We start from the raw sequence: 144,179 nt of genomic DNA, 5'->3' as shown, positions 1-144,179 counted from the left end.
GGGACTAGCAGTCCCATTGTACAGACGAGACACGGAGGCTCAGAGAGTTTCCCTGACTCGCAGGGTTCAGATTTGGTCTCAGATTTTCTGGTCACAGAGGGGACCTACCACCTGTCCTGGGCCACTCAACCTCCCCCTTAGGGGCAAGTCTCAACCTTGGGGCTTTGTCAGAGCTCCAGGATCCCTGCATAAGCCACCCTTTCACAGTCCTGAAGGTACCTCTGGGGGCGTTTGCTCTTATTCCCTGAGGGGAGATTTCTCTTCCTCTCCCTGAGCCACTGGCAGAGTTAGGGAATGACGCCAAAGATTCCTTTAGTAAAATCAGGGTTGTTAAAATGGAAAGAAATTGGGCTGCCCCCCCCTTCCCACTGGCCATCACCCTGGGCATAGAAAAGTCATCAGGCACAAGGCTGGCCCTGAGGAGGTCCCTGCCCTGGCAGCCTGGCACCATGAGGAACACAGAACCGGGTTAGGGGTACTGCCACCGTCTCCCTGACTCTCCCATTTGGGAATCCTAACCCCCCACCACCACCTCCCCCACCTCCCCCCCAGTTCACCCTGTGCAAACAGGAAGTGGTGGAGTTCCTGCCAGTCTGGGTCTTTATTCACTCGGTGCCCTGGTTGCTTCTCTCCTGAAACCCACCTCCGCCCCCTTTCCATCTCTTCTTCCCCCCAAAGTTACTTTCCCACTTTGCAAAGGAGGCTGGAAGCTTGTCATGGCTTCAGGAAGGTCCAAAACACAATTTCAAACAAAAGCAAAAGCAGTGCCTCAAGAATATTGAAGGACACGGTGGGAAGGGCCTGCCCAGAAACAGCTTTTTTCCAGGCGATCCCCTGCCACCGGCAAGGGGGCGGGGGTGGCCTGAATGAACGCTCAGTTTGCCTCTGCTCCCCTCCCTCGCTGCCCTGTTGCAGCTCGTTCAATTATGCCGTTCCCATCCGTAGAATAATAGACAGTCAGGAACAAGCCGGTGTTACAAAGACCCGATTGTTTCTTGGGGCGAAGTCACAAGGCAATGAGGCCTCACCCTTTCTCACGCCCCGCTCTGTGAAAATTGCCCAACTGGCTCCCAGGCCTCCAAGGGGCGCCGGGAGCTCCCTGTCTGGGGGCAGAGGAAGGTAAAGAGCCTGGCAGGCTGGGCCGGGCCAGGAGGTCTGGAGAATCTCAGCCACGATCACAGCGTGTGCCCGACCCCTGTCCCCAGGGAAGGGCCTACAGCCTGGTCTTCCTCACGCTGATTTCAGGGTTGCTGCTGCTGCCAGTATTTTTTGTTTGTTTATTTGTTTGTGTTTTAGGGCCTCACTTGCTGCATAGCAGTTCCTGGGCGAGGGGTCCAATCAGAGCTGCAGCTGACGGCCTACACCACAGCCCCAGCAACGCTGATCCAAGCTGTATTTGTGATCTATGCCATGCCTTGCGGTAACGCTAGATCCTTAACCCACTGACTGTGGCCTGGGATCGAACCCTCATCTTCAAGGACACTATGTTTGGGTCTTAACCCACAGAGTCACAACAGGAACTCCAGGGCTGCCAGCTTTTATCTCTGACCTCGGCCTGTCCCTCTCCTGGAGGAGAGGCAGGGGTCTCAATTTATAGGACTTTGCCCTTTTCCTCCTATAGTGTCATTTGCATAACAAAAAGCTGGGGATAGTGATGCGAGGATGGTTGCAGGAGATGTGATGCTAGATAAGCCCTTTGAGACTCAGGCTGGGGTTAAGACCCCAGGTCCCTCACCCGCCAGCTTGTTTTTGTGTCTTGACCTTGACTTACACATACCTCAGCTCATTTGATCCCCGAGACAGCCTTGAGGTAGTGGAATCACCATTGTCATCATCATCACTGTCCTGTTTTTGATTTGATTTGACTTTTTTTTTTTTGTCTTTTGTCTTTTTAGGGCAACACCCGTGGCATGTGGAGGTTCCCAGGCTAGGGGTCCAATCAGAGGTACAGCTGCCAGCCTACACCACGGCCACAGCAACGTGGGATCCTAGCCACGTCTTCAACCTACACCACAGCTCACGGCAACACCGGATCCTTAACCCACTGAGCGAGGCCAGGGATTGAACCCACAACCTCATGGTTCCTAGTCAGATTTGTTTCCACTGCACCACGATGGGACCTCTCCATCTTGTTTTTGAAATTGAAGAAATAGAGACACAGGTTAAGTAGCTGTTTCACATAGGAGCTAGTGAATGAAAATTAGGTATCGTGGGGGCTCTTTTTTAGGGCTGCACCCACGGCATATGGAAGTTCCAGATTAGGGGTCCAATTGCAGTTGTAGCTGCCCACCTACCCTGCAGCTCATGGCAACACTGGATCATTAACCCACTGAGCAAGGCCAGGGATTGAACCTTCACCCCCCTGGATACTAGTCAGGCTCATTACCGCTGAGCCACAAAGGGAATTCCTGTGGGGACTCTTAACTGTGGGGCTGGCCTGGGGTTGGGGGCAGCAGGCCCAGGATTGGGACTTTCCTTCAAGCAAAATGAAGGCAGAGGGGGCTGGCAGGGGGGGCAGAGGCGCCCCCGAAAAGCACTCACTGCAGCTGGGGCCTCTGAGTCACTCTGAGGCTTCATACCTCGAATACTCTTTGAGGGACTTCCAGGCGACAGGTGTTGGACTTGAGGGGCTAGACTTGCAGAGGGTGAGCCATCCCGCCCTATTGGAGCTCCTATTCCAATGAAGAGCAGACAGGCGTCCTGCTGCCTGCCCTGCTTACCCAGAACCCTCTGCGATCTTGTCCAGATGCCTCATTTGATGGAGAAGCAAACCCTGAGTGGGAAAGGACTTGCCCAGGGTCAAGTCCCTGAGCCCAGGCGTCCTGGGTGCCACTCAGCAGGGCTCCCATCACCCCAGGTTGCTCATAGGAGTCAAAGTAGGTGAAGCACCCTTGGGTCAGAGTTATTCACCTTGTAATTGGAGGAAAGAGACAGGTTTGAAAGCTCTGGCAGCAGCTGCTGACATCCTCCTTCTGCCCAGGAACCTGGCAAGAGAGTGTTGGGCCCAGAGTCTAGGGTCCCTGTTCCGTGCCATCACTGACGGCATGGGCCAAGTGGGGCCAGGAGGTCGTGAAAAGTAGGGGCTGGCTAGGAGGCAGCGACAGGACTTAAAGGAAGGCCCAGATTTCTGGGTCACCTCCCCAGGCTGGGGCTGAGCCTGGGTCTCTTTTAGCCCCTGGTGGGACTCTCCCAGGCCGGCTTCCCCGAGACACCCCTGTTTGAGTCCTGAGAGCGGAGCTCTGCGGCTCTGCTACTAGCTGAGGCCATTAGCAGCGGTTTTCCCCTGCTATTGCATTTTTACAGCCCGCAGCTCCTCTGAATAGCGTTTTCCCCGTTAAATCAGATGTTTTGCAAAAAGGCGGTAGGGGGGGAGGGGGAAAGAATTGTAATCATAACCATAAATCATAAGCCACGTTCCTGTAAGTGGCTGGCTTCCTGGGACCTGCGAATGGGAGGCGGTATGTGGGAACTTGCGGTAATGAGGCGACAGGGGAGGCCAGGTCTTCCCAGGGGGGTGCCCATCACCAGCTTGATATTTCACACAGCCTTGCTTCTGGAAGACTTCCACCTCAGGGGGGGAGGAGGCAGCAGGTTTATTGGGAGACTGGGGGGGATGGGTGGGGGGGGAGCCCAGCAACAGGGAAAAGTGAATCATAAGAGGAGAGTGGGGTTTGTCGCCCCAAACGCCGTCTGATGATTCCATGGAGAGGTGGGGTGTAGTCCAAGATCCACCCCACCCCCAGCCCCCACCAGCTGGGTCTCCAGAGTGTGGAGCCTTCGCCCAGGAGGCCGCCACATGCCTGTGGGTACCAAGTAAGCCTGTGTTTTCCCACGGCCCATCACGCCTGCTGAGGAGCCAGAATCCTTTATGGATGAGAGAACGCTTATGGGCATGCGTGGGGGATCCCAGGCTCTGCCAGCGGCACCTCTGTGATCCAACAAGCTCTCCTCTGAGCATAAATAAATCAACTTCGGGAGGACTTGGGGAAACTCAAAGAGGAGAATTTAAAAGAAGGCTCTGGATAAACATAAAATATAAAGTGTTGGAGCACTTGGGAGCGGGCTGGGGCTCTGAGGAAGGGGAGGAAAAGGGTAGTTATATGTTTATGAGCAAATGGCTGGTCTCTCTACTCAGACTTCAGGAAGAGGCGATGGGCACAGAGAGGTTCAGGGACTTGCCCCAGGCCACACAGCAGCGTAAGGTCCAAAGGCTCCTCCTTCTTGCAGCTGGAGATGATCCATCTTAGTGGTTAGTCAGCAAGATATATTGAGTTCTGCCAGCGTCCAGGTGACTTCAGGACAGAGGATGAAGGTACAGTCCTGTCCCCAGAAGTTCACAGGATGACAGGGAGAAAGTGCAAGCACTGTTAGTATGTGGGTTGAGGAAATCCATAGTTAATTTTAGATTTTGGCCTTGGTTTGTTTCCTGGGGAATTTTGGATGCAGCAGCAAAAAAAAAAAAAAAAAAAAAAAAAAAAAAAAAGTGCTGTTATCAGGGGCCGGAACAAAGATTCTGAGAACCTAGGGGAGAGTAGGGGAGAGGTGGTCCATGGAGGGGATGGGTGGGCAGGGGAAGTCGTGGTGGAGGCGGAACCACAGAGACCCTCCTCTTAATCAGGCTTCAACTTGAGCCGGAAAGAGAAACGGAAGTTCACCCAGTGGAGAAGAAAGTCTGTGCAAAGGCCCGGAGGTGGGAAAGAGCAGGGCCCCTGCCTATCGGCAGATGTTCCTGTGGCTGCCATGCATGGTAGTGGGGAGGGCGCTGGGGGAGGTCGGCCAAGGCCAGGCCGGGAAGATTTTGATGCCAAGGAGTTTGGACTTTCTCCCACAGGCAGTGAAGAAGCAGAGGCAGGTTCTGGGAAGAAATGTCAAAGTGAAAATGGGCATTCTAGAAAGATCCCTCCCACTGTGGTGAGGCTGCTTTGGCAGGAGGCAGTGGGTGGGGGTGGCGGGGGTGGGGGTGGAGGTGGGGGTGGGGTAGCCTTTGGCTTGGCCAGGCAGGCGGGCATGAGGAAGAGTCTAACAGGACACTAGCAGTGGGGGTAGAAGCTTTGATAAAGGCATTTTGGGTTTGGGGTTTTTTGTTTTTGTTTTTGGCTGTGCCCATGGCATGCAGAAGTTCCCAGGCCAGAGACCGAACCCACACCACAGCTATAACCAGAGCCATAGCAATAAAAATACTGGATCCTTAACCCACTGAACCACCAGGGAACTCTGATAGAGACATTCTTTTTTTTTTAATTCAGTGAATTTTATCATATTTATAATTGTGCAACCATCATCCCCAACCTAATTTTACAGTGTTTCCATTCCAACCTCCCCTCATTCTGATGGAAGGAGGTGACAGGGCTTTGGGAAGTGAGGAGAGTGGGTCCCCAGCTGCCTCTGTGTGTCTAGCTTAGGGAGAATCCAGATGGGCAGTGTCAGTGTTAGCCTTTGAGCTTCCTGCCTTCTGGCCAGGCCCACCAGTGCTGAGGCACCCTCTCTGTCTGGTTAGGAGACTCAAATAATGCAAAGATGCCAGGGTGGGAGACCAGCAGATGCAGGTTCTAGCCACAGCTCCTCCGTTACCAGCTGTGCATCCTCAGACAAGCCCCTTCGCATCTCTGAACTCCTGGGGTCAGTTTCCTTCTCTGGAAATGGGATAACTTTGAGGCAGGGCTGACTGAGGATTACAAATGGTGCGTGTTCCGGGTGGGTCCCAGCAGGACACAGGCGGCTCCCTCGAACTGGGTAATTGGCAGAGCATTCAATAAAGGGACAGTTCTTGAAGATCTGGGTGGGATGCAAAGACACCTCAAGGGAACATGCAGGGCCCCAGGTGGCAGTCATTCCGGTTACCACCCCCAGGCCCTTGTGGGGAGGGCCGCCTGGCAGGACCTGGGACCTTTGGTCGAGGAATGCAGCAGCCACAGCCCTTCCCCATTCTGATTCTCAGCCCTGGGCCCCTGGCCTTGGGTCTGCGCCCCAAGAGGTGGAGGGTGCGCCTCCTCTGGAGGGTGAGCCAAGCAGTGGGCAGCCCCAGCCCCCCACCTGCAGGTCAGCGTGGATTCCCACTCTTGACCGCAGCACCCACACCCAATCAGACTGAGGAACCAAGGCGAGTGGCTGACGCCAAATTAAATTTATTCCAAGCTCTCACCGCCGGCACCAGAAATGACCTTTTCTCTTCCTGTGTCCCATCTCCCTCCCCCTCGCTCCTCCCTTCCCCCTTCTGCTTCCTCTCCTTTTTTCCTGCTCTCCCCTCTTGGTTCTTCCCTGCGGGTCCCCCACCTTTGACCTCCTTTAACAGCCAACACCTCAAAAGAACCATTCTCCGGTCAGAATTGCCCTTGCTTTTTGTTTGTTTGATTTGTCTCTGCATTTCAAGGAACTCCACAGGTCCCTTACAGAGTGTTTTGTGTATTTGATGCATTTATTGCCCTCACTTTTTTTTCTTTTTTCTTTTTTTGTATTTTCAGGGCTGCACCCGTGGCATATGGAGATTTCCAGGCTAGGGGTCCAATCGGAGCTGTAGCCGCTGGCCTACACCACAGCCAGAGCAACTCTAGATCTGAACCGCATCTGCAATTTACACCAGAGCTCACGGCAATGCCAGATCCTTAACCCACTGAGCGAGGCCAGGGATCGAACCCACCACCTCATGCTTCCTAGTTGGATTCATTTCCACTGTGCCACGACAGGAACTCCCGGAATATATTCTTTAATGATAGATATTAATTGTTTAATCATTAATTCATTCTCATGGTTGAACAAACCAAAAGCCAGCAAAGGAGGAAAAGGGCTCCTACTTCTGTTTTCCTTCCTGGAGGCAAGCAATGTTTTCAGCTTCTTGGGAGCTTCCAAGAGATAGTTTATTTATATTGCAGAGGGGAATATATTAATATTTTATATTTGTACCTGTATGTTCACACATCTCCCCCACTCTAAGACAAAATGGGCACATGCAAGGCCCACTGCCGTGTCTTGCTTTTTCACAGCCGGTCGTGGAGACAGCTCCTTATCCACCCAGAGGAAGTTTCCTTGTTCTTTGATATGGTTACATGGTTGGTTATCAAGAGGCCTCTAATTTATTTAACCAGTCGCCTGGTGATGAATGTGCAGGTCGTTTCCATCCTTTACGGGCCTGAGTCCTTAACAGATTCTCTTCTCCCTCATCTGGCGGTTGACAGCGCTTGTTTATTTTATTTTATTTATTTATTTATTTGTTTGTTGGCTTTTTGTCTTTTCAGGGCCGCACTCACAGCATAGGGAGGTTCCCAGGCTACGGGTATAATCGGAGCTGTAGCGGCCGGCCTACGCCAGAGCCACAGCAACTCGGGATCCGAGCCGCATCTGTGACCCACACCACAGCTCACAGCAACGCCGGATCCTTAACCCACTGAGCAAGGCCAGGGATCGAACCCGCCACTGCATGGTTCCTAGTCGGATTCGTTTCCACTGCGCCACGACGGGAACTCCAACAGCACTTGTTGAAAGAGCCCAATGGGGAGTTCCTGTCATGGCTCAGTGGTCACAAACCCGACTAGCATCCATGAGGACATGGGTTTGATCCCTGGCCCCACTCAGTGGCTTAAGGATTCAGCATTGCCATGAACTGTGGTGTAGGTTGCAGACATGGCTTAGATCCCAGGTTGTTGTGGCTGTGGTGTAGATCAGCAGCTACAGCTCCGATTGGACCCCTAGCCTCGGATCGTCCATAGGCCTTGGGTGCGGCCCAGAAAAAAGAAAAACAAACAGACAAAAAACCCCAGTACCATAAAGAACGAAGATATTTCCTTCTTGTAATGGTAATGGCTTTGGGCAGGTAGGTCACCTTAGTCCTTTGGAGACTCAGATTCCTTCTACCTTGTTTTTCCACCACTCCCTAGGGTGTAGCGGACATCTTCATGGGTGAGGCTGGGTGTCAGTCGTGTCCTGGTTGTAGACAGGGGTGGGGTTGGTGGGGGGGGGAGGTGGGGAAGAGGTCAAGGAGGAAGTGGGCCCAGGGTCTTGAAGGCTCTGCCTCAGCTGAAACACACATCACTTGGGCTGACAGCCCACTGGCGAGAACTTGAACTGACTGCAAAAAGGCCATGAAGTGTAGTCTGGCTGGGTGACAGGTGCTCGCTTACAATCCTACTGCAAGAATGGAATCTGGTGGACAGCTAGCGGATGAGCCCACCGCAGTGCCCTTCCCCAGGGGCAGGCGGCTGGAGGCTCGGCTGGTGGGCCACCCCAGGTCCCTCATGCTTTCATCACCCAGGGAGTGGAGCCATGAGCTCGTCCCTACCCCCAGCTACCAGGAAGAGGCCAATGGGGTTCCCCTGACCTCAGTCTGCTCCTTTTAATGACGAAGCTCTCAGTGGCCAGGCCTCTCCTCAGCCCCCTTCCTGGGTGACCACTTGTTCCTGGCTGGTGATGCCACTGAGCCAGACCTGGACCTTGGCCGTGTGCTCAATAAGGAGCCTTGGGCAGCAAGTCAGCATCGGATTCCACATTCTAAGAGCCCAGAGGTACCATGAAACGGGAGAGACTTTCAAGTTCTTGAGAAGCATCTTTTAAAATACAAGAATGAGGAGTTCCAGGAGTTCCCACCATGGCTCAGTGGTTAACGAACCCGACTAGTATCCATGAGGACGGGTTTGATTCCTGGCCTTGTTCAGTGGGTTAAGGATCCGGCATTGCCGTGAGCTGTGGTGTAGGTTGCAGGTGCAGCTTGGATCCTGCATTGCTGTGGCTGTGATGTAGGCCAGCAGCTGCAGTTCCGATGGGAGCCCTAGGCTGGGAATTTTCATGTGCCACAGGTGCGGTCCTAAAATGAAAAAAAAAAAAAAAATACAAAAATGAGTCCTTCATTTCAAATTATTATTAGCCAGTGATTTACATAGACCCCCGGACTCAATGTTTGTGTCCCCCCCTCGAATTCATATGTTGAATCCTAGAACGCAGGGTGATGGCACTAGGAGGTGGGCCTTTAGGGATTACTGCCCTTATCCGCGAGACCTGGGAGCGCGCCCTTGCCCCTCCCCGATGTGAGTTTAAGGCTGGAAAGCCCCATCTATGAACCAGAAGCAGACCCTCCCCGGATACTGAAATTTGCCAGCACCTTAAGCCTGGCCGTCCCAACCTCCAAAACTATGAGAAATAAGCGTCTGTCGTTCCTAAGCCGCCCTGTTACAGCAGCCCTAAGGGGCTAAGGCAGCCCCCAACTCTTCCCGACAATACTGTTGTAGCCCAATAGGGGTCGCTGTATGTAGCCCAATAGGGGTCCCTGTATGTACCCAAAAGTAATAAAACTGCATGTAAAAGTTCTATAATGTAAATCCATTACAAAATTGTATTACAAATTATATAGTGCCTCATTAATATTAAAAATTAATGACAGCTAATACTGATAGAGCACTGGCGGTGTCAGGCACCATTTAGCACCTTACACGATCGTGCAGTCTCTCCTGTAAGTCTTACCGCTCTCCAGGGGGACACTGTCATTACCCTATTTCTCGAGGGGGCTGAGGTTGAGAGAGGAGGCGACTTGATCAAGGCCACGCAGTCCGCATAAAGCAAAGCTAAGGTTTGAACCCAACTCTGTCCAACTCCCAAACTGTAGTTTCTAAGAAGTCGCTAGCCTGAGTATAGCTTTTGGCGAATATCTAGAAGGTGCTACACGGCTCCTGGTCCTCAGAGCACCCCGGTTTGCTCTATCCCCACTTCAGTTGAAGAGATGGGGGCACAGGAGGTCAAGCATGCACAGCTAGGGAATCCCTCTTGCTGGCCTCCTCCTCCCGCAGAGCACGGGGCCACCCCTGCCTTTGCGGTCGGCTGTCCCGTGTAGATGGTCAGTCTTCTTCGACCTTGGAATGTGCTGCATCACCGGGAAGGGAGTCGCTGGCCACTCTCTTCCCCCAGGAAAGCCAGCAGGTCCTGCCACCCCACAGAGATGGCTGCAAACGTTTCTCCCCTCTGGCGCCTCCCCACGTGCACTGCCACCTGTCTTGTCCCTTTCATGTCATCTTGCTGATCCAGGGCTGAAGCCTTCATCCTCAACCTCCTTCCGCCCCTTACCTTGCTCTTCCTCCCCTTCCAGCAGCCGCTGATCTTTCTGAAATGACAGCAAACCTGATAATGTCACCTTCTGCCTCGAAACCATTCATGTTCCCGTTACCTGCAGACGAAAGCTGCTACCCGGCCCTGAGGCTCAGCATGACCTGCCTCCACCTCCTTTGCAGGCTTTTGCATGTTATCTCCTCTGCCATCCCCCTTTCCCAGCCCAGTGGGAGCTCCTCCAGCTGCAAATGTAAAGATAGGGGGCAGAGGGAGGTCCTGTGGGCAAATAAACTTGGAAGAGTCTGAATTCTCTACGCTTCTTGGAAATCTCCCCCATTTGTATTGACCCTGGAGGACCATGCTACTATCTGGCAGATCAGCCCCTTTGAACATGCTCCTGAAGACAGAGGGGCCCTCCCTACCCTCTACTGGCCCGCCCCGCACCGTTGCTCCTGTGCTCCCTCCCCCAACACCTTCCCCTCCCGAGACCCCCCCCCCACCGCTTCTCCCTAGTGAAGCATTTCAAGGCCCAATTCAGAGGCCATACTCGCCATGAAACCATCCTGATTTTGCTCCAATTAAGGGGCTTTCCTCAACCCTCAGCATTCTACAGGCCCCTCCCTGAACCTGAACTACAAATCCATCCAACTTCTCTGGTCACATATGGGCTCTTCTTGTCTCTTCCTTGAATCATGGGTTTCTTTTTACTTTTCTTTTTTTTTTGTCTTTTTAGGGCCACACTCAGCATATGGATGTTCCCAGGCTAGGGGTCGAATCGGAGCTACAGTTGCCAACCTACACCACAGCCATAGCAACGAGGGATCTGAGCCATGTCTGCAACCTACACCACAGCTCACAGCAATGCCAGATCTTTAACCCACTGAGCAAGGTCAGGGATCAAACCTGTGTCTTCATGGATGCTAGTCAGATTCGTTTCTGCTGAGCCACCACGGGAACGCCTCTTTTTTTTTTTTTTAATTGAAGTATAGTTGATTTACAGGGTTGTATTTGTTTCAGGTGTACAGCAAAGCGATTCAGTGATTTTCTAAAGAATATCAGCAAAGTGATATTCCTTATTATATATGCATACGCACATATCTATTCTTTTTCAGATTCTTCCCCATTAATTACAAGAGACTGAAGGTAGTTCTCTGTGTTAGAGAGTAGGTCCTTGCTGTTTATCTATTTTGCATACAGCAGTTAGTGTGTATCTGTTCATTCCAAGCTCCTAATTTACGGAACCTTGGGTTTCTCAAGGCAAGGGACTGAATCGTAATCCACCTTTCTACATCTCGCACAGGGTCTGGCCCATTGCTGATGCTCTGCAAACATTCCTTAAATCAGAACTGGAAAAGGAGATGCGATCTGTGAAGGGCTAAGACTCCACCTTCCTCAGCCCCGCCCCAGCTCCGGTTCCCACGGCAACCACCTCCTTAGGCCCAGGATGGCCTGGTCTGACTCGCTGAGCATGAGGGGCAGACCCAGAGGCTTCCTCGGCAGCTCAGGCGCAGGCAATGGGGCCTCCATTTGTTACCATGACAGGCTTTGCATGTCCAGTCTGGGTGTCCCTTGGAGAAATACGTCATCTGTCATCCGCAGAGCAGCAGTCATGAAGGACCCAGAAGAAGGCTTCCTCGCTTGTAGCAGGCTGCCTCCATCATCCTTTCTTGATCTGGGAAGTGGCTGCATTTTGGTCAAGGACCAGAAGGATTGTGTCTTGGGGGCCACCACAGCCTGTGCCAGACCCTGGTCCCAAGCCCTGGGCTTTGCAGGGTCAGGTGGGCAGAGGGAATGAGAGAAGGGGGAAGGGCGGAGTTCCCAGGCAGCGGGGGAGTCCTGCCTTGCCTGCAGGGGGCGCCCTGCTCAGCCACTGCCCACTGCCCACGTACCCTCCTGGAAACAGGCAGGCACCTGGGAGAGCCAGAGCTTCTGATTTGCATGTGAATCCCCTGAGTTTGAAAAATTGGTCCCCTAACATTTTAACACAGGTGAAAGCCACGTATCATTCATGGGTTAAATAAACAGCGTTAAATGTCAGGAGCACACGTTCAAGTTTCATTCTGACGTCACTAGGCTGGAAATGGGTGTTCAGGGTCCATCAGCCACGTGTTAAGGGCCCCGAGACTGGTTTATCTTAGGGCCGAATGGTGGGTGGCCCCTCATCTGGTGGTGCAAGGAGCATGCCCCGCGGACCCGCACAGGCCCAAACCCTTGTCTGGCTCTCTGCGCCCCTCCCAGGAATGGCACCCTCCTCCTCTCAGAGCCTGTCCAGGTGGCACCGTGGAAGCCCCCACTACCCATCTCCAGCCCAGAGGGTTGGGGCCTGGAACTGCATCCTGCCTCCTAGCCCAGGATGTGAAGGGGTGCAGCTCTCAGCTGGAGCTGGAGCCCAGACTCCCTGGCCCCCACCCACCACAGCCCCTTCCACACTCAGCACCTCCATCTGCCAAGGCCCCTCGGCCTTCAGTCAGGCCCCTGGAGAAGAAACCAGACTCCAGCCAGCTGCGGAGGGGCTGGGACAGGTCTGCTGCTATTGCAGAGTATACACTTCAGCAGGCTGCCCAGGGCGTGGGGAAGGGGCAGCTTGGGCTGCCCGTGGCTCTGTCATTTGTCTCCTTTGCTCCCAGGGGCACGCACCGCCCCAGCAGACCTGGCTTGGCCTCTGCTGCTCCCGACCAGCCTGAGGATGGGTGTTCCCTCCCCCTGCCCACCTCCCCGCCTCCGTGCTTGGAGATGAGCGAGGCAGAGACACAGAGCTTGGGGGCCACGGAAAATAGAGGACGTGAGGGATCCGGCTGGGCCGCTTATGGGCTGTGTGATCTTGAGCAAATCGCTTCACCTCTCTGTGCCTCAGTTTACTTCTCCATAAAATAAGGGCAAGGGTGTTTTGAGGGTGAGAGGAGGGCCTCTGTGACCACCCATGGCACGGGGCCCGGGTGGCTCAATACATGTTCCCCTCGTGGAGGAGGCACTTGGTCCAGGGAGGGGAGGAGGGGGCGGGCCAAACGGAACCCCTTTGCCTCCTGCTCCGTCTCTCGCTTTCCCCTCCTCCCCCTCTGCTCTCCTCTGATCAACAGAATGTTTCCGTCTCTCAAAAAGGACACGGGCACCCTGAGCTGCATTCCTGACGGACCTTTGAAAGGCGAGCTCTGGAGGGCAGGTCGCTTAGCCTAAGTCTCCAGGGCATTTTCCTCCCTCCCCCTCCCCACCTTGGGGCTCACCCTCACTCACCTGACCTGACCGCCCTTACCCTGAACGCTTCCCTCTGTTAGAGGAGTAAGTGCTGCTAGGAAAAGCCCGGCCCAAGGAGCCGGCCCCACTTCTCCCAGCTGGGGGGCAGTGGACACATTCTCTGGTCCATCTGGGCCCCACTGATCTTTTTTCCTTCCTTTCTCCAGCCGCGCTGGCAGCAACTGGAGGTTCCCAGGCTAGGGGTCGAATCGGAGCTGTAGCTGCGGGTCTACACCACAGCCACAGCAACACCAACATGGGATCCGAGCCGCGTCGGCAACCTACACCACAGCTCATGGCGAGGCCGGATCCCGGACCCCTGAGTGAGGCCAAGGATAGAACCCATGTCCTCATGGATAATAGTCGGGTTCTTAAGTGGCTGAGCCACAGTGGGAACTCCCTCACTGATCTTAGCGATGAGAAGACCCTCCCTCCCGGGGCTGCCAGGAGAATTAAATGAAATGACATTCCTAAGGCCCCTAGTTCTGGGGCCCTCTGTCCTTGTCCCTCACCCCCGTAAACCCCTCCTTTTGCCTCTTGCAAAGGCAGAGGGATCTGGCTGGTTGTCAGGCTGCAGCTTCAGAGCCTCTGGACTTCACTGGGCAAGGTGCCCTTTCTCAGGCTGCTTACTCCTGCAGGGTGGTAGCCTCACTGGGTGTCCAGCCTTGCTGGGAGCCAGCGTCGCCCTTCTCCGGTTTCCCTGCCCTCCTCAGCCCTCCAGGCCCTGTCACCAGGCCTGGAGAATGACATGGTGTGCATTGATTTTTCTCAGCCACTCCTGAACCCCCTCCCAGCCCTTCTTCTCCACGGGGAACCCACAGAGCTGCGGTCGGAGAGCCCAGCGGTGAAAGCCAGGCTCCCTTCCTACATATCCAATCTGCTGCAGTGTTTGATCTCTCGCTTAACAAGTCCAGCCATTTTTCTTCAGAGTAAAAGAGATTCAGAGGGAGAAAGAGCAGAGGAGACAAATAGAGAAGGAGACAATGAGAAAAAGTGAGCCAGGGACTCAAAAGGGGACAGAAAAAGGAAGACAGAGAGAGAGCGGAGACAGAACAGGGAACACCTCTCTTAGCAGCCACCCGGCCTCCCCTGGCCTCTGCCCCACCCGCAGCCTGGCAGCCACCATATCAACTGTGAGTGATGGCGCCCCTTCTGGCAGAGGTGACAGCCTCTCGCTCAGCGCGACAGGGCACCTCCCAAAGACTCAGGCGCTTCTGACACACGCTGGGGATGAGCAGCCTTGTGGTGTGAAGGATGGCTGGCAGGGGACTCATGGCCTACCAGCGGGGAGCCGAGATGCTGCCTCCCCCCCTCCTGGGTCTGAGCAGATTTTCAGGGCCCCCCAGGAGCAAGCCGCAAAGTCCCCTTTGACCATTAACTCTCATCCCCTCCCGCTCTGCCTTCCCTCTCCCCCCTCCCGCTCCCCTGCTTTGTCTCCCAGTCTTGGATTTCCTATTTGAGAAAGGTTCCAGCCTGTGCCACCACTGAATTCCCGGCCTCTGGAACCAGCGCAGGCTGTTTTGAGCCTGTGCGTCAGAGACCAGCACTGGTTTTTATTAAAGACAGAGGGAAAATAATCTGATTGTATAAAAGCAAAGCGTCATGGTATAAGCCAAATGGTCCACAGGGGACGTCTCACTGCCTGAGATAGTATTTTACAGCCCACATAGACACACAATAGCCCCTAACCCCTTCCCAGCCTCCAGTGGGAGTGTCAAACCTGCGTGGGTTGGTTGGTTTGTTTTTTCCTGGCTCGATATTTCTAGGTCACTTCCATCCTCCCCCACTGAGAGCTCCTATGCAGGAAACGCCATGGATTCCATTCTAGTCCCTGGGCCTCCATAATTAATGGGATCCCTGGAAACCCACCAAGAAGGATGTTGGGGGGCGAGGGGGTCTTATCTCTCGGCTCTCCAGGCAGAGAGGCTTCTAGCGGGTGAGAAGCCGAGCCCGGCCAGGCCCTGGGGCTGCTTCTGCTGCTGACACTGATCTTGGCTGCCCGTGATCCCTCCTGGGGCAGGCGGTCCTGGGGCCTCTTTCTCTCCCGACCCCACCACCCTCTGGACCTGTCTCTTCCTATCATTCTCTTCTCGCCCAGTCTATTAGCTTTCCCCAGCAGCCTCTGCCAAGTACGGCTGCCTCTCCTTGTCCAGTTTATATTAGAAGAGAAAGCTCTGGCGTGTTTTCCCCTCACCTGAGGAAAGAGATGCTTCTCTTTTTCAAGATGCTCGTAGCCTTTGATGAAGCCCAAGAAAGACTTAACTGATAATGAAATGCAGTCGTTTGGAGATGAGATGGCCCAAGAGCAATTCCAGCTGCCTTGTGAAAATGGCTTAGCTTTCCAGCAGAGAAGCCAGCCGGGAACGGGGCTCTGACCTATATGCCTTTGGAGGGCCTGTTGGCAGCTCACTTCCTGCTTGTCCCCTCTTCTCTGCCTGGTCTCTCTTCCCTGCCTGGACTATAGCAGTAGCCAGTCAGTGCAGTAGGCTCCTGACTTGTCTCCCTACCACCTGTTCTCCCTCCTTCCCCCACTTGATTCTTTATGCTCTGATTACATCTCTTTCCTCCTCCCAGGTCTTCAGTGGCTCCTGAATTCTCAGCTCAAATGCTTCCTTCAGGAATTCCTCTTGAGGTTCAGCGGTAACAAACCCGACAAGCATCCATGAGGACGTGGTTTCAACCCCTGGCCTCCATCTGTGGGTTAAGGATCCAGCATTGCCATGAGCTGTGGTGTAGGCTGCAGACGTGGCTCAGATCCCATGTTGCTTGTGCCTGTGGTGTAGGCCAGCAGCTGTAGCTCCAATTTGACTCCTAGCTTGGAAACTTCCATAGGCCACAGGTGCGACCCTAAAAATCAATCAATCAATAAAAATGCCTCCTTCCTTCCTTCACGAAGTTCTCCTGGCAGCTTCCAGGCGGGATAGATTGCATCATCTGACCTTTCTATGACTATCTCTGCAGCCCAATAAAGAAAACCCAGTTCACCTTTTCTGCCTGGGGATTAGCAGCATCTGTATACTTGATTAAGAGAAATAAACCAGCCCTTTTGAATAAAGTCCCACCATGTGCCAGGTACAGATGGAAAGCTACCTTGAAGCCATATAGACCTGGGTTCAAACCCTTGCTCTTCCACTTACCAGCTCAGTGCCCAAGGGCAAGTTCGCTCACCGCTTTGAACCTGCTTCCCCATCTGTAAAATGGGACGAATGATACCTACCTTAGAGGGCTTTCTGTGGAGGTTAAAGAAGGTGTAACCAACATTCTGGGTGCTTCATGACTGCTGGATAAATCAGGTGTATTCTGCTTGGTTTTTTATTCCTCATAATGAGAAAGGTATTATGAGTCTGGTTTTACGGATGATGAAGTGATTCTTAACATTGGCTGTGTTCCAGAAATACCTGGGGAACTTTTAAAACTACAGATGCTGGAGCATCCCCAGACGCTTCCTGGGGTTAAGCACCAGGGTGGCTGATCAAAGTCCCACTCTCGTAACAGCTTAGGTGCTGCCCAAGGTGCTGAAGAAGCAGAAGCCCAGGCAGGACCTGGTTGCCTTGGAGGAAGAGCTCAGAAAACAGGGGCTTCTTTGGGGGGTGGGAAGGACTGTGATGGGGGTGGGTGAGGCTGGAAGCCTGGGCTTTAAAGTGAGCCCAGGGCAGCCCCTCGCTGTTCCTACCACTGACAGAGGGTGGACTGGAAGGGGTCAGGCCCCATTTTGCACATCCAGCACTGGGCTTCCTGTTGGATCTGAGAAGGTGGGTTGGCCTCAGGGGAAGCCAGGCTATCTCGCTTGCCCAGAAACAGGTTGGCAACCACACCACCAGTCTTGTAGTCAGGGTTGAGAAGCGGGAGCTAATTGAGGTTGGCAGGGACAAAGCTTGCTCTCCACCACCAAGGACAGGAAGCTGAAATGCCCCGAAGGTAATTATCTTCCTGCAAGATAGCTGGTGCACGGGGCTTAGAGCTGCTTAGGGGTCTCACCCCATATTCTAAGAGGGTCAGGAGAAAAGCAAGCTCAGAGAGTCAGAGCAACTCCTTTCTTTTTTTTTTTTTTTTTTTGTCTTTTTGCCATTTTTCTTGGGCCGCTCCCGCAGCATACGGAGGTTCCCATGCTAGGGGTTGACTCAGAGCTGTAGCCACTGGCCTACGCCAGAGCCACAGCAACTCGGGATCCGAGCCGCGTCTGCGACCTACACTACAGCTCACGGCAACGCCGGATCGTTAACCCACTGAGCAAGGGCAGGGACCGAACCCGCAACCTCATGGTTCCTAGTCGGATTCGTTAACCACTGCGCCACGACGGGAACTCCGTAACGCCTTTCTTTCACTAGTCATATGCTTTTTCACCTGTTCGGTGGTCAACAAACACGAACTACATGCCAGGCTCTGACTAGGGGCTGGAACCATACACAGTGGTGATCCAAGAAGAGGGCTTCCTGCCCTCGTGCATCTCAAATCATTCATTCACTTATCCTCCCAACCAGCACGCAGAAAACAGTGCTAAAGTGGGCCCTGTATGCTACCTAAAATCAAGTTATTTATTTCCCCAGCACATTCACGCCCCCCTCTCCTAGACCCCCCACCTCCCCTTGCCTCAGACTCCCAGCACTTCCTCTTCCACCCCGACTCTCAGCTGAAGAGCTTACTCTGGTTCCCATAGAAAATAGAAGCAGTCGGAAGAGACCTTCCACCCGCTGCCGCCTCCCAGGTACCCACTTTCTGGCCCATGTGCTGAGTCCTCTGCCTCCCCGCTGTTACCGACCTGGACTGTCCCTAAGTCTAAGGCCACTGCTCTCTGTGCTCCGGATCCCAGCCACTCTGGCTCCCCCGAGCACATCGTTCAGAGATTTTCTGTTTTATCCTCTGTCGCCAATTTCCTTTCTCTGCTGGATCATCCCTATCAGCATACAAACATGCTGTTATTTGTCCCTTCCTAGAAAATTATAATACATCTCTGGACCCCACTCACTTCTGAGTACTATTCCATTTCTTACTTCCCCTTTTCATCCAAACACTATTAAAACGGCCTCAGTGGGCTGTCTCCAGTGTCTCTCCTGCACTTTTTAATCCCACTCCAATCAGCTTCCATCACCACCACTCCAGTGACCCTGCTCTCAGCAGAGACACCGAAGACCTTTCAGACCCCAAGAGTCGCCACTCTGTCCTTATCTCCCTCGACCCCACAGCGGCATTTGACATAATTGATTGCCGCCTCCTCTTGAGACCACTCTTCATTTGGTTTCCAAGGTGTCACACGAGCCTGGCTTTCTTCCCATCTCACTGGTCATGGCTTCCCACCTGCTTTGTTGGTTCTCTTCTTCAGCCTCTTAATCTTGGGGTGGCCCTTGTGAAAGTCATTCCTTGGGCCACTTATCTATTGACATTCACCCCCCTCGTGACTTTAAAACGTGTCTCTGCCCCCACTCACCTCCAGACCAGTCCCTGCCCCAAACCCCAGCTTCCGCTATCTGACTGCCCAACCAGCATCTCTTCTTAATTAACCCCTCACACTCAACACGTCCAAAATTCAGGTCTTAATCATTCCCATAATTCTGTTTCTCCCACAGCCCTTCTCCAACTTGGTAAATGGCAACTCCATCCTTGAGTTGCTCAGACCAAAACACCTGCTGTTATCTGGACTCCTCGATTTTTCCCACATTCAACATCCATCAGAAAGTCCTGTTGGCTTCCAAAATGCACCTGGAATCCCACCAATCCTCCCCACCTCTGCTGATGCCACCTCGGTCCAAGTCAGTATCTCTGACCTAGATTTTTAGAGTTGCCTCCTTCCTAGTCTCCACACCAGGTGTCCTATCAACCTCTACTCAAACCCCTGCAGTGACCCCATCTCGCTTGGAGTAACTGGGCACCGCAGACCCTCCCTGCCGCTGGTCCCACCAGGGCTTAGACATCCTCCTTTTCTCCTCCAGGCTTGATTCTTTCCAGGCCTGTCCCTCCCTGGGGCTCTCTAAACTTGCTAATTCTCTCTCCCTGGAACACTTTCCAGGCAGATGCTTACATGGCTTTTTCTGTCACCTCCTTCATGTCCTTGCTCAAATGTTACCTTCATGGTGAGCCCTGTGCTGAGCATCCATTGAGAACTACAATAATCACCCCTATGAATTCCATCCCCCTCCCCCTTTGGCGTGGCACTTCTTGTCATCTAACGTGGTATATATATTTACTCATTCTTCATTTTCCTCCACTAGAATGTGGGTCAGGGTCAGGAGTTGAATTGTGTCGCCCAAAAAAAGATACATCCAAGTCCTGACACCCTGTAGCTGGGATTTGACCTTATCTAGTCTTTACAGATACAATTAAGTTAAGCGTCTCAAGAAGAGGTCCTCCAGGATTAAGGGTGGGACCCTAAATCCAATGATTCATGCCATATCAGAGAAAAGAGAGAGAGAGATTTGAGGCACAGAGACACCGAGAAGAAGGTCACATAGGGATGGAGGCAGAGAGGCAGTGATGCTGGCACAAACCAGGGAACTCCAGGAGCTTCCAGACCCGGAAGAGGCAAGGCAGTTTTCTCCCCTAGAGGCTGCAGAGGGAGCAAAGCCCTGCCAACACCTTGATTTCAGACTGTTGGTCTCCAGAACGACAAGACAATACATTCCTCTTGCTTCAAGCTGCCACACTTGTGGTAATTTGTTCTACCAGACGTAGGAAATGAAAGCAGGATTTTGTTTTCCCCAGTTCCAAGCACAATGCCGGGCAGAGTGGGCCCTCATCACCCAGGTGCTGAGTGATGGAACGAGTGTCCTTTTACCCAGCACGGTGACAGAACCGTAAGGGAAACAAAGAAGGACGGGCATGGTGTGGCCCCTCCCTCAGCTTGGGAAACAGCACAGAGCCAAGACCCCTCAAGACCCAGGGCCAAGTCCCAGCCTGGTGACTGAGCAGCTGGAACCCGCACACACTCCCCCACCCCAGCCCTGCTTCCCCTCCTTGGCAAGAGGAAGGGGAAAATGTTCTGCATCCCAGTGTGAGTGTGAGGATTGGATGGCATGTAATAGATGCTGCATGAATGTCAGCCTCATTTCCCCACCCCTCAGGGTCCTCTTTGCCTCTAAAATAGAGGAAACACCCATGATTATCTGCCTTGGAGAACTGTTCTTATGGGTTTTCATCAAGCACTATTTAATGATGTGGGAAATATCCATGCTAAGTTGTTAAGTGGGAAGAGAACTGGTTACAAAATCACAGAGGCATTGACTATGCTTGTAAAAAGTGGGCATGAAAGTACAGCCTATTGCTAGAAAGAAAATCTTACTCAAGTGCCCAGAGCTTTGAATCCACATTGCTCTTTGCTTTTTCCATTGACTCTTAGCTCAGTGCACACAGAGGCCACCTGGCCTGGGTGCTGGGGAGCCCTCTTGCAAGACTTTTCTTCCTCCTTCTCATTTCCCATCATCCCCTCAGTCTTCCCAGTTCTTTTCTTTCCTTCTGCAACGCTTTATAAATTTCTTCATAAAAGTCAGGTACATCTTTTGCTAGGTTTATCCCTCCTAGATATCTTTCAGGTTGGATTGCTATTTTGAGAAGAGTCTTCTTCTTCTTCTTCTTTTTTTTTTTTCTATTACAGATTTGGTTGTTTTTTAGTGGAAACTTCTTTGGGTCACAGTTATGTTAAGTCCATCTTGGGGCAATCTCTGAACCTCCCAAACCTCCTGGCACCAAGAAGGTCTCCTCCACAATGCTCAGTTTTCATTTTAAGGTATTTAATTTCTTTCTTTGTGCACATTTTATTAATGCAATTTATTTGTTTTATAGGACTGTGAGGTTTAAGAGAGCAGGGGTAGGGTCTGTCAATCACAACAGTCACCCCAGGATTTAGCATAGTGTCTGGCCCTGGGTGGGTGTGCATAAGTGTGTGTTGAATGGGTTGCATGCATGTACACATGGATGGATGGATGAAAGGATGGATGGAAGGATGGATGGAAGGACTGATGGGTGGATGGATGGATGCATGTATAATCCAGGCTCTACCTTTCCTGAACTTCGGTTGGGCACTTCACTACATTGTGCTTTAGCTTCTCCAATGACAAAGGACATACCTTCTGTATTCCCTTGCATTGCTAAAACCTGGTGACTAGAGGGCTAGGAAGAGCCAGGAGCAAATTAACTTCCACAAGAAAGCTCTGAACTATAAGCAAAAACTGAGGGAGGATTTCCAAGTTTCTGGCTTGCAGGTATGCTAAAAAGATGTGCCATGACATTGTGTGGTTGACTGATTCATACACCCCCACACCCTCAGCAAGGTTAGAGCACCCTACCAGGAATGGGGACTCCTGGCCACAACCCAGTGGAGGTTTAGCATCCTACAACAGCTGAACAGATGTTCCTCAGGATGGGTTCCATAGAGAAATAATAGTGGCAGTTGCAGCCATGCTAGACCTGATCGTCAGCTGAACCATCTTCTCTTATTTTGTATTTGGGGCTTTACTCTCCATCCTCCAATAAGCCCACCTTATTAGAATTTTGAATTGGGTACTGGAAGTGAATGGAAATACAATTGACATCTAGATATGAGCTTGTATTGGGCAACCATAGCAAATTCTCTTACATGTTCTAGAAGATTGTGGTTTCTCTGGGATTTTCTATATAGAAATATAAATAAAGACAGTTATATTTCCTTATTTCCAGTTCGTATGATGGTACTGATTAGGTTCTCTAGTTCAATGTTGAACAGAATCAGTGATAGAGGGCGTCTTTATCTTGTTCCTAACTTTAGTGGAACTATGCCTAAAGCTTTTTCATTGAGTACAATGTTTGCTTACATTTTTAAAAAATGTAGATACACTTTATCAGATTGGGAAAATTCCCCTTCTTTTGCTACTTGGCCAAGAGCTTTTTTTTAAAAAAAATCATGAAATATGTGTTGTACTTTATTAAGTGCATTTTCTGCATCTTTTGAGATAATCATCTGATTTTTCTTCTTTAATCTGTTAGTATGCTCTAAATAATAAATTTTCTGCTGTTGAACTAACCCTGCATTCCTGAGTTACACATCACTTGATCATGATGTATTTTAAAAGATATATTGCTGAATCGCCATTAGCTAATATTTTATTTAGAATTTTCTTGCAAAAATTTATGAGCAAGATAGGTCTATAATTTCCTTTTCTTTGGTATTGGAGCTATTTGGAGGATCCAGTGACATGATGCTTTGAACATATAACGCTCCAAAGTTTTGGATATGTAATAATTACCTCAAAGAATCTTTAGTCTTCTCAAAGAGGAGGCTTTGCCTAATGAGGAGTTGTATTAGACTTCCTAAATGAGACCATGTAAGAAGTATCTGGCTGGCACAGTGCCTGGAATTCTACGATTCAGGATTCACCCATGGTTCTTGAGGGCCTTTGGTCCACAAGAGTCCCATTAAGATCCGAAATCCCTGAGAGTGGATCACAACTGAAGCTAATCAGAATTAGCTGCCAACCCATGTGACAGGGCAGAGAAGAGCTGATTCACCCACTCTACCAGTACAAGGATCACTTTTGTTGGGGAGATAATGTATCTGATAGTGGTATCCTTGGCAACCAAAGGGGCTATAGGTCCACGTTCTTACCGTCATATGGAGTACATTTGAGGGAAGAAGGGGATTGTTGAACTCTTTAAACTGATAAATAGAATGTGTTCTTGCTCAGCTGTTCTAACACAAAAATCTATAAAAAAATATAATTTTATCCCTGAGAAAGCATGTTTTGTTTGTTTTGTCCGGAATTGTGCAGTTCCAGCTTTTGTCCCGAAGGAGCAGTTTGTATGCACCCTGGAAATAAGATGGGACCTTCTTCTGAGGGTTCCAAGAAGGATGATTTTACAAAAAGAGCCTTGGCATTAGAGAAGGAAGCCAGGTTCAAACCCTCACTCCTCCACTTGCTCTCTTTGACTATGAGCCTTTGATTTTGTGTGTAAAACAGGGCAACTACACTCCTCCTCCCAGGATAGTAATAAGGATTAAATATAATAATAAGTGCCAAGAGTCTGGTACATAGCAGATGTTCAGTCAATTCCCTCAGTTGCCTGGTAGGCTTGAAGGCAATTTCATGACCTAAAATCAATGAGGAATGATAGAGGCAAAGCTGTGTCTGCTCCCTCAGGTGCAAACTTGGACTCCCAGCACATTCAAACCAGGCTCGCAGGGTGTCAGCATCTCGGAGGACAGATGGTCTGGGCTGTGGGGCATGGCCCCGTGAGATGAGGGGAGAGACCAAGTTATCAGCTGGTCAGTTCTAGAAGGCCCCTCAGAGAAGGACAGATTAGATTTGTGAATTATCAAGGACCATACCAAGAGCCAGCCTGGGCTTTTAGGAGGGAGGATCTCCCATTGGGAATCATAAAACCTGGATAAGTGGAGGTGGCTTGGCAAGCAGAAGTCACTGCTACCTTGGGGGTGAGTTCAGAAGAGTGCTTCCCATGCAACAGCTCCATCCACTACCCTCGGCACAGAGAGCCATTCCTCCATCCATCCCTCTTTCCATCCTCTCCCTCTCTTCCCACCCATCCGTTCACCCACTGCCCATCTATGCACACATGAACCCATCCATCTACCCATTTTGCCGTCAAAGCATCCATCCGTCTATCCATTCACCTGACCCTCTGCACATTCATCCACCCGTCTATGCATCCATTCACCTCTCATTTCATTAATAGTGATGATAATAATAAAAATTGAAGTGGTTAACTGTAATTCAGCCATTCTTTTAAGGGTTTCATAGGTATAATCTAGTCCTCACAACAAGCTAAGAGGAAATTCTGTTACTATATCCACTTTACAGTTAAGAGAAGCCCTGAGAGAATGATTCATTTGCCCCTGGTCACACAGCCAGGAAAGAGCAGAGTTAAGATTGAACCACAGAGGTCTGGCTTCAGAGTTCACACACCCAGCCCCTGGGCTGAATGGTCTTTCAGATACTTACCTGCACACTATCCATCCAACCTCGCATCAGTCTTTTTACCCATCCTTCCATTGACCACCCACCTACCCTCCCACCCTATCTACCCAGTGCAATGCATCCCCCCCACTTATCCTCTACCCTCTCATCCATCTTCATCCCCAACCAGTTATCTGTTTCCCTACCTGTTCTTTCATGGACCACAAATCCATCCATCCACTTACCCACTCACCTTTGCACTACCTATCCATAATCCACCCAACAACCATTTGCTAAGCACCTTCTACCCAAGGGCTGATGTTTGGAGGTGAATGATACTTAGTCTCTGACATCAAATGGCTTCCTCTTTTGTGAAGGGGAACTGGGAGGCGATCCAGCCGTGTAACCCAATGGTCTAATTTCCAAGGATGAAGAGAGTTCATGGTGCTATGGCTGCAAGGGGGAAGGGTCCCAGAACTAGCCTCGAGAGGTCAGGAAAATCTCTGAGAGTTTAGAGGATGATTTGGATGGATCAGAATAATCCAAGTGGAAGAGATGAGAGCCTCCTGTGTAAAGACACAGACCCAGCTATTTCGTGGGAAGCAGATGGTCCCTTTCTCTCTGTTACATTGTTGGGGACGATACCATCCAAGCCGTGGGCAGCCCCCTCTGAGTCTGTCAGTGGGGATGGGGACAGGTCTAGTTAGGGATTGGTCAGAACAAGGAGGTTGAGCCAGCATCTGAGCTGAGTCTCAGGGCAGCTCTCTGAAAGAGAAATCTCAAGTCCAGGATTCCTTTAAGACCTATTCACTGTCTGGCTTTCCCCAGAGCCATCCTGCATTTGCTATTCTGTGCACTTTCCACGTAGTTGCAAGTTCTGATTGAACAAACACTGGCTGGGGCACAGTGAACCCAAATAATTGTGTGCCTGTCAACGGTACATGTTAATTGGAGAGTTGTAGAGTCCACGGGATGGGTCACAAGGGAGAAGCCAATTACTCCATGTACCTATTTGAAAGGCTCCCGCTCCCGGAATCCTGACTGGCATTAGAACACTCTATATTGGTCTGTGTTATTGATTTTCCTCCCGCCTCAGTTGATGGGCTCATTAATTGACAATTACCTTTTTCCCTGTGTTGGGAGAATTGACAACAACGACCCGAAGTGTTCAAGTTGCATTTGAGCCGAGCTAAGCCTGTACCTGTTTAACCTATAACAAGTCCCTGCAGGGAACTCTGGGGAGCTGGGGCCTCCAAGGAGGAATCAGGGATGGCAGAGGGTGAACTTGGGTCCTACTGGGTGCAAACTTGGGCATGGAAAATGCTGGGGCCTTGGCATCAAGGGCTAAAGAATGAAGCGGGGAGCTGGATAGGAGGAGGTGGAGACTAGAAATAATACACAAACCTCCCAATGGGACCAACTCACATTTGGCTCCAGTGGGCAGTGTAGGCAGGCAGTGACTGTTTACTGAGCACCTACTATGCTCCAGGTACTTATTTTTTAATGGCACTCCACATTAACTTTTGATACTAGCAATATGCTATGTTATCTGTATATATACTTTATACATTAAAAAGTATGATTTTTTCGCCCCCACCCCCAGATCTATTGTTTCCCCCTTGGGGTGGTACTGTGTTTCCCCCACACTGAGAATATCTGGTGTAGAGAAACTCAGGCCTATGGCTTGGTTGGGGTGGGGTCTCACTCCAAACACCCTGGGTCTGGACAGTGGAGCTTGGTTAAGAGTAAAAGTTGGGAGTTCCCTAGTGGTCTAGTGGTTAGGACTCCATGCTTTCGGCGTTGCAGCCTGGGTTCGGACCTTAGTCTGGGAACTGAGATCCCACATCAAGCCACTGCACAGAGGGGCCGAAAAAAAAAAAAAAAGGATTTGGGGAGTTCTCGTTGTGACTCAATGGTTAACGAATCCAACTAGGAACCATGAGGTTTCGGGTTCAATCCCTGGCCTCGCTCAGTGGGTTGAGGATCTGGCATTGCCGTGATCTGTGGTGCAGGTCGCAGATGCGGCTCGGATCCCGTGTTGCTGTGGCTGTGGCGTAGGCTGGTGGCTACAGCTCTGATTAGACCCCTAGCCCAGGAACCTCCAAATGCGTTGGTGCAGTCCTAGAAAGAAAAAAAAAAAAAATGGATTTGGTGTTATCACTACTGTGGCTCAGGTTTGGAAACATCTACATGGCACAGGCGCAGCCAAAGGACAAAAAAAGAGTAAAGGTTAGGTATCAGACTTGGGTTCAAGTCTCCACTCCTTTACTTACTGTTTGAATTAATGTCACTGCACTTCGGTCTCCTTATCTGTTAAATGGAGCTAGAAACGAGACTTACCTTATATTGGATGGTGATAATTCAATGGGCTAATGCATGTGCTTAGCGCATAGTAAGCGCTCTATAAATTGTAGTGGCTACTATAGCCATTACTTCCAGAACCCACTGGCTGGTGGATCAGGTGTTCCTGGCGCATCCCCTGCTCTTCAGGGGCATGGACGGTGTCTTACTGGTCTCTGTGACTCTGGCCCAGGTCCTTGCTGCTGTGTGAACCATCAGCCCTCGGGCAGGCTGACTCTGGCCGGGAGCAGACCAGGCAGCAGGAACAAAATAGCAGGAGGGACGGGGCTGCCCACGAGCACCTGGGGGCCACGTGTTCCTCTGGGAACACCATGTCCAGCCACGGAGAGGAAATTGCTGTTTTAGCCTCTGCAGATGTCTGAGCAACTTCAGAGACTTCCTTAAACGTCTTAAGTTCCCTCTGCCAGATCCATCAGCCCCGCTGGCCCGAGGTGCCCAAGGAGGCTGAGGTGTTTTGCTTGGATGGAAGAAACCCCATGACCCACTGCCTGAGGGTCAGGGCTGGAAGGCTGGGTGTTGGCCGGCATCAGTTTTGCCTCTTGGCCCAGCCAGAAGGTCAAGGACACAGATTTGGGCTCAGGAGCGGACTTGCCTGGCAGGCCATGCCCTGGAGCCCAAGTCTTACAAAAGCTTCCCCAGAGCTTTGTCCCAGGAAGTGGCTGCTCGGGTCTTGCCAATAGCAAGACGGGGACTCTTGCCCGTGTGTTAATAGCTGAAGATTTTAAATTCAAATTCAGTGCAGAGGCCCTATCTCCACCCCACTCGTAGTGGCCTTTTCCTCGGCCACGCAGCCTCCTCTAGATCCATACATTTTGTTGTTACCGTCATGCGGAAAACCACCTAATCACAGACCAATCCAGCAGGTGCCAGCCCCAGACCTGACTTGGTGTGGTGCTCTGGTTTCCAATTAATTTTTTAGCTGTTTATCCCTTTCTTCAAATGAAGTCTTCCATGGAAGCCCAATTGATATGTCAGAGGAACAAATATCTCTAATGTGTAACAGGAACAAAAATTAACCCGTGTGTGAATATCCCGTCTCCTCCCATCCCACGCTTCCTGCTTTCTCAAAAGCCATTCACTGGCTCTGTTCTCCACGTGTGCAATACCTACAACAGGAGGGAAAGAAAAATAAGAGAAGCCCAAACCTGGGAGTGCCCGTTGTGGCACAGAGGAAACGAATCTGACTAGTATCCATGAGGATGTGGGTTCAATCCCTAGCTTTGCTCAGTGGGTCAGGGATCCGGTGTTGCCATGAGCTGTGGTATAGGTTGCAGATGTGGCACAGATCCCACGTTGCTGTGGCTGTGGCTGTGGCCACCAGCTGTAGCTCTGATTCAACCCCTAGCCTGGGAACTTCCATGTGCCACGAGTGTGGCCCTAAAAAGCAAAAAAAAAAAAAAAGCAAAAAAGAAGCCCATACCTGCTCTGCAACTCCCTCCCCCTCCCCCAGAACCCCTAAAGTCCCCCGGAACACAATGGGAAAGTCGCTAGCTGGTGGTGAAATGGGTTCAAATCCCAGCCCGGCACTCATTAGCTGGGTCTCCAGGGACAAGTCCCTTAGCCTCTCTGAGACTCCACTTAGTCACTTAAAAGGCAAGGAAAACAACCACATTCACCTGTGAATGTAAAAACAAACACTGAAGGGCTGTCCTGGGACTCAGAAAACCACCTTATTGAGTTTTGTATCTTTTTTTTTAAGGTGACAGTTGGCAGAAGCAGACCCTTCATTACCTGTTGAGGAGTCCAAGCCTCGGAAAGAAACTGCTTCTTTTTCGCTTGGGGAATGAATGCTTTCCCTCCCCGCCCAGTGGAGCAGAGCCTGCTCTGTGCTCTGCTCTGATCGACAGGTTCCTGGGCCTAAAGCTGCTCCGAGGTTCCAGTCCCTGTTCTGGTTTTGTCTGTGCCGCCTGTGTCTGCACAAGAGGGGTTTCAGCCCCTGGGGCTGTAGCTCAGAGACTCCCTCACCCCCCATGGGCTCTGCTGGGGTTCTGTTGCCAGGCCTGTGTCAGATCCTTTAAGAGGGCTGTTCATTGTAATCCCTAGGTGGCTTTGCAAGGCAGATTGTCCCCGTCTATACATGGGGAATGGAGGCTCAGAGGAATTGAATTACCTATGACCCCACAACAAATGACTATGGACAAGGAAGTATTATTGAGTGACCGGTGGGGGTGGGGGGAGACATTGGGAAGGGGGTTTGCAGGGGCCGGGCTGGGTCTCAGAATTCATGCGTCCCCTCAGGTCCAGGCCATGTGAACCAGCTGGGTCAGCTGACTGGCAGGGAGCCGCGTCCATGCGGCCGACCGTGGCCGATTGAGGCCCAGCGGGGCTGACATGGGGGAGGCAGGGCTGAGCAGAGCAGAGCCCGGCCTCAGGAAGAGCACCGTCCTGAGGGTAAAATAGGCCATGGGAAAAGGCATAACCCAGTGTGGACAGTGCTGTCGTGGAGATGGGTGCAGAGGGTGGGGTCCAGGGCAACACCGGCGGGGATCGGAGGAGGCCATGGGAGCCGGGCCAGGAGACCGAGGGGAGAAGGAGGGCTGGGCCGTTGTAGCCAAACTCCAGCCCCTTCTATACGTGGGGAGCCTCTGTTCCCAGATATAGAAGGATGTGTCACAGCTTGGGTCCCACAGCCACCCTGCCAGGTGGGAGATGCACACCGGGTCCTCCTTCTTTCAGGTCTGACCTGGTCAGGCTCTGGTCCTCCCCTTCATGTCACCACCCCCATCACTCTAGTCCCCAGGGCCCCCTCCTTCTGGCTGGGAGTAGGAGGGGACATGGAGTTGCCCATATAGGGCGGAGGAGGACTGGGCCATCTCCAGACCCCCATGGGTGTCACTCTAGACTGGATGTTTGACCATAACCTCTGACCCTGACCCTGGTGGGTCACACAGACAGTAACAGGAAGGGAAACTCAGTGCTCATGTGACTTCCTCGAGGCCCCAGGATGCCGGTGACAGGTGTCCCTGCTCCCGCTAGAACTCCTAGTATCTCCGTCTCCAGTCTCCTTGTCCTCCCTTCCTCCTTCCTGTTTCATCTCATCTGCAGGGGGACACTCACTCTGCAAGGAGGCATCCCCTAGTAGCTAAGAACCAGGACTCTGGAGCCAGCCTACTTCCTGGGTTTGGGTCCCACCTCTGAACAAGCTATTTAACCTGAGGCCAGTGACTTAACCTATAGCTCTGTTTCCTCATCTGTAAAGTGGGGATAATAACAGGACCAACCCACTGGCTTGCAGAGAGAATTAGGTGCCAAAGCCCACGCATTTTCTGGGCCTCCCACTGTCCTCCGGAGGATGAACTAGCACAGATGTTATCCCCGGGGAATGCTCAGTGGTGGTGGGAGTGATGGGTTGAATCAGGCGGTCACTGCAGAGCTGGGACCCAGAATGCCGGTGAGGTCAAAGGTCAGAAGAGAGAACAGTCCCACTGGAGGGCTTAATACCCAAAATTCTAGCATGAGGAAGGTGCAAAAGGGGAACGAGGTGGCAGGTCTAGAGCCTCACCCTGTATCAGGGCTAATAATGTAGGATCAGCGAGGAAGGGATGAGCAGGAAAAGGGGCTCCAGGAGGAGGGACCTGGATGGGCAAAAGCGTGGAGGCGGGAAGGATGGGGTGGAGGAGAGGTACACGGGACAGCACAGACGTGGCCCATGCTGCGAGCGGGTCCATGAAGGGGCACCGAGTTGGGGGCTCACATAGCTGAGCTCGTGTACTCCTCACACTACCCCCGTGAGTCCTATTATTACCTGCATTTCATAAATAAGGACACTGAGCATGCTCAGAGTGGAACTCCTTGCCCAAGGTCACTCTTCATAAATGACATCTCTGGGCATGGATGGCGTCCATCCATCTGCAGAGCTGGTGACCGTCCCAGCATCCCATGCTGTTGCCCAGGCAACGGGAGAAGAGTCACGGAGAAGGAAGGGGAAGCTGGTTGGGGGCCAGCGCCCCGGACTTAGCTCCAGCAGGGCGTTTGGTTTCAGCTCCATCCGTCTTGTGGAAAGCCAGCCTCCCACTGGCACGCACACATTTGGAGGGGCCGCAATATCCATTGGCAACAAGGAAACCCATATCCTCAGCCCTGGGTTTTATACTCTTTGTCAGGCACGGAACTAACTCTATGTGGTGGCTCTCTTCGGCTCCCGACTGGCCACTTCCCCATGGACCCATTTTCTCATCTGCACAGCTCACGGTCAGCATACCAGCTACCACCCTGTTGATTCAAGTCTAATCAAGGCTTGACTGTGTTTCAAAAGTCCCATTTTCTTCTTCTTCTTTTTTTTTTTTTTTTTTTTTTTTTGCCATTTCTAGGGCTGTGCCTGTGGCATATGGAGGTGTCCACGCTAGGGGTCTAATCGGAGCTGCAGCCACCGGCCTACACCACAGCTACAGCAAATGCCAGATCCGAGCCACGTCTGCAACCTACACCAGAGCTCACAACAACACTGGATCCTTAACTCACTGAGCAAGGCCAGGGATCGAACCCGTAACCTCATGGTTCCTAGTCGGTTTTGTTAACCACTGAGCCACTCCCCCTTGGAAACTCCCCCTTTTCTTCTTAATTGGGCCTCCATCTTTCAGAGCAGCAAGTCTCAACTCTGGGTACCAATGACCATGAACTGAACGCCTTAGCAAATGCTGATGCCCTCGCCTTCTGGCCTGTGCGAAGGCCCCAGACTGAGGCACTTGCAAAGCCCCCCAAGTTCAAGAGCATTGCTTTTAGAGAAGCCCACTGGAACAGTCTGTGGACCCTCTGAGCACAGCGGGTATGCATGACATGTGTCCACTCACCTCGGCATAATCCACCCTATTAAAGCCCAGGAAACACAATTCAAATGTTTCCTGCTGACTGAGGAATGGGTCTTTGCAAAAGAGAGCAGAGCTTTGTGGGCTCAAGTCCTGGGGTGAGTTCTAACTGTGTGTGTGCCATCGTGACTTCAGAGTCACCCAGGACTGGCATTATCCCTATGCCATCTCACCCATGTCATCTAAAGGCCCAGCGAGACTTTTATTGTCCGTTTTATATTGTTGAACAGGAGCCTTCGCGGCTCATGGTCATGATTTTGAAATATGAAATTACACTGAGCATTAAGGGCGATGTTTTCTGTTAGAAGACAGGTTAATTGCTGCTCTTCATCTTTAATTTTCAGATTTAAGCCGGTTTCCCATTTAGCTCTAATTGGTAGTGTTCCGACAGTCCTCCCTGACCTCAGAAGCCTTTGATATGGTTTAGAAATCCTTTTATGGAAGCCCCTTTTTCTTTTGCCCTGCGCGCTTAATAGATTTGTATTTCTTCAGTCATCTTGCCTTCTGTGGAGATATTTCAAAATCACACCATGTGTCTGCAGGGAATAAACGCCTCCTCTCCAGCAAATGTTTTTTTTTTTTTTTTTAAACAGCGATCGGCCAAAGAGGATTAATTGCCCCCATTCACACACACCTCTTACTCGCTGTGTTCCATTTTCATAAAAAGATTTTTAATCTTTTCTTCTGTAGCCAGGCTGGATTTGCCTGTAAATGTACGTGCTCTTCAAGTGATGTTTCTGGAATAGACCTTAAGCGAGCATCTACTCCAATCACTCTGCTTTACAGATAATAATATCACCATAATAATGCTTTATGTGTCAGGGGAGCGCACGCATTATGGGGATGGGAATGGGAGTGGTAATGAGCCCCTCATCCCCCGAGGTATTCAAGCACAGTTTGGAAGTAGCTTGGCAGGCATATTTTAGAAGCAAATACAGCCTAAGAACTAAGCAGTTTTAGAGTCCAACAGACGTGGGTTTAAATCTCTGCCACTTGCTGGTCCTATGACCTTGGACGGCTTATGAGCCATTGTGAGCCTCCGTTTCCTAGTCTATAAAACAGAGTTAATAATAATACTTAGCACGTAAAGTTACAGTGGGACTGAAATAATACCTGGCCCTTAGTAAGCACTAAATAAATGTGGCTTACTATTAGTCAATATTAGCGACGGGCTTCAGAAGTTGGGGAGGGTGGAAATTGGGAAGAAATCAGCATAAAGACTGCATTTATCTTCAGTCCTCAGAACTCGATGGCCCATAGTTTGCAAAGTGCTTTCACACATCTTACCTCGATTTATCTTCACATCCGCTCCACCACACGGCGGTCCTACCTTCACAACCGTCCTTTATCCAGACTAAACAACCGTGGGGAGATATGGAGGCTCAGAAAGGTGAAGCGACTTGCTGAAAGTCACACAGCAGAGGGATCGAGCCCCTAGCATCCAAATTCATACCCTTTGTTTTCTGCTGCTCGCACAAAGCCAGGGCTGTTGTCTATCTGTTCCATTCTCCCCGCCGTACCAAGTCATCCCTTAATATCCCAGGACCTTCCTTAGCTGGGCGGGCTTACTCCTGGTCTGCCCAGATTCACATTCCGAGGGTGATGCTTGCCAATTCAAATGCAGGGCTTTGGAGCCAATTCAAATGCAGGGCTTTGGAGCCCTACATAACCCAAGTATGTAGGGCAATCAAGCAGCCCAATAATAATAATACATAATGTGGGATACTCATAATGCACTTGTTTCATGTGGCGGTCTTAGAATTTTAATTTGATACAAGGAACATTATAACTCCATAGTCATTAAATCGCATGTTAACCTCTTTTAAAAACCCTTTTTCCAGCAATAATAGAAGACCATTTTACAGGAGGAAAGTCATTTGGGGAAGAAGAGCTGCTCAGTAGGTTTTCCCCAGGCTCATTAAGGATGCGGCTGAGCGCCCCCCCATCTCCTCTCCCACCCTTCTGGGCTCTGCTGTCACGGCTTAACGATAACAAGTACAGGAGGCCTTTGGACGGGGCTCGTGGACACACAGGCAGGAGGGGCTTCCACCAGTTCTGATCAAGGCTAGGGTCCCGAGAGCCCCTTAGCAGAGAGGCTCTGGGTAGTCAGCTCTTTGCACCAATGTGATGCTAATGGAAATCTTTTTAAAAATAATAATAATTATTATTATTGCTTTTTAGGGCCACCCCCGCAGCATATAGAAGTTCCCAGGCTAGGGGTCAAATCGGAGCCGTAGCTGCCAGTCTATGCTACAGCCCCAGCAATGCCAGATCCGAGCAGTGTTTGAAGCCCACCCCACAGCTCATAGCAACACCGGATCCTTAACCCACTGAGCAGGGCCAGGGATCAAACCTGTGTCCTCATGGATTCTAGTCAGGTTCGTTACCACTGAGCCACAACGGGAACTCCCAGAGTTCAATTCTAAGGCCACTCGGGTCTGCTATCTCTCACCTTTAGTCCTGTGATGACACCTGCACTGGGACGTCTTCCGCTGATATTGGAGGACAGCTATGGTTTACTGTGTCCTTACAATGTTCTAGGAATTCATTCTAAACGATATACATCCTCTCCTGTATCCTAACAACAGTTCCATAAAGTAGCTATTACGGTTCCCATTCCATGGATGAGGCCACTGGGCTTAGAGATTGGGGTTCTTGCATGAAGTCAAGTCAGACAGTGGCAGAGCTGGGCTTGAACTTGGGCCACTACCAGCCTCCACAGCCTCTGCCCTTCAGCCCTGCCCTTTACTGCCTGGAACCAACCGCCTGGAGCCTCCACTGTCTTCCCTGCAAAACTGAGCACCTCGTCCCCGTCCAGACTAATTTACACTTGAGGTTCAAGTCAAAGGGATATAAAAATTCTTGGCAACATCAAAAGTGCTATAAAAATGTACGGCTCTGTGCTAATGCCATTATAAAATGTGGACGAATTATTTGGTTTGGATTTTTTTTTTTTAAATGCTGTAAAAATTCTGTCAGGGGAAAAGGGTCTTTGCAGCAAACAATGGATGAGGCATTATGGGTTAGAGACACATTTATTCAAAAACTCTTATTTGGAACATTTTCTGGGCTCAGTGCTGGGTTCGTTTCCAGGGATTCGGAGATAAATAAAACCAGTCCCAGCCCTCAAGGATCCTTCTGGGATTGCCAAGAGATAAAACAACAATTATACTCCGGTGAGGAAAGTGCCAGAAAGAGGGATGGCCTGGAGGCCTCCAAGGAGTGGGGGGGCTGGGGGGTGCAGACCTGACCCAACGTGCAGGCCCAGAGGGCAGGCTCTGGTCTAGATTGCCTTGGATTCAAATCCTTGCTCTTCATCCACTAGTTACGTGTCCTTGGGTAGTTTCCGCGTCCTCTCTGTGCCCAAGTTTTCTCTTCTATATAATGGGAATTTAAAAAGATAATAATAGAGTCTCATTTCAAAGGATTGCTATAAATATTTTATGAACTGGGGACTCTGGAAGTCTACTGAAGCCCATAGATCCCTTTGGGGAATATTATTTTTCCAGGCACACCAGGAAAAGACACGGGATTACAAAATGTGCTAATTATATACAAAAAATTACCAAAATATTAAAAACACAAATTTATAGTTCAGCCATATACATGCTTCCTTATTAAGGCACTAAATAATAAAGTGTAATGGCGGGTCTAATAAGCACCATCACTTTGAAGTGATGATAGGTGTGAATGGTATTTCAAGGCATTGGATGTATATAATATGATAGGAATTTATTGGTTCTTTCTATTGGTGACATACAACGAAAGGAAAGGCCCAGCTTCCTTTGAGATTGGTGAACACAGGGATATAATTTTCCCTTCCAATTTCTCTGACCTCCTGAATTCTAGCCAAAGGACCCGGATGGCTGAGTCCTGCCCCAGGGGGGCCCTCTAATAAAGCGGAAGAGGGGTGTGATGCTGAAGGGCCAGACGGGGGAGCTGCAGGGTGGGGGGAGTTGCAGGGGACCAAGGAAGGAGCCCCAGGCCCGCCTGAGGCACTGCTGGGGTGCTGGGAAAGGGCTGCGAGGTCCTGGCAGCTGCCCTGCTCAGTGTCCTGGCATTGACCAAGGCCAGTGGGCTGATAATGGACATCCCGGGACTTAAGCTTAAGCTTGGGCTGTTCTAAATATTCATGCACCTGCACCTTCCAACTCTGATAGTAACCTGGGTGAATCTTAAGTGGGGTTTTCTGCTGAATTTCAGATCTCAAATCCACCACCTGTTCTCTGTGTCTCCTGGGAAGAGATACTTGCCTTCTTTGCTACGTCTCGGTTTCCTCGTCTCTAAGAGTCAAATAATAGTCCTGGCCTCATGAGACTGTTGTAACAATCCAAAGAAAGGTCTCAGCAGAGTGTGCTCTGCACGCTAAGTGCTCCATGAGCACCACGTCTCCCATGGTCATTTGCTACAGCGCACTTAGCGCTGTAAATGCCATCGAGTTGGTGAACCTCAGTGAAGCACTTCTAGGCGGGAAAGCCTCACGGTTCAGAGCACAGGCAGTGTGGCCCAGGACCCCTTGAGTTTGAACACCAGCTCTGCCACTAACTGCCTCTATAACTGTGCGTATGGCTCCACCTCTCTGGGCCTCAGTTTCTCCCTCTACAAAAAAGAAGAAAACAATAGCCTTAACCTCATAGTATTGTTGCCAAGATTAAATGAATGAATCGTGTACAATGCTTAGGACAGCCCCTGACACATGTTGAATATTTATCTGTTGGTTCCAATATTATTAGGATTGATGTTTGCCGCCCAGCCAATGAAACTAGCAGCCGCCCAGCACCCACATCTTATTTGCCAAACTCTAATAAACTTTATTAATGGTCCAGGAAGGCAGTTAACAAGTTCGGTTATTTACTTTAGGGAACAATTTATCTGCTAGAGCCATGGTCACAGAGCTGAGACTCAGGTGGTTTTGGAGCAGCAGCAGAACCAGGGATGCCTGTTTCCTTATTGAATCCTCACAACGGTCTTTCCAGAGAGTTATCTTTCTTTCTTTCTTTCTTTCTTTTTTTTCCTTCTTTTTAGGGCCACACCCACAGCACATGGACGTTCCCAGGCTAGGGGGTCGAATTGGAGCTGTAGCCACCGGCCTATGCCAGAGCCACTGCCACACAGGATCCAAGCCACCTCTCTGACCTACACCACAGCTCACAGCAACACCAGATCCTTAACCCACTGAGCGAGGCCGGGGATTGAACCTGCGTCCTCACGGATACCAGTCAGATTTGTTACTGCTGAGCCACAATGGGAACTCCCTCCAGAGAGTCATCTTTATTTTACTGACAAACAAGTGGAGGATCAGAAAGGTGAGGCGCTAGGTCCAGGTTTGCAGAACCGTGAGGACCAAGTGGGAATTTGCATCCAGGTCTGTTCTACCCTGGAAGCCTGAGTTGCAGGTATTTTCTGCTGAGCTAGAGGGTGGGGACTGCCCATCGGAGACCAGCTGCCTTGGTCCCCACGCCACTGGTCCAACCAGGTGACCGGAGCCAGGATGCTAGCTCTGTGCAAATGTGTGTTTATCTCATGGGTACTGAGCTGGGCTCTCTGCTTGACGCCCTAATTTTTAATGCGTGATGACCCTGCAGGAAGAGCATGCCCTCCTCCCTTGGGGATGTACCACTCTCGTTAGAGAGGGATGGCAGATGTGGTGCAGCCGCTGCTGGACGTTTTACCCCAGAGCGGACATCATGGCACAAGATCACGTGTTTAAAGGAACAGAAGCCTGATCCTTGTTTTCCTGCCTTTCCTCTTCTGGGGCAATCGGGGGGTAGGAGAGAAGAGTCCTAGGAAATTGAAGGGTGTCCCTAACTTCTGGGAAGCTCAGACATTCACTCATTCATTCACCAAATGAACGCCCAGAGCATCAGGGCTGGGCCCTGAAAGTTAAAGAATGAGTAGGACACACCTCTTGGATGCAAGAACTCCCACCTTGGGAAAGACACGCATTATATGTCACTGTGACCTGGACCATCGCTGAGGGGCTGCAAAGGGCTATGGGAGATAAAAGGAGGGAGTGTCTAGTTCTCCTTGGGGTAAGGGTTAGGCAGATCCAGGTTTAGGTAAGGTAAGATCTGGGGAAACTTCTCGAAGGATGTGCCATAGAAAATCAGGTAGGTGCTCCCTAGACAGAGAAGTGGGAGTAGTGGATAACGGAGGGGGATCAGGACCAGTACTCAGAAGTCCCCCTCCAGTGCCAGGCAGGTTCTCCATCAGGCACTGGACCTGCTGTCTCTCACTTCACCTTCATGGAAGCCTGAGAGGGGCAGGTCTCAGCATCCTCATTCACAAGGAGAGGAAATGAGGCCCAGAGACACTGAGAGATTTGCCTGAGATCACACAGCTGGGAGTGAGTGGTGGGGCGCCGGATTGCCACCCAGGGCTGGCTGACTCAAGGACTTGGACTTTGTTCAGATTGAGCCCTGCCAAAGGAGACCCACCAGCAAAGACCTCGAGGAGGAAAAGAGTCCTGATGTGTGCTCAGAGGAGGAACCCGGAGTGTAGAAGTTGACCAGAGGGTGAAAGGGCATTGGAGCCCGAGGGCAAAGGGCTTGAACGCCACGCCCTAGACAGTGTTCTGTGTTCCTGTGGTAGATTGCCAAAATCCCTAAGGAGTCACCTCTCCTTGTGTCCTCACCCTTTGCAGTGTGGACTGTCCCTCCTTCCTTCAAGAGGTGGAGTCCATTCCCCAAGCCCTGGAATCTGGCTTGACCCATGACTGCGTTGGCTGATAAAATATGGCGGGAGTGGCCCCAGGAGAGTCTCAGGGCCCAGACTTCAAGATGTGTGCACCTTCCCATCTCATTTTCCTGCTGTCCTAAGACCATGTAAGGTCACCTGGGCTAGGATTCTTGAGAATGAGAAGCCACTTGGGGAGGAGACCTCAGCCCCACCTCTGCCATCTCAACCAAGGCACCGCAAACCACCAGATACGTACATAAGCCCATCTTGGATATTTGTCCCAAACTGCCATTTGAATACGGCCACCCAGGAGTGATTCCAGCTGACCCCTCATGGAGCAGCTGCACCCTGGTGCCAGATTCCAGAATCCTGGGCAAATAAATGGCTGTCGCTGTTTTAAGCCACTAAGTTTGGGGGTGGCTTGTCATGCAGCCACCGTCACTGAAACAGTTGCCATTTGGAGCCAATCTATGACTGAATTTAGCACAACCTGAACTCCTCCCACCCCAGTTATTCTGGAACCATCTCTCCATGGCGAGGGCAAACTGGCAGAGGCCAGACCGGAATCCAGGGACGCGTCGCATCTCCTTCAGCAGGGCAGCTGGGTTCTCCTTTGGAAGCTGGACCCAATCAGCCTCCCTTCTTGGATGATCCATTTGTTTTACTGCCATCTCTCTTTCCTTTCTCCTTCCATCACTGATGGTGGAAACAGCTGCCAAAATAAACTAGGGCAGGCCTCACAGCCAGAAAACACCAACTGCCTGGATGTCTTTGCTTGTCTGTTTGCTTCTCTCTGGGTAAGATACTTTTCTTTTGATTCATGTAGAGCCTTCCCACTGGGGACCCAGGACCTCTGGGGAGTGGAGACGGTGTCAGAGAACCAGCCGATCCCTTAGTGCAAACCAGGCCCTGTATGTATATTATTCTGAGCAGGCAGTTGTCGTGATTTGTGGATTCCTGCTGCGTGCCTGAGACGTTAACATACGTCACCTTCCATCTTCACAACAATACCGCAGAGTTCGTGCCACGACCCCATTTCTCACTGGGTAATTCTGAGGCCCCGAGGGTCTAAGTGACTTGCTAGGAGGTGGCAAAGCCAGACTTTGGATCCGGGATGTCTAGCTCCAGAGCTGGAGCTGTTTCCATGCTACATGTTGTTTCCTTTCCAAGAAAAGAAAAACCTGGCCACCAAGGGTCCAGATGATGGGACTATGGCCTGGGTTTGGTTGAGTGGGATGGAGCAGGAAATGGACACGCAATAAGCGGTTTGTGGATTGCAAAAGATGACTCTCTTTTCACTGAATGGATTCGTCCATTCACCCTGTGGTATCAGCCACGGCAGAGAGTTTGGTCGGGCTGGGTCTCCTCACTCTTCTCCCCACCAACCTCCACTCTCACGCGAGCATTTCGGAGGGGCTTCTTGCTCTGCTCTCCAACCTTGGATGCTTCCCAGGTCTGGGAGAGGAACCTGGAGCTCTCCAACAGCTCTGGCTGCAGGACCACCTTTCACTGGGAAGCAGCGGGGTCCAGGCTCCCACCTGAGTATGTCACTGCCTGGTATGAAAAACATCACAGCTGAGGATACCAACCATCCTGGTTTGCTCACAGGGAGGGTTTTCTGAATAGGGGACTCAAGGCTAAAACCAGGAAATTTTAGATAAAGTGGGAGAAGCTGGTCTTTTTTTTTTTTAATGTCCAAAGCCAGATTATTAGAATTTATTATTATTGTTGTTGTTATTATTTACAGCCTCATTCATGGCACATGGAGGTTCCCGGGCCAGGGATTGAATCTGAGCTGCAGCTGCTACCTGTACCACAGTGCAGCAATGCCAGCTCCTTTCACCCAGGGAGCTGGGTCAGGTATCAAACCAACGCCTTCACAGTGACCTGAGCTGCTGCCGTCAGTTTCTTAACCCACTGCACCCCGGCAAGAACTCCCGAGAAGCTGATCATCTTATCTGTCCCAGATGAACACCCAGCTGGTCCTTCTGGCTTGAACTTGCTGGGAATCTACAATGCCAATCATACCAGAGAAATCCTTCTCACTGATTGCAGCTCGAGTTGCTCTGTCTTACGTCTAAGTGAGATAAGAAGCTCTCCTGATTCTCAGGGATATGAGGTCTCTGTCCTGGCTGAAAGCCACAGAGCAAAACCCTCAGGGTCGGGAATCGTCAATTCCAGCTCCACCCACTCCTGCAGCTCCTCCAGCCCTATGTCCTGAGGAGCTCTGGTTCTGAGTTGTCACTGTGTGCAAGGGGCACAGGCACAGGAAACAAAAGTTAGGGGCCTCCTTCATCTCTCTTTGATTTTTAGTTTTGTCTTTTCAGAAAATGTGAGAGCATGCTGTCTCGTTTAATCTTCACGACAACCTTGCTGATAGGATTAATTTTTATCTTATAAAGAACAAATCTAAGACCCAAGTTCCTCTAGTAGGTAGACGCAAAGGAGGTCGGGATCCACAGTTTCTCCTCTTTGTAATACAACAAAATCCCCGCTTGCCAAGCTCCACTCAGGGGCAGTGGTTTTAATGAGGGATATGGAATAAAAGGAAGGTGTTGGAATCCAAAAATGGGAGCTTTTTGTTTTGTTTTGTCTTTCTGTCTTTTCTAGTGCTGCACCCAGGGCATGTAGACGTTTCCAGGCTAGGGGTCTAATTGGAGATGTAGCCGCCGGCCTACACCACAGCCACAGCAACACGGGATCCGAGCCGCGTCTGTGACCTACACCACAACTCACAGCAACGCCGGATCCTTAACCCACTGAGCAAGGCCAGGGATCGAACCCGCAACCTCATGGTTCCCAGCCAGATTTGTTAACCTCTGCGCCACAACAGGAACTCCTGGCATTTCTGTCTTACTCTTAAAGGACATCTCAATTCAACCGGCCTCATTTCCAGTACCCAGTAACCAGATGTAATGACGTACTCAGATGTACTCTCTACAACCCCCGCTCCACTCTTTTGTTAATGGCTGCCCCTGTGCCACATGGAAGTTCTGGGCTAGGGGTTGAATCAGAACTGCAGCTGAGGCCTGTGCCACAGCCATGGCAGCATTGGATCCAAGTTGCATCTGCAACCTATGCAACAGCTTGCGACAACACCAGATCCTTAACCCACCAAACAAGGTCGGGGATCCAACCTGCATCCTCACAGAGACAGTATCGGGTCCTTAACCCACTGAGCCACAACAGGAACTCCTCTACATCCTTCTTTTGAGTCTACTGGATCTGTCTAATTCCGAAAAGAACATATTAAAGATCTTCAGATTAAATTGTATTTGGGGGGTAATTCTCCATTTCTAATGCTTTTTGCCCTTGTTTTTAGTTGCTATGTTGTTTGCCGCATACTTGTTTATGACTATAGTATCTTCTCTATAAAATATGTCCTAGATCATTATACTGTGTAAGGATTCATGCTCTTAGTCTTCAACTCCACTTTATCAACTATTAACATTGTGCCACCTTCTTGCTTGCTTGTTTTTGCTTGTTTGGTTTTGCCTTTGCCTGGTACCATGGACTTCCCTTCTGAGCCTTCTCCATTCCCATGACCTGGCTACTCTCCATCTCTGCTTCTTTGAATGGCTCTCTTTCTCTTTTCATGATAAACTGGAGTTTTCACCTTCTACTCTCTTTGATTACCTTGAAGTATTTGCTTATTTATGCGTTTTGCTGCCTTATAACTTTGGCTGCCCCTGACTTCTAAGAAATCAAATCAACTTCCTGGCTCTGCTTGTGCATTTTTTGGATTATACACCAAACTTCCCACATTTGTCTGGGGCCATGTTAAAGATACTGATTGGCCCCTTTCCTTGGGGACTCTGTTCTCACAGGCAGGGCTCAGGAATCCATATTGAAGCAATTATCCCAAGTGATTCTCGGGACACAACAAGTGGGGGCTGTGCTCGCCCCCAATCACTTCCCTTCCATGTGTAGAAAAGTCTGCCTGGTGTCAAATCAGTCTCACCCAAGATCTGAGTAACACCAAGAAGCAAAGAAGGGTAATTTCACTGTGTTGGATTGTTTCAATTAGTTCCACTGCTCAGTGACTGATAGCGGAAGGTGACAGATGTGTTTTTCCTAATAAAAATTCCTAGGTATACAAATGTCTTTTCACCCAGAGCCTTCCCAGCTCTGCTTAAGAGTTGTTTTGTTTTTAAAATTGTAATATTGCCTTTTTTTTTTCTTTTTTGGGATGGGAGGCAATAAGGCTCTGTTTGCTAAAGAAATGGAGGGGAATGTTTCCAGTTCTCTTTAATTGAAATGATCTCATATGCAAACAACACACAAAAAAAATTCAGCTTTGGATGTGCCTCTGCAGAACTGAGGGGTAACGACCCCAGCTTTAGATAGAAGGCGATGATCCGTTTCATTGTCTAAAGTCATGAGCATCTGTCAAGTGTGGAAGGTTCACTGTGGGAGCTGCCAGTGCCAGGAGAGGGGCTCTCTGCCCTCCATCCTTTCTTCCTTCTTCTGCCTGTACTCTGTTTCCTCTTACTTGTCAGAGAAGGGAGAGGGCACAGGTGGGCAGAAAGGATACAGCCAGACAGGTCCTGAAGATGGCCCCAGCGCTGGTATACAAGCCATAACTCCACGTCTCTGGATCTTCAGAAATCCTTAAGACGACCCCAGCCTCTTGCCTCCCACTCCTGTGGGCATGGCCTCCTTAGAAGCGGTCTTCCAGGAGGGTTGAGTGTGTGTGACATGGAGCTAACTCCATGATTCCTAAAGAGGAGGGTACCGTGGCCCTTCACCTCTGGTAGAGATGCTTGGAGTATAGAGAGCCTGACGCTGTGAGAGCTGTGGACTGGGGGATGGGCAGCCACCTTCTCAATGATTTGCTCTCCTAAGTACCCACCAGCCCATCAGCATCTCCAATCCCTGTCTCTCATCTAAACCACATGTTGTGTAAAGAAAGGCATGCCCATTTGTTTCTGCATTGCTGATACCTGCTCTTGTGCTAGTCAGGGTCATCTTTGTGTCAGGCAATTGGGTACCTACCTTGTAAGTTCCTGTGTACCTTGGAAAGCAGACAAAGAGCCCTGCTGTGGAATGTTTCTCTTAAGGCAGAATTGCAACCTCCAGAGCGTGAACAAGAGCTGAGTTGAGTCATGGCATCAGAGACCACATGGCTCCCAAAGCCCCAAATATTTACTATCCGACTCTGCAGAAAAAGTTTGCTGAGCCCGAACTTAGATTACACAGCATGAATCCCCAAGCTATGGGGTAAGAGAGAGGGGCGTCTGAACAAAGACAGGCTTCTGTCATCACAAAGGGGAGAGATGTGGCTGCCATCCCCCAGGAACATCTGAAGAAAGGCCCTAGGTTCTAGATTCTACCAGGCACCTCGTCTCTCACTAGGCTTCTCCACTCTGATCATTGCTCTGCTTCTCAAACACACCCCCCCCTTTCCTACCTCAGGGCCTTTGCACGTGCTTTGCTCTCTGCCTGGAAGCCTCTTTCCTCAGATATCCACATACTTGGATCTTCCTTGTCTCTCAGAGCTTTGCTTAAAAGATTCTACCCACCCCAGGAGTTCCCGTCGTGGCGCAGTGGTTAACGAATCCGACTAGGAACCATGAGGTTGTGGGTTCGGTCCCTGCCCTCGCTCAGTGGGTTAACGATCCAGCGTTGCCGTGAGCTGTGGTGTAGGTTGCAGACGTGGCTCGGATCCCGTGTGGCTGTGGCTTTGGCGTAGGCCAGTGGCTATAGCTCCGATTCGACCCCTAGCCTGGGAATCTCCATATGCCGTGGGAGCGGCCCAAAGAAATAGCAAAGACAAAAAAAAAAAAAAAAAAAAAAGATTCTACCCACCCCAAAGAGGCCTCCCCAATACCTGGGCTTGTTCTCAGCCCTCCCTCGTGTACCTCATTTTCACCTTTACCACTGTGTAAAAGCTTTACTTATTGTCTTTTTCCCCCACTAGGAGATCAACAGTTTTAAAAGTTGGGAAAGTTCAAAACTTAGTTTATGTCTCCACCCCTTATTTCTCCCTGAATGGTAAAAGACAAGAAGAAAATATATGGCCATATTTGTCACAATATCATGTCACCTATGTATAGAAGAGGACCTGACATAGTAGGCTTAATAAATTATTGAACAAATGGACACATCCTAGGACAGTGGTTGAGGCTTTGGTCTTCAGCATCAGGATGCTTGCATTAAAATCTCAGCCAGATGCTTGGTAGCTGTGTGACCTTGGGCAAGTTACTTGACCTCTCAGTGCCCTAGTTGCTTAATCTATAAAATGAAAGTTGCATTGTTACTTTTCCCATGGGGTTGCAGGGAAGATTAAGTGGGCTAAGGGATAGAAAGATATTAAACTCCCCTTAGGTTTTAAATTTAATTTGTGGGGAAGGGCGAATAAAATGGTACGTATGCCTCAAACACAGTCAACCCTTAACTAATGGAGGAGCTGTGATTTCCTTTCTATCAGGGCTGCGGAGAGAGTTTCAATTCTGGGCAGGACACTGGTTAGCTCTGCGATCATAGACAAGTCTTTACGCCTCAGCTCCTGCTCTGAAAGGTGGAACCGATTTCCCCTCCTCACAGGGCTGCTGGGAAAACCAAACAAAGGTGTGTGTGTGTGTGTGTGTGTGTGTGTGTGTGTGTGTGTGTGTGTGTCTTGCAGCTCTTGTTCAGGGCCTACTGAGGAGAGGGAGCCGTGGTTTAGGGAGCAGAATGCAGAGGCAGAGAGACTACCTGTGAGCTGTGTGACCCTAGCCAGCTTCCTTGGACTCTGAGCCTCAGTCTTCCCGTCAGTGAAGTGGGGGCAATGACAGTCACTTCGGAGTGTTGCTCTGATGGTTTGATGTCACAAGTATAGTTTCCAGCAGGCAATGACACTCATTCCACAGTGGCCAGTATCTTTACTGCCTTGTAGGAACGTCTATAAGTAAAATGTACCACGTGACTACAAATACCAGTTGGGTCTGTGTATCCTTCTCCAAAGTGTTGATGTAGGAACATCACAAAGGGTTAAAGCTTTGGTCTAGAGTGGATGTGAATTGAATCCAAGATCTCCGCACTGTCAGCCTCTTTTTCACAATTCCTTATTGCAACAAATTTGCTTTGTGACCTTGGGCAGAGCATTCACCCTCCCTAGGCCTTAATTTTCGTCTCTCTAGAGTGGAGATCAGAGGAGTTCCCGTAGTGGCGCATTGGTTAACGAATCCGACTAGGAACCATGAGGTTGTGGGTTCGATCCCTGGCCTTGCTCAGTGGGTTAAGGATCCGGTGTGGCTGTGAGCTGTGATGTAGGTCGCAGATGTAGCTCAGATCTGGCATTGCTGTGGCTCTGGCGTAGGCCGGCAGCTATAGCTCCGATTAGACCCCTAGCCTGGGAACCTCCATATGCTGCAGGAAGCAGCCCTAGGAAAGGCAAAAAGACAATAAAATAAGATTTAAAAAAAGTAGAATGGAGATCATAATACTTGGCCATTGTGGCGATTGAGTTCATGTGTCAACTTGACTGAGCCAAAGTGCTCAGATGTTTGGTCACATATTATTCTGGATGTCTCTGTGAGGGTGTTTTGGAATGAGATTAACATCAAATCAGTGGAACTTGAGCAGAGCAGATTGTGCTCTATAATATGGGTGGGCCTCACCCAATCAGTTGAAGGGCTGAATAGAACAAAAGACTTCCCGCAGGTAAGGGGAAATTTGGCTAGCAGGTGGCTTTTGGACTCCAACTGCCCAACACTGGCTCTTCCCCAAGTCTCCAGTCTACTGACCTACCCTATAAATTTTTGACTTAGCCTTTATAATTGCGTGAGCCAATGAATTATTTTTAAAAAGAAACTTTCAGAGTTCTGTTGTGGAGCCGCAGAAGTAGTGAATCTGACTAGTGTCCATGAGGGCACGTGTTTAATCCTTGGCCCTGCTCAGTGGGTTAAGGATCCCGCATTGCTGTGAGCTGTGGTGTAGGTCGCAGATGCAGCTCAGATCTTATGTGGCTGTGGCTGTGGCTGTGGTGCAGGCTGGCAGCTGCGCCTCCGATTTGACCCCTAGCCTGGGAACCTCCGTACACCACAGGTGCAGCTATAAAAAGACAAAAAACAAACAAACAAACAAACCTCTCTCCTTCTTTGTATGTCTATATATGAACACAAACATACACACATTCTTCTATGCAGTCTATATATTTCCCTGGATGTGTGTATATTTATATACATTCTATTAGTGCTGTTTGTCTGGAGAACCCTAATGCATCCACTCTACCTTCGGGGTTCCAGAAAATCCAGTGAGGAGCTAGGTACCTCCATGCACTGGCAGATCCAGGTGTCCAAGTGGAGCCATTACTGGCTCCTCCATCTCAGGGTCTGGGCGGTGCAGGGCCCAGGGGTGTAAAGTCCTCTCCAGCTTCCAGCAAAGGGCTCCCATCCCTGATGCAGGAAGGGGGCTCAGACCCACCTTTCCTCAGCCTCCTGGAGCCTAGAGGGGCCTGCGGTGCCATGGGGAGCAAAGAGCATGGGTGCACAGTGGGGCTGAGGGCAGACCTCCATCCTGCTGCATTCCTCAAACCCGAGCCACAGTAGTGACAATGCTGAATCCTTAACCACCAGGCCACCAGGGAACTCCCTGTATTCCTCTTGTGTTAGTTTTCTGAGGCTGCCTTAGCACATTATACAAACCAGGTAGCTTTAAATAGAAGAAAAGAATTCTCTCTCAGTTCTGGAAGTGTGAAGTCCCAGATCCAGGGGTGGGCAGTGCTGGTTCCTTCCAGAGGCTCTGGGGGAGCATCTGTTCCATGGCTCTCTCTAGCCTGCAGTGGCTGCCAGCCTTCCTTGCATCCTCTGGTTTGTAGCCGCATCCCTATAACCCCCACCTCCGTCCTCTCCTTGGCTGTGTCTTTTTTCCATGTCTTATAAGGACACCAGTCATACTGGATTTAGAGCCCACCCTAAACCAGTATGACCTCATCTTAAGTAATTACACCTGCAGAGCCCCTATGTCCAAAAGCATTATGAGGTTCTGGGTTGGCCTGAATCTGGTGAGGATGCTCTTGAACTCAATACACCTGTATTGGGAGTTTGGGGGCCATGCAGCCCCAGGACTAATGAAGAGCAATCCTTCACTTTCGACAGCTCCATTTATCCTGCTCCTTTCCAGCCTGGCCTGGGAGCTGGCTGGCATTTTAAAATGCAGCCTGTGCTGCCATGGGGCCCGAGGAGACTGAAAGTTGGTTGGAGCACATGTTATCTGCGATGCTCCCTTTTGCTGAAGTGTCTGAGGTTGGGTTTTGTTTTTGTTGAGGTTTTTTTTGCTTTGCTTTGTTTTGCTTTGTTAAAATTACATTCGTAACCCAGCTTCAATCAAACAAATTTGCAAAAATGACCATTAGCAGAAAAACAAAACCAAAATCAAAAAACCACAGTGAGAGAGCTGTGGTAGCCCTGGGGCCCAGATCTCAGAGAAGTGTCCGGCTGGAGTGGGAACAGGTGCCAGGACTCTCCAGGGTACCCATCTCTCCATCCACCCCCGACCTTGGGTTTCAACGGTGGATCAAACAGACGTCTTCTTCTTCCTTTTTTTCTTCTTAGGGTTGTACTTGCGGCATATGGAGGTCCCCAGGCTAGGGGCTCCATCGGAGCTGCAGCTGCCGGCCTATGCCACAGCCACAGCAATGCCAGATCCGAGCCATGTCGGCGACCTAAGCCACAGCCCACGGCAACGCCGGATCCTTAACCCACTGAGAGAGGCCAGGGATTGAATCTGGGTCTTCATGGATACTGGTCGGTTCATTACCCGCTGAGCCACAACGGGAACTCCCAAAGGGCTGTCTTATGATGGAGAGGAGAGGACTGGGCCTGGAATCTTAGAAAACTTTTCACTCCTGGAGATAAGCCCCCTCCATGGGTGGGGAAGGAAGCATTTAAGATCCCACCTCCCTTTGTCCCCTCTGGCAGATACTGCAGGCGCCCAGCCCAGTCCCCTGTGACGTTTTTACTGTGTTTATGCAGGAAGAGGGGGACTGAAAGGGCGTTTGGGCTTCAATGTGCTTTACCCTCCAATAACCGGTGCCTGTGACTCTTTGGAAGACTTCCCTCCCCTCCAGCTCCTAGAGCTGCTTTGCTGCAAAGGAGGGGACAGAGAAGTGCCTGGGAGTTTGCTCCTCCAGCCCTTCCCGGGCTGCTCTGAACAGTGACTGATGGGTTTAGGCTATGAAAACCCCACATCCTTAAGTGGGGATAACTTACCCCCAGATGTCCCCAATTGCTGCCAGCTGAGGCTATCCTCTACAGGACATCACCGGAGGTCATATCCTTGCTTTCTTTTCCTTTTTTTCATTTTTTTTTTTTTTTTTTTTGCTTTTTAGGGCCGCACCCATGGCATATGGAAATTTCCAGGCTAGGCGTCTAATCGGAGCTGCAGCTGCCAGCCTACACCACAGCCACAGCAACATGGGATCCAAGCCATGCCTGCAACCTATACCACAGCTCACAGCAACGCTGGATCCTTAACCCACTGAGTAAGGCCAGGGATCAAACCTGCAAACTCATGGATACTAGCTGGATTCGTTTCTGCTGCACCACAGTGGGAACTCCCTTGCTTGCTTTCAACTTCCCTTCCTGTTTTCCCAACGGCCTCGCCTTCCTGATAAATCACGTGCACAGGAATCCTCATGTCGGCCTGCTTTGGGGCGCTCTGGCCAAAGGCACCCCGCCTCTGGAATCATTTGAGCCGCATGTGCCAGGCAGATCTTTTGTATCAGGGACACTGGCAGCCGCATACAGGGAGTGACTGGAAGGACCAAGCCCCCCCCGAGTCTCCTCCCGGGTTGCCTCTGCCAGCCTGGGATCCCACCATTGGAGAGTCACTCCCTTGGAACGCATCCCTCACGCCTCGTACAGTGGAGTCCATCCTGAGAGAGGCGCTTTCTCGTTGGCATTAATCCTGCTCCTTGGAGTGGGGCTCCCCACTAAATCAGAACCCTTTTGCTGTGGCAGCTGCAGCGGCAGCACCTTGGCTGCGTTCAGCCGCTGGAGTTGGGCCTGGACAGCATTATGAAGGCAGGAAACGGAGCCTTTGCCACGACCTGACTCCCACAGCAGGCAGTAGCCCTTCTCCCCCTCCCAGCTCCTACGCCCACCCCATCCCGAGGCCTTATCTCAGCAGCACGAAAGCTGATCCACTCAGGGTTTAAAATAATGGCATGATGATAATGGACATGATGATAAAGTGTTATTATTTTTAGCGTGTTATTGTATCGGGGATATTTCATTTGAAATGGGATTTCTGGAAGGTCAAAAATGACCATGGGACGCAAGGAGAAGCTTGAGTGGTGGAATTCAGGCCCTGGGATCCCCAGATGGAAAGCGGTTTGGAATCCTGCCCTGTACCCTCCAGTTATGGTCAGGGCACACGGGGCTGCACTGTACAGCTTCTTTGTACAAAGGAGGACAAGCTCCCCCTCAGCATAATGAATTAGGAAATGGCAACTCTTGGGGGAAGAGACAGCTCCAAAGGTTCACAGTTGGAGGGTGAGCACAGGCTGGATTTCAGCCCCACTTACTCCTGCCAAGTGCTTTTGTGCAGTGCGCAAACTGCCCAGCCGTACAAGGCAGCCCCAAGGCCCCCGACTAGTAATAATAGCGGCTGACATCTAGTGTACCCTGAGCCATCACTGTGCCAAACACACTGCTCACACTAGCTTCTTTAGCACCTCAGTCTTCTGACATAGATACCATCTGCATCGTTCCCATTTTACAGATGAGGAAGCTGAGGCTCAGCGATGTTAAGCCAGTTGCCTAGAGCCATCCAGCAACTAAGTGGAAGGACCAGGGCTTGAGCTCCCATAATTGGAGGCCACAGGAAATGCCTCCCCCTCTGGGTATTTCAGAAGGGAGAAGAGTGGGCGAGGGTAAGGAAACATTGTCAGCAAATCAAATCAGCAGAGAGGCGGAAGCATGCAGGCAGGAGGGGAGGGGGGCTGTGGAATGAGGCCGGGTGGGCCAGTGGCAGGCAAGGGCCCGGGGGTTAAGGGGCCCGGGTTAGACTTTGAAGCCTGCCTTTTACCAGTTGTGTGTCCTTGAGCAAGTCCCCAGCAGCTCTGAGCCCTGAGAGCTAATCTCACTTGTGAAAATAAGGGTCGAGGACTCCAAGGATGCTTGAGGCTCTCGAGCCCTTCCCAGCACTACCCCTAAGTGTGGCTGCAGAGGGCGAGGGAGTGGGCCACTTAGTGCCCCACGTGCTGCGTGCCAGGAGAGCGGGGCAGGGTCCCTGCCTTCTCAGCCCTGCCTGGACTCTGTGCCCACAGCCTTCCTCATGGTTAATTCCATTCTGACTCCAGGTCTACGCTGCGTCCTCACTCTATCCAGCAAAGCCATCTATCAAGGACACGCAATTAAGGCCACGGTTGCCAAGATCTATTCCAGGAGTGGAGCCGGGGGGTGAGGAGGGGAGGGAAGGAGACGTGGGGAGGGGCCGAGTGATGCCACTGCTCTGAGCGGGAATAAGGAGGGGCTGGAAGAGAACCACCGTCTGAAGCTCTTGGAGCACTGACTGTTGAGGTGATTCTGCACTGGTTCCCAGTGTAGACCCTTTGGGCTTATTACCCATTTTACAGATGGGGCAAGGGAGGCCCAGAGACACCCCACACCTGGGCCAAGGGCCTGCCGTGAGGGCAGAGGAAGCATTTGAACGGAGGTGGTCTTATTTCAGGGGTGTGCTCTTAACCCCACTGGAGCAACGAGATAGTAAAAGAAAAATTTGGCTGAGCCTTGGCCTGGGAGACACCAAGATTATAGTTATTAGACACCAGTGATTTTGAGCCCTGGTTCCGTGACTCCTGGGCTCCGTAGCCAGATCAAGGGTATGAAGAGCGAGGAGAGAGGGCAGCTTATGGAGGTTTTTTGGAGAGAGCCAGTGAGACTGGTGGAAACGGTACCTCCACTCTTTCTGGGCCACCCTGATCTCTCTGTGATTCCTGGCCCTCCTGGGGCTGCAGGCTGCTCCCTCCCATCACTGGTCAGGGAGGCGGCCTTCCCTTCATGGTCCCTCTGCCTGGCTCCTCACCACGTGAGTGGCCTTGTCTCAAGAACAAATATGCATGAGGCTGGAGAGGAGGATTCCAGCAGGTTTGTGTCCCTGCTGGCACATAGTAGGTGCCGTGGTGCCACCTAGATGCCCCTTCCAGGACCAGGACTCATCCCCCAGCTTCTGGGAATGTTGGGAGCTGGTGGCATCCGGAGAGAGCCACCTCACTCCCAAATCCCCCTCCCTGTACCTGGTGACAGGTCCACACAGGGACACACAGGCCCAGCCCCATTAGCTCGGTTCGGGACATCTCAGAAGGGCCACCCCGCTTCAGAGTGCCCGTGGGATGGGCTGAGGCCTCATCATGATGGCATCGAAACCTCAGCCTCTCCCCCCGCTTAATCCTGGTGTCCTCCCTCCCTCGCTGGGGCTGCTCCCGATGGCTCACCCCAGCCAGCCTCCCGCATGCAAGGTGCCATCTCAGAGTCCGTTTCCAGGGAATCGGAGCCAAGATAGGGCGTGTGCATGTGTGTGTGTGTGTGTGTGTGTGTGTGTGCTCTTGCGTGTGCCACGTGTGTGCACCTAGGTGAGCATCAGTGGGTGCAAGTCAGCATGGCGAGCAGTAGGTGGGCACACACGGGATTATGTACGAACATGGGTGCGAGAGGGCTGATGTTTGATCACGTGTCTTCAGGAGCGTATGTGTGCGTGTGTGCGCACACAAGCGTGCATGTACGTTTACGGTGAATGCGTTCCCTGCGGCTCCGCAAAGCTTTACGGGAGATGGTATCCGAGGCTGCGGGAGGTCCGGCTGCCCGCTTCCCCAGCCTCTCCCTTCCTCTCACAAACTGGCTGTACGATGCGGGAGGAAGTGATGTCCGCCTTGGGAAGTGTCCACGTAGCCTGGCAGCGTGGCCTGGGAGATTCTGTCCCCACTCTCTGCCCCTCTCTTCTGCTCAGGTACCACCTCGCCCAACCAAAGACCATCCAGCACCATGGAGAAAGCCCCTCTGGAAACCAGAGGCTGCATCTGGACAGAGGGGGTGGGGAGGGTTGGTGCTCTGGGCTCTGAAGGTCCAGTCTCCCCCCTGGACCAGATAGTGCTCAAGTGATAGGAAACGCATGTCACCCAGTCACCCACAGACAAGCCCACCAGGAGAACACCCTCTAAGGAACCCCAAATTGCTGGTTTCTTCCACCCACTCATCTCAGCTCCTCCCTCCTCCCAGGTCAACCCTTCCAAGGCAGCCAGGTTGTCCCTGTTAAGCCTTCTCTCCTGTTCCACGCTGCTTCCCCTGAGGTTCTGTTCACCATCCCTCATCTGAAGACATTACGTCCTGCTGCCCCCATGTGGGGTCCCCCTCTGCACACTCTGTTCCTATACAATATGGGGTCCAGATCTGAACCCAGAGCCCCCAAGGTAACGGACCAGGGCAGAGAGCAGATGGAGGACAATCTGTTTCGTCACCAGAGCCCCACCCACTTAGGAGCCCAACTCTAGGTCCCCAGTTTTAGTAGTCACATCACACTGTTCGAATTTACTCTGACCTTGGGGGAGTCAAAGAAAAATGACCAGATCATTGCAGGTGGCATTCTGCCAAGCCGGCCCCATCTATGCTTGTTCCTTGGGTCATTGATTTTTTTTTTTTTTTTGATCTAAAAGTGCCTGACTTTACATCGATTACTGTTAAATTTCTTCTTGTTGATTTTGGCCCAGCATTCTGCCTGGGAAGAGAACTTTGGATCATAAATCAACTGTATCAAAATAACTTGTGCTTTCCAGGTTTGGATAAACACACCTTTTGTGTCTTCATCCAAGTCTCTGGCAAAATTATTGGACAAGTTGGCGCTAGGGCGCTGTTTGCCCTGCAGGTCCCCTCTCCCGGTTCTTTCCCTCCACAGAAGCTCCCTGGGTGGGGGCTGTTCAAACCACCATGAACCAGCCCTGTATTCTCCAATCTGCTGATCCAGTCACCCCAGGCAAAAGGGGGAGCTGTTTCATGGGGAAAATTTGACTTTGATGAGCCCAGTCTGGACAACGCCATGTTGCTTTCTAGATGCTCTGGACATTCTTTCTGGTCAGCCAGCCTCTGCTCTGTCTGTCGTGATCAGAATTGAGCCTTTCACCTTCCCTGTTTTTTGGCAAAGTCAGACAGCTTTGTCCCTCTCTGGTCTTCTTGGAACTTTCTCATTCTCCCTGATTCTTGGACATAGGATCTTGGAAGTCTTTCCTGTAGAGAGTAACCATGTAATCTCTCAATGAAGGGAGGTAACTTTGAGAGTGTATCAGTTAGCAATTGCTGGGTAACAAATTACCCTAAAACATAGCAGCTTACAACAGCAAATGTCAACTATCTCAGTTTCCATGGGTGAGGCACTTGGTTAGGGTCTCAGCTGGGAGTTTCTGGATTTATGTCTTTGATGAAGTTATATACAGGATGTCGACCAAGCTGCAGTCATCCAAAGGCTGGCCTGGGTGGGAGGATCCTTTCCCAGGATGGTGGGCGTGGCTATTTGCCTGAGGCCTCAGTTTCTCACTACCTGGGCCTCTCTGTAGGACAGCTTGACTTACTTCCTGATGTGGCAGTAGGCTTTCACTGGGGTGAGTGATTCAAGAAAGAGCAGGGAAGAGGTCATAATGCCTTTTATGACATAGTCCTAGAAGTGACACATTGTCATTTCCACTATGTTCTGTTCATAACAAGCAAATTGCTAAGTCCAGCCCACACTCAAGAGGAGGCAAATTAGGCCCCACCTTTTCCAGGAGAGGATTAAAACATGTGTTGATGGAAGTGAACACAGCAAGTGAAAGGACATACCATCTAATTACACCAAGATGATGAACTTGAACCAGGACCATCCTGTACAAAGGACATTTGTTTGCCTAATTCCTTCAGCTTCTCAAACGTTCGGACCATGAGCCACATTTAAAAATCCATCATGGGGAGTTCCCTTCATGATGCAACAGAAACGAATCCAACTAGAATCCATGAGGATGAGGGTTCAATCTCCAGCCTCGCTCAGTGGGTCAGGGATTTGCACTGCCATGAGCTGTGGTATAGGTCACAGACATGGCTTGGATCTGGCGTTGCTGCAGACTGTGGTGTAAGCCGGCAGCTGCAGCTCCGATTGGACCCCTAGCCTGCAAACTTCCATATGCTGCAGGTGGGGCCCTAAAAATCAAAAAATAAAAATCCATCATGACCTTCCTCACATACACATAAATAACAGAAATGAGAGTTCACAAAACAGCATTTAACTTTATCACATGCATTTTTAGGAGAAGAAAATCTTTTCCTAGGCTCTCTGAGGGTCTCTGGCTGGATCTGCAAGTGAAACTGACAAAGGCAGAGTCACAGGAGAAAAGCATACATATTTATTTCATACACGTTTGATGTGACACAGGTGACTTCATAAGGAAAGGAAGACCCAAAGAACGTCAGATCTCTGTATTTCCATGGAGATCTTGGTTTGATGGGGGGTAGGTGGTGGTGGAGGGTTGTGCTAGGTTAGAAGCAGCGGTGATGCCGTTGCCAGGTAAACCTAGCAAGCCCTCGTGATAGGATTCTTCCTGGTGGACCCTTTCCTTCAGCGATAAGGATGTCCCTTTTCTCCTCGCACAGGAGGAGCACCTCTCACAGGAGGGTGTTACAGCCTGTTTCGGGAGAAAAGGTGGAGGGGGTGTGTCACAGTGATCTTGCAACTTCTGCCATTTCCTCAAACGTCTTCAGCTTAGAATTGGCACAACACCAAGATGCCGATTTTTGTGTGTCTTGAACGCTTTTTCACATAGAAATTCATTTTACTTTATTCTATTCCACTGTGCAAATTCTTAAAATATTGCTTGTGGCCAGTTACATTTATTTCACAATTCACTAATGGTTAGGGACTCAGTTTGAAAGAATGAACCTCCATGCTAGGGTATGCTCTGTGTGGGCACAAAGCTGCTTCCTTTCCCATCTATTTGGGAGCTCTCCAGAGGTCTGATCCAAGTTTCTTAACCTACCTTTTTTTTAAACTTTTTAGACCCCCCTCCTCCCTCAACACATGCACAGGCATACTCTTCATCTTTAGCTCTGTGGAGTCATTGAGCATGAAATGTTGGAGCGTGATACTCTGGGCCAGGAATGGCACGCATCTCCTTGACCATGCCCTGGCAGGCATCACTAATCAATCATGGTACTGTCCCATTTTCCTCAATGACTACTTCCACATCCTTCCCAACCCAGCACTGTAGGTATCTCATTTTTTTGTGTGAGACAAAATCTACTGTACGAACACTTTATTTGAGGCACAAAAACAAACTGAATCCCAAAGAGAGGAAGTGGCTTTTCCAAGGGGTTGAGGTTTTCTGGCTTTTTCCATGGCTGGGTGGAAGTTGATGGCTTGCTGCCTTACCCAGGCCACTGCTCTCTGCTGAGCCCAGGGCTTTCCTAGACTTTGCCCATCTAGTCACTGTCTTCTTAGACCTCTTTCTCCTCGCTGGCATGCAGCCATTGCTCACCAGCTCATTCCTTGCCCACCACCCATGGACCACCACATGGTTAGCAAAACCTCAGACCCTTTCTGGAGAGAACGTCGCCCAGGGGCTGCCCCGCACAGGGCCACAGGCCAGGAAAAGCAGCTTTGTTTGGGATGCAAACAACGATGGCAGGAAAAGACCTGCTCATCCTCTGGTCCAGCCTCCCATCAGCTGGCATCAAGGGCCAGGAGTTTGCCCCATGTTGTTTTCTGTAACGTCTCACCTTCCTCTCGTGCCAGCGCAGACATCAGCTGAGTGATAAAGGCACAAATGAGACTCTGGAGGATCACAGGAAAAGTTCCAGTTATCACTGCATGAAGGGCAGTGTTAGTGGGGTGCCTGGGGCATGATGGGAGCAGAGACAACATTTGACTCAGAGGAGGAGACACCTGATAAACCAGGTGAAGATGCTGAAGGATGGAAAGGTTGCTCTGTAGCAAGGGAACAGTAGGGCAAAGGCACAGAGGCACAAGGGAACAGTGAGTTTAGGGGAAATACAGCCATTTAATATTGTTGGAGAGGATGCTGTAGGGCCAGGGAGGATGGCAGGTGATGAGGCTGCTACTCACAACAAGCGCTTTTCTGTGAAGGGAGATGGATGAAAAGAAAATATAAATCTGAAAAATATACCAGGTGGTGACAGGAGCAACTGAAGCCTGGCAGGTGACATCATTCACCCAAGACCCTATGGTCAAAAACTGGTTGTCTCAATCTGACTCCCCCAGAAACCAAGTCCAAGTAGAGGTTTCACTGCAAGAAAGAAGCATGTTTGGGCTGCGAGTCCAGGAAACATTGGTAAGGGGTTGAGGACGTGAAACAGGGAAAGTGAGGCAGGCAGCAAGAAGCATCTTAGCAGGCAAGTGACCACCATGGGAACTGGAGCTTAATCCCTCTGGGGAAGCCAGGGAAACAGGTGCTAGGGAACTGGGGTATTGATATGCCAACTTCTGCTGGTCCAAGGTGGAGGGCTCTTCTTGAGGACATTAAGTTCCTGGAGCTCTTGGTGCATGTGGAATGGGCTCCAGCAGCCTAAAGAAGCCCTAAAGCCAGGCGATGCTGGGGCTGGGGGCTGGGAGTCAGACTGGTTCAATCAAAGGTTAGGGCCAAGGGAGCAGGGCAGGGAACCAACAGTGCCCACTAGAGCTGGAACCAAATCTAAGCAGTCCAGGTCCAGGGCCCATGTCTTTGTTTTTTTTGTCATTGTTGTTTGTTTGTTTTTTCTCTTTTTAGGGCCCAACCAGCAGTATATGCAAGTTCCAAGGCTAGGGGTTGAAATGGAGTTGTGGCAACCTAAACTACAGCCACAACAACGTAGGATTTGAACCATGTCTGCGACCCACACCACATCTCATGGCAATGCCAGATCCTTAACCCACCGAGTGAGGCCTGGGACTGGATACTAGCTAGATTTGCTTCCCCTGCACCACAGTGGGACCTCCCCAGGGCTCGTGTCTTTAGCCATGTGCTCTGCCAGCTCTGGCAGGGTGGCCTGCCTCTCTTAAGCCTGTTGCTTGCCTTTCTTCTACCATTTGGCCGATCAGCTCCAATATAAGCTCCTGCCCCCACTTGGAATCAGTCCTCTGCTCAGACCCCTTCAGTGGCTCCCATTGCCAACTGGCTTAAGAGTCACGGTGTATCCCACGGTCGAGGTCACCCCCAGAATGACCCTCACCTGCGATACCAGCCTGTCTCACACTCCTCCCTACAGCACACCATGTCTTGCTCTTCCAGCCTCTGCTCCTTGGCTCATGCTGTGCTTCTTCTTGGAATACCTTTGCTCCATCACTGCCTATCAAAGTCCTTCCCAACTGTAAGGACTCTTGGTCACACAACCTTTCTGGATCCCTCTGTCCTCTGAATGATGGCTGTGCTTGGCCTTTCTCTAAGAGTACGTGCTTCTCTGTTTTGCACTATAGCTGTGACACTGTGGTCAAGCCCTTTGCCCCATCTGTTAGACTGTTAGATACCAGATCGCTGTATCTCACTCTGCACCCACTGTGACCCTGAACAAGAGAGCTGATTGCTCCAAGCCTCAGTTTACTCATGCAGAAAATGGGGAAATAATCATATTGACATCAAAAGTGACTCTAGGGATTAAATGCAATGAGCCACATAATATGTTCCCATCAGATGATGACTGTTATATTTGAGAAGAACCTCCCTCTGGGCCAGGCCATTCATTCCCTAAGGAGGGGACACTGACTCTCAGTTCATCTTCTTTATCTGCCATGGCACCTGGCCTTTCCTCCCAGCGGCTAATGGATCAAAGGGAAAGATATACTGTATGCCCTGTGAGATCTAACTCAGCCCTCTCTGAGCCCTTTCTTCTGGTTCGCCCAACACTTCCCCTCATTTTTCTCCCTAACAGTTGTTGCTTCTAGACGTTATATTTATTTCCTTGATTGCTGACTGGCTGTCTCCCTAGATAGAATATAAACTCGCAGATGACAGAGGTTCCAGATGTTTCATGCACCACTATATGACTGTACCTAGAACATGACTAACTTATAGTAGTAGAAAAATATTGGTTGAATGAGGGAAGGAAGGAAAGAAAGAAGGAAGGAATTGGGCAAATGCCCAATAATTGCTGGCAGCTACAGGCAATCTCTCCAGAGAGCCTGTGTTATTTCCTTCCAGGCCAAGGTTGGAGACAGTCAAGGGTTAGATCCAGTTCTGCTCCCGCCCTGAACTTGGCTTGAAGTCATTCAGCCATGGGTTCTCCTTTGGTGCTGGCCCCCCTTCCAAGTGCTCTGTGCCCCCTCCAGACCCAGGTGAAAGGGCCCCTATCTTTGTCTTAGTTCCTGGGCCAGCACCATAAGGAGACTGCAGGAGAGAAGGGTGGATGATGAGAAAGGTGGGTGACCATAGCTATCACTCTTCCTGCATGAACCTGCTCCTCACTTCAAACCCACCTCAGTTTTCTCTCTGGAAATTGGTCCTGGAGCCAGAATTCCCAAGGTGCCACCTGCTGGGATGATTCCTCCAGCTATTGAATCAGGCTCATCAGCCCCCACCCTGGGGAGCTGGAGGTGCGGAGAGTGGGAGATGGGAGCATATGGGGAGGTGTGACTCAGCCCCGAGGGCCCCAGCAGGAAGAGCAGTTGTTTCTGTGACTCAGCAAAGAGCAGGGTGGAGTGGGGGTGCTGAGAGCTGATGTGGGCCAGGACTGGATCCGGGGACCAGAGGCTGTGACGCACCTCATCCCGCCCATGGACTCCAGCTCCAACGAGAAGTGCCCAGGGACCCTGCATCTGATGGGCTCCATCCTCAGCTCCCTGTGTGCCTGTTGCCTGCCCTGAACAAAACCCAGCCTCATCCCAAGTCCTCCGAGACTTGACCCCCTCCTGCTCCAGCTTCTTGTCCTATAGGTCCTCCTGCTCTGGCCATACAGGTCCATCTGAGTTACCAGAACACTCTATCCCCTCCTTGGCTGCCAAGTGATGCCCTTTGCTTAGTAGGCACCCACCAATGCCCCCCACTCCCTTCCAGCTGATGTTATTCCACTACCAGCCCCTGTGGATGCTGTAGGTCAGGTGTGGATTGCGTGCCCCTCCCCCATTCCCCTTGGGCCTGCCTTCATCCTCATTGCTTGTCTTAAAATATAGGTTTTATTATTATTCAGGTATGGGGAGGCCAACAGATCAGGCAATGATGGCCATTGAAAAGAGCTCGTTACTCTAGATCCCAAGAGGAAGGGGGCCGCCATGCCACGGGGACCACGTGGGGAAGCACGAGGGTCGGTCCGGAGGCAGAAGGAGGGAGAGGACAATATGGGCAAGAGATTGTACGGTCGTTTCTGGGGAAGAAAGGGTGAGGCAGGGTGAGCAGGCCAGCTTGGACAATTTCAGCTTGCTCCGGAGCCTAGGGTCTGTCGCTAGTTGTATGGTACCTGGCCTGGTGGAGAGTGGCCAGAGTGTGAGAAGCCAGCTGATAGATAAAGGAGGTGGCTGAGCTATGTCTCTGACTGGTTTGCATAAGAAAAGTGGGTTCGAGGCAAGTTGTTCACTCTCAAGGGATTAGCTAGCCCTGGGCTGCAGGGGAGGGGGCAGCTTCTCCAGGGCCAACAAGTCCCCGGATGTCTAAGCATCAGAAACACATGGTTCATATAAGGCTTTTACCCCATTGCCAGACTTTGCTGCGAGCAGCAGCCAGGCCATGACTGAGCCTCAGCATTGGCCTGACAACTTGGGGTTCTGGACAGCTGTTGGATGGATGAGGTTCCACCTTGGACCCGCCATGGAGTCATCCACTTGGGGACACAGCAGGGGACAGGAAGCAAGATCCCTCCACTTAAGGATTTTACTTCCGGTGGGCGTGGCAACAAACCAGCAAACAAGTGAATAAACCAGAGAACTTCAACCAATGGAAAGCACGGGGACGGAAATGAAACACAAAGATGTCATAGCATCTGGTGGCAGGAAAGCGAGGGACTTCATTAGAAAGGGCAGTCAGGGGAGGTGACCTTCGGGCCAAGAGCTGAATATTGAGGAGCCTGCCATGCAAAGATTTCAGAATGTTTCAGCAGGTGAACAAATGAATGAAAGAAGGAACATATCAGTCTTTCAGTCTGGATTTCCCATCTCTTTACAGCTGGCTTGAATGACATCAGGGCCAGAGCCTCAGTATTAAATATCTCCCCTCATGGTCTTCTGTCCTTAATGGGAACGGGCCACCAGGTGACCAAGGCCCCTGTAAACAGGCACTTCCAGGCTTCAGAGCAGGACACCATTTAACCAGCTTTGCTCTTTGACCACTCATCCCATTCCCACTGGAGCCAGCAGCCTCTGGCCAAACGTGTCCCTGATGAGAATTAAAGTGGTTGATTGATAGCCCGGTGGACGGTACCTGCCAGTCTGTTCAGTTATTGAGCTGCTGCCCGGCCATTAGACACTCAGGCCAAGCCCAGGCCGCAGGTGCTCCAGGCACAGGCCCAGCTGCAGATCCCTGGGCTGCCTAGAACCTTCCAGCCAGGCTCTTTTGGCCACCAGAGATGGAATCTCACCTGCAGGGGAGCAGCTACGGCGAGCCCCTGGGGGCTTCTTGTCAATCTCCAGTCTTAACTGGGAGAGTCTGGCTGTCTAGCCAAACCACCAAGAGTCACGCTGTGTGGTACTTGGGAGGGGGTGCAAATGGGGTTGACAAATAAAAGTCAGAGGGAGGAGGCGCTGAGATTAAGCTGTCAGTCGGCAGGCAGGCAGGATATAAATAGTTCTAACAGCCCCCCTCCCGTGCTGGGTGCTAGAAAAGCCATCCTGAGATGTTCATCATGCCGGCTGAAGGGCTGTTGGAGCGGCTGTCTGGGCTCCCTGCAGGCTCAGGGCCTCCCCACATCAGCCTCAGCCCAGGGTTCTCTGCCCCACTGGGAAGGACCAGGAGAGGATCCCAGAGCCGCCTGCGTCACCAACAGGACAACGGTTCCTGTGGAAACACAGGGTATCAGGGGAGGTTGGAAAGAGCGGGAAAGAAATATTCCCTGGGTACCTACTCTTTGCTCAGAGAAGAGAAGAAACTGCCTCATGGTCATAAATGTTGGACTTGAACCCAAGTCTTTCCTGCCTTTTTTTTTTTTTTTTTTTTTTTTTTTTTTTTTTTTTTTTTTTAGGGCTGCACCTGCAGCCTATGGAGGTTTCCAGGCTAGGGATCGAATCAGAGTTGTATCTGTTGGTCTACGCCACAGCCACAGCCACGCCAGATCTGAGCCACATCTGCAACCTACATCACAGCTTATGGTAACGCACCAGATCCCCAACCCACTGAGCAAGGCCAGGGATCAAAACCACTTCCTCATGGATACTAATTGGGTTCATTACTGTTGAGCCACAAAGGGAACTCCCTTTCCTGCTTTTAATCCCCACAGCATGTTGCTATCTCTGTCTTATTTTCATTCATTCATTCACTCATTCACTGGCCCATTTTTCAAATACTTCTTGAGCTTCATAGGGAGTAGGAAAAATACAGATTTCAGGGCCCAGATACCCCAGGCTCAGAGGCTGCTCCTCCACTTCCTGGCCATGGAGCCCAAGGCAAATGGTTTTGCCTTGTTTTCCTTATTACCAAAAAAAAAAAAAAAAAAAAAAAAAAAAAAGGATAATGATACCCGCCCTTGTGAGGTCCCTCTAAGGAGCAGCACGCATGCGTGGGGATCACCAGGACGCACAGCCATCCTTTGCCCACATGTGGCTCTGGCTTAGGAATCACAGAGAGCCAGATGTGGTGCCACAAGACTTGCCTTCCAAGTGTTGGGACTGGACACAGCTGCTTCTACTGGTGGCAAATGGGGAAACTGCTATGCGCTTTGCAGATGCAGAAGGCGGCACTGGGACATTATAGTTGGGTTGATAAAGGGGGAGTGTTGATGGAAACGGGGACACAGGAGTCCCACCAGTGGGGATGGAAGGAGAAGGGACAACTAGGGGGACCTAAACCCTACCTGGGGGCCACGGAGACAGAGCAGATCAATGTCGTCTGGGCAAAGTGGGAACCAAGGGTGGGATTGGCAGGGTCTCATCAGGGGGTCAAGACCAGCCCCTGGTTGGCTTTGGTTGTTACAGCAGAGAACTTGAACCTTGTTCTCCGGGCACAAGGGAACCATTACTGGCTTTCAAGGAAAGCTGTGACATGCTCTGGCCAGAGTCTTGGGGACAGGTTTCTGGGGACCGTGAGGAGGGTGGCTTAGAGGAGCTAAGAGGAGGGGCAGAGAACAGCTCAGAAGTTCTGCAAGTCCAGCTAAGAGATAAAGAGCAGACTGATCCACATGCAAATGAGACCATTTTACTGAGCACATCCCAAGTTTCCAGCACCTTCTTACACTGCCTCCTTCACCTTCAATAGCCCTTTGCAGTAGGTGCTCTTGTTTCCAGCTTACAGGTGAGGAAACCGAGGAGCAAGGAGATTAAGTAGCAAGAGTGCCCGTCGTGGCTCAGGGGAAACGAGTCTGACCAGTATCTATGAGGATGTGGGTTCGATCCCTGGCCTCGCTCAGTGGGTTAAGGATCCGGCATTGCACTGAGCTGTGGTGTAGGTCGCAGACGTGGCTCAGATCCAGCGTTGCTGTGACTGTGATATACACCAGCAGCTACAGCTCTGATTCGACCCCTAGGCTGGGAACCTCCATGTGCTGCGGGTGTGGCCCGACAAAGTCAAAATAAAGGAGGTTAGGTAACTTGCTCGAGGTCACACCGCCGGTGAGGTGGAGAGTTAGGATTCGGATCCTGGTCTGTCTGAATCCAGAGCCCTGATATTCCCCAGGCCCTGGTGTCTAAGGCTGAGTGGACCCCAAAGTGGGTGAGAGGCAGGGCAGCAAGCTCAGTAGGTCCTTTACGACTTCCATCCTCAGAATCCCTGATCCGGGCATCTTCCGTTCACCCCTCCAGACCCACCGTCCGCCCTCTGCCTCCGCCTGCTCTGCATCCAGGAGGCTGCAGTGCGGGCAGCATGCACAGGCTCCCTGGTCTCTGCCTATTAGCATCTGGCTGGTTCCATCAACAGGGCAGGAGAGCAGAGGGAGGAGGAGAGTGAATGAGGGACCTTATTCCCCTGCTGTCCCCTGCTGCCCCCTGCCTCGGGCGGGCCGTGTCCCTCCACTGACAGCCTCGCTCTTCGGGCCGCCCTTTCTAGACAGCTCTCTGCAGGCTCCAGCAGCTGCACCTTCTCTTGCCCTTTCCAGCATTAGGGTGGTGACAGCACCCCGATTTGTTTCCCATGAAGCTGTCTGTGGAGTCTGGACCTCAGGAGACAGGGCAGCAGGCAGCAGCTTACGACACTGGTACAGTCATCACGAGGGTGGATGAGCTGGCCTGGGGGAGCACACGGGCTGATGCTCAGGACCAAGCTGGGGGGTGGGGGTAGGGGACATATGACGTGGACATTTAGGAGTCTTTAGAGGGCAGGGAGCCAACTGGGTGGCTGAGGCTAGATGCAGCTGGAATCTCCCTTTCCCACTGTTACCCTCTAACCCAGTCCCCTTTGTCAAAAGGGCGTGGGAGGACTGGACCATGAGGTCTGCTAGGCTCTGGAGGCAGCTCTCACCCTCCCTAAAAGTGAATTCCACCTGCAGGTCAGCCTTGAGCCCCCGCCCCCCAGATGCCCGGGGTTTCTCCAGCCGTGCCTTCAGCAGACCCGGCTTTGTGCTCTCAGAGGGCCCATGGGGCCATGAGGGGCTCCCTTGGGATTTTCAGGGGAGACTCAGTCTGGGAACAGAGTGACCTTCTTTTGAAAAGCCCATTCCATCCTCGGGGCGCTGGCCGGCTGAGCCCTCTGAAGCCAGTCCCCATGACGGGTGCCTTTTGGGGAATCAGGGCCCCATCTGCCCCCACGTGTCCCCTGTGTCAAGCTCCAGAAAGGCACGGCCAGCCCCAGCAGCCAGGTAGCTGCAGAGGAGGGGGACAGAGCCATGGGTCCGATCCTGTATGTCTCGGCTCAGAGGAAGGGAGGGAAGGATAAGGCTGGGGAGTTTTCTGTGTGTTGTCGCTACAGAAATCCATCTCTGAACAAAGGTCAACCCATCAAGAGCCATAGGACTTCAGGGCTGGAAAGGGCCTTCCAGAAGCCACAGATGAGGAAACTGAGCTCTAGAGAAGGGATGTGACTCAGGGCTTCAAAGATCAGCCCGGCCCTGCCTGTGCCCATACAGGCTGCCACCCCGCCTGCCCGCAGCTCCCACCCACCAGACTCCACGCCCCAGGAAGACGTGTGATTATCCCACCAGCGTCTGCACCCGTGTCCCTGCAGCTGGTCCTGATTCGGATTTCTACCCACCTTTGTCCCCACCATGGAAGCAGCTGGCTGCCCCACAGCGGGCGCTGCCTGGGTGCGAGACAACCGTGTTTTTACAGGGTGGAAATTAGATCTGCTTGCCAGGGAGAAGTGTTTGTGAACTGAAATACCAGCCAGTTGGGTAAGGCATAGGGCCTTGTCTCTCTGTGTTCTGAAGATGCCAGCCACAAAGGGGCTGGGGGTGGCAAGGGGACAGGACAGGGAGGAAGGGCCTGGGCCTGGCAGGGCTGTTAGAAGGGGCCTTATGTTTTTTGGATTCCACATATAAGTGATATCACAGGATGTTTGTCTCTCACTGTCTCACTAACTTCACTTGGTAGGATAATTTCTAGGTCTATCCATGTTGCCACAAAAGGATACAAACGAACTTATTTGCAGAACAGAAGTAGACTCACAGATTTTCTTTCTTTTTTTTTTTTTTTTTTTTTGGCTTTTTAGGGCCGCACCTGTGGCATGTGGAGGTTCCCAGGCTAGGGGTCGAATCAGAGCCGCAGCTGCCGGCCAAGGCCACAGCCACAGCAACGCTGGATTCGAGCTGTGTCTGCAACCCACACCACAGCTCAGGGCAACGCCAGATCCTTAACCCACTGAGCGAGGCCAGGGATCGAACTCTCAACCTTTTGGGTCCTTTCTGCTGCGCCACAACAGAAACTCCCAGGCTCCCAGACTTTGAAATACTTGTGTTTACCAAAGGGAACAGGCAGGGATGGGGGGGGGGCTGGCCTGGGGGTTTGGAACTGGCCTGTGCGCACTGAGGTAGGTGGAACGACTGGCCATTGGACACCTGCCGTAGAGCCCATGGAACTCTACCTGATATTCTGTGATAATCTACTTGGAAAAAAATCTGAAAGAGAATGCATGTGTGTACATGTAAATGTAATCACTTTGCTGTGTAGCAGAAATTGTTAACTATACTTCAAAAAAACTTAAAAAAAAGCAGGCTTGGAGAAGGTGTAGGTGGCAAAGAGAGGCATCAGGAGGGCAGTGGCTGGCCCAGCATCGCACTGGGAATACAACACCCCGTATTCAGACCCCCCCTGCAGCCCCCTTTCCGGGCCCTGGCTGCCTCTTTGCACTTGAATCTTGAGCCAAAGGGGCCTGGAGCCAGCAGTGGCCATAACGGGCCTCTCCCCACTCGTGAATTCAAATTGGGGTCTTCCACCCATCGTAGATTAGGTTATTATTTTATTACTAGCAAATATTTATTCCCCTCCCTTTGCACTGTGCAGTGGGTGCTCCTTGACTTTGAAGTTGGACTCACTTTTTTTTTTTTTTTTTTTTTTTTTTTTTTTTTTGGTTTTTAGAGCCACACCAGCAGCATATGGAGGTTTCCAGGCCAGGGGTCAAATCCAAGCTGCAGCTGCCAGCCTATGCCACAGCCACAGCAAGGCGAGATCTGAGTTGCGTCTGTGACCTACACCCAGCTCACGGCAACGCTGGACCCCCAGCCCATTGAGCAAGGCCAGAGATTGAACCTGCGTCCTCATGGATGCTAATCAGGTTCGTTTCCACTGAGCCATGATGGGAACTCCTGGACTTACTTTTTTTTTTTTTTTTTTTTTGTCTTTTTTTGCCATTTCTTGGGCCACTCCCGCGGCATATGGAAGTTCCCAGGCTAGGGGTCCAATCAGAGCTGTAGCCACCAGCCTACACCAGAGCCACAGCAACACAGGATCCGAGCCGAGTCTGCAACCTACACCACAGCTCACGGCAACGCCGGATCCTCAACCCACTGAGCAAGGCCAAGGATCGAACCTGCAACCTCATGGTTCCTAGTCAGATTTGTCAACCACTGCGCCACGACAGGAACTCCTGGACTTACTTTTGAGCGAGAAATATTAGCAGATACAACAGAGCAGAGGCTGGAACTGTTCTTCCATGGAAGGGTTCACTTGAGCCATCACTCACACCTTCTCCTTGTCATGCTGGGATACAGGCCAGGCCAGGCCAGGGTGAGGCATCTTGTCAATGTTAAGGTCACAAGGAGTGACCAGGGAGCCTGACATTCTGAACTCCATCAATTTGCTCTGTGACCTTGCTTAAGTCACTCTCCCCTCTCTAGGCCTGCACTCCTGCCTCTTGAAAGAGGGGGCCGACGAACCAGACCACCCCTGAGGCCCTGCCTCCCTGGGGGAGGCCGGAAATGGGCTGTTACTCACGGGGTTCACCCCGTGGGTCTCTGCTGAGGTTCCTGTGGCCACAGACCATGCCGGGACCGGTGATGACCGGGTCTGCCCACCCCCTTCTCCAGGAACATCCTGATTTGGATGTTTTAAAAATAAAACAATGAGGAAAAGACTTTGGGACACCAGCAAACGTGGGCCAAACAGTTTTTCCACTGTTCCTGATTTCTCCTTCCTGTACAAAATTTAGAGATTACCACCCTGGTTTCAGCTTATTCAGCCCTCATCTCCCGAGAGAAGTGCGCACAGATCTAGAATAACCGGCTTCACAGTCAAGGTGTGTGTATTTCATTCCCAAGAGATAAGATAATCATTGTTAATTATATGGTGAATAGTTGGGGGTGATTGTCAAGGAAAGCAGCTCCTCTCTTACCGGGGGTTCTTGGGTTCTGGGGTTGGTGGAGGGGAAGGGCTGTGAGAGTCAGCAGTGGCTGAGATCACAGAAGCCAGGTCCCTGGGTTCAAATCCTGCTTGGGCTTAGGCAAGTTTCTTAACTTCTCTGTGCCTTGGTCGGTTCACCTGTCAATAGAGGATGATTAAAACAATCTCTGCCGGAGTGCCCATCGTGGCTCAGGGTTAACGAGCCTGACTAGCATCCGTGAAGACTGGGGTTTGATCCTTGGCTTCTCTCAGTAGGTTAAAGATCCAGCATTGCCACGAGCTGTGGTGTAGGTCACAGACCTGGCTCAGATCCCGAGTTGCTGTGGTTGTGGCGTAGGCAGGCAGCTACAGCTCTGATTCAGCTCCTAGCCTGGGAACCTCCATATGCCACGGGTGAGGCCCTGAAAAGACAAAAAGACAAAAAAAGAAAAGAAGGAAGGAATGAAAGAAAGAAAGAAGGAAGGAAGGAAGGAAGGAAGGAAGGAAGGTAGGAAGGAAGGAAGGAAGAAAGAAAAAGACAGGGAGAGTCTGCTTATCTCGGAGGGTGTCATGAGAATGAAATGAACTACTGTTTGTAAAGTGCCTCCATCTAATCAAAGCCCTGTGAATATTTGTTAAATAAATGTTGGGTAGGTCCCCTCCCCTCAGCCCTCCCATGCATGGCTGTGGCGTCCTAAGAGTTTCCAAGAAAAATAAATACATACATACATATGTACATACACAATAAAGAGTTTCAGGGTGTCCAGTGCCTTTGACCCTGTGGCATCATGGCCTGGGCTAAGCAAGAGAACTGACAGCAGCTCATTTTTATTCATGAAGGACTCACCCGGGGTCAGACATGGTCCTGAATGTTTTAGTGTACATCAATTAACCAAGTTACTCCTCACACTAATCCTAGAAGAGATGTGGGTTCTATCCCCATCACTCCCACTTTACAGATGGAGAAACTGAGGCACAGAAGAGGTGCAGAACTGGCCGTGGGCATCACAGTCTGGCGCTAAGGCTGGGTGGAAAGCAGGGGCGCTGAGCTCCCCGGTCCCAGTCCTGTTAGCTCTAACCAGCTGTGTGGTTTGGGGCAAGGGCTCACCTTCTCTGTTTCTTCAACTGTGAATCCAAGGAAATTACACCTTCCCCTCTGGGATATTGTGACCTTTAAATGAGATAAAGTGAGGGGCATGGTTTCCATGGGTGATGGGGCTCAGGAAATTGGAAAAGTTATCATTTTTGAAAAGGGGGATGAGTTCCTACTGTGGCTCAGTGGGTTAGGAACCCAACTAGTATCCATGAGGATCTAGGTTTAATCCCTGGCCTTGCTCAGTGGGTTAAGGATCTGGCATTGCCATGAGCTGCGGTGTAGGTCGCAGACATGGCTCGGATCCTCCGTTGCTGTGGCTGTGGTGTGGGCTGGCAGCTGCAGCTCTGATTCAACCCCTAGCCTGGGAACTTTCATATGCCAAGGGTGGGGTCCTAAAAAGACAAAAAGACAAGAGGGAAAGGGACTGAGCAGATGTCCTAACCCCAGGACAGCCGCGAGGCCGCCAGGACCTGAAAGCCTCTTTCAGCTCCACTGAAAGTGTTGGAGGGGGTGGGGTGGGGGAGGGGGAGCTCCCTCCCACTTCCTACCACCACTCAGAGCCCCAGGAATCTGTCCTATGGGAAAGGATGGAGGGGACACGAATCTCAGACCTGGGAGCCAGCCTGCCCTCCGTCCCACTCCTGCTTCACCACTCACAAGCCCACGTCCTTGGGTAATTGACGCATCCCTAGCCTCGCTTTTCACATCTGTGCAAGGGGGCGGCAACCCGTGTTCACAGCTGTGGTGAGGAGGGGGTGAGACCACTTAGCTCGCATTTATTAAGCCTTTGCCTTGTGCTGGCCACTCTTCAGCATAGCTACTCTTATTACCCCCATTTTACAGACTCAGAAACTGAGGCTCAGATAGGTCAAGCAAACAGTATAAAGTCACACAGCCCCTGATAGCAGATGAGAGGTGTCAGCCCAGGCCAGGACTACAGAGCCATTTGCCCATGACTTTGGTAAATTACTCCTAGGGGTCCCTCTGCAGTTCCCCCAACTGAAAAGCAGTGGGGGAGGCAAAGGAGTTCCTATTATGGCTCAGTGGGTTAAGAATCTGACTAGTATCCTTTGCCTCACTCAGTGGGTTAAGGATCCAGCATTGCTGGGAGCTACTGCCTGGGTCACAGATGTGGCTCAGATCTGGTGTTTCTGTGGCTGTGGTGTAAACTGGCAGCTACAGCTCTGATTCAACCCCTAGCCCAGGAACTGCCATATGCCATAGGTGCAGCCAAGAAAAGAAAAGAATAGAAAAGGAAAGAAAAGAAAAAGGCCAGGAAATGCAGGCTGTGTCCTGACTTCGAGGCCTGAGCTGAGAGGTCCCTGGCTGCTTGGGAAACGTGCCTAATCAGGCTTGGGGTTCCAGAGAGCCTGACACAGCTCCCTGGGGGGTTCATAAGGTCATCTCAAGACACTGGCCACAAGCAGAGGCCAGAGCAGCCAGCTTGGAGGTGAAAATGACCTCCCCTCAGAGAGCTCCCATTGTGGCACAGCGGAAATGCATCTGACTAGGAACCATGAGGTTGCGGGTTCGATCCCTGGCCTTGTTCAGCGGGTTAAGGATCGAGCGTTGCCATAAGCTGTGACTGTGGTGTAGGCCAGTATCTGCAGCTCAGATTCGACCCCTAGCCTGGGAACCTCCATATGCCATGGGTGCTGCCCTAAAAAGCCAAAAAAAAAAAAAAAAGAAAGAAAGAAAGTGGTCTCTTACACCCCCCGCCCCCCCGCCCAGCCAGTCCATTTTCCCCAGGCCTCTTCTTCCCGTTGCTCCAGCCTGTGTCTCCTCAAGCCCAGGACAAATCCCCCACCTTTGCTCTAATTGCAGTGGGAAAGATGCCACCCCAGGAAACCCCTCTGCCCTCAGACAAGCCCCTGTCCACACTCCTGTAGCTCCAGAGGAAAGCTGGCCCAGCCTGAAGTCATCCGTCCTGGCTGGAAGGACGGTTGGGATCAGCTTGTCCCACCTCCTCCCCTGCACAGATCAGGAAACGAAGATGCAGAAGGCGGCAGGGCTCTGCCCAAGTGCAGTGAGTTCAAAGCGGGATCAGGACAGACCTTGAAAACAGCCACCACTGAAGGGCCCTGGGACATACCAAGAGCTGTGTTCATTGTTCGACATTCGTCCCATACTCAGTCCAGTCTTAAAAGGTGAGTGCTAGTCCCATTTTACAGATGTGGCCGCTGAGGCACAGAGCAGGAAAATTGCTTACCTACATCGCTTACACAAAAAATGTTGGTCTAGAGATTTAAGCCAAGGCCCGTCCAGACTCCTAAGCTAGTGCTCTCTCTCTCTCTCTCTCTTTTTTTTTTTTTTTCCTGGCCACACCTGTGGCATATGGAGGTTCCCAGGCTAGAGGTTGAATCAGAGCTGCAGTTGCCAGCCTATGGCACAGCCACAGCAAAGCGGGATCCAAGCCATGTCTGCAACCTCCACCACAGCTCGTGGCAACATGGGATCCTTAATCCACTGGGCAAGGCCAGGGATCGAACCCACGTCCTCATGGATACTAGTCGGGTTCTTAACCTGCTGCACCACAAAGGGAACTCCAAGCCAATGGTCTTTTTTGTTGCACCATCGGTTTCTACAGATTGACTCTGGGGGCCCAGGGCCACCCACCAAAATGGCTGGATTTTGTCACCACTGCAGCCACCCAGGAAACCTGGCAGGGGGCAGGGTTTTCTATTTAACCCATCAACCTGGGCTTCCTCTCCAGGGCTCCATCCCTCAGCCTTTCTTTGTCCAAAAGGGTTCACAACCATTTCAAGCTGCCGGTGATAGCGAGGTGCCCTCCACCGACGCTGCCCCCTTCTCCGTCTCCTCCCTGTTCTTCCTACACCCGGCCCCACCCAGCCCTCATCCGCCACCTTCATCACCCTCCTCCTCCTCCTCGTGGAGTTCATGCTTCCTCTCCTCATCCTCATCTGCCAGAATCCTGCCTATTTGCAGGCAGATGGAAGTGCCCGTCCTTCCACAGTTTATTTGAGCCGTCCAACCTTGAACAAGTCACTGCGCTTGCTGAGCCTGTTTCCTCCACAAATAGAGCGATCATAGCAGTTTTGCATGGTTATCTGGAGGATGGGAAGAGCTATTCCATGTAAAAGAGTCCAGTGCTGCATTATGGTGACATTGGTGGCATGGGGGTGTGGGGGGGCTTGCTAGCAAGACCAAGGGCAGGATGAGGGCCTGGGCAGAGCAGGATCAGGAAGGTGTGGCTTGGGTGCTAGAGCAAGGACTCCCAATGGTGACCAGGACTGTGTCTAAGTAACACCAAACAACAGGCATTCTAGCCAGTGGGTAGCTGGTGTCCCAGAGGAAGTGGCTGAGAACCTCACTGGGTGGATGGGTGGAGCCCAGTCTGGGGCACCCTGTGGGTGGGTGGTGGGCCGTGGGCATCACACCAGGCCTTGTCACCAGGCTGAGTTGTGGGGGGGAGAGTCACCAGAGCCTGAGGGGAGTTTGTCTTCCCATTAGGCAAATAAGGAAAGCGAGGCACAGAAAGGGTAAGTCACTATCCCAAGTCGACCCAGCAAGAAAGCAGCAAAACCAGAATTAGAACCCAAGCAGTCTGTAAACGAAATACTCTCCATACCCGCTCAACATGAGCTCGAACTGAAATACTACCACGTCAGAAAGTGCTCCGTCCTGGACCCCAGCTGAGCCAGGATGCGGTCAGATTCCCAAGGGAGGCGGGACGATGAGGGCGATGGCCAGCCAGCCCTCTTCCAGCCCAGGGAGCCAAACGCTTCCTCCCTCTGGCCCGCCCTGGGGCTGCCAGAAAGAAGATGGGGCTCCAAAGACAATTAAAAACTAAAGAGAGGAGGGAGTTCCTTTAGTGGCTCAGCGAGAATGATTGCAACTGGTATCCATGAGGTCTCGGGTTCGATTCCTGGCCTCTCTCAGTGGGTTAAGGATCCTGCGTTGCCTTGAGCTGTGCTGTAGGTCACAGATGTAGCTCAGATCCCACGTTGCTGTGGCTGTGGTGTAGGCTGGTGGCTGGAGCTCCGATTTGACCCCTAGCCTGGGAATTTCCACACGCCCTGGGTGTAGCCCTCAAAAAAACAAACAAACAAAAAAAAAACTAAAGACAGGAAACAATTAAATGGGAGCAAGAGGAGGCCTGTGCCCTTGAACTTGCAGGGGTGGGGCTGGCCGCAAGCCCCAATCCGTCTGCATTCAAATTCTCTTTGCTAAAATAGACCGAGGCACGTGGGCCTGGGCAGCCTGAAAAGAGATTTGGAGCCAAATCAGCACCATCAGCCAGGAAGGTGCGACAGGGAGTCCCAGAGCCCTGCCCAGGTCCCTTACTGTGGCTGATGAAGGTAGCCCTGGCCTAGAAGGGAAGACGAGAGGTCACTGAGACCCCAGGGACCTCCTGGGGCTGAGGTGGGGGCAGGCTGAACTTTCTCTCCTCCTCTTCTTTCCACGACAGGCCATAGCCAGGCTCAGTTGACGCTGCCTTCGCCCCTAGGGACCACCCGCTCACGCCTCGTCCCCAGATGGCTGCCAAGCCGCTCACTCTGAGTTACTGACTGAGGGCCCTGCTCCAGGCTCGCTTCCCCAGCGGAACAGCCTGCCTTGTCTGAAGTGGGGCCTGAGGACACCGGGTGAGAAAGTCCTATGGAGGAGCTGCTTCCTCACCACTTTAAGGGGCCGCCTATCCCCCTGACACACACACTGCACTGCACTGTACAATCCACATGCTACTTGATGGGAGTGACGCCCCCTGGGGGTGTGCGATGCAGTGGTCTTTCAGGCCAGCCATTCCCCTGGGAGGTAGAGGCCGCCCCAAACAGGAGGGGTGAAGAGAGGGAGAAGGTACAAGGCAAGGGGGCAGATGTTCTGGTGCCACCTGTCATATGACTCCCCTGGCCACTGGGTGGGGGCAGGGCAGAGGGTAGACCACCTCCCCCTCCTCCCCCCAGGCCGCATGGCCCGCAGGTCCTGGGCTTTGTCAGTGAAACTAAGAAGTCCTGCTTCCTGGCAATGCTTTCTCCACCTGCCGGGCAGTGCTGCTGGCCAGACCCAGTCTCTTTCTGTATAAAGTGCGATGCCTTCTGAGAGCAGATCCAGGGATGCCCGGAGAAGACCTGGCAGCTGAGCTGCACTCAGATCCTTGTGGCCTTGGACGAGGGGCTTGGCCCTCTGGGCTTCCGTTTGTCCGTCTGTAAAAGGGGGTGAGAATCAAACTGAAATTGTGGAAGGGAACTGCTCTCTGCCAGCCATAGGAACAAAAGCTAGTGTTTCAGGAGTGCCAACACTTTAGACGCATTGTCTTATTTCTCAAGTCACAGACACCTATGGGGGGGGGTACGGGGAGGAGGGGGGTGGACATATGATTTATTTTCTCCACCCAACAGATGGGGAAGCTGGGGCAGGGAGCAGAGCCAGGATTTAAGCACGGGCAGTCTGACCCTGTCCCAGGGGTACTCTCTTACCTCCCCTGCTGGTCATGGCTAATGGGGCACTTATTCTGCTAGATGCTCCCCAGCCCCCATCCAGGAGCTGTCAGTCTCAACCATGGCCCAGCCCACTCAGGGGGGAGGGAGGAGTGACGGGGGAGGGGGTTCTGTTGTCCCCACCCCAGGAAACCTCTTGGAGGGGAGCACCGAGGCCCTTGGCCTCCACCTCCTACCCCCTCCATCCCCCATCCCAAAGGAAGCCCCATCTGTCCCCCTGTGCCTTCCTTTTGGCCCCTTTCCCTGCCCCTCCCACTGAGAATTTATGGCTTTAATAAGGCAGACTTTCTCCAACAGCCTCCCTCGTTGTTGAGTCCCCTCTAAAGATCCTTAAAATTAAAACACTAATCAGGAATTTATTTTCTCATCAATCATGCCCTTCAGGTTATGAGGCCCCAAGTGTTTTCACAGCCACGGGGAGGGCCCTCCAGAAGGGGAGATGGCACAGGGAATGCGGGCTCTGGCTCCCGGCTTGGGAGAGAATGGAGAGGACACGGAGAGGGCGAGCCAGTGCGGGTGCGCAGCAGACACAGTCAGACCCTGGTCAGAGAGAAACGGCATTGCGCAGGCTGTAGGCAGGGACAGGGACAGAGAGAGGGCGCCACATGTTGTGAGGGGGTGGGATGGGGGTGGGGGGTGTGGGGGTCAAGACTGTGAAGATAAAAGAAGGCGAACTTGGAGTTCCCGTCGTGGCTCAGGGGTTAAGGGATCCGACTAGGAACCATGAGGATGCAGGTTCGATCCCTGGCCTTGCTCAGTGGGTTAGGGATCCGGTGTGGCTGTGAGCTGTGGTATAGGTTACAGACGCGGCTCGGATCCTGCATTGCTGTGGCTGTGGCATAGGCCAGCAGCTACAGCTCCGATTGGACCCCTATGCCAAGAATGCAGCCAAAAAAAAAGAAGGCAGAGTCAACTAGAAAGACAGGTGAGCTAGGAGCTAGGGAAATTTTGCACCTGCCCTCCGAGGGCCTGTACTCCTGCGTGCCCCCTGATGAGGCCACAAGCTTCATGAGGGCAGGGCCCCTGGTTTTCCCCTTTGTTCATGCAGAAAGGAACGGGGCGGGCCGATTCCTGGCACTGAGCTCCTTCCAGCTCTGCAACTTGCAAGGTCAGCAGGGAAGCCCCTGGGAGGCCTTCTCTTCCTGCAGAAAAGCTAAGGGGTCCTGGGCCCTGCCCCCTCCTCCTGCTGGCACAGGCAATTCTGAGAGGCCTTTGCGGTCAGTCTGCTCACCCCGAGCACCAAACAAGGAGTTTACCTCCTGCTTTGCCTTAGATTGGCTGTGTGATGGTGGGGGAGGCACTGGCCCTCTCTGAGCCTTGGTTTCTTCATCCCTACAAGGAGGGGACTGGAGGATCTCTGCAGCCCCTTCTTGCTCTAACAGGCAAGACTTTGATGTCATCATTTCAGAAGTCCCCAAACTAAGGAAAGAGATGGAAGATCTGTACTTTTGCATGTATTCATTTGACAAAGAATGAAGGGTCATCTAACCACGGGAGGGGTTCCTCCAGGCCCTGGGGAGCCATGGACCTGACCTTGGCTCAAGGTGAAGCCACAACTTCCCATAACCTCGATCTGTTCCTCCCTAAACTGGAAGGATATGGCACCCATCCTGCCTCGGAGTGTTATTATTGGAGAAAGGCCTTTGCCAACTGAAGCTGGGCATCAGAAAGGACCACCTAGCTTCAGAAGCACGTGGAAACCTTGTCAGGGACTCCTTCTGCCGGCTCTGGGGTCTCCAGGCCCTGTATGAGCCTTCTGTCTGCCTCAGGCTGTGTTGGCGCCAACGCCAGCCCTTAATGTCACAGACAGTCCTGGATCGCCTGCAGAATAGGGAGACAGAGTGGAGTCAGAAGCCGGAGTTTGAACTGAGTCTCAGCTGCAGCCCTTGCAAAGTCAGTACCTTAGGAGAGTCCCTTCCCCTCTGGAGGCCCAGACTCATCCCTCTTTCAAGGGGGATAAACAGTCCTGCCCACCTGGAGTGAGATGTGTGAATGAAGCCAAGAGACTCAGGAGGAAGGGCCAGGCACACAGTAGGTGTTTGGAAAATTCTTGCTCAGCTCAGAGTTTAAGCCCAAAGAACGCCAAAGGCAAGAAGTTACCTGGCCAAGGATGAGGCCAGGATGGTAGCACCCCTGCACCGGACACGCAGGGGTAGAGGGGGCGGGTGGCTCTAGGCTCCTCACGGCAGGAGGCCTTTCAGGAGTTGGCATTAGCATCTTCCAAGATGATTCAGCAAAAGCAGGGGGCTTAGCTTGGCCTCCCCTTTATGCTGAGCGGCTTGTTCATGCCTCAGCCCAGCTTGTCTGCCTGATAGGAAATCGATGTGTTTATGATCCGAGGCCTCTTGCTCAAAAAGAGGAGGGAATGATTGCTCTTCCGAGGTCTGACTAGCAGCCTGCTCCATCAACTCACCAGCCCTTTCCCAGCCCAGAATCCTGGCTCAGTTCAAGTTCAAGTATCTGAACTGTGGAGCCCGGGACTGTGATCAGAGGACTTTCAATGCCCCCGTCCTGGTGGAGGGAGGAGCCCTCGCTGAGAAATCCCTGTCTCTGGGTACCAATATCTGTCAAGTCAAGCAACCTAAGAAAACAAGTCCGGCTGTGTTCTCAAGGGGTTCTGAGTCCAGAAATAATAGAAGCATGGTCTCTAGCTCACACTCCTCCAGAAAATAATATACGGTCTACGGGAAAAGGTAGCTTTTGTTGGGAAGGCCGAAATAAGCATATTCTAATGACGTCTCTTTTCTCCTGTAACCACCTATCCAGGGTAGCACGTGATACCACCATGGGATTCATAGCTATAATTAGTACTGTAGAAACCCAGAGAATTTATGAGGACACGGATGCTCATGATCAAATGTATTGGGAGACTGAGTCAAAAACCTTCGGGATGCTAGAGCTCTGGCGAACCGGCCTGAAGAAGATTTAAATTTGATTAATGACAGATTGATTACAGCCCTTAATCCCTCAACAAATGTACACCATTAAGGGCAGATGGCTGGTAGACCAAGGAGGCAAAAGAGGCATCAAGTGAATTCAGAAATATGAGAACATGTGTGCTGCTTTCATTGGATGGTTCGTTCGTCTATTCAAATCGGGACCCATCCCCTCTGCCACTGGTGATTACAAATATTTGATGTCTACGTGAGCATTTTAATTGCTGTCAAATGAATGGATGATGGTTTTGTCCTAAAAAGGTCTGGGCCATGGGATGGGCAGCTGAGGGGGGGCAGGGGGGCGCTGTGGGAAAGGGGGGGGTGGCCTGTGAGCTGTTTTGCTAAAGCCCCCACATGGCATTGACCCTCCAGTCAGGACATGAAACACACTGGGCAATAGTGTTGCTTCGTCATCAGGGGTGGAAGAATTTCAGGGCAACTCCGACCAGCTTGTCAGCACTCTTTATGGAAAACAGTGAGACAGATGATTTGCACCAGCCTTGGTGAGACCCCTGAACAGCTCTGCTCTTGAGGCTGGTAGCATAGCAGAAAAATGCCTACATGACCAGCAAAATGTAAAAACACCTAAGCTGAGAGCCCTCCCTGTTCAGAGGTATTCTGTGCCCCCACCCCTTACAGACAGAGGGCGGTAGGATCCTGCACCTGCCTCACCAGACCCCAGCTGTGACGTATGTCCTGACTTTCATGCCATCGCTCTGTCCTTTTCCTGTAATAAGCTGTAGGGTTGTGAGCTTTGTCATTTTGTCATTTGAAATCCTGAGACTCTGCTTTAGCAATTGAATCCAACTTGATTGCCACTGTGGAAGGTTACAGATCATTCTTCTCTATTTTATAGATGGAGCAACTGAAACTCAGTGGGGGAAATGACTTAGCCCCAATCACACAGCAGGTTCGTAGGAGAGCCCAGATTGGAGGCCAAGGCTCGACGCAGAGATTTTAGTCTATTTTTTTCCTCCTCACTTTGCTCCTTAGAGGTGAGTGGTTACTTCCCAGGAGGCCTCGAAGAACCAGAGAGGAGCACTGACTTTGCCAGCCAGGAACTGGCACATGCCATCCACCTCTATAAATGGAACGTCACTAGCCCCGGCAGTCACCGTCCTTTGTCAGAGGAGTTTAGAGGGGAGATCAGAAGTGAGGCCCTCTGCGTGCTGTGAAAAATGGGCAGAATAGGCCTTCAGATAGTTTGATGTTTTCAGAAGATTTTACGAGCCTGAATTCTTTTATCTTGCCATATCCAGAAAGCACTGAAGTCATTAAAAGTGACATCTGCTTCTTGTGACTGGCAGCAAACTTCTGCCAAGATATCTGCCTAATTGCACATATCCCCCTTCCACAAAATCATATAAATACTGACCCCCCCCAACACACACACAGACACACAGACACACACACACACGTCTTTGGAGCAGTTCCTCAGAGCTATTTGAGACGCTGTCTCCCAGGCTATAGTCCTCATTTTGCTCCCAATAAATCCTAACTTGAACTTCTCCAGTTGTGGGGGATTTTTGTTTTGTTTTTTTGTTTTTTTGTTTTTTGTGGTTTTTTTGTGTTTTGTTTTGTTTTTGTCTTCCATATTTAGTACAGGCATCAGAGTAGCAAGAGAAGAATTACCCCAGGATGAGGTTAGGTTGGAAACCAGAAACCAGATGGAAAAACCCAAGGCTTAGGGAGAGGAAGAGATTAAGAAAGAAGCTCAGGACAAAGTATGTGAAAGGAGAGTGTATCAGTCAGTGCAGGATAACTGATGTAACAAACAGCCCCAAATCTTAGGCCTTTGATTCCAGAAGAGTTTATTATTTCTGCCCTAAATCCAAGACAGGTCAGTTGAGAGGGACCCCTCCTCCGTGCAATCCTTCAGCGACTCAGGCTCCATTCACCTGGTAGCTCTGCTCCCCTCAATTTCCTTGGAGCCCTCACCAGCCAGAGAGAAGCTGGGGAAAGGAAGGACATTGATGTTATTATATGAGGCCGCCCAGGAGTCCCCGCTTTTATGGACACCCTTGGTCTGTATGTTGGTATAAAGGACTTAGGACAGAAGGGCTGGCTTCCTTTCTTGCTAACTGACACTAGAGGTGCCTAAGCCAACCAATGACTTCACACTTCAGGGTCCGCAGGGGCTCTCCTGACACCTGGATGTCAACATAGTCCCTCTTCTACATAAGGTGAACCAAAACCCAAACACGCAGCCAATCCCAAGATGGCCAAGTCTGTCTTGGCCCCTAAGTCTCTGAATCTCATGTCCCAAGTTTGTCTAAAATACCCTTGGAGGAGCGTGTCAGGGCTCATGGAGATCAATTGCCATCCATCTTTCCCTTGGAATAAATTACAGTAGGATATGAGCTGTGAGTTGTTCTCCATGAGGATGGGCAGTTCTCCTACTTGGAAACACTTGTATCCATGGCAAAATCCCCGTTGGAAGTTGATTCCAATGGCTTAAAAACTGCACGAAGTGGTCTTTTACCCAAGAGAGAACTTGTGCTGGAATTTTCCACCAGGGTTGACAATAGGAATCAGTAGGACACAGAGTGAGGGATGGCATGGAGCCTGGCTCAGTGTCAGGCTGGGGAAAAGCTCCTGAATCCAATACCCTAGGACATAGGGGGGCGGGGCAGGGGAGTAGCCCAGGCCTTAAGGCTTCTACTCCATGTTACAAGGCTGTGTGACTGTGGACAAGTCAGCTCGCCTCTCTGAGCCTTGTTTCCTCATCTGTAAAATGGGTCAGTACCTTTCTCCTGGGGATGCTGTGGAGTTTAATGAGATAAGGCTCTAAAGAACAGTGTTCGGCTCCCAGGAGGCTTTTGGTGACTGAGTCCTCACTGGCCCTCCCTCCACCCCTCTTGGACCTTTTGTGATAAGGGGAGCCCAGAGCCTATTGAGACGAACCTTTAAAACATTAGGAAGATTCTTGGGGGAAAGTACAGCTTTCTCAGGAGTTGAGGATGTAGGCTGGCCACACAAGGGTGGGAGGTGAAACTTTGATGCCTGGTTTGGGTGACCAATGCCAAGAAGTGAACAGGGCCTAGAGGCTCTGTTGTAGTGAATTCTTTCATTTCTAAATTTTTTTTTTTTCAGCTTTTTAGGGCCGCACCTGTGGCATATGGAGGTTCCCAGGCTAGGGGTCTAATCGGAGCTGCAGCTGCTGCCCTATACCCCAGCCACAGCCACAACCACAGAAACACCAGATCCGAGCCACATCTGTGACCTACACCACAGCTCATAGCAACACTGGATCCTCAACCCACTGAGCAAGGCCACAGATCAAACCCGCAGCCTCATGGTTCCTAGCTGGATTCATTTCTGCTGCGCCACGATGGGAACTCCAATTCTTCCATTCCTGACCTATTCGTTCACCACCTTGGGGAAGCCCGGGCTTATAAAATGTATTTAGTAGTCAAAAGGACCTAAATCTAATCTAATCCTCCCATGGAAATGACGTAATGACGTTCCTCACAAAATCCCTGATGCTTGACATTTTATAAAAACCACCACAAACATCTCCGTTAATCATGTTGAAACGGCATACCTGGGCTCTGGGCAGCGTCAGGCTTTCAGAAGTGCGTCTAAATCAATTAAACCGAGAGGCATGGTGAGCACTCGCATAAAATACCCTTGAATAGGAAACAGAGGGATGGCATACAGTACAAAAGTCCTCGTCAAAGTTCTTGTTAATTTTCACCTCGTTTCCTCTGCAGTGAATAATAACACCTCACATCTATTGGCCGCTTACGATGTGCCAGACGCCGTTCCAGGCTCGCTACACACAACGCGTCACTAAGTGCAACCCAGAAGGTTAAGGATCCTCGCTGCAGATGCACAGGTAGGAAGTGACAGAGCCAGGCTTAGAACCCCAGGGATGAGATTCTAGAAGCAGCACGCTTAACTAAGTCAAGGATTGGTAGAAGTCTAACAAAAGGCTTCTGTCTCCAAAAGTCTCCCCAGGCCAGTTCCGGCAGAGGACCTGAAGGAAAATTTAGGCACCAGGACTCCGTTGGTTACCTTTGAAGGGTATCTGCCAAATGCGTACGTTTAGTGCCTTTCTGTTCCATGTGCTGTTTAGTTCTGCTCCATCCTACCTACGAAGAGCTTGTGTTAAGCTTGGGAGATATCAAGGCATTTGAAAACCGGTCCCTTTCCTTTAGGGGATGCAAATAAATTAATGGCCATTCCAAACTAGGAAAGAAAGAGCAGTAGAGATACGCCAAATGCTTGACATGGCATGAAGCGGGAGATGGTCCATCTGGGGAAGTCTGAAAAGACAAAAAAAAAGAAAGAAAAGAAAAGAAAAGTATTACTGCTGGGAAGGATTTGAGAACATGAGGTTTCCAGACACGCAAGAGGAAAATGCATCCTAGACAGAGGCATTCATGGAGGCACAAGGAGTAGGTAGAAAGAGAGTTGGCTCCACAAACAGTTTGGTGTGGAGAAGCTGTGCTAAGTTCTGCAAAGTTCTGAAGGTCATTCTTAGAAGCTTGGATTCTTTCCTCCAGGAGAGGGAGATTGAATTAGGACTCACAATTACTTATGACAGAAACTCAATTCAAATAGTCTCAGACTTGAAAGGTTTTGACCCATGTAACTGAAACCATTGCATGTTTACTGCATTCAGGCATGGCTGGATCCAGGTGCTCAAATGATATTATCTGAAGTCTACCTCCTCCATCTCTTAACTATGTTTCCTCTGGCTTAACCCTCAGATAGCCTCCTTCTAATTGGTCACAAAGGTGAGTGGCAGCAGATCTAGAGTTATATCTGACCAGCTGGGCAAACTCAGGAGAAAGAATGTACCTTATTCCTAATAACTCCAACCAAAGTCCTAGGGAAGATCTTACTTGGCTCTCACTGCCTGCTTGAATGACCTGTGCTGTCATTGAGAAATGAACCCCAGATGGCAAGAGACCCAGGGCCCATTTCCAGCCACGACACTTAAAAGTGTCCTTGAGTGAATCCCTCTATTCTCTAGGTCTCATTCCCTTCATCTGGGGAGAGGGAGACTTGAGGAACTCGGGGTCTTACCTTTCAGCCTGCACACAACCTGTGTGCTCCAAGGACTGTTGAGTGGCATGATGCTACCTGCTTTCTGCAAAGCCCTAGCTGCCCACAGTAGAGATGGGCTTGTCTGGCACCCGCCACATCCCCAGCTTTCTCTCTCTTGGTGATGCAATAGCAGGGGATAATTGAGGGTGGCTTGATGGATGGGTGGAGGCCAAGCAGACATAGCTACTCCTTCTCCAAGGTCCTGAAGGCCTAAGGACCAGTGGCACCATGCGTCAACCTGCTGTGTAAACCGCTGCCAACTTGGAACCTCCAGGTAAGAGCTCCTGCTCAATCATTGTGGGTTAAGAATCTGACTAGTATCCATGAGGATGCGGGTTTGAACCGTGGCCTTGCTCAGTGTGTTAAAGGATCTGGCATTGCCTCGAGCTACCGTGTAGGTCACAGACACAGCTCAGATCTAGTGCTGCTGTGGCGGCAGCATGGGGGGGCAGCTGCAGCTCTGATGCAACCTCTAGCCCAGGAACTTCCCTATGCCACAGATGCAGCCCTCAAAAGAAGAAGAAGAAGAAGAAGAAAAGCTCCTGCTCAAATGCAGGGCAATTTAATAATCTCAGGAGGATGCTTCACTAGAAAGCATGACTGTTTAATCCTTAAATTGAATTTTATGTGAATTTTTTTTCCCCTTGAATTCTCACGGTACTTAATTCCAGTGCTAATCTGGGACCCTGACTCTAATTTATGGCCTGGGTCATGGCTCTGTGTTATCAGGCGGTGGTAAGTCTGTTCACACACGGGCTTCAGAGTGGGGGTGGGGGGGTGGGGGGGTCCATCATTCTCCTTCCCGCAGGTGGCCCCTCCTGTCCCCTGCTCAGGAGGATCCCTGTCTTCTCTGAGTCTAATCTTTCTCGTCCCCGATTCGGCCTCTGGTCAGGCCCAGCCTCTGGCGCTCAATGCCATTACCTGGCCCTTCTCAGTGCACTTGACCTCTGGGGGGAGGGGGGGGGGCTTGTTCTCAGGGCTAGGGAGCTTTCCGTAGGACAATTGCTGATGACGGGCTGACAGGATCTGTCCCTTCCCGGTCTTGGTCCTGCTGCTCCCTCCCCCAAGGCACACCCTGAGTCAGGGACAAGATGCTTTGTCAGTTTTAAAGTACAACCTGGGAGGAGTTCCCATCGTGGCGCAGTAGAAACGAATCTGACTAGTATTCATGAGGATGCAGGTTCGATCCCTGGCCTTGCTCAGTGGGTTAAGGATCTGGTGTTGCCATGAGCTGTAGTGTAGGTTGCAGACGCAGCTCAGATCTGGTGTTGCCATGGCTGTGGTGTAGCGGTTCTAATTCAACCCGTAGGCTGGGAACCTCCATATGCCACAGGTAGAGCCCTAAAAAAAAAAAAAAAAAAAAAAAAAGATAAAAATAATAAAATAAAATAAAATACAACCTGGCATCTTGCTGGAAGAACTGATGCTATTTTTCTTATTATCCTGCCCCCCCATCTTTCCTTTTCTCTCTTTTGTGTGTTCACCCAAATAGTATGTGCCAGGCCTTAAATCAGGCTCTGGGGATTCCTTAAGCAACACAGATGCAGACTCTGCTGTTCTGATGCTCAAACTCAGGGGACATAGATGACGACCCAGCCATTGCTGTCATGCAGGGGCAAAGAGGGCACATGTCACCCCAGAGGTGGTTACACTGGACCCGTGGCCTAAATGACCAGGAGGATCAAGAACAGGGCAAGGGCCAGAGTCCAGGGGTAGGAAAGGACTCAGCTTTGCGTGAGGAGCAGAGGGCAGCCGGTGTGGCTGAAGCAGAGTGGGCAAGGGGGAGATGGCCTAAGCTGAAATCAGAGCGGTAGGCAGGCGGGCGAGGAGTTTGGAATTTACTTCTAAAAGGGCAGGACATGGGAGTTCCCTGGTGGTGCAGCAGGATAAGGACCTGGCATTGTCCCTGCTGTGGTTCAGGCCCCTGCTGTGGCATGGGTTCGATCCCTGGCCTGGCAACTTCTGCAATCCTCAGGTGCAGCCAAAAATAAAAATAAAAACGGTGGTAATAAAATAAAAGAGCAGGACAGAGTTCTGGAAGAGAGGAAGGAAGATGTGAAGCACAGGTGGAGGGAACGGCAGCAGCGAAGGCCCAGAGGCTGGTGGGGCTATGTGAGGAAATTCCAGTAGTTTCTAGTCCATGGTGGCTCCACAAGAAAAGCCACGTTCTGGGCTTTGCTGCTAGAGGACAAGGAGGCTGGGGTGGGGTGGGAGGGGGGTGGGTAAAGGCAAATGGGGAAGTGCTGGGGGAGGGGCTGGAGATGGGGGTTGGGCAATGGGCTTGAGAACCAGAGGAGAGGAAATTGCCCCAGGAGCTGCCCATCTGCCCTTGACCCAGAGGACACCCTGTGGGCTCTTTTGACCAGGCTGCTGGACCCTGGATCAGAGGTACACACACAGTCCGGCTCTCCATCCCTCACCCGTTGCCTAGAAGGTGGGACCTGGGACTCTGACCCTCAGCTGGAGCCTGCCGGGGCCACTTACTTGCTGGGTGACTTTAGACAGGGCGCTTAACCCAGCTGTGCCTCCATTTCTCCATCTGAAAAAATAGGGAGCCCTATCGACCGCTAAGGATTATTGAACTCATGCGAGATCCTGGTGAACGGCTCAGCCGGGGACAGACTGAGCATTCAGGAAGTTCTCAGCCGGATGCCCTACCAGCAGCTGGGGTGTGGACACCAAGCAGTCTCTGCTCTAAGGAGGGGATGGGCAGGGCGAAGAAGGAGGGGAGGGTGACTTTAGCTCTCACCAGGGGACCCCAGAATGGGATCAGGAGTCTGGGAGGATGTCTTGGAGGAAGTGATGTGGTGGGGGCCCTTGAAGGCTGAGCAGAATTTCATCTGCAGAAGGAGAGTGACCCACAGCCAGAGGAAAGGTCACAGTGGGGTGACTGGGGAAGAGTGAAGGATCCTACAGGACGGCCAGGATGGCTGAGACAGGCTGCGGAGAAGGATGGAGGAGTGACAGGTGAGGCAGGAAAAGTAGGCTGGGGCCACACAGCGCAGGCTCGGAATGTCATCCCAAGGAGGCTGACTGTATCCTGAGATGGGGGGAAAATGTTCTTTTTCCTCAAAGCTGGGAAATGAGTGACATAATGAGATCAGATCTGAGTTTTTAAATCCCTCTCTGGCAGCCACGCTGTGGGGTGGGAGCCACGTGAAGGAGGCTGCAGCTGCCTCCGGACGTTAAAGGAGAAACCCCCAGAAGCCCAACTGTGCCCGCTGGGCTCAGGGCAGCAAATGCATCCCCGGGAGGGGACATTCTGGGCTCTGGTCCCGGCTGGCTGATGAACTTTCTGGGTGACCTTGGGCAAGTCACTTTCCCTCTCTGAACCTACGAAAGGAACACACTGGCCCAAGTTCCTACCAGGCTGTATGGCAGGATGGGGCCCTCAAACCCAGGTGCCCCAGGGGAAGGAGCAGGAAATAGGGGAAGGGGGCAGAGGCGTAAATTTTGGGAAACTGGAAAAAACGTGCCGTATTCAAAGAGGGGGTTTGTTCACACATGTGAGCTGTGTGTGTGTGTGTGTGTGTGTGTGTGTGTGTGTGTGTGTGCGCGCGCGCATGCGCGCACCAGCTGGAGTTGCTGGCAAGTCTTCAGACTGGAAATCTAATTTTTTTTTTTTTTGGTCTTTTTGCAATTTCTTGGGCCACTCCTGCGGCATATGGAGGTTCCCAGGCTAGGGGTCTAATCGAAGCTGTAGCTGCCAGCCTACACCAGAGCCACAGCAACGCAGGATCCAAGCCAAGTCTGCGACCTACACCACAGCTCACCGCAATGCCGGACCCACTAAGCAAGGTCAGGGATCGAACCCGCAACCTCATGGTTCCTAGTCGGATTCATTAACAACTGCGCCACGACGGGTATTCCATGGAAATCTAATTTTTTTTAATGAGAAATCATCTGGATGGAAGATGATAGAAAAAGAATGAATATATATCTATCTGGGTCACTTTGCTGTTCAGCAGAAATTGACAGAACATTGTAAATCAACTGTAATAAAAAATTTTAAGATCATAAAAAACAAAACAAATCTTCTGACTTTTAAACGTTGCCTCAATTCTTTAACACAAAAAATCTAGTGATTTTTGGGGTCATCTTATCTGGTATTTCTGGGAAGATGAGACAGAGCAGGTAGAGAGGAGGGAGGTGACAGAAGGGGTCTTGGGGGGAGGAGTCCTGGGCCCCCAAGATTGGGGACTGCACGGTGCCTCCTTGCAGCAAACCATCGCTGACGGCTATCAGCTGAGTGTCTCTTCTGAGCACAATCGGGAGCCAGGAGTCTGTTTTCATTAGAAGCCGAGAGCTGAACCGCCCCGGAGGCATGTAAACCAGCTCCCCTGTCCGGGAGGCTTTTAAATCTATCTTGTAAACTTGCCTTTCAGACCTGACACGAGGCAGCCTTGTCAGGAGAGACGCTGGTGAGCAGAAGTCAGCAGTCCCGCTCTTATCAATCAGGCCACCAGGAGGGAGGTGGGAGCGGGCGGAGGGGAGGGGAGGATCCAGCCGCGAGGACTCGGCAGCCCTGGGGCGGTGTCCAGGGCAGAGCCGCGGGTGCATAAGCCCTGTTCTGGCGGCTGCTGCAGCTGCTGTGTTACTTTGAGCAAGTAACTGAACGCTCTGAGCTTTGCTTCATCTGTTGGAATGGGGGGGGGGGTGATAAAATCGCCCAGCAGGGATGGTAGCACCATCAAGCGGACGTGGGTACTACCGTTATTTCCATTTTAATCAAGAGGGAACTGGGGTTCTGGAACGTGCCCAGGGTCAATACATCTCATAAAGTCAGAGGCGGGGCCCCAGAGCCACGCTCCGTGGGTGATCTGGGCGACCTCCCACATTCACTCGGGAGAAGGGTTTTGACCAGGAGCCAAAGCCTCCACCCCACCCCCAACTCGGCCTTTGAACTCCGGGGTGGGGGGTGTCGTCTTTAAAGCCCCTCCCTCTCTCTGGGCTTCAGCGGAGGGGTTGGCTCTTGAACCACCGGGACAGGACGCTCCAGCTCTGGTAGCCGTCTACACCACACGTACTCACTTAGCATATCTGTTCTGTGAGGAGAGAGCAGGAATAAGACAGACAGACAGACAGGCAAGGTCCCAGAGCCCTTGGAGTTTACATCTGGGTATGGGGCAGGGGTGGGGGGGGGGGCGTTGAGGGCTGAAATGGAAAGATCAGGGCGGAAGACAAGGGATGCTTCCCAGAGAGTGATATGGCAACCAAGCAGGGTGGAGAGTGATGGAGATGAGCATAGGACAGCGGGCCACACCTGGATGATGAGAGGGGGTCAGCCACGTCAGATGGGAACAGCCCCAGCAGAGGCCTCAAGGAAGGAGCACCCTCAGGATTTTTTTTTTTTTTTTTTTTTTTTTTTTTTGTCTTTTGTCTTTTTAGGACCGCACCTGTGGCATATGAAGGTTCCCAGGCTAGGGGTCCAATCGGAGCCACGGCTGCCAGCCTACACCACAGCCACAGCAACGCCAGATCCAAGCCATGTCTGTGACCCACACCACAGCTCATGGCAACACCAGATCCTTAACCCGCTGAGTGAGGCCAGGGATAGAACCTGCAACCCCACGGTTCCTAGTCGGATTCGTTTCCGCTGTGCCATGCCGGGAACTGCCTACCTTCAGTATTTTCAAAGACCAGATTGAAGCTGGTAGGACTTCAGGGGCTCCCCAGCCCTTCCTGCCCTCTTCTGCCTCCTGCTCTAGAAGCCAAGGAGCAGGCAGAAAAGGGATGGAGAGAGAGGGAGATGGTGCCAGCCTTGAGAACCCACAGACCTGTGGGACCAGCCCTTGAATAATCCCGGGCGGGCATTGAAGGCAATTGCAATTTGAAGATCCCTGCTTGCTTAGTACAAGTGGAAAATTACTTCGCATCTTTTCTGGATTGCTTTTTGATCCCGATTTCATCATTCAGATGTACAGCAGTGCATTTTCAACGGGTACAATTTAATTAGGCTCAATTTGTATAACTACATTATTAAAGACTCATTTGGAAAGAGCTTCATGTCCAAGGTTCACTGGGCTCCACCGTTTGCTTGAAAACACATTTGGAATAGAGCCCGCTGACGACCCTGGCTTCTGGAGCGCTCTCCTCCTGCCTCCAGCACACCAGCCTGGCTTGTCATTTAATTTCCATCTCATTTAATAGAATGTCTTTGGACATCTCTGGGGCTCAGAGCCTCTGACGGGTGTCTCCTGTAATTACACAGAGATTCCTCGTATGCTCCTTCAGTTGGGCATCAAACATTCATGGGGAATATTATTGGAGTGAGGTCCTGAGCCAGGGGCCGGGGACAGGAATAAAAAGGTACAGCCCTGCAGACGCACACCTGAGAGCCGAGAAGGAGGCAGACAGGGAGGAAATCCATGGTCCCTTTTTCATGCTCATGAGCAATCCCGTGGGGTGGGCAGTGAGGGGCCATCAGCCCCATTAGGAGATGAGGATTGCAAGGCTCAGGGTCCCTAAGTCAATGCCAGGGTCAGGGCTTAAAGCCAGTTCTCTGGACTGGTTCTGCTTCACCAAGCTCTTTCTTCCCTTGTGGGTGAAGTACAAGGCTATTTGCCATGACTGGGGTGACGGCAATGAAATGATCAAGTCAGACCAGGAAACCTGAGCACCTGGGGGAAGACTCCTGGCAGGTGTCAGACCTGGAGGCCCAGAAACCCCCAAGTCATTGAATGTGGAGCCGGGATGGGGCAGGGGAGCAGTGTATGTGCAGGAGGATGTATCAGTCCAGGTTCTACAGAGAAGCACAGCCAGTACGATGGATACATACACATAGAAGGAGATTTATTATAAGGAATTGATTCATATAATTGTGCAGGCTGAGCAGTCCCAAGTACTGTCATCCGCAAGCTGGAGAGCCCAGGGGAGCCCGTCTCGTAAATTCTAATCTGAAACCTGGCAGGCTTGAGACCCAAGGAGAGCAGAGAGATGTTCCCATTTAAGTATGAAGGCAGGAAAAGACTGATGGCCTAGCTCAGGTCAACCAGGCAGAAGGAGTCCCCTAAATAGTCTTCTACTTAGGCCTTCAACTGATTGGATGAGGCCCACCCGCACTACGGGGGGCACTCTGCTTCACGCAGTCTACCCCTTCAAATGGGAATCTCATCACGAAACCCCCTCACATGCACACCCAGAATGTCTGACCGAAGGTCTAGGTCTACCATGGCCCAATGGAACTAACACATAAAATGAATCATCACAGAGGGAGGGAGAGAAGGGAGTCGAAAGACGCTGCTGCTGGTAGACCCGATGGTGGCAAGGAAGCGAAGGAAGCTCACATCTCAGTTCATCCTCACAGCCTCCCTGTGGGATACGGGTGCCTGTGCCCATTTTGGAGATGAGGACAGAGGCTGAGATAAATTCTTTTACCCAAGGACACGTAGCTGATGGCTCCGTGCCTCCTTGTCCCCAGGTAATATTTGCCTCTATGGAGGAAGGGCGAGGACACTGTCCACAGGGCTCCCTCCTAGGTTCTAGCTCTTGTTTTCAGTTGCCTCTTCTGTCCTTCCAGTGCAGTCAGAATCTGGTTGAATTGCTGAATCGCCTGTCTCTATCCACGGCAAATTTGGAGGGCAGGTGGCATCACTGTCAGCACCATGGTCAATGAAGTCTCCAAGGTCTCCCATCATCCTCTGCTTCAAAGATGCTAAAAGGCCTGGAGCAGGATGTAGGACCCCAACTCTGCCTCTGAGTTTCTGTGTGGCCTTGGATAAATTTCTTCTTCTCTCTGGGCCCCAGGCTACTCATCGATAGATTAATAAAGGAGGACTGGAAGATGTCTAAAGACTAGCAGAACCTTCTGAGGGGTTCTATGACTCCAATCTGCATCTGTCCTTTACTGGAAACCACTTAGCCTCCAGAGCCTCCAAGCCCTATGGGGCTTCTCTGGCAAAGCTTCCAACCACCAAGCTCTACACCCCTCCCTGAAGGAAATTGACACTGGGAAGCTCCCATAAGCAGGGCCATGGGCAGGGAGGTGTAGGCTCGGGTGTTTTAAGGAGATGGTTTCACACGTACCCCTGGTTCAACTTCCCATGTTATCATCAGCCTGTGGAGCATGCTCAGCCTTGACCAGCACACAGCTAAGGACAAGCTCTTCCTCTCTTGCTTCCCCCTAAAGAACATTCCTGCATGAAGAAAACCCTATGCTTCTCCTTTGCTCTTGCACTGCTCTTATACTCACAATACACCTGATACCAGATGTATGGGTGTCTTCCCCACTCCAGGAAGAGCATCTGGGTGTCCTGCCATTTAACTCAGTTCTGACACTAGCTACCTGGAGAGAGCACCAGGTCTCACAGCCCTAAAGGCTCCGTCCCAGGAAGGCTCCCATCCTCACCTGCGCCCCCCCATTTCAGATGCTAATCACAAGGAGTAGGTCCCCAGGTCACCCACACCTTCCCTCTGACTTGGCTGCATATTGGAGGTCCTCAGAATCCACTTCCTTTGGATTCGATTATTTGCTAGACCAGATTACAGAACTCAGGAAAAATGCTTATTTATATTTACCACTTCATTATATAATAAAGGATACGCTAAAGGATTTAGATGAACTGCCAGATGAAGACTGAGGTCTGGCAGAGTCCTGAGTGCAGAACCTTCTGTCCCCATGGAATTAGGATGCGTCATTCTCTCGGTACATGGATTTGTTCACCTACCCGGAAATGCTACACGCGCCATTCTATTGGGATTTGCATGGAGGCTTCGTCACGTAGGCTTGATCATTTAGTACCTCCCTTTCCAATCCCTCTGCCCCTTGTGGAGAATGGGGGTGGAGCCGAAAATCCCAAACTTTTCATTATGACTTGGTCTTTTTGGTGACCAGCCCCCATCAGGAGCCATCCACGCACCCCCCCAGAGTCACTTCGCTAGAATGAAATACACTCCTATCACCCAGGATTTAGGAGCCCTGTGTCAGGGACTGGAGTCAAAGACCAATTATTAGAACAGAAGATGTTCCCAGTGCTCTTATCACTAAGTAAATTACAGGGGTTTTAGGAGCCTTGTGTCAGGACCTGGGACAGAAACCACTATGTGTATTTCTTATTCTTTCACAATTCCTCAGTCGCTCACCCCCAAGGCACATCCAGGGCTGGGGATCAAAAGGAGCTTTAAAATTACACTTTTGCCTCTGCCCCAGGACCTTTGCACAAGCTATTCCCCCTCAGCTGGGAATCCTCACTTTCCACCTGACCAGTTCCTGCTCACATTTCCAACCTTAATGTAAATACCATCTCCACCAGGAAGCCTTCCTGGAATTCCCAAACTAGATTACGGTATCTTGTAATATCCTCCCCTTGTTCCGTAAATGTCTCCTCCATAGCTCTTGTCCCAGTTGCAGTCAGAACAACATGTGTCAGAGCGTTTGTTTAATCTCCAGTTCTAGAATGCCAACTCAATGGGAGCAGCAGCCACATCTGACCTATTCATTTCTGTGTCCCCAGTACTAGCCAAGGGCTGGGGCACGTAATATATACTCAATAAATGTTTGCTGATGGATGGGCTGGATGCTTGAATGCTTTAGTGCCACGAGACCTTGGGGATAAAGAAAAAAATAAAAAATGCAGAATCCACCCGTGTTTTCTGAGCGCTGTAAACACTTAGCCATCCTGCTGACCACAGAGCAAAAACATCCAATCCCACTACTGAAACAAGGAAAGGACAGGTGAGGCTGTTGGCTATGGGACCCTCACCCTTCTCCCTTCTCCTGCCTCCCTCTCACCTGGCTCCTGCTGTGGGGGTAGCTGGAGAAAGGACTCATACTAAGAGGGGCTCCTGCCGAGATTCCCCCACCAGAACCCCTCCCCCATACTCTGCCATCCTCTGTGGTTGCTCTGGAAACCACTGTGGCACCATCAGCGGAGGATGAGGATTTCAGGTGGGCTAATCGGCCCCAGGAATCAGCTTGGAGACTTAGAGCCTCTGGGTGGTTCCTGTGTAAATACTCTCAGCGTAGAGAACAGAAGGAAAGACAGTGAATCCAGGCTGTCCGGAAATCCACAGAAGCAGCTTTCATTCCTGAAAAGGGTCTTCTTTTTTCCTCCACCCTTCCCTGACTGTGGCACATCTCACACACTGCAGGGAGCTGTCAGCGCCACGGAGAGACTGGAGGAATTAAAAATAAAAATTGACTTTCAGAGAACAAAATCAGACCTGACAACTCAAGTCACTCAAACCAGCCGTGGTTAGAAGATTGCAAATATGTTTGTAGAAAGGGGGTGGCGGCGACGGGCGGGGTGGGAGGGAGGCAGAATATTAACTCGGGTAGTCAGTGTGGGAGCCGGGGCTTCGATGCCTTCTTTGATATGGCCATCGATTAGCACTTGCGGCTTAAGGGCTCCAGGGAGTAACATCCCCACAGGCCTTGTTTCCTATCGAGGGTGTCCCTACGCCCAGAGGAACACTAATCCCTAATGCCCTGTGACTCAGTTTACTGGAAAAAAAGGACAAAGAAACTAAGAGACTTAACAGGGACATTTCCACCCCTAAGACCCTATTGGACACGGACCGATATGGTAATTGAACAAGGTCAATGGGAGAAAGCCACATCTTCCTGGACCCCATGTTGGTACCCCCTCCCCATCTTTAAGGAATGAACACCCCTATAGGACAATAGAGAAAGGGGGCTCTTCTCCCCGCTCCCAGCTGTCCTGGGAGATATTTGCTTTGCTTTAATAAAGACTTTGCTTGCTTGCAGCCTGCGTGTTTGCGGAGTTCATTCTTCGATGGCTGTGAACGAGAACCCGGATTCCAGTATCATCTTTCCAGTATCAGGGGGAGATTGTGTGAGGGGTGGAACTTTGGACTTGTGTTTGTCTCCTTTTGACACGAGGCTTCCAGCGGCAGTCCTGTCCCACCTTGTCGGTTGCTTCTCTTTCCATCCTTCTCCTGGTCGGGGGTCATGCCCAGTAAGTAGCAGATCCTCCACTAAATCCATTCTATCCTCATCATTAGCAGATTTCATATCTGTGAATTTACCCACGTGCTCAAACCCCTAATCAATAGTCATTTGTGGACACGCACAGAGCAACAGAAAATTTGAACTGTTCAACAACACGTGTTCTCAGCTGAGGTCCAACAAGGCACAGCTCTGCCTTCTGCTTTCAGCTCTTATATGGTAAACAAGTCTTTTTGTGGTTGACTTTATGCCCCACCTTTCGCATTTCTGTGCATTTTGCTGGTGATTTTGCTGTTTAAAATGGCCCCCAAGGAGTTTCCGTCATGGCGCAGTGGTTAACGAATCCAACTAGGAACCATGAGGTTGCGGGTTCGATTCCCTGGCTTGCTCGGTGGGTTAAGGACATGGCGTTGCCGTGAGCTGTGGTGTAGGTCGCAGATGTGGCTCGGATCCCACATTGCTGAGGCTGTGGTGTAGGCCGGCAGCTACAGCTCCGATTGGACCCCTAGCCTGGGAACCTCCATATGCCACGGGAGCAGCTCAAGAAAACACAAAAAGACAAAAAATAAATAAATAAAATAAAATAATATAAAATGCCCCCCAAAGGAGTTCCCGTTGTGGCACAGCAGAAACAAATTGAACTAGTAACCCTGAGGTTGCAGGTTCAACCCCCGGCCTCGCTCAGTGGGTTAAGGATTCAGCATTGCCATGAGCTGTGGTATAGGTCACAGACCTGGCTCGGATTCCATGTGGCTGTGGCTCTGGTGTCGGCCAATAGCTGTAGCTCAGATTCGACCCCTAGCCTGGGAACCTCCATATGCCATGGGTGCAGCCCTAAAATGCAAAGAAATAAAAATAAAGTGGCCCCCAAGGGTATTTTCCAGTGGTGTTCCTAAGTACAAAAAGACTGGGCTGTGCCTTCATGAGAAAATTTGTGCTAGGTACATTTCATTAAGACATGAATTACAGTTCTGTTGGCCATGAGTTCAGTATTAGTGAATCAGCAATTTATGCTAAATAAGTTATCTTTAAAAAGAAACACACATAAAATAAGGTATTGAATGTTCACAAAATACGTGTGACCAGAGGACTGCAGGAAACTGACCCTGAATTTCCACTAGGAGCAGTGGGTTGGTATTCTTTAATTCAGAGTTCCTGGTGATGTTATAAAGCAGAACTGCTTCAAATCATGAAAATCAACTGTATTTGACCCACTGAGTTGAATTGTTTCTGTATCTGAGTCTCTTCCATGCCACCCCCACACCACAGTGAAGGGCAAGGATGGCGCTTGACTCATCTATACCTTCCCAGCACCCCTACGAATATAGCAGGTCCTTAGTAAGTGTCCACTTAATGTAAGTCTTGCTGTGAAGGCCCTTGGGAATATTCATTCATTCAGCTAGTATTTATTAAGGGTTCTTCCTAGATGTCAGGCACTGTTCTTGGTGCTAGAGACATAGCAGCACAAAAACAGACATCCTTATGCTCATGGAGTTTGTGTTCCAATTAGGGAAGACACACCATAAGTGAAATGTGTTAGTCGGGGTTCTTCAGAGAAGCTAGAACCAAAGGTATACACACACACACACACACACTCACACACACACACATAGATAAAACGATAGATAGACAGACAGACAGACAGACAGATAGATAGATAGATAGAGGTGTGTGTGTGTGTGTGTATATATATATATATAATAAACAAAATGAAATTTATTATAAAGTATTGACACATGCACTGGAGGCGAGATATCCTGAGATCTGTGATCTGCAAACTGGAGACCTAGGAAATCTGGTATCATAGTGCAAAGACCAGAGAGCCAGAGAGTCAGTGCTGTAGATTCCAGTTGGGGTTTGGACGTCTGAGAACTAGGAGCCCTGAGGGCAGGAGACTATCAATGTTCTAGCTCAACAGTCAGGCCGAGAGAAAACTTAACTTTCTTCCATCTTTTTGTTCTATCCAGGCCCTCAATGGATTGGACATTGGCGAGGGGTTGCAGGGGGTGGGGGGTCTGCTTTACTCAGTGCACCAATTCAAATGCCAGTATCTCTCAGAAACACCCTCACAGACATGCCCAGGAATGACATTTAACCAGTTATCTGGGCACCCTCGGCCCCGTCAAGCAGACACATAAAATCTACCATAACACAAAATAAAATATATAGTGTGTTAGATAAACACTAAGGCTAAAAAAAAAAAAAAGATATATTATCAGGAGTGGGAGAGGGATAGATATTTTAGATAGCATAGTCAGGAAAGCCTCACTGAGAAGGTGGCTTCTGAGAAAAGGAAATGAGGGAGCCAGACAGGAAGTTGCCTGGAGAAAGGTGATCCAGGCAGAGGAAGAGCAAGTACAATGGCTCCGAGGCAGGAACATGCCTGGGTGTCCCTGGACCACCAGGAGGCCATGTGACTGGTGTAGAGTGAAACCGGGGAGAGTGGTAGGAGATGGGGTCCAAGAAGTAATAGAGAAACTATGGGGCCATGTGCAATTGACTTTCCTCTGAGTTTGGGTTTATTCCAGGAATGCAAGGTTGGTTAAACATTCAATCTTTATCATAGATAATGTTAACAGAACAAAGAAGAAAACTACCTGATCATCAATAGATGTATTCCTAGATCAAACCCAACTGGGTTGTGATACATGATCCATTTTATGTACCACTGGATTCTATTTAAAATGGCTTTACCAGGCTTGGGTATGAAAGTTACACTGGCATTATAAACAGGTGAGAAGCACTCCTTTTTTTTTTTTTTTTTCCTATTCCCTGGAAGCCTTTGTTCTTCTTACTTAAATGTTTGGAAGAATTCCACAGTGGAACCATATGAGCCTGTGGTTTCCTTGGTGAAAAAAATGTTTAATTATGGATTCAGCCTTTAATAGCAATGGTGCTATGCAGATTTTCTGTTTCTTTTTGTGTCCATCTTGATAAGCTGTGTTTTCACAGAATTGTTTATATGTTTAAATTTTTTACATTCATTGCCCATTAAGTTGGTCAGAATATCCTGTTACCATTTATTTTTAAAAGTCTAGGATGCATAGTGATGTCCTTTTTTCATTCAAATAGCAGTAATCTGTTCTTTCTCTCTTCCTCTCTTTCAGTGTTGCTAGCGGGTTATCTATTTTAATAACCTTTTCAAAGAACTAACTTTTCTTGGGCATTGTTGTAGGCACTGGGAATAAAAGTTGAACATTACAGTGTCACTGTTCCCATTTATTTTACTTATTAGAAGAGGAAAAGAGGCAATAAACAAGCCAACATAATTGTAAAAAGTAATTTCAGTAAGCTGTATGTTTTAGTAAATTGCAGTACAGTAAGAAGAAAATAGTGTGGTTGGGAGCAAATTTTGACTGCTTGCTCTAAGATGGTGATATTTGAGCAGAAACTTGAAAAACAAGAAAGAGTCAACAATGCAGAAATCTGAGAAAAGAGATTTCTAGGCAGAGGGAACAGCTTGTTCAAAGGCTTAAGGTGAGTTCCCATTGTGGCTCAGTGGGATAAAAACTCATCATAGTGTCCAAGAGGATGCAGTTTCAATCCCTGGCCTCACTCAGTGGGTTAAGGTTCTGGTGCTGCCACAAGCTGCAGCATAGGTTGCAGATGGGTCTTGGATCCCTCATTACCATGGTTGTGGTGTAGGTGGGCAGCTGCAGCTCCAATTCAGCCCCTTGCCGGGAACATCCATGTGCTGCGGGTGCAGCTGTAAAAAAAATAAAAAAATAAAAAATAAGGGCTTGAGGTGGGAGTAGTGTTCAGTAGTGTGTTCAAGGGCTAAAAAGGCTGCAGTGGCTGAAATATTATGTGTATGGAAAAGAGGATGGCACAAGATGAGATGTGAGAGGTGAGCAGGGTATACAGCACACAGTCCATGGTATAGAGTTTGGACTTTCAGTGGCAAGTGCATAAGTCAGCTACTGCTATGAAAATGCTCCATAACAAACAACCCCTCACATCTCAGTGGTTCTCAACAACAATTAATTTTCTCTCTCAACGAGTCTGCAAGTCAGCTAGGGTGGCTCTTATTCATACTAATGGTTGATTTTAGGTCTTCTCCATGTGTTTCTGATTCTGGGACCAGTGTTTACCAAAGCATGCCCTCCTCGTGGAAGATGGCAGATATGTAACAGACCAAGCCAAGTCACACAAGTTCATTTAAAGCCATTACTTGCATCAGGTTCATTAACATTGCATTGGCCAAAGCAAGGAACATGACCAAGTCCACCATCGACGGGCAAGGAAATACACTGTGCCTAATGGGAGGCACTGAAAATTCACATTGCAAAGGGTATACAGTTCTCAGAGGGAGGAAATGAAAGATTAGGCGTGATAATCCAAGTTACCAGTACCTTATCTCTAAGATCACTTTGGCTAGTGCATGGAGGATGGGTGGAAGAGGAGAGTATGAGTGAAGGAGGAAAGACTGGTCCAGATGAGAGAGGATGGTAACTGGAATTCAGATGATAGCACTAGAGGGAGAGCAAAATGGACAGACTGGGGATGCCTTGTAGGGGCATACCTCACAGGAGCTGATGACAGATTGGACAGATGAGACGGGCCCTCCTGCTGCTCCTCAAACATTCCAGGCAGGCTGTGAGTCCAGGGTCTTTGCAATTGCTGGTTCCTATGCCTGGAATTCTGTTCCCATAGACACTGACTTGACCCACTTCTTCAATTAACTCAGGCCCTGCTCAGTGTCAGCTCCTGGGTGAGACATCTCTGGCTCCCCTATTAAGAACAATAGTACCTTCCCTTACCTTGAGCTATTATTTATAGATTTCATTGTCAACTGACAGGTGCTGATTTGTTTATCAATTTCCTCTTTCTCTCTCCCTCACTATGATGGAAGCTCCGTGCATGCAGGGATTGTGTGTGTGTGTGTGTGTGTGTGTGTGTGTGTGTGTGTGTGTAGTGTGTCTGTTCTTTTCACTGCTGTATACACTCATCTTGAGTACTGCCTGGCACATAGTAGGCACTCAGTAAGTCTTTGCTAAATTCATAAACGAACCCAGGGCCCAACCCCAGGCTGACCCTATGGGGACTATTCACCTTTGATCTGATTTTCGAAGAGCTCTTGTTGAAAAGACCACCCCTCCCCCCAGGGCAGCTGACACACAAAGGCAAGGGGCTGTTTGATGCCTGGAACTGAAGGGAGGCCTTCCTGCCAGTTAGGAGTCATTAGAAAGCCCCCCTGGGGAAATCCTGGAAAATTGGTTTCCATGGTCCTGTTGAGTTTCTACCCACAGGCCTGTGGTCATGAGCTTTCTCTCCCTACTGCAGCTAAAGCAGAGCAGGAAATTTGCAGGCTAGGCTTGCATCCCTTCCAAGCCCAGGGAACCTGGGACAGGGACCTGGGTGAGAGTGAGGGCTTCTGAGGCTTCCCTTGGCCCCGAGGTTCAGCTCCGGGAACAGAGACTGACATGGGTGGGACGATCTGGGAGAAGGGAAGAGAAAGACTCTTCAGACATTCATTGGTGATGATGAGCAAACCACGGCCTGGGTTGCTTTTTCATAAGAATAAATAGCTTCTGACTGAAATGGGAAACGAATTGATTTTACACACTGGCTTTTCACAAGACGAAGTCTGCCATGAAGGGGGTTTATAGGAAAAACTATAGCTTATGTGTATCATGGCAAAGTGGGTAGAGACGGCCAGGATGAACACAGTAGGAGGAGCCTCTGCTGGGGGAAGAAGGGTACATGTGTCAACGAATGTCATTATGCAACCAGAGGGACAGAGGTTAGCTAAGGGCTATGCCTGGGGGCTCTATAAGGGGCACAAGCAGGGGAGGGCCTTGTTGAGTTCACACTCTGCTGTGCGTTTGTCAGAAATATTCTAACCTGCCGTATGCACTAGGCACACGAACGCTGGACAGCACGTTCAGGGATTCAGCCATAGCTCGTATCCCAGTGAGGGGCAGCAGCTGAGTATGTGTGAATGGGAGGACCATGCACTGCTGAGAAAACTTCTGTTACCTCTGGAGGACACCTGCCCAGGTGACACCACCTGGCACTCAGTGCACCTGCGTCACAGCCACACCCAGCGCGGGGCATTTGGCTGAGAGATCGCCAGAGGTAGGGGAATCTGTTTCCCAAGCTGTGCATTCTGGCTCCGTTCACTGGTAGGTCCACGCACAGGGCGCCTCTTTTTCCCAATTGGATGACCCAGAGGAGGTGACTTTTTTCCAACCATTCCACCCAGAAGGATTCCTTTCTTTCCTAATTTGCACAAAGGAGCCATAGTGCTAACAGCAATCTGAGGTTCTGTACCCTCCCTCCCCTGCCCATGTGACCCACCTTATCTCCCAGCCACTCTCCCCCATGTCCCATTCCACCCCTCCAAACCCCCAAACCCCTGTGCACCAGCCAAATAAGTGCCTCCTACGTGCCCTGTCTGGGACTTTCCTGACACCCATGCCCCAGCCTCACCCCTGGTCACTTGCACCTCCTCCAAGATGAGTGTGTTGGACTAGATAATTGCCAAGCTTTCTTCCAGGTTCCCCATCATAGGAATGTTAAAAAGCAGTGTCCCTGAAGTTTAGTGACCAAATAATAAACTTTGCCAACTTTAAGTGTCCAATTAAACGAGTTTAGTCACATAACGTGTGCAATTATGTAACTGCAACCACCACAGTCAAGATCGTTTCCTTCACCTCCATGTGTTCCCTCCTACTCCTCCGTGGTCAACTCCCTCCTCTCTCCAGCCCTTGGCAACCACAGATCTATCGCTAGTTTTACCTCTTCCTGGATCTCATATAAATGAAAGCATACAGACTATACCCCTTTTGCGACCGGCTTCTTACATAACACTTCTGAGATTCCCATGCGTTATTGCATCTATCAATTATGCGTTCCTCTCTATTGCTGAGTCATATCCCACTGTATGGATTTACCACAATTTACTTGTCTGTTCACTCTATTAAAAGTGATTTGGGTTGTTTCCAGTTTGGAACTAATATAAATACAGCTGCTAGTAATATTTGCATGGAAGTATATATGGGACATATGCTTTCATTTCTCTAGGGTATACACCCAGGAATGGGATTGCTGGGTCGTATGGTAAGTATCGATTTACTTTTAAAATGTGCACTATTCCAAAGCGGTGGAACAATTTTTCCTTTCTAACAGCAGCGAAGGAGTATCCTAGTTGTTCCACATCCTTGTCAACATGAAGCGTGATCATTTTTTCCTCTTTTTAACAATTAGACTTTCAATTTTGTGATGGCTGTAGATTCACATGCAGTTTTGAGAAATAATACAGAGCTCTGGTGTACCCTTACCCAGTTTCTCCCAATGGTAACATCTTGCAAAACTCTAGCACAATTTCACAATCTGAATAAGAGTAACAGTACAATCAAGATACAGAATAATTTCCATCACCACAAGATACAGAATAATTTCCATCACCACAAGATACAGAATAATTTCCATCACCACAAGATACGGAATAATTTCCATCACCAATTTCCTTTGATTGGCATATCCATTTCCCCCCCATCCCTACCCCCTTCTTTAACTTGGCAACCACCAATTTATTTCACAACCTCATGATTGTATTATGTCAAGAGTGTTATATAATTTGTTACCTTAGGGGGTCGTTGTTCCCCCCCACCAAGCTTAATTCTCTGGAGATTTATCCAGATTGTTACATATCTCAATAATTTGTTTTATTAGGGAACAGTATCCCCAGGTGTGGAGATACCATAGTTGAGTTATTCACCTGTTGAAAGACACTCGAATTGTTTCCTGGGATAAATCCCACTTTTCATGATGTATCTCTTTAATGTAATTATTGGATTCAATATGATAGAGGTGTTTGTGCACCTAATTTCATTGTTCCGGCAGCTGCCCAGCAGCCCCAGGGCCCAGTGTATCAGCTCTAGGGACAGCCCTGTGGCTGTAGTGTACCAGCTCCAGCAGCTCTGTGGCTGCAGTGTATCAGCATTTTAACCCAGCGAGAAACCGAGAGTTGGAGGGCTCAGAGGAGATGGCTCTCCAGAGTCTGAGCCTGAAGAAGGGTTTCACAAGACTTTTATGGGCTATCTCTTCCATGCTTGGCTGGTCAGACCAGAGTGAGAACGGGCAGGGTTGTCATTGCGAACTTTACAGAAGTAGGTTGTCGGGGAGGGGTGGTTAGGGGCAGTGGGCTGGACTTTGCTTAGTCATCTTGGCCGGGGTCTCTCCTTTCTACCTTTTTATCGGGACATTTTCTCCTACATCATAAGACACATCAATCTGCATTCTTCATTTTTTTGTGATGTCATCATCTGATTTTGGTACCATAGTAATGGCAGCTTCATAAAAAGAATGTGAAGTCTACTCAATTTTCTGGAAGAGTTTGTGCAGAACTGGTGTTTTTCCTTCCTTAAATGTTTGGTAGAGGTCACGAGTGAATTCTCTAGGCCTGGAGATGTCTTTAACTGCAGATTCAATTTTTAAATATATACAGGGCTATCTGGGCTATCTGGACATTTATTCTTAAATGAGCTTTGGTAATTTACATATTTCAAGGAATTTATCCATTTCATCTAAGTTGTGCAATATTGTTTATAGTATCTCTTTACTATCCTTTTTAAGTATGTCACACCTGGAGTGGTGTCCCCTTTTTTAATTTCTAATATTGGTAAATTTTGTCTTCTCTTTTTTCTTTTTTCTGGATCTGTCTAGTTAAGTTTGCCGATTTTATTTCTTTCAGTTTCAATCATTTTCTCTGCTGTTTTCTTCCCTTTCATGGATTTCTGCACTTATCCTTATTATTTTTCTAGTAGTTGCCGATTTGCAATGAGTTTGTTCTTTATCCAGTTACTGAAGTTGGAAACTTAGATCCTTAATTGGAGACCTCTCTTGTTTTGTAAAATAAGCATTTATCGCTAGTTTCCCTCGACACATTGCTTTAGCTACATTCCACAACTACTGACATGCCTATGGAAATTTTCCTTCCCATTACCTTTTAAATATTTAAAATTTTTGCTTGTGATTTCTTCTTTGATCCATGAAGTATTCGGAAATGCGTTGTTTTCAATTCCCAGACACATGAAGATGTCTGTTGTCGTTGTGGTCAGGAAGAATATTTTGCATGATCTAAATTCTCTTAATTCTTTTGAGATTTGTTTTATGATCCAGTACATTGTCCATCTCGGTAAACATCCCATGTTCACCTGAAAGAAATGTGTATTCAGCTACGGTTGGGTGACATATTTTATGAATATCCGTTAAGTGAATTTTAAATAGTGTCGTTCAGATCTTTCGTCTCCATATGGACTTTGTGTTCTATCAATTACTGAGAGAGGAGTGATGAAATCCCAGGGTAAATGGAGACTTTGTTGCTTCCCCTTTCAGTCTATCAGTTTTGGCTTCATGTCTTTTAAGGCTCGTGTATTATATGCACATACAGGACTATTATGTCCTCTTGATGAATTGGCTTGTTAATATTCCCTCTTCTGAAGTCTGCTTTGCTCTAATATTGATATGTCTGTCCAGTTTTCTTCTGAGAAGTGCTTGTAGAGTATAACCTTTTCCATTCTTTTATTCTTAATCTGAGTCTTTTTATTCATTGCTTGATTGATTGATTTTTGCTTTTTAGGGCTGCACCTGCAGCATGTGGGAGTCCACAGCCTAGGGGTGGAATCGGAGCTGCAGCTGCTAGCCTACGCTGCAGTCACAGCTACACAGAATCAGAGCTGCATCTGCGACCTGCATCACAGCTCACAGCAACGCCCGATCCTTAACCCACTGAGCAAGGTCAGGGATCAAACCGGCATCCTCCTGGATACTAATTAGATTTGTTTCCACTGAGCCATGACGGGAACTCCCTGAGTCTTTATATTGAAAGTGAACTTCTTGTAGACAGCATAGAACCCAGTCTTGACTTCAGAAATGATCATCTCTCCATTTAATTGGGGCATTTAGCCCATTTACAGTTAATGTATTACCAGTATGTTTAAATTTAAATCTACCGTAATGCTGTTTGTTTTCTATTTCCATCTGTCTTCCCTCTCCTTCTGGGGCTCAAATTCCACAGTTAGACTGCTTGATATGGTTCCATAGATCACCAAGGAGCTCTCCCTCTTTCTCTCTTTTTAAAAATCTTTTAAAAATCCGTGCTGTATTTAAGCTTGTATTCCTTGGTCTTCAACTTCACCGACCTTTTCTTCTGCAGTCGCCCACCTGCTTTTCATTCCATCTGATGTATTTTCAATCCATATACTGTATTTTTCATCTTTAAAAGTTTCATTTTGTCTTCCTGTATCTTTCCAGACGTTCCAAGACAACGTCTCTCCCTATATTCATGCTCTCCTCTATCTTCTTGAATATATGAAGCATATTTGTAATACCTATTTTAACACCACCATCTGCTAATCCCATTATCTCTGTTACTTTCAGATCTCTTTCAATGGATTACTTTTTCTCTTGGGCAATGGATCCTATCGCATGTTGAACATAGTCCATTTTATGTTTCGGGATGCTAGATTTTGTTGTATTTCTTTAAAGACTGTAGAGTCATGCAGTTACATCTCTTGAGATCAGTTTGATCCTTCCGAGTCTTGCTTTTTAAACTTGGTTGGGATGAGTCCAAGGAAGCCCTTAGTCTCAGGCTAATTTAGCTCTATTTCTAAGGATTTCTGAGGACACCGTCTGATGCCGTATGTATTTTGAAGTCTGGCCACTCCGGATAGTGGGCATAGACACTATTCTCCGTCTCCTGTGTGCTCTGAGAATTTCTCTGCCGACAGCTTTATAGGGGTACTTATCCCAACCTTACGGAGTTTCACCCCACACTTTCTCAAACCACTATTCTGCCAAACATTGGAGACCACCCCTCTGTTTTTGGTTTTTGGGTTTTTTTTTTGTTTTTTTTTTGCCTTTTCTAGGGTCACTCCCGTGGCATATGGAGGTTCCCAGGCTAGGGGTCGAATTGGAGCTGTAGCCACCGGCCTACACCACAGCCACAGCAACATGGGATCCGAGCTGCATCTGCGACCTACACCATAGCTCACGGCAACGCCAGATCCTTAACCCACTGAGCAAGGCCAGGGAATCGAACCCGCAACCTCATGGTTCCTAGTTGGATTCATTAACCACTGGGCCACGAAGGGAACTCCAATGGAGACCACCCCTCTGTTGATAGCTGCATTTCTCCCTCCCTCTCTCTCCCCTTCCCTCTCTCCATCTCTCTCTCTCCCTCCCTTCCTCCCTCCATCCCTCCAACTTTTTCCTCTCTGTTTACATCCTGCAAGTTCTAGTGGTCTCCACCTTCACAAACCCCAATCTCTGTCTGCTCAAGAATAGCTGGTCTCTGTTCAGTTTCCCTCTTCCTGCTCTGCTGCCTAGAAGCAGCCTCCAGGCATCTGGTGGGGCAATCACTGCCCTCACCTCATTTTCCCTTCTCTCATTGTTCACAGTCCTGCTTTGCCTGCTGTCCCAAGTTTAAAAAGTTCCATATAGTTTGTCCAGTAGTTTTTTTTTTTTTTTCAACCTGAGGGCAGTTCTGGACATTCTTACGCTCTCTTGGCTAGAAGTGGAAGTTTCTCACCATCTGAGGATCTTAAAATAAGAAACCAAATGCACTGAAGAATAGCTGCCATCAACATAGCGGACCACAGTTCTTGGAGAGGTGAAGAGGATCCCGCTTCTCTCAGGCCCTACCTTGCCCTGACATTAGGAAGCAAAAGCAGAGTTGATGATACCTGTGCAATCGGGATGCCTGGTAAGTTTCAGGGACCTGAGCAAAACAACCCGTGAATGACAGAACATGCAAGGAGGAGAGCAGACCTGCAGGGCTGGCAATGTATTCAGCCACACTCCTGGACAGCAGTTTGCTAGGATCTGTCTCTAAGAGAAAAAAAAGAAAAAAAAAAAAAGCCATCAATAGGAAAAGAAAAAAGATTAAAAGAAAAAATGTAAATATGGGAATGAAACCCCTTTCCATCTGGGACTTGTGGAGGTGGTTTGTTTTTTTTGTTGTTTTTTTTGGGGGGGGGGCGGTTTGCCTAAACAAGTGGCAATGAAATCTTTATTGCATCCCTTCTCCCAGACTCTTTCTTTATGCCGCATAATGTATTTGCAAGTTTCTGTCCATCAGTGAGTCTCCCTGTGCATTGTCCTGTGTGAAGCCACTGGTTTCCATGGCAACTAGACTGCCCGCTCAGGGCAGAGGCTCTGCCGTGAGCACTGGGGGCTTGCAGAGGCCCGGGCCACAGCTCGGAAAGGGATGTGAGGGTGACAGTACAAGGGTCTCTCCAGGAGCCACAGCTCCCTATCCAGCTTGGCCCCCTGGGAGGCAGCACCCTGCACCTGCAGGCTGGCGCTCCTGGGAGGACCTTGCCCGCTACTGAGCCCCTTCAGTCGTTGACATTTACAAGGCAGTCTCTGGGCCGGGTCCCAGGTCCCAGACCCCAAAGGGCAAGCAGTGTCTCAAGAGAGACACCGTGATCAAAGGTGTCCAGAAAGGACATGTATTCAGTGCCAACTACATGCCAGGCCCTGTTATGAAAACTATATACCTGGAATTTTAATCCTCACAAAAATCCAGGGATTTAGTTCTATCTGAGACAATGAGAAAAGGTAAAGCCAAGATTCACAACTGGATGTGGCTCTGCCTCCGCCTCCCTGGATCTGCACAACCTCACAAGTGTCTGTCTGTCTGTCTGGTCTGTCTTCTGTAAGATTCTTGTCCAAGTGCCTCAGAGTTTAGAGAACTATCTCCGAAAGGCTCCGTCTCTGTCTATAGCTCCCTGGCTCCCTCTTTCTCTCTTCCTCTCTCTCTCTCTTTTTGTCTCTTTCTCGCTCTCTCTGCCCCCCTCATCCCCCACCCCTCTCCAGCCCTGTAGAAAACTCCACCTCAAGTCTCTTCCCTCATTCTGGGTGTAACTGTATCACTGAACTTAAACACCCTGGAACATGAATTAAATATAGGAACAAATCCCAGCGTGGCCTCTGAGCCCCCTGCTATGTGGCGGTGACATTAATGAAGGGGCACAGGAGTTCCCATCATAGTTGAGCAGAAACCAATCTGACTAGCTTCCATGAGGACGCAGGTTCAATCCCTGGCCTTGCTCAGTGGGTTAAGGATCTGGCGTTGCCGTGAGCTGTGGTGTAGGTCGCAGATGCGTCTGGGATCCTGCGTTGCTGTGGCTGTGGCTAGGCCAGCAGCTGCAGCTCCAATTCGACCCCTAGCCTGGGAACCTCCATATGCCGCGGATTCGGCCCTAAAAAGACAAAACAAAAACAAAAACAAAAAAAATAGCGCCCTGGTGGGAAGTCTCCCCCAGGCTGAGCCTTCCCTAGGCTGCTGGGAGCCAGCAAATCCTTCAACTAGCTGGGTGCCTTGACAGCCTCGAAGGCTGCGCCTGCAGAAGCTCAACTAAAGGAAACACGAGCTTGTAAGTCAAATGTTGCATGGTCGCCAAGGTCAGGGTGGGCTAACAAAGCCAGCTGAGGCTCGGTTAATCAGCACGAGCTGCCTCGGCTGAGACTTTCTCTGCCAGACAGGCTGGGCGCTGACCTTCCCTCCCTGTGTCCTTTCCCCTGTGCTGACCACGCTTGGACCCACGCAGCATCAGAGGCCACAGGGACCTTCAATCTCACTGTCTTATAATCTGGAATCCAAGGCTGAGAGAGGGGTAGTGATGACCAATGAATCAGTCACACATCAACTCAGAAATGGGGCCAGGACTCGAACCCAGATCTCACCTTGAGGTCCGTGGCCTATGGGGCTCATCTCCCTAGGTTGAGACCTTGGCCGTCCCATGAATGGGAAAGCCCAGGTCCTGGGTGCCCTGGAGACTCTGGGAGGACAGCTTTTATGCAACAGAACTGGGAGTAGAAATGCCTCCCCAGGGCCTAGGAAAGGACTTGTGGGATCCGAGAGGTGTGGCCCAGTGCAGATTGAAGGCCAAGGGGCGGGAGGCCTTTGGGACACCGGGAGGCAAAAAAGCATCTAAATCCCAGGCTCTTGCCATGGGTGTGATTGGCTGGGTGTATAGCTCTTGACCATGGGTGAGGCTCCTGACCCTGTTACCTCCCCTGTGATGCGGGGGAGCAGTGGTACCCTCTTCTTGGGGTGGCTGTGAGTACAGAGCTCCATGAGGTAGTTAGTGGAAGGTGCTTGCTGGGTCCCGGCACATGCACAGCCTCAATAATAGCATCAAAACTCTCCACAGCTCACAGAGCCCCTGGCTGCACCCAGACCGCTGCCATCTGAGGCCTTTCCCATCCAAGGATTCCTGAGTCTCTCCTGAGCCCAGAAGCCGCCATCATTCATAGGCCAGCACCCTGGTGCCATGGCCACCAAGGCCAATCAATCTGGACCTTTGGATAGGTCACTGGACACTCAACCTCTCCGCGCCACCATTTCCAATATGTCCATTTGAAAATGACAATGACAATGGTACTTATTATTCACACACACAGACAGACATAACACACACACATTAGAATCTTCATTCAACTTTATTGAGGTACAATTTGTATACAACAAAATGCACTCATTTTTTTTCTTTTCCTTTTTTCAGCTTTATCGAGTTATAATTGACACGTAAAATTATTACGATATTTAAAGGACACATAGCGGTGTTTTGTATACACTGTGAAAATGTCCTTCTCGTCTAGCTAATTATCACATCCATTACTTCATCTATTTGTCTTTTTTTCTCTTCTTCTTGGTGAGAACATAGAACATTAAGTTCTACTCTCTTAGCAAATTTTAATTATATGATAGAGAGTTATCAACCCCATTTACCACGGTATACATCATATCCTCAGACTTTATTCATCTCGGAACCAAAAGCATGTACTCTCTCACCAGCCCCTCGCTATTTCCCCCACCCTCCCAGCCCCTGACAACCACCATTTCCGTTATCTGATTCTATGAGTTTGACTTCCTTTTTACTTTTTATTTAGTTAGTTAGTTAGTCATTTATCTATTTGTCTTTCTGCCATTTCTTGGGCCGCTCCCATGGCATATGGAGGTTTCCAGGCTAGGGGTCTAATCAGAGCTATAGTGCCAGCCTACGCCAGAGCCACAGCCACGCGGGATCAGAGCCGCATCTGCGACCTACACCACAGGTCATGGCAATGCCGGATCCTTAACCCACTGAGCAAGGCCAGGGATCGAACCCACAACCTTATGGTTCCTAGTCGGATTCGTTAACCACTGAGCCACAAAGGGAACTCCATTGACTTCCTTTTTTCTAGATGCCACATATAAGCAATACCATTCAACATTTATCTTTGGCTTAATTCACTTAGCGTGATGCCTTCAAGATGCATTCATGTTACTGCAAAGGAAGGATTTCCTTTCTTCTCCTGGTTGAATAGTATTCCATTGTGTATCTATACCACACCTTCTTTATCCATTCATCTGTTGACTCTTAGGTTCTTTCCAACTACTGGCTATTGTGAATAATGCTGCAATGAACATAAGAGTATGGATATCTCTTCAATATCTTATTTTCACTTCCTTTGGATATATCCCCAGAAGTGGGATTGCTGATTCATAGGACAGTTCTATGTTTAATTTTTTGAGAAACTGCCGTACTGTTTTCCACAGTGGCTACACCAATTTCTCTTCTCAGCAAGAGGGCACAAGAGTTCCCTTTTCTCTACAACCTCACCAACATTTGTTATCTCCGGTATTTTTGGTGATGGCCATTCTATCAAGGTGAGGTGATACTCATGTAGTTTTGATTTGCATTTCTCCAATGATTAGTGGAAGCAATCTACAGATTAAATGCAATCCTAATCACAATTCTAATGGCAATTTTCATAGGAATAGAAAAAACAATACTAAAATTTCTATGGACTCACAACAGACCCCAAATAGCCTAAACAATTTTGAGAAAGAAGAACATAGCTGGAGGCATCACACTTCTTGACTTTAAACTATATTATAAAGCTATAGTCATCAAAACCCTATGGTATTGGCATAAAAACAGACACACAAATCAATGGAACAGAATAGAGAGCCCAGAAATAAACCTGTGCATATATGGTCTATAGTTTATGACAAAGGAGACAAGAATGTACCATTGTCTTTTCAATAAGTGGTGCTGGAAAAAAACAGATATACATATGTAAAGAATGAGACTGAACCCCTATCTCATACCACACACAAAAATGAAGTCAAAATGGACTTAATCTTTAACTCTAAGACCAAAAAGGGGTTAAAGATTCAAAGATAAGACCTAAAGCCATAAAACTCCCAGAAGAAAACATAGGGAGTGGATTCATTGACATCAGTCTTGGTAATAATTCTTTTAGATTTGACACCAAAAGCAAAGGCAACAAAAACAAAAATAAACAGAATGGGAAATATCAAGCTAAAAACTTCTGAACAGCAATGGAAACCATCAACAAAATAAGACAATCTATGGAATGGGGGAACATATTTGCAAATCATATATCTGATAATGGCTTAATATCCAATATATGTAAAGAACACATACAAATCAATAGCAAAAAAAAACCCACCAATCCAATTTAAAAAATGGGCAGAGAAACTGAATATGTTTTTTTTTTCCAAAGAAGATATGCAAATAGCCAACTGGTACACAAAAAGATGTGTGTACATCACTTAGCAGCAGGGAAAAATGTACTCATTTTTTAACAGCTTTATTGAGATATAATTTACATATTACACTATAAAATTCACCAATGTTAAGTGTACAACTCAATTTTTTTAAGTATATTCACATAGTTGTGCAACCATCACCACAATCAATTTTAGAACATTTCATCACCCTGTGCAGGCGTTAGCAGGCACTCCTCATTTCTTCCAACCCCCTCCTCTCTCAGCTAGACAACCACTAACCTACTCTTTTTGCCTCCATAGGTTTGCCTATAATTGGTATTTCATATACCAGTGGAATCATATAACGTGTGACCTTTTGTGTCTATCTTCTTTCACCTAGCATAATTTTTTAAGGTTCATCCATGTTGTAGCATTTATCATTCCTTTTTATTGCCAAATAATATTCCATTGTATAGATATGCTACGTTTTACTTATCCAGTCGCTTCTGAGTTGTTTCCCCATTTTGGTTATTATGAATAGCGCTGCTAAAAACTTCATGTACACGCTTTTGTGTGGACCTATGTTTTAATTTCTCTTGGACATATACGTAGGGGTAGAATTTCTAAGTCATATGCTAACCCCATATATTTAACTTTTTGAGGAACTGCCAGACAATTTTCCAAAGCAGCTGAACCACCTGACAGTCCCATCAGAAATGTCTGAAGGTTCCAATCTCTCCACATCCTCATCAACACTTCCTATTATGAGTCTTTTTAATTATACCGATTCTAGTGGGTGTAAAACAGTACCCTATTGTGGTTTTGAGTTGCATTTCCTTAATGATTAATGATATTAGGCATCTTTTCATGTGCTTTTTGGCCATTTGTTTGTCTTCTTTGGAGAAATGTCTACTGAGATTGTTTGCCCATTTTTGACTGAATTGTTTGTCTTTATTTAGTCATCGTGGTTCTTTACATATTTGAGGTTCAAGTCCCTTTTCAGATATATGGTTAGCAAATATGTTCTCTCATTTTGCTGGTTGTCTTTCCAGTCTCTTGATAGTGTTCTCTGAGTTTCTAATTTTGAAAATGCTCCATTCATCTATTTTTTCTTTTGTCATTTGTGCTATAGTTTTCACACCTAAGAAGGCTTTGCCCACCCCAAGATCACAAATACACACTCCTATCTTGTCTTCTATGAGTTTTAGAGTTTTAGCTCTTACATTTAGGCTTATGATTCATTTTGAGCTAATTTTTGTGTATAATGTGAGGAAAAGATCCAACATCATTTTTTGCATGTGACTATCCAGTTGTCCCAGGGCCAAGTATACCCATTCAATTAGTTTTAACAAATACATTTATTCACATCTCATTCCATCATACCCCAAATTTGCCAGTGCCCATTTACCTGAGTCCATTCTCCCAACCCCAGCCCTGGGCTACCACAGATACACTTTTAGTCACTATAGATTGGATTTGCCTTTTCTAGAATTTTATAAAAATGGAATCATAGTACATACTCTTTCGTGTCTGGCATCCACCGTTATATTTTTACCTTTTAATCCTCCCATGTTAGGGTTCTTCAGAAAAACAGAACCATTAGAATGTGTGCAGGTGGTATGGGTGTGTGTGAGCATGCATACACATGCCCGTGGTGAGAGGGAGAGAGAGAGAGAATTGACTTTAAGTAATTGGCTCATTGGATTGTGGAGGCTGGTAAGCCCAAAACCTGAAGCATAGAATGACAGGCAAGAGACCCAGGTATCCAGGAAATAGTTGCTCTTGCAGCTCAAGTCCAAAGGCAGTTTGCTGGCAGAATTCCCTCTTCTTTGGGGGAGTCACTCTTTTTCTATTAAGGCCTTCAACTTATTAGATGCGGCCCACCCACACTGTGGAGGGAATCTGCTTTATTCAAAGACCACTGATTTAAATCTTAATATTATCTAAAAAACACCTTCATAGCAGCGTCTAGACTGGTGTTTGACCATATATAGGTACCACAGTCTAGCCAAACTGACACATAAAACTAATCATCACGCCCTCCAGCAGCCCTGTGAGGTGGCCATTATCATCCCCATTTTGCAGTGAGAAAACTGAGGCCCACAGAGGCTAACTTATGGGTCCTGTGCTCGCGAGAAGCAGAACTGAGATTCAAGCCAGTGCTATTCCTACAACCTCATGCTCACCTGTTCCTAGTTCACATCCTTTTGTGGATCAAGAAGGAGTTGCCATGTTCATCTACGACTGTATTTGTCAGACCTGAAAACCTTTCTCTGGAATTTGCATTAGCAGAACTGACCTTTGACCCTCCTTCTTCCCCTGTGGGGGAGCATGAAGCAGGAAAGGAAGGTTACAGAGCCCAGCACCCTCCAATGGCACAGCCCCCCCACCCCTAACCCGATCCCCTGTCTTCCACCCAGACAGCTTCTTTCTTCTTCTGGCCACCAGATTTGCTTGCTTCCTGCTTCTTGCAGAACTTACCTCATTTTCTGAGCTAGCATCCCCACCTACAAAGAGAAGCCAGGGTTCTCCCTCCTACAGCAGGTGACTCAAGCTCCTCCCCAGACTCTGATGTGCTCTCTTTATTGCCTTCTCAGTGGGTAGCATCTTCTCCCTTCATCCCTCTCAGCCTCCTGCCTGGCTGTCATCCTACTGTCCTTTTTGTAATTCTGCTGAAAAACAAAATCTCTAGATTGTTGTTTCCTCAAGCTCAGAGACCTGGGAAGGAATGAGTGAAATGAGTTGCTCACTAGTAGTTCTTTATTATTATTATTTTCATATTAAGTTCCAGAGATGTAAGTAAAAATTGTCAGGCCCTCTAGAGACTCTCTTAGTGACCCCATCCCTTGGGAAAAACCAAAGCAAAGCCAGCCCTCAGATCCCCTGATCTGTCGCCTCTGCTTTAGCTCAGATACCAGACTGTTTGGGATTCAGATTTTATATAATCTAGATAAATGTAAACTCTCATCCTTCCATTCAAAGACCCATTGTCCAAGTTTAGAAAAGACTGGGGTGTTTTAGCCTGGGTTCCCCTAAAGCAGAGCCCAAGACAAAGTCATATGCAGGTAGTTTATTTGGGAAGTTGTCCCAAGGGTCCCAAAAACAGGGCAGGGAGAATGAAACGAGAGGGAGGGAAATCAGTACAAGGATGCATCGTGGAGCTGGACCTGCAAGGAGTCTTATGAAATGCATCTCAGAATTGTCTGGGGAAGCATTATCCATCCGTCCTCTATTCCCATTGATCCAGGGTGGCTCCACAGGCATGAACCTCCCCCCTCCCTACACACACATACATACACACTTGGAGTTGATCACGCATCAGAGAGATTCCAGAGGCCTCTCCAAAAGGAGTTACAGAGTGGTCTCAGAACAGGAAGTGAGAGGCAAGTGCCCAGGCTTGAGGGCAGTACTTTCTGATTACACCTGCACAAAGATACACAAGGCCTTCATGGATCTGGTCACTGCAGTTGCGGCTGGAGGAAGAGATGAGGTCAAGAGAGTTGTATAGTTATGTCCGGTTGGTGACCAATACAGGGCAGGGGTGGAAGGGGGGATGTATCTTAGTAGAGGAACACGAAGTAAAAAATAGTTGAGCCTTGGTAACCACACTTTCCAAATGAGTCAACAGAGTCATGCATTTGCCAACCAAGCCAATGCAAACTCAGCACAAGCCACAAGACAAAGGAGGGGAGGGCCTCTAGCCAGCATGCTCACACCATCCTTGCCATGCTATATTCAGTTCTGAGAGCAGGATTCCGGGTAGGTTGCAGACAACATGGAGTGTGTTCTAACACATAAAGTATCCATGTAAGGGATAGTCAAGGGAACTAGAGCTGTCTGTCAAGAGAAGGAAAGACACAAGTCTACAGGGTTATCTTTTCAAAGATTTGAAGGGCACTTCAATATGGACAACACTGATACTATCTGCCACCCCATCTCTAAGATACGATTTCCTCCTTCTGCGCAACCCCTTCTCCATGCTAATACCATCCCAATCTCCCACCTGGAGGCCCAAGGCAGAAACCTGAGCATCACCTTGATTCCCCTCTTATCCCCCACGTCCTTTCCACTCCCCATAAATCCTCTTGCCTCTCTTGCTGCTCCCTCCACCTCTGCTACTTCTGCTCTGGTTTGACTCTCTTCCTCTCTACCTGCACCATTCCAACCTGTCACTCTGCATCTCCTCCAGCCAGTCCTCCAGGAAACCAGAGCCACCTGCCTCAACCATGGACTCCCCATTGACCTTGTGCCAAAGTCTAAATCCTCAGCCTCACCAATAAGAGCCTGCCCTCAGGGCACCACACACAGGTATGCAGGTGGTTCCCTAACAAGAGGGCCAGCCAAGGTGAGGTGTTGCCCCAACTGCAGCCTGCCCCACACTTGTCAAGCAGGGCCTTTTCCCAGTCTATACAAGGGCACCTCCAGTGGTCAAGCTGGGCTGTCTCCGCCCAGAGGAAGGGCCCACTTCCCTAATGTGCCGTCATTGAATGGACACCCATCAATTCAAAAGGAGAAACAGAGAAACGAGAGAAATGAACATTGTGGGCTAAGATCACGGGCTTTGGAACAGAGAGATGTGGGTTCAAATCCTAACCCTTCTAGTCACTGGTTGTATAACCTTCATCAAGTTACTTGAATTCTCTGAGTATCAGTTTCCTTCTTTGGAACATGCAGGTATTGATGGTGAGGTCAGAGGGCAGTTGTGAGAAGGAGGTGATGTTTTATGGGAGGCACCCTTAGCCTCGGTGCTGTGGGTTGGATGCCTGGCCTCACTCAGTGGGTTAAGGATCCAGCGTTGCCCTGAGCTATGGTGTAGGTTGCAGATGCGACTCGGATCTGGTATTGCTGTGGCTGTGGCGTAGGCTGGCAGCTGTAGCTCCGATTCGACTCCTAGCCTGGGGACCTCCGTATGCTGTGGATGCGGCCCTAAAAAGACAAAAAATAAATAAATAAATAAATAAATAAATAAATAAATAAATAATGGGGATAACCTTTGAACAGACATGTCACTAAAGATATACGGATGGCCCATGAAAGAATGTTCAGCATCAGTAATCCTTAGGGAGAAGTAAGTTAAAACCACAGCCAGATACCAGCACGTGCCTCCTCAAATAATTACAACCAGAAGGGCTGTCCATCCCCTCTGCTGGCAAGGAAGTGGCTGAACTAGGACTCTCACACTCTGCCCCCCGAATGTAAAATGGTACAACCATTTTGGCAAACTGTTTGGCAGTTAGCAAAAAAGTCAAACCTGCATCAGATATATGACCAACCATCCTACTCCTAGATATTTATTCAAGAGAAACGAAGATGCATGAAGAACCTGTGCTGGAATTTTAATTGAGGCTTTGTTTTTTGTTGTTGTTGTTGTTGTTGTTGTTTTATTTTGGGGGTCTTTTTAGGGCTGCACCTGAGGCATATGGAAGTTCCCAGGCTAGGGGTCTAATTGGAGCTACAGCTGCTGGCCACAGCCACAGCCACAGCCACAGCAATGCAGGATCGGAGCTGCCTCTGCGACCTACACCACAACTCACAGCAACGCCGGATCCTTAACCTGCTGAATAAGGCCAGGGATCGAACCCACAACCTCACAGTTCCTAGTCAGATTCGTTTCCACTGTGCCACGATGGGAACTCCGAGGCTTTATTTGTAATACCTGGAATCAACCCAGGTAACCATCAGCAGGTAAATGGATATACAAATGGTGCCACATCCAGAAATGAAAAACTACACTGCAATGAAAAGGAACAGTGTGGCTGAATCTCAAAATCATTACGTTCAGTGCAAGTGTATATACTCTAGGATAAAAGTGTATGTACTACAGGACTGATCCATTATTCTAGAAAATTCTAGAACATACAAACCAGAAAGCAGATCCGTGGTTTACTAGATGGAGGAAGGGTTGGGAGGGAGGGAGGAATCACAGAGGGTCATGAGGTGGCCTTTTAGGGAAGACAGGTGTGCTCATTATCTTGATTGCCGTGATAGTTTAACGAGTGAAAATATATGTCAAAACGTCTCAAGTTTTAAGCTTCAAACATGTGCAGGCCAATGAAGTGATTTAAAAAATTACAACTGTGCAATGAATCACTTAATCACAGGTGGAATGAAGAGCTACAAGGGAGGCGTCCCAGACATTCGAGATTTACAACACAAGGAGCCACTTAAGCCTGGAAGCTGAGAAGCACTCAGGGGAGAGTGAGGTTTAGGGAGCAATGGGAAAGATGGGTTGGAAATGGTCCAGGGGGGCAGATGGGTGAGGCGTGGGGGTGCTGGAGGAGAAAGACCAATCGTGGTGGAGGAAGCGGATCATGTCAGAACCCTTGGAGTGGCGGGGAGGAGGCGCAGTGAGAGATGCTCAGAGAAGCCACAGAGGACCAAGCTGCTCTTCAGAGCCTCAGAGAGATGTTTGATCTTGCCCAGGTGCCCAGCACTCTTGGTCAGTGGAGGCGTCCTACCAGGACCTCCGCCCTCTTCATTGCTCTGGCTGGTCCCAGAATCATAACATGACAAGGTGCCTCATTCCAGCCTGGGAAGCAATGTCTATGCAGGCTCCACGCTGAGCCCTCAACCTACCCCAGGCCTGGTGAGGGCCTCTAAGGCACCGCCGCCCTCCCTCCAGCTGGCAGAACTGGCAGCCTGAACTTCCATTCCTTCAGCGTTTGGAGCAGCCGGCTACTCACTGTTCTGGAACCTTGGTTAGAATCCCAGCTTAGTCACTCACCAGCTCTGTCACCTCCCTGGTCCTCAGTTTCCCCATCTGTAAAACGGAGAGATAATAACAGAGGTTCGCTGGGTTGGTGTGAGGATTAAAATGAGCTGACATTTAGGAGTTCCCGTTGTGGCTCAGTGGTTAATGAATCCGACTCGGGACCTTGAGGTTGCAGGTTTGATCCCTGGCCTCGCTCAGTGGGTTAAGGATCTGGTGTTGCAGTGGGCTGAGGTGTAATTCGCAGACGCGGCTCGGATCCCGCGTTGCTGTGGCTGTAGCGTAGACAGGTGGCTACAGCTCCAGTCAGATCCCTCACCTTGGAGCCTCCCTGCGCCGCTGGTGCGGCCCTAGAAAAGACAGGGACAAAAAGAGCTGACATTTAGAAGACGCTTAGACGAGTGCCTTCTTTCTTCTGTTATATATAAAATGAAATTCTGTCCCACCCAATGAATATCAGGAACAGCTCCGGAAGGGCAGTGATGCGTCAGGGAAGAGGTGATGCGTCAGCAGTGGGGACAGCTCTCCTAGCCTCTCTGGGCTTAAGGGCAGGGACGTGTCTTCCAGCTCAGACATACCTGGACACTTCAGTCCTGTGGCTTCAGGCAGTTTGGGCATCAAACGCCTTCAGAGCTCCTCCCACCTGCCCATGAGGGCCCCGTGGAGATTTCTTTGGCTGGAGGGAAGTTCTTGATCCCCCAGAATTTTGCAGCCTCTGTCGTGTATGTGTGCACTTTTGCTTGGGGATGCTGGGACCACAAAAGGATGGATTCTTTCTGTCTCACTTTCTGTTTCTTTCTTTGTTCTTCGCCAGCTCAAAAGAGAAGGCGCAAAATGCCTCTGCTTGGGGCTAGCTTTTCCGTCCACGCTGAAGCGAGTTATCTTCCAGACCTTTGTGAATGGAAAACAGCCCATTCTTCCATCTGCAGGCTCACGATTGTATAATGTCCCATTTGATCCTCAACCCCCCCGTGCAGCTGGGGCTCAGTGAAGCTAAGGGCACTTGTACTCGGTGAGAGTGCTTGCTGTAAAGAACCCCGGTCAGGCCCCTGATGTTCCACGCATGCGTGGGCCAAGTAATTTACAAAGGACCATCACCTCCCGTCCAGGGAAGGAGCCCTACCAAACCCTCACAGGGCAGAATAGGGCAGCTATTATTATTCCTGATTGACAGATGGGGAAGCAAAGGCTTGGAAGATTGGTGGTATTTCCCACGTTCCGTGGCTAGTGGGTTCAGTTCAATTCATCAGGCATTTATGGAGCATCTTCCATGCATCAGCCCCTGTTCTAGGTCTTGAGGAATAAAAAAGAACCAGACAAGGTTCCCTACCCTTGAGGAGTTAATTTTGGGCTAAAGTGGTATGTGCCGTCAGGGTGGGTGTTCAGAGACTCTGGGGCAGCGCACAGAGGAGGGGGCTCTGGAAGAGGCGACATCTGAGCTGAGTCTTGAAGCACAAGACCAGGTCACTCTTGAACATCTAGAACTGAAAGATAAGCCTGAGGCAAGCACAGGTGTGTGGTGTGGGGTGTGTGTGTGTGTGTGTGCGCCTGCATGCGTGTGCAGACCTGCGTGGTGGCAGGAACAAATGTTAAGCAGATCTCAGGGGTCAGGATGGGATCTAAAAATCAGACATCCTAGGTTCAGTCTGCCTCCATCACTTCTAGTTATTTGACCCTGGGAATGTTACAAAATGCCCCTGTGCCTCAGTTTTCCCATCTGTTCAGTGGGGTTAATGATAGTGCCTAGTTTGAGGCATTACTGTGAATTTTATTAGGCAACACTTGAAAAGCTCCTCCTGGGGTTAAGGATCCAGCATTGCCCTGAGCTGTGTTGTAGGTCACAGACACGGCTCGGATCCCGGATCCTGAGTTGCTGTGGCTGTGGTATAGGCTGGCAGCTACAGCTTCGATTGGACTCCTAGCCTGGGAACCGCCATATGCTGCAGGTGTGGCCCTAGAAAAGAAAAAAAAAAAAAAAAGAAAGAAAGAAAAGCTCCTCTTAATAGCCCTTGGCATATAGTGAGTACTCATTAAACATTAGCTGTTCTTTCACTAATGCTGACAGACCTTCCCAAACCCAGTCCTCAAAGGACTTCTGAGAACCTGAGCTGGGAAAGAAACACAGGGCCATTGGGCTCAGGTGTGGTCCATCATATTTGCCCTACAAATAAATAAACCAAGAGCAAAGTATGCCCTCAGAGTGGGAAGAGACCTTGGATTGCAGAGGCAGAGACAGAGAAAAGGAGCAAAGTTGAGGCAGGAGGAAAGTGCACGCCGGGCATATTCAGGAAGCAGCACTCTAGAGGTCTTTATTTAAGGGAAGGATGTGACATAAAAGGGAACAGCTTTATTCCATTTGACTCTTGCTCCAGAGGGCAGGCAAGGGCAAAAGAGAGTGGAAAAAGTTTCAGCTTGAGTCAGAGCAGTGGAATGGTTGCCTTAAAGACAATGAGCTCTCTGTCACTTGTGCTTCCTGGTTTGGGGACTTTAAATTAGAAGCTGGAGGATCATCTGTCCTACCCTGCCCTGGGTAGCCAGGATTATCCCTGAAGTCCCAGTGAGCCACTGCACTAGCTGGCCTGCTGCAAGCAGAAAGGCGCAAGACGGGGAAAGGGGGAGGAGGAAAAAAAAAGAGTACCAGGAGATGAGGCTGGAAAGGAGCACTGAAATGCCTGCCATTGGTCATTAAGTCTTATCCCTTGGGATTAGGGAATGTCTATTACAGAAGTGTAAAGACTGATAGATCGTCCTATCAGTCATTTTCACTTGAGTATAAACTAGATACACTGATCATCTTCTCCATGACAGCTGACTGATGATAGAAGAGGATAGGAGATACCAAATGAAGAGAAAGAAGGACAGAGAAAGTAAAATGGGCAGGGCTCTGAGACAAACTTTGTTAATCTCAATTTTTCCAAAGAACAGCCCTGACAGCAACCTAAGAGGAAAGAAAAATAAATCCTCAGTGGTGAACCCTTGCCATTATTTATTCACTTCAGCAACCAACTGTGGGGTACCAACTGAGTACTGCTCTGTGTTCGGGGCAGGGGGAAGCTGGATGAATCAGACTCAGCTCCACACCCAGGCTACTGGGAGACAGACATGGAAATCACGGCCACAAGCCATCATGGCCAAGACTGTGATGGAAGGGTGTCCTCAACAATGGATAATCTTTTCCATCAACTGCACCCTTGGCCTTTTTCTCAGAGCCACCCCTTCCTCCTGGGAGGAACAGATTAATAGGAGACCCATTTCACAGACAGCTAAACAGAGGCCCAAAGAATTTGAGCAACCTCTTTGGAATACAGCCCTGACTCCAGAGCTGGGCCCCTCCAAACACAAGCACATTCCTTGGGGTCGGCTCCTGAAACAGTCCCCAGATCACGGGCCTTCCCCCTCAGTGGGTGGGCTGGCTGGCCACCCTCCTTCCTTCCTGCTTCCTCTCCAGGGCAAGGAAGATGAACTTGGCCTTTGCAGCGAGGGCCTGTCTGGGGCTCTGGGAGGGCGGATAATCAGACTCTGAGAAAAATCCATCTGCTTCAGGCCCCGTGGGTCTTGGACGGGCCAGGGCAGCGCAGCTGCTCCCGACTCGACCCTCAGGCAGCCCCTATATGCAAAGGGTTTAAATGTCTCTGACCATTAAGAAGGCCTGGCTTGGCGGCCTCCCCAGCAACGGGGATTGAGCGAGGGGCTGGGAGCTTGGTCAGGTCTTTATTTCCTTGTCTGAGCCTCTCCACTTTCTTGGGTCCTGGCACAGAGCTGCAAGCATGGGGGCAGTGGTGGGGAGGGTAGGAAAAGCCATCCTACAGCAGAGAGTGGGCTGAGTTCCCCTCGGGAGATGCCATCTTCAAGGTCATCTCACCCCTTCCTGGGGACAGGAGGGGCGGTGGGGGGCAGTAAGAGGAGGGGGGAGGTGGCCGTCAGGCTGAGCAGCCAAACTCTCAGCCCCGCCCCCCAAAGAATTTTACCCACACGACCTGACCTTGGGGCAGCGTCTAAGGTTGGTATTATATCTCCTAGAACACAGAGAGGTTAAGTAACTTGCCCAAGGCCACACAGCTATCAAGTAGAAAGAAGCTTTGCTTTGGGGTCTATCTGAATTCCCAGCCCTGCCTTTGCCCACCCAAGAGGCAGTGTAGAGCAGTGGCAAGCACAGGAGTGCCAGCACTGGATTTTGTCTGGGTTCACACCCAACTCTGTCTACTTACAGGCTGTGTGAACTTGGGCATCTTGCTTTTCTGAGCCTCACATAACCTCTTCTTTAAAATGGGGATAACAGAGTTCCCTTCATGGCTCGGTGGTTAATGAATCTGACTAGTATCCATAAGGACGCAGGTTCAATCCCTGGCCTCGCTCAGTGGGTTAAGGATCCAGCTGTGTGTAGGTCGCAGACATGGCTCGGATCCCGAGTTGCTGTGGTGTAGGCCAGCAGCGACAGCCCCGATTAGCCCCTTAGTCTGGGAACCTCCATATGCAGTGGGTGCAGCCCTAAAAAAGAAAAATAAAAAAAAATTTTTTTTAATAAAATAAAATGGGGATAACAGTACCCACCTCAAGGTGTCGTGACAATTATATGAGTTGAAATATGTAAACAACTCAGAGTCGTGCCTGGAATAAGGTGTGTTCTTGACAAATGTCACCTGCTTTTATTACGGTCTGTTCTCAGCACAATGGCTATAGGTGATCCTTTGAAAAGATAAGCCTGATCACGTCACTCTACTCTTTACAATACTCCAAGGGCTTCCCATCTGCCCAGAACAAAGGCTCAACCCTCCACCCATGACATGGTAGCCTCTTGCCTCAGGGCCTTTGCTCTGGTTCTTCCTTGTGTCTGGAACACACTACCCCCAGGTATTAGCATGGCTCCTCCTTCAATGTCATCTTCTCTGTAAAGTATGTCCTGACACCCTCTGTAAAATTGTCACCACTACCCACTTGGTTGCTGGATTTTCTCTGTAGCATTCATTGCCAGCAGACACCCCAAAGATGGTTTGCTTATTTAGTTAGTTATCATCACTACCGTGTCCTCTTTCTCCCCACACTGGAAAACAGTTCATGAAGGCAGGGATATTCACGTGTCCTGCTCTCTGCTGTGTCTCTAGCCTGGAACATGGCCTGCCACAAAGTGGGACCCCAGGAGAAATGAGCTGAATATATGAATGAATGAACGGCTCCATCCCTCTGTTCCCGGACCTGAAAGCCAGGCATCCAGCACCAAGGAAACCAAGACCCAAGGGCCAGAGGCGGGTCTGGAGGGGAGTTGAGCCAGGAGGTTGGGGCAAGGCAAGGACAGAGCAGATGAAAGTAGAGTGACACCCCATCACAGTCCCTCTCCCACAGCCTGAACCTCACGTCCAGCACCCAACACATGGTGGACACCCGTGAAACTCTTGTTGGAAGAATGGCAGGCAAGAAGGGGCAGGGGGATTTAGTAAACATACCAGGCACTAAATAAATCAACCAAGATATTCATTCATTCATTCACAGACAAGTCATTGAACACAGCCCTATACCAGGCTGTTCTAGGAACCCAGGGGCTTACACTGGGGACAGAGAGATGTGTCATTCACGATCCCTGCCCTCTCCCACATCACAGTCTTGTGAGAAGAAAGACACTAACCAGCTCTATCTGTTGCATATTAATAGCACACCCATTTCACATATGAGGGAATTGAGGCTCAGGGCATGTAGGCATCTTGACTGCCAGGTAGCAGAACCAGGTCTAGAATCAGCTGTGGCTCCCTGGCTCCAAACCTCTTCCACCTCCCCATTGAATGTGGCTGGTGTCTGGTGTTCAGGACAAGGTGTGTGTGGTCATTGGGATGGGAGCAGTGGGAAGGCAGGAGGAATGGCCAGGCAAAGGGGCAGAGGTAGAAGCCAGGGAGCCAGTTCCAGGCCAGGGAGAAAGTTTTCAGAAGGTGGAGCAGAAGAGAGTGAAATCCGAGAGCACAAGGAAACCCACAGCAGACTGATGGCTTGAGCTTTTTCCTCGGGGCACTAGGGAGCTAGTGAAGGTCTGTGAGCCAAGGCTCTTGAAGAGCAGCCTGGGAGCTTGCGCTGGGCTTATGAGAAGGAGGCAGAACCTGATGGCAAAAAGGAGGCCTGCCAGAGGCTGTCACAATGGGCAAGGAAAGAGTGGGTCAGAAGTGAAGGAAGCCACCAGAAGAGGCAGGCACGAGGCCATCAAAGAGGAAGGGTTGAGGGGACCCCAAGGCCAATGGAGCCTGGAGGGGCGAGGCCGAGACATTTAACTGGTATCCTTAAAGCGATGCCTTGGATGGAAACCAGAAACACAAGCCGTTTTGTCCGATCATTGAAACTGTCCTGAGTTGTCAAAACAATTTTATTTCTTTAATAATGATTTTTATTTTTTCCATTATAGTTGGTTTACAGTGTTCTGTCAATTTTCTATGTACAGCAAAATGACCCAGTCACACATACATGTATACATTCTTTTTCTCACATTATTCTCCATCATAAGTGACTGGATATAGTTCCCAGGGCTATACAGCAGGATCTCATTGCTTATACACTCAAAAGGCAATAGTTTGCATCTATTAACCCCAGACTTGCAGTCTGTTCCACTCCCCCTTGCCAACCAAAAATCTGTTCTCCAAGTCCATGAGTTTCTTTTCGGGAAAGGTTCATGTGTGCCATATATTAGATTCCAGATATAAGTGATATCATATGGTATTTGTCTTTCTCTTTCTGACTTCACTTAATATGGGAGTCTCTAGTTCCACCCATGTTGCTGCAATTGGCATGATTTTGTTCTTTTTTATGGCTGAGTAGTATTCCATTGTGTATATATACCACATCTTCCAAATCCAATCATCTGTCGATGGACATTTGGGTTGTTTCCATGTCCTGGCTATTGTGAATAGTGCTGCAATGAACATGTGGGTGCATGTGTCTTTTTCAAGGAAAGTTTTGTCCGGATATATGCCCAAGACTGGGATTGCTGGGTCATATGATAGTTCTATATTTCGTTTTCTGAGGAATTTCCATCCTGTTTTCCATAGCGTTTGTACCAATGTACATTCTCACCAACAGTGCAGGAGGGTTCCCTTTTCTCCACACCCCCTCCAGCATTTGTTATTTGTGGACTTGTTAATGATGGCCATTCTGACAGGCACAAGGTGGTACCTTATAGTAGTTTTGATGCATTTCTCTAATAATCAGTGATGCTGAGCATTTTTTCACATGCTTGTCAGCCGTCTGTATATAAAGAAGGCCTGGCCCAGTGGGTTAAGGATCTAACATTGCTTCAAGCTGTGGCGTAGTTTGCAGATGTGGCTCGGATCCTGTGTGGCCATGGCTGTGGTGTAGGCTGGCAGCTACAGCTCTGATGTGACCCCTCGCTGGGAACTTCCATATGCCGCAGGTGCAGCCCTAAAAAGGAAAAAAAAAGAAAAAAGAAAAAGAGGAAAAAGGCAGAGCGGACATTTACAAACTCCTAGGATGCGCTGAGGACGGGGCTGAGCACCCCACGGGCACCAACTCCGTGAGCTGCGCCACCACTGTGTGCAGAAGGTGATTTTTCGCAACTTTGTGAAGGAATAGTTTGTATATCCGAAAATCTACCCACTTCAAGTCTCTTCTACGGCGATTTTTAGTAAACTTACCATGGACTACAACCACCGTCATCAGATTTAGAACATTTTCACCGCCCCCTGCAGGGTCCTCGTGCCCGTTTCTGTCATTCCCTGTCACGTCCCCCGCCTGCCCCAGGCCTACTTTCTGCCTCTATGGATTGGCTTTTTCTAGAACGTTCTTTATAAATAGAACCATACAATAGGCGGTCTTTCATGTCTGGCTTCGTTCACCCAGCAGAGTAGTTTTGTGGTTCACCTCTGCCCTATACACATCCGTCGTTGGTTTCTTTTCAAGGATGGAACATTTGCCATTGTATGGATAAACCGCATTTTGTTTATCCACCCACCAGTTGGTGGACATTAATGTTTTCAATTTTTGGCTCTTACGAATAATAACACTGCTGTGAACATTTGTGTACAAATCCCTGCGCGACCCACATTTTCATTTCTCTCGGATACATACCTAGGAAGGGAATTGCTGGGTCGGTGTAGAAGTTTCATTTTTTTTCTCTTTTTGTTTTTTTTAGGGCCGCACCCAAGGCATATGGACATTCCCGGGCTAGGGGTGGAACTGGAGCTGCAGCTGCCGCCCTGCACCACAGCCACAGCAACGCCTGATCTGAGCCTTGTCTGCGACCTACACTGCAGCTCACGGGAATGCTGGATCCTTAACCCACTGAGCAGGGCCAGGGACCAAACCAGCATCCTCATGGATACTAGTCGGATTCATTTCTGCTGTGCCGCAGCGGGAACTCCTGAAAGTTTCACTTTTTAAGGAATGTGCACCGGTATTTCTTTTGTGTCAGTTTTGGCTCATCATTAAGTGATGCAATCAGCTAGGAAAGCCTGGGGGCACTCACCTGGGCCTGTATGACCTTTGGGGAGGCCTGCCGACATTTCCCCAACTGGAGCCAGTGTTGTGGCTGGACAGGCCCTCTCGGTTCTGAATATGACTGTAAGATGCAGCTGGGAAACCACCATCAGGGAAGCCTTGAAAAAAAACAAGGTTTATTACTCACAAGCCCTGGAGTGTACATAGCACGCCTGGGGACACACAGCAGGGTCGCAGGGAGAAAAAGAGAGACACAAAGAGAGACCTGAGGTTGAGGGTGGGTTTTGCAGGTTCACTCTTTTTTTTTTTTTTTTTTTTGTCTTTTTAGGGCTGCACCCACAGCATCTGGAGGTTTCCAAGCTAGGGGTCAAATCAGAGCAGTAGCCACCGGCCTACACTGCAGTCACAGCAACGCCAGATTCAAGCCACATCTGTAACCTACAGCACAGCTCACGCCAGATCCTTAACCCACTGAGCGAGGCCAGGGATCGAACCTGCATCCTCCTGGATACTAGTTGGATTCATTTCCGCTGAGTCATGATGGGAACTCCCTGCAGGTTCACTCTTTATTGGTGAATTGAAAACATAAGAACAGGAATTAACACGGGGGAAGGGGAAAGCAGGGTCACCCCAGCAATCAATCGTCTGGGTCACCCTGGGCTTTTCCCAAGGGGAACTTCACGGGTGAGGCAGCCTGGCTCTGCATCTAGGTGTGTAGCTGGCAACGTGTTTATTCGAGATGGTTGTCTTTGAAATGGATGTCTCTGCCATCGAAAGTTTAAGGCCAGGCACCTACAGTACAATCAAAATAAGCTAATTGTCAGGTATTTGCACTACTGCACTGATCCATCATTTTTCACACCAGGATACTGAAGTTCAGAGAGGTCAAGCGGATGACCCTGTGACACTGGTCACAGCCCAGCGAGAGAAGTTGATTGACCAAAACCCAAATCATAAGCCATATATGTCACTTGGGAGAACTCACTTTCAAAAAGGATTTCCTGCAGTTCCTGCCATAGCTCAGTGGTTAACAAATCTGACTACTATCCATGAGGACATGGGTTTGATCCCTGGCCTCGCTCATTGGGTTAAGGATCCGGCATTACCGTGAGCTGTGGTGCAGGTCGCAGGCACGGCTCAGATCTGGTGTTGCTGTGGCTGTGATGTAGGTTGGCAGCTCCGATTCCACCCCTAGCCTGGGAACCTTCATATGTCATGGGTGTGGCCCTAAATAGACAAAATAGACAAAAAAATAAAAAGGATTCCCCCCCCGCCGACCTATCTCCTGTCCTGTGCCTGCAAGCCCACCATTAGCACATCTTCCACTGTGTTAAGCATTGCATCTCTTCATTCTCAACTGCAAAATGAATTCCCTGGCTGTGGGGACATGTTCATTCCCAAAGACCTTTCGGTAAATGATCTCCAGCCCGCAAGCCTGGGGCCAGCAAAAGAAGGAGACCAGCAAGGTGCAAAGAAGGCCTGGGAAAGAGGCCAATACGTTTGCCTGGGCTCGTCCTACCCCGGCCCATGTGCAATTTCCCTCAACTCACATTTCCTGGGTGTCTGTCCTGGTGCAGGCCCTGTTGAGGGCCCTTAGAGGGAGACAGGGCAAATCAGACCTGACTCTGCGCCTAGGGTGCTCACAGACCGCTCTGCTTCTAGGGGGCAAGTGGATTCATTGTCACACACCAGAGAGGTGCTACCTTGGGGTAGAGACCAGGGCTCCGAGGGCCCAGGGAGAGATAGACAAATGCCCGCTGGGGAGACAGGAAATTCTTCCTGGATGAGATGGCATTTGAATAGGGGCTGAGGAAGGGCTTTCCAGGCAGAGAGCTCAGGACAAGCGGCAGGGAGGTTCAGGGTGGACCCTCAGGCATCTCCCCTCACCTGGAGATTGAAGACCACATTTAGGAGACTGAACCCCCCTATGCTTCAGGGGCTGAAAGGCCACATGGACCAGTGAATCCCACCAGACATGGGCTAGGGGACCAGGATCCTGTCTAGATAGTGGATGTTCTTCAGCTTGGGTCAACTGTCACTAGCTCAGTATCTCCAATCTTCAGTGTTTCCAAAGAAACCAAAAACTCCAAATACTTATGTGAAATATCCAGCTTTGGCAGCCCCAGAAATGCATTTCCAACTCTATAAATGCACCTGTGGAGCAGACTTTGCCCAAGGGCCTCCAGTCTGCAACCTCTGGCCCATTTGTCAGGTCCAGGTACTCCCTGCTCTCCCATACCTCTCTTGGCCTTTGAAGAAAGACCCACCCGAGAGCAGGTCCCCTAGGCCAAGCCTTCCTCCTGCTCAAAAGGGATTGGCTGTGACAAGAGCCAATCATAACGCAGAAGCGAGGGGTGGGAAGGGCAGCGCTGGAGCACGAAGAAAGTAGGTGAGCAGTCATCAAACCCCACTAGTAGTAAGTGCATAGGATGGACGGATTTTAATTGCATCGCATTCGAATCCTTAACATTTATCTAAAATGTGATGGGGGCGGCCATGAGGGCGGTCACGAGCGTGCTCAGCCCCAGGATTGCGTGTATCTAATTAGAAGTTTTCTCCCTCTTGATCCCCTGAAGTCAAATTCATTTACTCTGCTCGAATTGAGGGTTTAATTGGTTCTTGTTTGTCTTCCTCCTGTCTTCTACAGCATCGCTTTGCCCTCCAGAGGGTCACTGCGTGCCGGAAGCCAGCCACAGCACCTCATTACCAAAGGGCACCCCTTTAAGGATACCCGATTACGACTGTTCATGCCAGCATGCGGCAGCAGTAACATTAACACAGGATGGCAATTATTATTGAGGCCATTGCAATTTAGGGTCTTGGGATGATGTCTGATGGGAACCCAGAGTGGCTCACGACAAAGGTGGGCTTCTTGGTCCAGGGAGGCCCTGCACCCTGTCCTTCCCTGCTGGGCCAAAAGGCCGCCTGTCCTTTTATTTATTTATTTGTCTGTCTTTTTTTAGGGCCACACCCATGGCACATGGAAGTTCCAAGGCTAGGGGTCAAATCGGAACTACAGCCACCGGTCTACACCACATCCACAGCAACGCCAGAGCTGAGCCACATCTGGGATCTATACTGCGGCTCATCACTATGCCAGATCCTTAACCCACTGAGCGAGGCCAGGGATCGAACCCACATCCTCATGGATACTAGTTGGATTGGTTACCACTGAGCCACAATAGGAACTACCCCCCTCCCTCAGCCCCCCTGTGGCTGAGTGGGCTTCATATCCCGGTTCTGGAAGAAAAGTGGTGGAAGACAGCAATGAGGCTGAGTCAGCTACATTTGAGGACGCCATGGAGGCTCTAAAGCCACTCATTCTTTTTCCAAGTAATGAGCTTTCTTACCTTTTTGTTGTCTCTTTCCTCTTGTCAATTAATGCCAAGCATGGCAGCTTCTCTGGGATGGGGGTGGAGAAGGTAGGAGGCAGCTACTGCCCAGGGGAAGAGTCCTGTCTTCCAGATCATACCCTCTATGGGTGCAGGAGAAGGGAGGGAGAGGAAGCACAGACACAGGTACAAGGATCTAGGCTCAGGAGCTCTCTGTGCACGGGCTAGCAACAGCACGATGAAGACTGGAAGTGCGTTGGAAGCCGGGTCAGTCGCATAAAATCCTGCAACCCAGGAGAGTGTGAGCCAGTCCCACTGAACTTCAGTCTCCTCATTGTAACACAAGGTTAATGTAAGGTCACAATGAGGAGTCCATGTACCAGGCATGTGGCAAGAACTCGTCACACAGCAGATGGCAAAACACTGCATTATGCTGTTTTGAGCACTTAGCAAGGCATCGGGCACACAGTACATGCTCAATAAATCATGACCAATATTATTACTATTTGACCTTGAGCCGCTTTGCTAATCTCTCTGGGGCTTGGGCTTCCCCATCCGTAAAGTGGGGACAATCACTGCCCCCTCTCTGGCTCCTAGAGTTGTGGTAAGGAATGAAACATATTCATTCACATTTGGAGAATAGCCTACGGCACAGAGTTAGGGTTCTCTGTATGTTGGGGAGGATTTTTCTGGTAGCTCTCTGAGCTGGGACAAGTCTCTTAACTGCTCTGGATCTCAGTTCTCTCGCCTGCCAAGAAATTAATAAAAGATTTTTTAAAAACACCATGAGGGGGATGTAAATTTGGTGCTACCACTATGGAAAACAGCATGGAGATTCCTCAAAAAACTAAAGATAGAGTTGCCATATGATCCAACAATCCTACTCCTGGGGATATACCCAGACAAAACTTGCATTCAAAAAGATACATGCACCCCTGTGTTCATAGCAGCACTATATACAATAGCCAAGACATGCAAACAACCTAAATGTCCATCCAAGATGAATGGATAAAGAAGATGTGAGATACACAAACACGCACACATATAAACATAATGGAATATTATACAGCCATTAAAAAATGAAATAATGGTATTTACAGCCACATGGATGGACCTAGAGCTTATCATATGAAGCAAAGTAAGTCAGAAAGAGGAAGACAAATACCATATGATATCACTTATATGTGGAATCTAAAATACAACACAAATCAACATATCCATGAAACAAAAACAGACTCACAGATGTAGAGAACAGACTTGTGGTTGCCAAAGGGAAGAGGGCCGGGGAGGGAAGTGTTGGCAGTTTGGGATTAGCAGAAGCAAACCCTTATATATAGGACTGATAAACAACAAGGCCAGCTGTACAGCACAGGGAAATGTATCCAATATCCTGTGATAAACCATCATGGAAAAAACTATGAGAAAGAATATGTACAGGTACAACTGAGTAATTTGATCTACGGCAGAAATTAACGCAACATTGTAAATCAACTGTATTTTAAAAAAGAAAAAATACCCAATTCTGTTTGTTTTTCAAAAAACTATACTTCAATAAAATTTTTACATAGCGAGGAAAAAAATAGCAGCATCTATCCTGTCTACCTCACAGTTGTTATGATAATTAAATGCGATGGCGTTGATAAAAACATTTGCTGAGCTGTAAGTGCCCTACAAGTGTTCGCTCCTAGCATCACTCCATTAAAAGATAATTGGTTGGTAAATAAAGGGAAAGACTCAAGCATTTATCCTGCTTTTCCCGTGTCTACTGTACCACTGAGTACCCAAATTATAGTTGAGGGACGTTTCTCCTTTTAGAAGTATTCCAGCTAATAAATGAGGAAGGGATGATAGGATGGGAATCTCACCCATTTCGCAACCCCTAGTGGATGCGTGGATCTGCATCCTGAACATCCACAGCTGCCAACATCCCCAAACTGGAGGCGGCGGCCGGCATTAGGCATCTCCCGATGGAAGCACGTAGCACCACGAGATTGTCTTGCTAAAAAAGCCCAATTTGAATCTGCTTGAGCCAGAAAAACAAATTGTCAATTTACCAGAAATCCAGAGGACAGGGGGATGAGTTAAAACACACCACGGGAATAAAACCAGTAAAGTCCACACTGGGAAAACACAGGACAGACAGCTGGTTTCTCAAAAAAAAAAGGGGGGGGGGGAATAAAGATCGGGAAGGACAGTCGCCTTGGAAGACAGTTTGGCAGTTTCTTATAAAACTGAACATATTCTCACTGTATGACCCAGCAATTGTGTTGTTTGGTATTTACCCAAAAGTAGTTGAAAACTTATTTTCGCACAAAAGCCTGCTCCTGGATGTGTATAGTGGCTTTATTCATAATTATCAAAACTTGGAAGCAGCCAAGCCGTCTTTCAGTAGGTGAATGGGTAAACTGTGGTGCGTTCAGACAGTGGAGTATTATTCGGCGCTAAAAGGAAATGAGCTATCAAGCCATGAAAAGACATGGAGAAAACTTAAATGCATTTTAGTGAGTGAAGCCCATCTGTCAAGAATACATACGGTCTGATTCCAACTATATGACACTCTGGAAGAGGCAAGACTATGCAGACAGTGAAAAAGATCAGTGGTTGCCAGGCTTCACAGGAGGCATAAGTGGCAGAGCACAGAGAGTTTTTCGGGCAGTGAAATTACCCTGAATGATGCTATAGTGATGGATACAGGTCATTAGACATTTGTCCAAACCCATAGAATGTACACCACCAAGAATAAACCCTAGTGTCAACTCTGGGCTCTGGGTGATTATGTGGTGTCAAGGTCTGTTCATTGACTGTATGTAACAAATGTACCTTTCTGGTGGGGGTGTTGGTAATGGGATGGACTGTGCAGGTCTGGAGGCAGGGGACGTATGGAGACTCTCTGTACCTTCCTTTCAATTTTAAACCTAAAACTGCTCTAAAAAACAAAGTCTAGGTGTTCCCTGGTAGCTCAGCAGGTTAAGGACCTGGCATTGTCACTGCTTTGGCTCCAGTCACAACTGTTGCACAGGTTCAATCCCTGGCCTGGGAACTTTTGCATGGCCGTGAGTTCAGCCCCCCCACAAAAAAAAAAATTTAAACAAAAAACAAAATCTATTTTTAAAAATGAGAGAGCGGGATTACAGATTAAGAGAGACTTAGATATATCAACCAACTTCATTAGGCTCTTGATTCAAACACACTAACTATAAAAGAAGTAAAATTAAGACTGGAAATGTGAGCAGTCACTAGATATTTTGATGACATTAAAGATTTCTTCTTAATTTTTAGTAGAATCATTATATTATGGTTAAGTAAAAAAAAAAAAAAAACAGTAGGAAAGCATCCTGAGATAAATAGGGCTAGAAAATCGGGTGTCTGGGGTTTGCTTCAAACGATACAGGGGAGTGGACAGATGTAAAGATGAAGGATGAATGATCATTGTTGGAGCTGAGTGACAGGGGTCTGGGCTAGCCTTGTAATCACTTTAGTATGGGTTTGAAATTTTCCCACGATAAAATGTCAAAGGAAAAAATTAAATGAGCTAAGGACACGCTGGAGCGGGACTCCTGAGATGGCATGTAATGCAGATGCTTGAGCCGTGCTTCTGAGAAAGCTGACGGGCCCTGAGATCAGTCTTTGTGAAGCTGTTGAACCTCCCTTTGAGTCCCTGACAAAGGTGTTCCTTTGGGTCCTAAGAATTATACTCTTTAGGATAATGTGGGGGGGGCAGTGATTTTATAGCTATTTTATCTGTTTCTGACTTCGGAGGCAAGATTGGGTTAATCAGGGAGGGCTACCTGGAGGAGGTGGCCTGAGAGGAGAAAAGAGGGATATTCTAGCCAAAGCAAAGGCTCAGAGGTAGAGGCATTCACAGCTGTCCTGGAACTGTAAGGAGAGGGGTACGGCTGAAGCAGGGGAGGAGAGCTGCGGGTGCTAAATTTGGAGCCAGATGGGAACCTTGAATGGCAGGTAAAGAAGCCTGACGTCCTTGGACCTGCATAGCTCAATAGCTCCCTAACACCCACAGAAGTGACTCAAGGGTTCTTCTGTGATTGAATGGGGTGGTAGCATTATGCAAGCTGGGCTAGCAGAGGAAGAAGATGGAGGGAAAGACGGAAGGGGGAGGAAGGGAGGGAAGCAGAAAGCCCCATCTCTCAGCGGGCTATTGACACGGACCAACCAGCATGTCTCCAAGAGTGTTCAGAGGAACCCCAGTCCCTCAAGCCTCCCCCCCACCCCGTGGAAGAGGGGTACCAGGGGCAGGAGTTTGAGAACTGCTGCATTTGCTCCCCCTTAGACTCATGCTTTGCATTAACCCATGAAGTCCCACAGCAAGTAAGTCGTTTCAATTTTGTGTGAGCATTGTGTCACAAAACACCTCTCTCCCCATTTGTAGAAAATTGTGCCCTAGGTCACCAGACAGTGGTGACAAAGTTTCCAGAACTTCCTCTTCCAAGCCAACTCTAGTATCTCTTGTCCTAACTCCCCATCCCCCGACCCCCACTTTTGGCTCCGAAGCCGGATTGACCCATTTTTCCAGCTTCTCTGCAGTGTGCCAAGGAGGCTTGAGGAAGCATTAGGGTCTCAGTGGGCCTATCAGCACCAGCCTCTCTAACACAGGTTTTCAATACGGATGAAGCAATTCCATCAAATGGGGGGAGATATGGGGGAGTGGGTGCCAAGCAGTGTGAGCGCTCTAGGCCTGGGATGCTGGCTCAGACTCTGTGCTGAATTAAAAGCCTTTGCTCTTGATCTGGGGGGTGGGGGGAGGCAGGGAATGGGGGTGGCTGTGATGGGAACTCTGTCCCTCCAGCACAGGCATGGCAGAAGGACTTCTGGGGGGACTCCATGGCCAACTCGTGCAGCTTAACCTAGGCTGCTCCCTCCCACCCACTGACCAGCGCCCAGCCTGGGTGATGGGGTGGGGCGTGAAGAAGACCCCCCTCCTTGTCCCTTTGCTGGACTGGATCTGCTGGTCTGAGGACACGAGGGCTCTGTGATGGGGAGGACACCCCTCTCCCACCCAGCCCCTCCCCATCCCACTCATTCATGGTCTAGGTTCCAGGGACACAGTAGACAAACCCATAGGGAGTCCTGCCCTCATGGGGCTTCGTTTCCAGCAGGAGGTCAGATAGCGGGTGCAGAAAGCAAATGTCAAGCTTAATAAGGAAAGAATTCATAGAGAATATTATAAAGACACATGTGCTATGAAATCCAAGGAAAAGCAAGCAGGTCGAGGAGACAGAGTGTTGGGAAGTGGTACCCATGACCCCCTCTCGGTTTTGGTGATTTGCTGGAATGGCTCACAGAATTTAGGAAGACACTTATGGGTGTCAATTTACTGCAAAGGGTATAACTAAAAATTCTCATTGTGGTTCTGTGGGTTCAGAACCCAACATAGTGTCCATGAGGATGCAGGTTCGATCTTGGCCTCGCTCAGTGGGTTAAGGATCCAATATTGCCACAAGCTGCAGCATAGGTCACAGATGTGGCTAGGACCTGGGGTTGCTGTGGCTTTGGCATAGGCTGGCATCTGCAGCTTCGATTTGACCCCCAGCCCAGGGAACTTCCACATGCCACAGATGCGGCTATAAAAAGAAAAATAAATAAGTAAATAAAGGATACAACTCAGGAAGAGCCACATGGGAAAGAGGCACAGGGCAAGGTGTGGGGGGTGGGGGCGATGCAGGGCTTCAGTACCCTCTCTAGGTGTGCCATCCTCCCAACTCCCGAATGTGCCTGCCCACCAGGAAGCTCTCCAATGCCTAGAGGTTTTTTATAGCAGTCTCATTACGTATGCAGGATGGATTAATCCTTGGCCCTTGGCGATGAACTCAATCCCCAGCCCCTCTGCCCTCCTTGAAGGTTGGGGTGGGGCTGAAAATCCCAGGCTTCTAATCAAGGCTTGGTCTTGTGGGTGACCATCCTCCATCCTGATGTTATCTAGGGACCTGCCAAAAGTGGCCTCATTACAGCAAAAGATGTCCCTGTAACCACAACGCCCAGGAAATTACAAGGGACTTCAGAGTTCTGTGTCAGGAAGCAGGGGCCACAGTTTCTATGATGTCACTTAACCCGCCCTCTCTTGTGGGACTCTCGGGTTGCTTCAGATGGTTCATCCTCGGAAACCAGGACACGGCGAGCACCCCGAGTCACACATCGACTGTATCCTCAGGACCACCTCCCTCTCTGGACAAAGCTGGGTACAAGTTCAGGCAGGAGAAGGAAGCGATGGCCCCATTTTCTTCCGTCTGCCCCTGGCCGCTCTGAGGGGTCTTCAAAGGCCCCAGAATGTTGCCCGCTCCTCTGCACAGGCCCTCCCCAGGATGTAAGGTAACTCACTGGGGGAAGGCTTGACATCCTCAGAAAGCCCTTTTTGTGGCCTCAATATGTTTGTCCAAAAGCTACGCACAGCGCTTAATGTTTTACACATCAGTGTGGGTCCAGGCTGCAAGAAGAGCGTGAGCAAGTCCGTTCCTCTCTCTGAGCTTCCATCTCCTTCTCCGTACAAGGAGTGGCTGAGATGGTCACCGAGGCCCTTCATGCCCCCACCTCAGGGCAAAGCTCTGTCACTGCCCCACAGTATAGAAGAGAGATTGACAGCCTGGACTGGAATCCCGGCTTTGCCCAACTCTTAACTCCATGACCTTGGGCAGCTTCCTGGACCCTTGGTTTCCTCATCCCTACACTGGGGCTAACAGTAGTGTCCAGCTCGTGGGGATTTGGGAGGAATAACGCAGGTAATCCAGGCTGGCTTTTACCACCGTGCTGCCTCATAGCACAGGAAGTGCTCAGTAATCTGTTAGCATTCCTGTGCTGATGAAACCTGGTTTTTCACCATCTTTATCTCATCCACCACGTTGACCTTGCTACAGTCTTACCAACAAGGAAGAAACAGGCCCAGAGAGAGAATGGGATCTAGTCAGTGGCCAGCTCAGGGGGCGTGGCCAGGCTTATCTCCGCCTCCCACTCCTACTTGGGCAGGTGGGGGGGGGGGCCCTCTCTGCCTCTGAAGGCCTGACCCCTATGGATAGCCCAGCCCCTGGTAGCTCCAGGGTCAGTACAGACCCTGTGGCTGAGTTGAGCCAGTGGTTCCTCTACCCTTCCCCATACTTGACCCCCATGCTTGCCTCACCTTTCAGAGCATGGGCACGGGCAGTAAGGGGAGGGGGGCAGCAGCAGCCCACCACCTGTCAGACTGTCGGAAAACAATGCCAGGTGCTGCCAGGCTCAAGGAGCCAGAATGACTAATACGCTTGTGTCAAAAAAAAAAGAAAGAAAGAAAGAAAGAAAAGAAAGAAACTCAGAGGAACATTTTCCTTCCGAAGACAAAAGGTGCACAGCCCACCTGGTAGCGCAGGTGTCAGCCCAGCAGCAGCGGGGCGTAGGAGGACTGGTTATCTCCATCCCCAGGGTGAGCCTTAGCTAGTGGGTGGAGGAGCCCCAGGAGACTCAAGGCCGCCTTATGACTTTATCTCTGAGTCACCAGGCAGTCCCTGGGAACAGGCTGGGGTCTTGCTGCCTCAGCAGCCTTTACCCTGGGGATACGGATGTGGGTCCTCTGTGTCTGCGGGTTTTCAGGTCCTCCAAGCCTATTTCTGCAGGAAACAGGGAGGAGTCAGGGCAAATGTGTGGCCCATCTGCCACACACACACACTCCCGCTCCCCCCACCCCCCCACCTTCCCCGGCCCAGGGAGCATCCTCTGATCTGAGGACTTGGAGCATTCCGCGGCTTCCAACTCGTTGGTTCTTTCCAAACCCCCCTCACACACGCAGCCACCGGGGCTTCAGTTTTTGACACTCAGAAGACAAGAACTGCCGTCTAACTTCCACTGGGTCATCCATCCCCCGCGGCAGCGAACGCTCTGAGTCCAACTGCCCTATAAAGGAAGAGGAAATGCCAGGAAAGGAAGGAAGATTAATATTTCAAAAAGAAAACCATCTGGCCATATAATTTTACATTTACTCTTGTGATCAATTAATCTCTGTCTCCCTCAGACCGTAAATTCCGTGAGGGCAGGACCTGCATCTGATGTGGCTCACCGTCCTGGCTCCAGTGTCTGGGATGGGGCCCAGCACCCGAGGGGACTGAAGAGTCGGTGAATGAAGAAATGGCCAGCACCTTCCCACCTTCCTGGGGCTGCCTGAGGGAGCTCAAAAAGGACCCCCTGGAACCGAAGAAAGGAGGGGGCCGAACCAGATCTGTGGTTGCCAAGCTGGGCTCTGTGAAGGCAGCTGTGTGCATCTTGTTTTCAAGGTTTTCAAAAGTCTGATAAAGCCGGCTCCCCTCCACACCCCCATCACGGACAGCTTTCACTAGCGCATCAAGAGGGCAGCCTCTTTGAGCCTCTCTTTGTGCCCAGAGCTGTTAACAAATGTCCAGGGACTCGGGTTGGCTCTTGATGACACCGTGGATGCCAAGACCAATTCCAGATCAATATCCGCTAGTGTCAGTCACTACGCTGCAGTCAATGGATATGTGAAGATCCGGTACTGCGGGTTGTGGCAGACACAGTGTTGCAGAGATCATGACCCATAGGTGACCTGGTGATCCATACAGGGCTTTGATGGAGAGGTTTAGGATCCCAGCTTAATAGCACTTAAAGCCCCTTCCAGAACCAAGCACCACCGGTGAGCACGTGCCCTGACAACTTTCTTCCGGATGCAGGAGTGCCTGAGCCCAGGAGGACAGGGAGAAGGGAAGTAGAAAGAGCAAAGCCACACCCTTTGCATCCTGGGGAGGACCCAGAACCAAATGCCCATCCCTTTCCCTGCAGCCAGGGAATATAGGGCAGAGACCTCTCCATAGGACCTACCCTCCCTGGCCCCATTCATTTCCTCGGAGAAGAAAAGCAGATCCACAGCTGTCTTCTAGGTCACTAACCCAGAGCCTGCATCATGGGGTTTTAACTCTCTCTCTCTCAAAGGCCCTACTAATTAAAATATTTACAGTGTGCCTTATGGATTGTTTGCTCTCCCCCGGTGCTGAAAAAATGTATGCATTTGCATACACTTGCTCATTTCATTTCAGGCCTCCCAACCATTCTTAAGGAAGGTTCAAGATTATACTCATTTTACAGAGGAAACTGAGACCCAGGGCAGCAGCCACGGTTCACTGAAGGGATGGCCCCCAATTTGCTCATTCAATGTCTTTGGATGTGCCCACCCACCCTGGCTTAGGGCTTTGCCACGTGACTTGCCTTGGCCAATAAGACGGAAGCAAGAATGATGCCTGGAGAGAACTGAGGCACACTTAAACACTGGAGCTCCCTCTCTGGCTGCCTTTGAAGGCTTTCAGCCACTCTATGAACAGGTCCAGACCAGCCCAGTGGAGGCTGAGAGACCACGTGGAAAGAGAACCAGGAGGTCCATTCATCCCAGATGAGGCCAATGGAGCAGCCAGTCCCAAGGGACCCAGCTGCTGGACCCCAGACGCATGAGTGAGCCCAGCCAAGATCAGAAGGACGTTCAGCTGGTCCCAACCAAAAATGTTGACCTCCAGAACCATGAACTAAATAAGTGGTTGTTGCATTGAGCCACTCAGTTGGGGGCTGTTCGTTGCACAGCCAAAGCACTTGACACAGAGGCAAAGTCTTTTGGTCAAGGGCACCCAGCAGGACTGGGATTCAAACCCAACCTTTCTGGCCATAGAGCTCTTAATCACATGCTCTTAATCACTAAAGATTTAGTGCTTATAAAATATACTTAGTTTCATTGCAGGCCCCTAGTGAGTCCATGAAGCAATCATAACAGAAACTCGGAGATATCAAGAAACCTACCTAAGTTCACACAGCTAGTGAGGCCCGGAGGAGGGCATCCAATCCAGTTCTTCTGATTCCACACTCCTCCTGGTCCATCGCTCCATGAAGGCTGGATCCGCCAGAGTCTGGTTAATAGAACAGCTTCTTCTTCGGTGCCTTTAAAGTCCCCCCTGCTCCCCTCCGGAAAGCCTCCTTGACTTTCATGAATGGCCCGGTCTTCTCCCTCCCACCGTGAGATCCTCAGACAGAACAGGTGGCTCCCTCAGCTGGGAGCTGTGACCATTAAACTGACCCTGCCTGCCACCCCCACTCCCCTTCTCACCACCCCCCTAGTAGGAGCTGTCGGTTGTCTTGGATACAGCAGGTGATGAGAAAGGATGGCAGCTGAGGTCACAGCAGGAACTGGCCAGGCTGTGGACAGGGAGAAATGGCTTCCTAGACAGACTGGTGCCCTTTCTCCCACCCTGGAGTGAGGGAGGAGGGCATGGATAGTCCGGCCATGCCCAAGCCAGTGTAGGAGACCTGAGATCTCCGCTAAGATCCCCAGGAGGAAGAAGGATGGGCCCGGAGTAAGGGGAAGGCGGGACAAGTGCCCAAACCCTCCAGGTTTAATTACAAGGCAGTGGGAAGGGAATGTCACAGAGCCATCTGCAGGGTTGGGGGCGGGGGTGGAAACGCCACTGGAGGGTCCTGCTGAGGCCCTGCCCTGACTGAGCATCTACAGAGCAAGGACCTAGAGATAGGTCTACTTCCCAAGGTGGAGCATGATAAGGCCCCGCTCTACTCCACCATGAAATAAAAGCAACAAGCAAGGAAGAGGCAACTTCGGCACGAGGGAAGAAGATGCCCTGAGTCATGCAGACAGAGTCTGAACCCCACATCTTCCTCCTAGGTGCCTGACTTTGGGCAGCTTTCTTCATCTTCCTGAGCTTCAGTTTCTCATCTGGGGAAACAGAGGTAATCCTCTTTATATCACGGGTGCTACATGAGAAAATGTTGTGAGAGAATTTCATAAACCACAAATGCCATGTAGGGGAGCTGATGTGGGGACACCATGGCCTGCCTGTCCCTCTGGCTCCCCAAGCACCAATGATTCTCCAAGTCCTGGAGGAAACTCCAGAAACTCCATGCCTCAGAGCTCTAGGGCAGGACATGGAGAAATGCTTCTCTCTTTTCATGACCATGTAGTATTCCATTCCTTGGCTATAACATCATTGATTTGCCAGTCTCCTATTTGTGAGCACTTCTGCTATTTCCCATTAGGCTATTATAGTGTTGCAATAAATCATCATGTTGTCTGAATCTCTAGGTCAAAGAATATGTGTGTTTATAATTTTGATAGATAACAAATTGTCCTCCATAGAGGAAGTACTAGCATTGTTTGAGAGTACCTATTTCTCCACACTAATTTGGGCTCCACATATTAACATAGTTTTTCATCTTGATCAATCTGATAAAAAATGTTTTATCTGCCAATTTTTAGTTTGCATTTTTCTTACTACAGGAGAGAATGAGCAACTTTGCATATGCTTAAGAGCTATTTGCATTTCCTTTCCTGCAAACTGTCCATACCTAAACTTTTCCCACATTTCCTCTGTTTTTCCTTTTCTTATTGATTTGTCGGAGCCCTTTACATATTATAGAATTTAGCCTCTGTCTGTGATAATAGCTTCGAGCATTTTCCCAGTTTTTCATTTGTCTTTTCACTCTCTTTACAGTGTTTGTTTCCATGCAGATCCTAAAAATGTCATCAAATTTACTTATCTGGATGTTGTGGAATTGCTGGGGTTTGTGTCATACTTAGAAATGCTCTGAATTTTAAACCTTGACCCACACTGACTCCCCCATCTTGGTGTCTGCTCCGACCTTTCCTTCCTGGTTTGAGTCACTGTCCATGCTGGCACCTAATATCCTGCCTCTACTGGGCAGCTGAACCTGACTTTGGCTAGACATCCCTCTGCCCTCCTCCCTTCCCTCTACCCCTGTAGTTTGACCCTTGGTTTCCTACCAGTTCCCCAGTCACCAGCTCTGTGCCTGTCTGGCTTCTTCCCAGCCTGCTGCAGTCCCTCTGGCCCCTACTCAGCTCCCTCCAGGTGCAGCCAGGTCTTAGTGGCTCCTTCCCCATTCCCTACCTCTTCCATGTGGACCCCCTTTATCCATCCCCCCACCTCCTTGCTCCTTCTAGAACACAACCACACACTGTGCCCTGACTTTAAAGCTCTGGGTCCTTGGCTAAAGCTGAAATGATGGGGGGGTGGGGGGTGATCCATGGACAATATGGTGGGTAAGTTGTGGGGGGAGATAGCAGATCAAGAGGCTGAAAGGGGTCTCCTCAAACCTCTACTAGCAAATCCCAACATGGCTTCTTCCTTCACAGCAACTTAGCTGAATTTCTATCTTTATTAATCAAAGAACAAATTTAATTAATTACCTTAAATTGCTCTAATTGAATCTAGAACAAGAGCATGGACAAAATCCTGAGAAGTAATGAACACAGGCATTTCCAGCATCTGGAGTTGAAATGATCTTTAATTTCAATTTGGGAGCAAAAGGAATGTGACTGCAGTCAAGCCCTCCCCTCCCTGCCTGCTCCCTGACAGTCTCGTTACTGCCCACAGTACCAACAGGGCCTCCGAACTTTCTTCTCCCTCTTTAGCAGCAATGTTCTTTCTGTCTCAACTTATCCCAACCAAGAAATGTGCGCAAACCCACCTGCCAGTGTCCTCTAGGTACTGGAGTCCACTGGGTGCTTGGAGAGGGTACAATAAGAGACCCATAGAGGCACAAACAATGAGACAGGGCCAAGTCAGGAGCTAGACTCATCCTTGATGCTGTGCCTTTCCTTCTGCTGTGCCCTCTTCCTGGAATGCGTAGGGCATTTTCACTGCCATTTTCCAATTGTTGCATCCCTGCTGCTTTCAAGGCCTGTTCAAATGTCTCCTTCAAAGGAAAGCTAGCCTACCCTTGACTGAAAGGGGTTGGAGGAATGGACATATTTTCTGTGCAATTGTCCTCCAAGGGGTAGCCCTGTGCCAGGAGGAGGAGGCATGGAACAGAACTTTTTTTAGGGGAGAGGGGGAGGACAATGTATTCTCTGGCTAGTAAAGATGAGGAAAGAGGGGCTCAGAGAAGTCAAGTACTTTTTCCATGATCACACAGCTAGATAGTAGCCAAGGCTGACACGGCTGCCTTTCTGGTCTTGCCTGGGTATTGGCAGAAAAATCCATATCCCAAGATCTCCCTTAAAGCCCATCTTCCCACCTCCTCTCTGTCCTGAGCCCCCAAATCCCACCAGTCTCCTTTCTCTCTCTGCTCCCCTACACCCTTCCCCTTCTCTGACTCTTTCCAGGCTGGGCATGGCTTTGATCCAAAATGACTTCCAGGGGACCTGTCTGATTAAGAAAGAAGGGTGCCAAGGCAACCAAGACACTCCTGAATCTTTCATTCTTCTTATTATGTGGTTGGGGGATTGTTATTTTATTATTAGTCTTCCCCTCAGCTGCCAAGTTTCTGTCAGCATCCCCCTCATTGTGCCACCCTCCTGCTCAACCACCTACAATGGCTTGCTCTTACCCCAGCCTCAAGTCCGAGCTCAGTCATTCACTGAACTGTGAAAAACATCCTAATAGGTAATATGCACTATTAGTACAACCGTGAGAGGCAGCCATCCCTTTCACCTCCACTTGAGCAATGAGAAAACTGGGGCACAGAGAAGATTACAGAGCTGGAATTCAAACCTAATGCTCTCCTGCTCGAGAAGGCGCCAAAGCCAGCTCCACACCCATGGTGTGGCACTGCCCACTCCAAGCACCTGCTCTGTCAAGACCCCAAGGGCGATGCTCAAGATGCTTCCTGCCTCAGAGGGGACATAAGCCCGGGTGGCCAGGACCCAGCTCTGTAAGAGGCATACAGGTGTCACTGTGTGTTCAGAGAGGGTGGCCGGCTTCATGCCAAGGGAGCTGCCCCAAGGGAGCTGCCCCTTCCCCTCTAGAAACTGGACGTGGAAGGGAGTGGGACAAGGGAGCTGCCTCCTTGAGCAAAGGATCCTCCCCCACCTGCAGCCACATCTCTCAGATGGTCCACTGGGGGTAGGGGCAGGGCAGAGAGACAGGGCTCACTAGATGCTGATGGGGACTTTGGGGCTCCACCCACCAGGGTGATGAGACCAGGAGGTTTGTGGTGAGTGCCGGCCACCCCGGCAGAAGGAGCAGATGTCTCAGCCTGTCCCTGTTCCCTGGCAGGCCTCATCTTTTATAAATAGTTGTACTTGCTGGAGCCAGAATGAGTTGAGGCTTCAGCATCTCTGACTGACAGCCCGGCAGAGCCAGGCCCATCTGCCCGGGGCTATGCATGCTCACATAACACTCCCTCCCCACCAGCAGCCCGCCTGCCACAAGGGTGTCATTGCACCCAGGACACGCAGCATCCTGGCAGGTGCTGGCTCCATGTGGCTGGTGGCATGTGGGCTGTGTGGGCTCATGGGCAGAGTAGCCAAGTGAAATCAGAAGGGACTTTGGAACAGACTGATTCTGGAGGTAGTGAGCGCCTCATCTCTGGAGGGGTTCCCAGGAGAGCTGGGTGACCATGTGACAAGCTTGCACCAGCCAAGCTTTGAGCTCGGAAGCACAGTGGAGGTGGAGGGAGAAGGCTGAGCCAGGTGCCCACAAAGTTCTTTGGGTCCCAGTGTACATCTGGGACGACACAGACTGGGAGCTCCCGGGACGATGGTGCCTTAGCAAGACCATGGCCTCCCCCTACCCCAGCCCTCACTTGCCAGGATGCATAGCTGCGTGGGCTCCAGGAGCCCTCCGTCTCCTGCCTGAGCCCACCAACTTCTCTGGATGCAGGAGGCAGCCAGGAGAGGCTCTGCCCACAGCCTGGAATGCATTACTCAGTAGCTGTTTACTCCTGCAGGATGCTCCACTGAGGCTGCCAGCTCCCCAGGTTTTCCATGAAGCCCAAGTTCTGCAACAGTGCCCCCCGACCACCACACCAGCTCTACGGATCCTTGGGGAGCCCCTGTGGGAGTGGAAACCCTGTGAGCCTTTTCAACCTTAGAAGCGCTCCACTTCCTAAAGCCGGGAGACGATGGACTCCTTAACCTTTGGGATCAGAGGTGGATATTTCAAATCATAAGCTCCATGAAAGCAAGAACCAGGTTTGTCTTATTCACAGTTCCTCTTGTCCGTGGTGGCACTGAAATAATTATGGACCAAATGACTAGTGAATAAATGATGTCAAGGCCACCTCACCTACCTCCTCGCAGGAAGCCAGAGTCACCCGTGGGGAATTATCTCTGTCCTCCCTCTGAAGTGGTAGGGATGAGCAGGACGCTCTGGAACGCATATCACCTCTGGCATCAGACTCTCTGAGTCCTAGTCCTGCCTCTGCCTCTTATCAGATATGTGACCTTAAGTGTGTTTCTCAACTACTCTGCTTCCTTAGCTGGAAAACAGATAATAATCTCTGCTTCGGAAAGATGCCAGAATACGTTCAGATCACATTCTTAAATTGCATAGAGTGGGCGCTTCATAAATGATGCTGTTAATAGTGCTGTGCTCCAAATGTCCATGGTTGTCTTTCCAAGCACACGGTAAACTCCTACTCCCCCTTCCCTGAAACTGGGTGTGACCACATGTGTTGCTCTGACCAGTGAAATGAGACCAGAAGTGGCACGCCACTCTTTGATGGGGGCTTTAAGGGCCCATGTGCAATTCACAACACTCTCTTTTCCCTACCTCAGTAATCATGGCAGCAGTAAGACAGCCACAACCAGCCTGGGTCCTGGAATGAGGAATATGTAGATTAAATCCCCTTTCCCCTCGCCCCCTCCCCACCATCCCCGCTGATCTGTGATGGAGCAGTATGTGGGAAATTGTAAATATGGCTGCAATATTCCTCCCATCCCTGTATGGACTCCCGTTGGCAACCTGACTTTGCTACGTCCTCCCATCCAGAGATAGAGTCCATTTCTCCACCCTTCGAACCTGCTCAGCCACATGACTTGCTTTGGCCAAAGGGATATTAAAAACTACAGTGCAAGCAGAGACGTGTAAAGCCCTTGCACATCGGAGTGTGCCTTCTTCGGTGGTTGGAACCTCTTCCGCTACCACGTGAATGAGCCTGGGCTCGCCTCCTGGAGGAAGGAGAAAGGTCCCATCTGTCCCAGCTAACACTTCCAACATTTGATTGAGGCCACTCCAAACCACCTTAGCCCCATCTGAACTAACACAGACCACAAGAACCACCCAGCCAACCCACAGACTTGCGGGAGATATTAAATGTGTGGTTTGGGGGAGCGGTTTGCTACTCAGCAAAGACTAACTGATACAATGAGAAATAAGCAATGAGAGACACATCTCAGAGTATTAAGCCACTGATCTTAGGGGATGTTGGTTACCACAGCACGACCTAGCACTTTCTGATTGATTGATGTAGGAGGGAAAGGAAATACATCCCAATTAAGTTGTGAGGGGCTCTCTCCTTCACGGTTTCCCCCCTGACCAGCCATTTCCTCCCACTCAGCCCTCTCTCCCACCTCTTTGTTCAGGTATTACCTTCTGCCATTGTCCAGGCTCCCGTTCATTGGGCTCATGGAGTCTTCTCCTCACCTCCCACTTCTGGATGGAACCTTCTAGGACTGACAGTGCCTTAGAGACAAGATATGAATTGTCCCCATGTGAGACTGGTTTTCACAATGCACCCTTGAGGGCAGGCACCCTAACCTCAGCCCACACATGGTATTCCCCTATTCCCTTCACTCTCAGGTATATCATCTGGCTGCAAAGTGAGGTTTAAAAAAAAAAAAAAAAAAAAAGGCACTGGCTTCAGCAGCAGGCATACCTGGATTCAAATCCCAACCCTGTCTCTTACCTTTTCATCCTGGTTCTGTCACTCCTTAGCCATGTGATCTTGGAAAAGTTCTTTTCTTTCTTTCTTTTTTTTTTTTTTTTTTTTGGTCTTTTTGGCTTTTCTGGGGCTCCTGCAGCACATGGAGGTTCCCAGGCTAGGGGTCGAATCAGAGCTGTAGCCACCAGCCTACGCCAGAGCCACAGCAACGCGTCTGCTACCTACACCACAGCTCACGGCAACTCCAGATCCTTAACCCACTGAGCAAGGCCAGAGATCAAACCCACAACCTCATGGTTCCTAGTTGGATTCGTGAACCACTGAGCCACAACAGGAACTCCGGAAAAATTCTTTAAT

General features: G+C 49.9%; 1 pseudogene; it reads right to left on the bottom strand.

Annotated features, from left to right (window-relative positions):
• Window positions 1-37,317: 37,317 nt before the first annotated feature.
• On the bottom strand, window positions 37,318-137,077 carry LOC106509363 (uncharacterized; annotated as a pseudogene).
• Window positions 137,078-144,179: the final 7,102 nt, after the last annotated feature.

The sequence above is a fragment of the Sus scrofa genome, chromosome 2, assembly GCF_054392235.1.
Source record: "Sus scrofa isolate SSC_HxYL_T2T_F1_AM1 chromosome 2, Sscrofa_HxYL_maternal_Yorkshire_Landrace_v2.0, whole genome shotgun sequence".
NCBI classification, from domain to species: domain Eukaryota; kingdom Metazoa; phylum Chordata; class Mammalia; order Artiodactyla; family Suidae; genus Sus; species Sus scrofa.
This window is presented reverse-complemented; position numbering and strand designations above follow the sequence as displayed.